The following is a 144,179-nucleotide window of genomic DNA, read 5'->3' on the forward strand; positions in this document are numbered from 1 at the left end:
ATTAAATTTTTTGAATTCTATATATATATATATATATATATATATATATATATATATATATAAACAATCTTAATTAAAGATCACAACTAAAATGCAAACATATAATCATACACTTCTCTCTAAATTGTATAACATTAATATTCTTTTTTTAAGATGTCAACATAGTCTTTACATAATTAGCATTATTTAATAAATTATTTTGTATGTTACTGATTTTTCTTTGAAAACGATTTCATTATTACACACACTAAAAGTATTAATGATTATAGCATTTATTTAATTAAATTAATATTTTTATTCTTGATCATTCGGATGGTTAATTTTTTTATAATTCATAACATCTGGATATATCATAAGAAGAATTTTCTTAATATCAATCTCATGAATATCAATAAAAAGGAAAAGAAAATTTAATTAGTAATCCATTATAAATTTTTCGTATAAAGTTAATTTGTTTAGTTCATATATGATTTTTTTTTTTCAAACTCAAACAGAATCCTTATTTGAAAAAGCCTACCTCTTAAAGATATTTATTGACGGGCATTATATAATATAACTAAAACAATTAAGGTTTCATGCCTCCAAAATTATAAGTAAAGATACCGGTATGATCTAGCATTTAACCCTAAATAATAGAAAGGTTAACTGTACAAAGTTCATTAAAAACAACAAATACAAAATCTAAATGTATTAAATATCTGTATTTCATAAATAATCACTTAACAATATCAAATATGAGATATGATAAAAATTATACTAAAGAATCTTATTACAAGTTCTCAAAATATTAATAATGAATGTATAACAACAAGTCAAAAGATGTTTTTCATTAAACAAAAATTCTTCAGATCAATTAATAACTTAAACTTGCAACGTTTACTCCATGGCTCGAAACTCACTAACACCCCTACTTTAATTCTTAACCTATCTATAGAGAGAAAAAAAAGGGAGAAAGCTAACCATAGTTTAGCAGGTAAAACTCCAAACATACTACCAAAATAAACACAAGTTTATATATATATATATATATATATATATATATATATATATATATATATATATAAAACAACAACTTAAAATAATTTAAAAGATATTAATAATTCAAAGTTCATAAAACATGCCATAAATCAAGTCATCAGTACATGTTTTTACTTGGCATTCAATTCCATAAACACGACCTTACTCTCATATTAAATTGTTACGACCGCATCATACCCATAATCAAGTCATTAGTCAACTATTCCTAACCAACTATTGTAACCATTGGCAATGACCATCACCAATTATTATAACCCATAGACGATGCATTAGAACTCCTGACCAACTATTGTAACATGTTGGCAAGGCCATTGTCAATTATTATAATCCATAGGTGGTCAATTAGAACTAGTTCCAGGGTCAACAACACTACTTAACATAAAACATTACTTCATTCATAGCCATTGGTGAGTCATTATGCAACCATTTACAAATCTATTTTTAAAAATTATATATTGTGCATTCACAAATAACACATATAAGCAAACTAATTTGAACATAGCAAGTGCTTGATTTTTTTTTAAATAATATAATATATATAGTAGAGGAAAAATACACAACTAAAAAAATATTTATTATGTTTTAAAATAATAAAGTGTGTGAAGATTTACTTATCATCTTTTTTTAAACAACCAAAGTCTAAAATCTAAGCTCAAACAATTTATTCATAAGCATGTAACCCATCATGGTTCATCTGACACTTAATTACAATAATATGTCATACTACTTAAAAAACTAACCATAACTCCTATAAAATTTAGAATTCTATTATGTGTTTTGGGTTGTAAACTAGTCTTAATTACCTTTCTATCCATATACAATTCACCTAGTAATTCATTTTATAGAATTTATAACAAGCCCCAAAATCATTCATAAACGCTTCTACAAACAACCTACAAATCCTTTACTAATCTCCATAACTTTCTTTATAAAAATCAGATTAATGTGTTGTTTATGGTATTAGAAACCAGAAAGAATAAGATTTTCCAACATATAAAATTTGGTTCAAAAACTTCATTTATTCAATACAATTTTTTTTTGAGCTGGACAAAAACCCATATCAAATATATAAACTAACAACTTTTCACTTTTATATCTAATTATTAACCTAATACTTTCAAAAATTAAACACTCTTAATTCATCTTAAAATATCATATAATCTACCATATTCATTATAATTAGTCATTCATACCAATATCATTTAAATCTTCTTAATTTTATGAACCTGTTATATAGAGAAAATTTTAATTAATCCGAAATCTTCCTAAATAAAAGGGATTCATATTTTTTACATTGAAATCAAGAAAATACAATGGAGCTTCTATTCTTCAAAGTTAATCCGTTTCATTCTTTTTATCTATACCAATAAAAAAAAAAAAAGTGATTCTTAAGACTTGTTTTCTCTAAATTATCTTGAAGTTTATAAAATTAGGGTAAATAACTCTAGAGTTTCATCTTCTTTTTTTTCCTCTTTTGAACAATATATATTTATAAAATCATGTGAAATTTCCGACTTCCCCCTCAATAGGAAATAATCATAATTATTCATACAAGGATAATCTTATCTTTGCAGCTTAAAATTTTCAGGATATTACATTATCCTTTAACGAGAATCATCAAGCAATACCTTTCCGGCCCTTTTCATTTCCAAATCAGGTTCATTTGTCCTCGTTGAGGCATTGTCTTCTAGATTTCATCGGCAGACTTCACTGTAAATACACCACTAGCTGAGCTTTTCCAAAACATTACATCTTCCTCGGTCTCACTTAACGGGACTGGATAACTTGCTAGCACCATAACTATTTGCATTGAAATCAGATGCGCGAAGCACTCCCATTTCCATTTTGCTTACTAGGCGTAACCATACATGTCGAATAAAAATATATTTGTCAGTATGGTAGTGATTACTTTTCAAATAACTTTTTATGTCGAAATGTATACTAATGATATTTTTTTATTTTTTAAAAATCATTTCTGATATCAACATATCAAAACGATCTAAAACATGCTAACTATATTAAATTTTAATAAAAAAAATTGAATTTTTTAAAAACACGGTTTGCACCGCATTCCTAAACAGTGTCTAAGTGGCTCGTAACCATCTAACCAATCATCCTTCCAAAATCTGATTTTCCTCCCATTCCCTGTGAACCATGCCAGACTTTACAGATATATAGCCTTCCAGAGAGCAGATTCCTTCTTCTTAGCCTGTATCTGCTGATTCCAATCCTGAGTCTTGAGATAGCTAGTTTCTGAAGCAATTTCTAAAGAATTTTCTTGTATGTCCGTTTGGTGACCCTTTAATGTAATACAGGAACTCCCAAATACTTTCCTAGGTCCTTTGTGGTAGTAAAACCACTAATTTGACTGAGTGATCTTGCTAACACCTCGGATGTGTTTTTTGGGAAGTACATCATTGTTTTATTTGCACTAACTTTCTGTCCTGAAGCTGCACAAAACCTATTTAAACATTCTAGTATCCTACTCAGCTGATTCTCATTAGCCTCTGAAAAAAGAAGCTTATCATCTGCAAAAAACAGGGGAGAGATAGATGGTTCCTGCCTGCGCATCCTTAAAGATCCGACCAATTAGATGTTGTGATAATTCATCTTTTAAAAATAGATTTATAGTGAAATACTCATATTGGTTTACATATAATGAACATTATATTTTTTATAAAACCATATTAAAAAAAATTATTGGCTCAATATCTAGTTCTAGCAATATATACATAAAGTTATAGATGATAATAATAATTATTATAAAAATATGATAATGGATACAATAAAAATAAATTATGGTTATTTATATAAAGATTTACGTGTAAATAAATACTCAAATATAAAAACAATTAGATTTTTTAAAAATTTTAATAGATTTTAATAAGATAAGTGTATAAACCATAATTAATTATCGGTCATTTCAAGAGAATTTACCATTATGTTAGATTAAAAGTTGAATAAGATATCACCATCAAAGAAGAGAAAAACAATTAACCTAAAATAATAATAATCTCCGTGTGATGCCTTTTATTGTTAACATGTTTCCAGAGTTATTCTATACTACTACAACTTCCAAGTCAAAAGGCACGAGCTATATTAACGAGGAAAGGACTCTTCTTGATTCTGAAAGATACTACAACGAGGCCTTGACAGTTACCAGTTCAGACCAAATAGTTAAAGAAGTGGACTTGGGCTAGCAAGACTTTGGAATAGACTTATATAGAGGTTCTCAGCATAGTTGCAACAACTCCTCATGTCTGCCTAAGGACATTAACATCTTGGCATGTATAGATTCTCTAATGCAACAAAGTCATGCAACTCATGTAGATCCAAGTCAATTATTGTGACCTGTGACTTGATCTCTTAACCTGATCAATGTTTAACAACTATGTTTTTTCCTTTTTTACATAGTTTATAAAATAAATAAAAATAAAAGAAAAGAAAAAATAACAAACTCAGTTAAAAAAATATATATATTTGTACATATATTAAAATTAAGTTATTATTGCAATATGTTTAGAGTGAAATGAAATCATAGAAAAATATAAATGGCATGCTAAATAATTTTGACATATTTAATTGGGGTGAAATAATTATATTATTGGTTAAAAAATAATGAGATTAAATTAATTAGTTATATCTATTTAGACCATGTGTGGATAACTTAGGTCACGTGATCCAAATATGTGGGCTGTGTGAGCAAATTAGGAGATCTTGGGCACCTGAATTAATTGAAGGTTTAAAAGGATGTTCTAGTTAGTCTTTGATGTGATTAGTTAATCTCCTGTATATTATATGTATGAAATTTTTATACTTGTGATATCACCTCCTATACATAAGTGATTTGTATTGGTTTCTCTTATTAGAATCAACAAAATAAAACTTATTTATAATTTTAAAGTAACATTCATATATTATATTGTCATCGATCATTTATACCTTATTATCTTTTAACCTCTTTTATAATCTTTTTTTTTTTTTTACTTTCTTAATGATATTACATGAAAGCTTTACAATGTTGTTATCATTATGTGTTTACAATCTTAATTAAAGATCACAACTAAAATGCAAACATATAATCATACACTTCTCTCTAAATTGTATAACATTAATATTCTTTTTTTAAGATGTCAACATAGTCTTTACATAATTAGCATTATTTAATAAATTATTTTGTATGTTACTGATTTTTCTTTGAAAACGATTTCATTATTACACACACTAAAAGTATTAATGATTATAGCATTTATTTAATTAAATTAATATTTTTATTCTTGATCATTCGGATGGTTAATTTTTTATAATTCATAACATCTGGATATATCATAAGAAGAATTTTCTTAATATCAATCTCATGAATATCAATAAAAAGGAAAAGAAAATTTAATTAGTAATCCATTATAAATTTTCGTATAAAGTTAATTTGTTTAGTTCATATATGATTTTTTTTTTTCAAACTCAACAGAATCCTTATTTGAAAAAGCCTACCTCTTAAAGATATTTATTGACGGGCATTATATAATATAACTAAAACAATTAAGGTTTCATGCCTCCAAAATTATAAGTAAAGATACCGGTATGATCTAGCATTTAACCCTAAATAATAGAAAGGTTAACTGTACAAAGTTCATTAAAAACAACAAATACAAAATCTAAATGTATTAAATATCTGTAATCACTTAACAATATCAAGTATTAGATATGATAAAAATTATACTAAAAAGTCTTATTACAAGTTCTCAAAATATTAATAATAAATGTATAACAACGAGTCAAAAGATGTTTTTCATTAAACAAAAATCCTTCGGCTCAACTAATAACTTAATCTTGCAACGTTTACGGCCTCGAAACTCACTAACACTAATAACTTAAACTTGCAACATTTAATCCATAGCTTGAAAACTCACTAACACCCTTGTTTTAATTCTTAACCTATCTAGAGAGGGAAAAAAAAAGGAAAAGGAGAAAGCTAACCATAGTTTAGCAGGTGAAACTCCAAACATACTACTAGAACGAACACAAGTTTATATATATATATATATATAAATAAAACAACAACTTAAAATAATTTAAAAGATATTAATAATTCAAAGTTCATAAAACATGTCATAAATCAAGTCATCAGTACATGTTTTTACATGGCATTCAATTCCATAAACATGACCTTACTCTCATATCAAATTGTTATGACCACATTGTACCTATAATCAAGTCCTTAGTCAACTATTCTTGACCAACCATTGGCAAGGGCCATTGTCAATCATTATAACCCATAGACGATTCATTAAAACTCCTGACCAACTAGTGTAACCTCTTGGCAAGGGCCATTGTTAATTATTATAATCCATTGGTAGTCAATTAGAAGTAGTTCCAGGGTCAACAACACCACTTAACATAAAACATTACTTCATTTATAGCCATCAGTGAGTCATTATGCAACCATTTACAAATTTATTTAAAAAAATTATATATTGTGCATTCACAAACATCACATATAAGCAAACTAATTTGAACATAGCAAGTGCTTGAATTTTTTTTTAAATAATGTAATATATATAGTAGAGGGAAAATACACAATTAAAAAAATATTTATTATGTTTTAAAATAATAAAGTGTGTGAAGATTTACTTACCATCCTTTTTTAAACAACCAAAGTCTAAAATCTAAGCTCAAACAATCTATTCATAAGCATATAGCCCGATAAGGTTCCATCTAACACTTAATTATAATAATATGTCCAAGACATGCTACTTTAAAAAACTAACCATAACTCCTATAAAATTCAGAATTCTATTATTTGTTTTAGGTTATAAACTAGTCTTAATTACCTTTCTATCCATATATAATTCACCTAGTAATTTCATTTTATAGAATTTATAACAAGCCCCAAAATCATTCATAAACGCTTCTACAGACAACCTATAAATCCTTTATTAATCTCCATAACTTTCTTATAAAAAATCAAATTAATGTATTGTTTATGGTATTAGAAACTAGAAAGAATAAGATTTTCCAACATATAAAATTTGGTTCAAAAAACTTCATTTATTCAATACAATTTTTGAGCTGAACAAAAACCCATATCAAACATATAAACTAACAACTTTTCACTTTTATATCTAATTATTAACCTAATACTTTCAAAACATTAAACACTCTTTAATTCATCTTAAAAATATCATATAATCAACCATATTCATTATATTTAGTCATTCATACAAATATCATTTAAATCTCCTTAATTTTATTTATTAACCTTTCATATAGAAAAAACTTTAATTAATCCAAAACCTTTCTAAATAAAAAAAATTCATATTTCTTACATTGAAATCAAAAACATATCATGAAACTTCAAGTCTTCAAGATTAATTTGTTTCATTCTTTTTTTCTATACCAATCAAAAAACAAGTGATTCTTAAGACTTGTTTTCTCTAAACTATCTTGAAGTTTAGAACATTAGGGTAAATAACTCTAGAGTTTCATTTTTTTTTTCTTTTTTGAGCTATATATATTTATCAAATATGTGAAATTTCCGACTTCCTCCTCAATAAGAAATAATCGTAATTATTCATATAAGGATAATATTATCTTTGCAACTTAAAATTTTCAGGATCTTACATTCTCCTCTAATGAGAATCATCAAGCAATACCTTTCCATTTCCAAATCAGCCGGCAAATCAGGTCCTTTTGTCCTCGCTGAGGCGTTGTCTTCTAGGTTTCATCGGCAGACTTCACTGTAAATACACCACTAGTTGAGCTTTTCCAAAACATTACATCTTCCTCGGTCTCACTTAACGGGACTGGATAACTTGCTAGCACCATAACTATTTGCATTGAAATCAGATGCGCGAAGCACTCCCATTTCCATTTTGCTTACTAGGCGTAACCATACATGCCATAGTTAATTACTTCACTTTCACTATCCGAAATCTCTTGCGATACAGATAGTTTCTGAAACAATTTCTCAAGAATATTCTTGTATGTCCGTTTGGTGACCCTTTGATGTAATACAGGAACTCCCAAGTACTTTCCTAGGTCCTTTGTAGTAGTAAAACCACTAATTTGACTGAGTGATCTTGCTAACACCTCGGATGTATTTTTTGAGAAGTACATCATTGTTTTATTTGCACTAACTTTCTGTCCTGAAGCTGCACAAAACCTATTTAAACATTCTAGTATCCTGCTCAACTGATTCTCATTAGCCTCTGAAAAAAGAAGCTTATCATCTGCAAAAAACAGGGGAGAGATAGATGGTCCCTGCCTGCGCATCCTTAAAGATCCGACCAATTAGATGATGTGATAATTCATCTTTTAAAAATAGACTTATAGTGAAATACTCATTGGTTTACATATAATGAACATTATATTTTTTATAAAACCATATTAAAAAAAATTATTGGCTCAATATCTAGTTCTAGCAATATACATAAAGTTATAGATGATAATAATAATTATTATAAAAAATTATGATAATGGATACAATAAAAATAAATTATGGTTATTTATATAAAGATTTACGTGTAAATAAATACTCAAATATAAAAACAATTAGATTTTTTAAAATTTTAATAGATTTTAATAAGATAAGTGTATAAAACCATAATTAATTATCGGTCATTTCAAGAGAATTTACCATTATGTTAGATTAAAAGTTGAATAAGATATCACCATCAAAGAAGAGAAAAACAATTAACCTAAAATAATAATAATCTCCGTGTGATGCCTTTTATTGTTAACATGTTTCCAGAGTTATTCTATACTACTACAACTTCCAAGTCAAAAGGCACGAGCTATATTAACGAGGAAAGGACTCTTCTTGATTCTGAAAGATACTACAACGAGGCCTTGACAGTTACCAGTTCAGACCAAATAGTTAAAGAAGTGGACTTGGGCTAGCAAGACTTTGGAATAGACTTATATAGAGGTTCTCAGCATAGTTGCAACAACTCTTCATGTCTGCCTAAGGACATTAACATCTTGGCATGTATAGATTCTCTAATGCAACAAAGTCATGCAACTCATGTAGATCCAAGTCAATTATTGTGACCTGTGACTTGATCTCTTAACCTAATCAATGTTTAACAACTATGCTTTTTCCTTTTTTTACATAGTTTATAAAATAAATAAAAATAAAAGAAAAGAAAAAGTAACAAACTCAGTTAAAAAAAAATATATTTGTACATATATTAAAATTAAGTTATTATTGTAATATGTTTAGAGTGAAATGAAATCATAGAAAAATATAAATGGCATGCTAAATAATTTTGACATATTAATTGGGGTGAAATAATTATATTATTGGTTAAAAAATAATGAGATTAAATTAATTAGTTATATCTATTTAGACCATGTGTGGATAACTTAGGTCACGTGATCCAAATATGTGGTTTGTGCGAGCAAATTAGGAAATCTTGGGCACCTGAATTAATTGAAGGTTTAAGAGGATGTTCTAGTTAGTCTTTGATGTGATTAGTTATCTCCTGTATATTATATGTATGAAATTTTTTATACTTGTGATATCACCTCCTATACATAAGTGATTTGTATTGGTTTCTCTTATTAGAATCAACAAAATAAAACTTATTTATAATTTTAAAAGTAACATTCATATATTGTATTGTCATCGGATCATTTATACCTTATTATCTTTTAATCTCTTTTATAATTATTATTTTTTTTACTTTCTTAATGATATTACATGAAAGCTTTACAATGTTGTTATCATTATGTGTTTTTTTTTTTTTTTTTTTTTTAATGTTTGTAGGTATTGTTTAGGCTCACCCAGCACAAAGAGAAAGAAGAGTAAAAGCCAATCTAGATTCACCCATTTTTTATCTTCACCAGTAACGACATGTGAACCCATGTGCTGTCAATGTTCTTTTACTCTCTAAAATCTTCCAACACTGTTTCCTTAGTAATTGCAACCTCTCTAATTAATTCCTTATCCTTGGAATATTGATTACCTATAACCTTATATTTTTTATAAGACCAAGTAATTGTTGGCTCAACATCTAGTTTTAATAATATACATGAAATTGTAAATGATAATAGTAATTGTTATAAAAGTATTGTTGCATGTCCCAGCGTGACGTCTTTGGCAATTTTCATTTGCTTATTTGATTAATTTGGGAATCGCCACCTAATATTTGATTAAAGGTTACTAAAAAACCCGATTATATTTTTCTTATAGTTAAGCTAAAAAACATATTAATTTGAATTGACTAGTTTTCAATAATAATTAAGCTTGCATATTCTTCAATTTCTTGCACATTCGTTAATTGCTTTTTCTTTTGTTTTTTGTCTCAATATTGAATTATATGTTTTGGATGAGATTAAGATACCAACAAAATTTCTAAGAAGAATATCATGAAAACTTTAATAATATTATCATATCCTATCCTATCATATATACATATCATCAATTTATTTGTGTCATGCTCTCAATCATAAAAAATTAAAAAAAAGCTATTTTATATTACATATCAACAACAAAATTTGTTATATTATTGAAGAACAATACTTATTTTTCATGGATATCTATGAATGTAAATAATGTTAATTATACTATCAACACAGTTGGAAGGGCTAAATTTTTTTAATACCTTCTTATATTTTCACTATAGCAATAATTATTATGGTTACAAGCATGATTTTGAAAGTTAGAAAGCTATGATAAATCGATAATCTCATTAGTTAACATAAAAGAAGTAAAAGAGACTTGCAATAAAGAAATTATTAATTTTCAAGAGTCCCGTTTTTTTTCTGTAATAACAAAATAGAAAAATATAAATTTTGTGAGTTATTTTTAACACAAGGACCAATCAAAACAATTTTAATGATGGATATGCATGTATGATATGATATTGTTCTTAGACGAAAAGTATGATTTGAGGTTAAGAGACTTAAACGTGAAGTAAAATCTCTTGTCTATAGAGTTGAGGGTTAATTTGACTTTACGACTAGCAAAATGCACTGAAAATCTTACAAGTTTTACCAATCTATTAAATATATTCAATTCATTGCATTCCAAGTTTTCATTTGCTTCTTGAATTGTCCGAATTCACTCATCTAAGTTATATATATAGTATATATATATTATGGTACGACTTATTAGAACTCTCACATATGCCAAAGCAGAACTGAATTTACATTTTTATATATTCCTAGCTCTCCTTTTGTTTCTCGAGAGATTATTGTTTGAAGGCAAGACTAGCTAGCGATGGAAGGAGAACAAAAATTCCTCCATGGAACACTAGAAGCTACCATCTTTGATGCAACACCGTATACACCACCATTTCCCTTCAATGTAAGTAGTCCGCCATTCGAGTAGCTACGTACATGTAATATTGTTCTTTTTGGCGAGTAAGATTGACCCAAATATGCTAAGGGATAAACCCTTCTTTAATTCTTTCATGTCTCAAGATTTTTGAACTCATCGAGCCTTGGATATGTGTGTGTGTGTGTGTGTGTGTGTGTGTGTGTGTAGTGCGTGCGTGCGCGTGTGGTCTTAACAGCATGCAGAAGATCTTACATATTGTCCAAAAATTCTGTTCTGTAGTGTGTATTTATGAATGGAAGCCCCACTTACGTGACTATCAAGATAGGCAAACAGAAGGTAGCAAAGACAAGCCATGAATGTGATCGAGTTTGGAATCAAACTTTTCATATTCTCTGTGCTCACCCTCTGGATTCAACCATCACCATCACCATGAAAACAAAGTGCTCCATCTTGGGAAAATTCCATATCCAAGCGCATAAGATTGTCACCGAGGCAAGCCTAATTAATGGCTTCTTTCCACTGGTCATGGAAAACGGAAAGCCGCATCCTCAACTCAAACTCAGGTTCATGTTGTGGTTTAAACCAGCAGAACTTGAGACAACTTGGGCAAAAATACTCAACAATGGTGAATTCCAGGGACTAAGAAACGCTACATTTCCTCAAAGATCCAACTGTCATGTTACACTCTACCAAGATGCTCACCATTGCTCGAGTTTTAAGCCTCCATTTGATCTTTGTGGATCTCCTAGAAAATTATGGGAGGACGTTTACAAAGCCGTTGAAGGAGCAAAGCATTTGATATATATTGCAGGCTGGTCTTTCAATCCTAAGATGGTGTTAGTAAGTGAAGCTCTATCACAATATATACCTTTATTTTTCTTCTTGTCTCTTGAGAAACTAACTGATCAATATACTGCAACTTGGACAGGTTAGGGATCCTGAAACTGACATGCCTCATGCAAGAGGAGTACTGCTTGGTGAGTTGTTGAAGCGAAAAGGAGAGGAAGGTGTGGCAGTGAGAGTTATGCTTTGGGATGATGAAACATCCTTGCCATTCATCAAGAACAGAGGTGTAATGGGAGTTCACGATGAGGACGCCTTTGCTTACTTCAAACATACTAAAGTAATATGCAAATTATGCCCAAGATTGCACCATAAGTTCCCTACTCTCTTTGCTCACCATCAGAAGACTATAACTGTGGATGCCAGAGCACGTGATTCGATAAGTGAGAGAGAAATAATGAGTTTTGTAGGTGGATTAGACCTTTGTGATGGCCGCTATGACACAGAGAGACATTCCTTGTTTCACACGCTCAACAAAGAATCACATTGTTTTGATTTCTACCAGACAAATATTGCCGGTGCTAGTCTTCACAGAGGAGGGCCTAGAGAGCCATGGCATGATGCTCATGCTTGTATTGTAGGTCAGGCTGCTTTGGATGTCCTAACCAACTTTGAGCAAAGGTGGAATAAGCAATGTGACGGTTCTGTATTAGTCCCTATCAGCTCCATACCAAGTCTCATACACCAGCCTTTTCCTTCAAGCGTTTCCAATGACAGAAACTGGAAAGTGCAAGTTTTTCGGTCAATCGACCATGTTTCGGCGATCCATTTGGCTAGAAACTTGAGGGTGGAGAGAAGTATACACGAAGCTTATGTAGAGGCGATCAGGCGTGCAGAGAGGTTTATATACATTGAAAACCAATATTTCATAGGAGGGTGCCAACTGTGGGATGAGGATAGGCACTGTGGATGCACAAATCTAATACCTATTGAGATTGCACTCAAGGTGGTTAACAAGATCAGAGCAAGAGAGAGATTTGCAGTGTATATATTGATACCAATGTGGCCTGAAGGGGTGCCTGAGAGTGAACCAGTTCAGGACATATTGCATTGGACAAGACAAACAATGGCAATGATGTACAAGCTAGTAGGAGAAGCATTACAAGAAAGTGGTGAGCCAGCTGGACACCCAAGAGATTACCTGAACTTCTTTTGCCTTGCAAATAGGGAAGAGGAGAGCAAGGGAGAGCTTCTTCCTCCATATTCACCGCGTCCCTCAACACAATATTGGAACGCACAGAAGCATAGGAGGTTCATGGTATATGTCCATTCCAAGCTCATGATAGGTATGAGTAGAGCTACTGGCAATATATATATTTGTGAATTTAACTACTCAAGGGGGGACAATATATTTGTGATCATGCACTAATCAACTATGTTTCGTTTCTTTGTTGGTGTTTGATTTTTCAGTGGACGACGCCTACTTGCTGATAGGATCTGCAAACGTGAATCAAAGATCAATGGACGGCAGACGTGACACTGAAATTGCAATAGGATGCTTCCAAAGCAAAAACGGTAAAGACACGAGTAATCCCCGTGAAATCCTAGCGTACCGTATGTCGCTGTGGTATGAACACACCGGACTTGAAGAAGAAATTTTCCTAGAGCCTGAAAGCTTGGCATGTGCACAGAGGATGCGTCTGATAGGGGAGCAAATGTGGAAGGTTTACGCCGGTGAAGAGGTTGTGGACATGGAAGGCGTGCACCTGGTGAACTATCCTTTGACAGTAGCTAAGGATGGTGCTGTTGAAGATCTTGTTGATGGAGGTGGTAACTTTCCTGATACTAAGAGTCCTGTCAAGGGGAGAAGATCAAACATGCTACCTCCTGTTTTCACTACTTGACGAGTCCTGAAGAGATAGATCATAGTTTGGAAAACATATATACTATTGTGCAAGAAATATTTGATGTAAATATATGTTGAATAATTCAATAATAAGAAATGAAAAAAAAAAAAAAAAACGGAATTTGAATACAAGTAGCTCATCATCATCTTCATTGGATGAGTGGCTATGAATTGAATTCTTTCAACATTAAAACATTATCTCTAAATTGAATTTTTTTTTCATTAATTATACTTTTTAAATTGTTTTTTATCTGAGAAAAATATTAAATTGATATGCTCTTAAGAGTTTTTAAATAATTTTATTGTCCTGATTTAAAAAATATAAAAAAGTATTTTAATAAATTTTAAATTAAAAAATATCTTACATTCATAATACCAAGTAAATTTGTTCTATAATGTTTTTGTTTTTTATCACTAAAATAACAAACATGAAACTTAATAATGCAAAAGACGTTGGCATCAAATCATAAAACAAATTGATGGATAAAAAATCTATTTGAAAGTGTAGTTATGAGTATTTTTTAAACTATTTTTTACTTAAAAATATTAAAATAATATTTTTTTTATTTTTTTAAATTATTTTTAAAATCAGCACTTCAAAAAAATATAAAAATATTAATTTAAAATAAAAAATATTTAAATTTTTTTAACAATATTTTTTATAACACGAAAACAAACAAAATACAAGTTAAACATTAATAAATTATTGGAGTGGTATGGCCCAGAAAGGCATGCCAGTCGCTATGCGCTGGTGTCAATAATTGAGTTATAGCAATGCCTTGTCATCTTTTCAATAATTCTCTTCGCTGGCATTTGCCCACAGACAGTGACAAGGGATATCCTTTGCCTTGCCCAGGTCATCCTCTTTAATCTTTTCCACACACGTCTCAATCACCAGGTAATAAAAAAAAACTGATATATATATATATATATATATAAACATGTAACATTTTAAGTTATGATATAAACAAACATAATTTAATGATTTTATATTATTTTCTAATATATAATATATTGGAATATGAAATTATCAATAAACCATTAACATTAATTGATGTGTTGTTGATTTGCTCTGATCAAATGTAACAGCAATATTTTTATTTTTATTTTTGTAAGAATTAAAAAAAGAAAAATTACTAAGACAGCGCGTTGATGTCATCGTTCTGACATTGTCACGATACAATTAGCTATTACGCAATCTTAAGTACGTGGTTCATTGATGGAGAACACTGTTGGAGTTTAAGATTGCCAAATATGATTAGCATCTGTGCATTTGTCCCATTATCAATTGCACTGTTTTTTTTCCCAGAAAAAAAAAAAAAAGCCCTTTCACTCTGTTTGGTCACTGAGATACCAAAGGAAGAAAAGAAAAGACAAGAAGCCAGGAGATAAACGTTCATATAACCACATTAATGATACAGACTTGTCCAATTTCTTATCAAGTGGAGTGCTGTTTTTTTTTTTTGTGTGTGTGTGTATATATATCTCTGTGAATGGACAGGAGCTCAAGCTCTTTGAATATAAGAGAAAGAATCTGTGCAGTGTTTATACCTTTAATCGGTATTATACAGGCTGTGGTATTGAGTTTTACTGCTTGCTTTGATCACCACCTTCCTCCCAAGAAGCTCCAATACACCATTGATGACCTCCGTAGGATAGCTAGCAACTCTCTCTGTATGTTTGCTCTTTTCAACTCTGTCATGAACTTATGGTTATGGTTTTTAGTTTTTGACGCTGTGTGTTTGTTGGTACTGGTGATATTGCAGTTACAGTCAATGAAGTTGAGGCATTGCTTGAGTTGTTCAAGAAGTTGAGCAGTTCTATTATAGATGACGGCCTTATACACAAAGTAAATCAAATCTCTTCCTCTTTTCTTTCCTGTATATGCACGCGTTTTTGTTCTGATCTTTCTTAATTCTTATGGGATTTCTTTGTTGAATTTAATGTCCTAGTACTGTACTTAAATGAGATAGATTTGAAGAGCTTTGAGCTAATTTGAAATGCTAGTTTAGAGAAGTACAATTTCCTTCGCAGATAATAATAGAGATAGAAAAAAAATGGAAAAAGAACAGGTGTTTTAGGCAATTATAATCACTGTAGAAGTCAATTAATATACTGAACTTATCCTTGTTTCCTTTGTGATTTGAAGGAAGACCTCAAATTGGCCCTGCTGAAAACTCCAGCTAGTGACAACCTCATCTTGGACAGGGTAGATTCAGTGTGCCAGCCTATAACTCTTTTTTTTTTTTTTTTTTCAAATTTTACGCACTGTTCGTCCATTTCATATGATTGTTGGGAAGTAAGATCACCAATCTAGTCATGTTGCTAGCCACAAGAATGCATTTCGGTTTCTATTCCCATATGATACTGAACATGGTATCAAGCATCGTCAGTTTCTTTCTCTTACAATCCTAAACTAGTTTGCATTAGGAATTAATATCCTAGCTCTTAGGCTGCAGCTGTAGCTTCTTCTTCTTTCTTTCTTTTTTATCCACCCAGCTCATGACTTTCGATCATCTTTCCTTTGGATCTGTAACTCATTAGCTCATACCTCACCGTTTCTTCTAGTTATTTGCTCTTTTCGATGAGAAGAAAAAATGGGGGTAATTGAATTTGAAGAATTTGCCCGTGCACTCAGTGTTTTTCATCCTCGCGCTCCCATGGAGGCTAAAATTGACTGTGAGTGTTTTGCGAATAATGCAGCCTTCTTTAGCTGTTTACTTTATGTGATTAGAGCTTAGATTTTCTTGTTAAAAACCATTGGTTTCTTTCTTCCTCTGGTTTCATGCAGTCGCATTTAGGTTGTATGATTTGAAACAGACTGGATTTATCGAGCGGGAAGAAGTGAGTATCCCTTTGTTTCTATTACAACATCAAAATCACAAACATGTGCATATAATACTGTTCTTTCATGTGTTGATCGGCCACTAACAGGTAGTTTTCAGGTCCGGCAGATGTTAAATGCCATTTTATTGGAGTCTGGGTTGCAGATCTCAGAGGAAAGTCTTGAAGTTATCATTGACAAAGTAAAGAAAGCTGGTTTATAAGCTAAAACTTGTTCCTTCTGTGCTTCTTTCAGTTCCAGTTCTTCCCTCTTTCCTTTCAAAGCTTTTGACATTCACAGTGTTGGCTTCCATATATATTCCAGACATTTGCAGATGCTGATGCTGACAGGGATGGTAAAATTAACAAAGTGGAATGGAAGGCATTTGCTACTCAGCACCCAAACCTCTTGAAAAATATGACACTTCCTTATTTAAGGTAACCTGCCTCCTCGTCCCCTTGTCATTTTTGTTAAGACAGTGATTTCTCTCTGCTACCAAGTTCAGATTTAGCTAGCTAACTATTTTGTTTAGCATCCGTCGGCATTGATTTTCATCTGTTCGGTAATGATTGTTGTTCTTAAACCCAGCATTGATTCTAGTAAGGAAAGAGAACCTGTGGAATGAAGTAAACTTTTCATGTTTGAAAGGATGTTTCTTGATTTGTCTTTTCAAATTTACTTCCTTGATTTTGCAAAGGCATCTCACAGGATTGATTTAATGCTTCTAAAGAAGAGGAAAAGACGTGGATCATATGGTCTTGAAAGAGGTTGATTCGAAGGATGGTATAGTAAAAATATTCATATAAAATCTTAAGCTAACTCAATTGGTTAGACTTTGAGTTTGCTTCCTTAATAGTCACGAGTTTGAGTTTCTCTTAGACCGAGGCTTACATAATTATTAACTTTAAGGCCCGAAGATTAGTCGATATACACGCAAGCTGATTCGAATATTCATGTTAACAATAAAAAAAATATATATTCATATAGCCTTCCGCATAAACTTCCTTTGGAAGTGAAATGAGCTTCTGCAATTCTAAATCTGTATTTTGAAAGGCCATCACTCATACGGTGTTTGTGTGAGCTCATTTTGCAGGGACATCACCACAATGTTTCCCAGTTTTATTTTCAACACAGAAGTTGAGGACTGAGTGTCATTGCTGGCAATTTTTTACGAGATCAGATGCTGAAACACGTCTGGCAAGGCTTTAAATGCATGATGACTGCACTATTCAAAAATGCTTTCAGCTGGCAACAGATTTTGGATTTTGCTTGGAATCTGTTTATGTTAATGTTGCCTTAACAAGAGTGACTTGAGTTTTAATTGGATGGTAATGGCATGACTGGAATCGCAAGAAGGTCAAACCCATGGCATGCCTTTCTGTAACTCAATGTCATCTTGTAAGATGTTCTTGGTGGGTTTATTTTAAAAAGACATACATGGAAAAGTAAATTCAAAATTTTCCAGGACTTTCAAGAAATCCTGTTAAATAAATTTAACTTGTTTAATATTTATGTAAAAGATTATCTAAAAACAAAATCATATTTTTTTTTAACTTTGACCTGATATCTCTTATATCTATTATGAAAGCATCTATTTTTTTTAATAAAAAAAAAAACATAATATACATTAATATTGACAACTTTAATTAACGTGTCAAATCTTAAAAAAATATTAATTAGAAACAATGCTTTAATATATTAGAAATCTCATAATTATAACAATTTCATAATTTTCTACGCAAAACATTATTATTCTACGGACTTTATCTTTACTCTAAATTTATTAATAAAATATAATTTGAATATTAAAGATAAAAAAAAACTTTATTAATAATAAATATATTTTACATGAATAAAATCAATATTATATATAACCAATTGATTGATTACATGATATATTCACTAATAATTCTTGCCTTAATCTTGCCTTAATTGATCTTAAGATATCACTATAACTATATGTAGTTATTTATCCAGATCTTTTGGTAGTGGTGCTCGTATTCCTGAATTTGAGCATAACCATTAACCCAAATGTTGAAGGTGAAAAGGGAAAAGAAAAATTAGCCACACACAGAAGTTGTTAACCAATACAAACCTAATTTGGCACTATTAGTCCCCCAAGCGGTAGCAATGCAAATATTTGGTAGTGTTTGATTAGTAAAAAGACAAAACAATTATAAATATGAGAAAAAAACAAAAGAAGAAACATGAACAAAATTGTTGTTTGACAATAATATATAAAACAAAGTAATTATTTTAATATTCTATTTAGAAAATAATTGATAAGATAAAATAAAATATTAAAAAATTTATCTTACTCTTACTTACCCTTAACATTTTAACATGTAATTATTATTAAATTTATAAACTTGGAAGAATAATTGTACAATTATTAACCCATCATGACTTCGAACTTTACTTTTTTAAAATAGCTTTTCATATGATAATACATTAAAATTACTTTTTTCAGTTTTTTTTTATAAATATTATCACATTAAAATCATTAAAAAAAAACATTAAAAAAATCAATTTAATACTTTTTTAAGTTAAAAACACTTTTGAAAAACACCTAAAAAAAAAACAAAAATTGTATCTAACACCACCGAAACACTAAAATAAACAATGGCATGCCGGTGAATGATGATGAATAGGGGGGTATCCCTATAAAAGAAGGGGGAAATTAACAATGAGAACATAGATGAAGAGATGAACTAGTATGCCATGTCTGTCAAGCCAGCAATTGATACATCATGTTAGTGTTAGGGATGCTAAAAAGTTGGCAGTTGGCCGTTGACATCTGAAATAGAAGAAGCAAGGCAATTTTTGTAACCTACCACACATCCTTCACGTATTGTTCACACTTCTGAGATAGTGGAACATGAGGCCTTGAGCGAACAGATACCAAGTCTTGATTTCGTGGACAATATTAGCATCTAGAATTGTTGCTCAAGAAGGCAGGATTAAGGAATTATTCTCGACCAAATTATGTGCCAGGTTCTGGAGAGGTTGCTTTTGATTCCTGCTGGCTGCCTCTGTTCAACCTGGAGCTGTTAAGAGTTAATTTCTTTCTTTTCCCCAACACTTGAGAAGAAGAACGAAAATGAAGTATTTGACTAGATTCAATGATAGTATAACGTGTTGGAGCAGGACAATCCCCTCGAGGATTCCCTTCTCCCTTGTCCTCTCCTTCACCTGAGAATGGATACTAGGCAACATGAGATTCACTTCATATATTGGATAACAAGATAACATAATGTCGAAAAAGAGGAGAAAGATTATATTTCAAAAAGGGCCTGGTCATGTATTTCCTGTGATGATCACACCATTCCACTAGAGTTACTGCCCACCAGTTCCTCATCGGTTAAAATAAACGAAATTCTCATTGCAATAATACATAAATAAGTTGAACGTTGAAAAAGCTATACTGCCAGAACCTAACTGATCAGAATTAGGTGCAAGATGAAGCACGCGGAAATCCATTTATCCAAAAATATGAGAATGTATCTGCGAAAGCCATAACTTCAAACCAGCCCCATGCTTGTGAGTAGTTACTGCTACGATGTATAAAACAATGGGAAAGCAAAGCTATAACTAAATTGATCAAAAGTTGAGTACAAACTAGAAACTGTAATTTAGATCATTCTAATTTCTAAATGTCAATGAGCAAGTTACATCATTCCAATGCTCAAAAATTGTCTGCACACATCATATTGGGAGGGAAGGGCATCTGTTTTTGAAGTAGCAAGCTAGTTTTGACATTAAAGTTATTTGTTGGTTTCATCGTTACAATATAGGTGACTTTGAAAATATTATTGGAATAAACACATTAAAATACAACATTATTTTGATTTTACCCGTCCGTTTTGTTGCATAAAAAAACAGATGACTGCTCTTTCTATTTTTAAATCATTCTAGAAGCAAGGTATAATTTTATCCCGTTTAAAACTCAAAAGAGAACAACCACAGAAGACATATACCTGACTTCTTCTCCACCATGATGCTTTAGTCTCCATGGTACCATCCCTGATTGTGTTTGCATTTTCAAACTTCCTGATGGGATGGGAGGGAAGTGACTAGTACCAAAGAGATTCAAAAACTTTCTTAACCTTTGTCACACTAAGAATCAGTCTTTCATCTGCAGAACATTAAGATAGTATAAATTAAAAGTTATCCCGAATTTGGTAATGTCAAGTGATACAAGAGCAACATGCAAAAAAAATTGTAAACAAGAAAATTAATCTTAGAAAAGCTTTGATGATAAATTATCAACTAGACAACAGCTGAAAAGATACATTGTGCAGCCTAGGAACTACATTTCACACCCATCTCTGGGTCCACAATCATACTAGCAGCTTTAATTTATGTCAAAGGCTGTTTCACTGAACCTACTCTCATTTAGTTGACTCCTTTGGTGGTTTCACCTGACAAAGAAAAACTTGAGGTATACTTTGAATCAACAACTCTCCGCCTTCGCCCACCGTGCCTCATAATGTTCAATAGTTACATTTACCTAAAATGACCGTAGATACAGGGAAAAAAGAAACTAGCAACTGTCATAGCTATGAATCTGATGTTTCTTTGAATTGTTGACATAATTCTCAACAACTAGGTGCAGAAATGCCTCTCCTGACAATAATGCAATCACCATTTCACAAGACTGATAAATTTCATGTTATGCCAGAACCCTACTTCAGGTAAACTTCTCACAGAACCTATATCACATAAAAAGCTCCAAGATAACAAAAGGCTAATAAACTATAAACTGTAAGCAATAATAGTCCAATTTATACAAGAAGCTGACTACGCTTAGCATCTTCTTTGAACAGAAAAGCTAATTCACTGAACCTACTCTCGTTCAGATGACTCCTTTGGAGCTTACACCTGACAGAAAAACCTGAGATGTCCTTAGAACCAAAGACATCTTTGCCTTAGCTCACCGTTCCAGACATAAAAAGCCGTAAAGTAAGACCACCAAGATAGTTAAGAGGCTAATAAACTAAAATTGCAGGCGCTAATAGTCCAATTTATACAAGAAGCTGAGTATGATTAGCATCTTCTTTGAATCAAAAAGCAAAAACTGTAACCAGGTAATAGGTTATAAGTTCAGAAGATATTCATCTAAGTTGATAGGAGTAGGCATGGGTGATAAAACATGCAGCTTGTTACACTCACATTAAAGTAAGGCCACCAAAATATGCCGTGCCATACCAAAAGAATGGTTGTGATTATTATCTATACAGCCATTTCATCTACACAAACCAACAGAAGCTGGTTCCTATATACTTGTTCAATTGCTAGAATTATCTCCTGGCTCTATAGAAATAGACATGATTTAAAGGACACAACATCAACCCAAGATCTCTTTAGTCCACCTCTACTACTTCAGCATACTATCTAGTATAGCCCAAAAACCTATCCTGATACTACAAACACATATAGTCATACCCAATCCTCATTAATGTCTCAATAAGTAAACATCAAGAGGCAACTATCACAACCTCCAATATATTCAACAATACAATAGTTTAGCCAGCCAAATATCATCTCATGCCATGCTCAAGTAAAATCTTAGAGGCTATCTTGCTCTTCTGCAATTTCTCTGACGTGAGTGGGACAGTCATCCACCTTGTAGCATTTTGAACACCAACTTAACATATCTATACTGGTTCAACTGCAAAATTCATATCTATGCGCCAAAAAATTACTCGGCAAGGATGTAACTGAAGAGAAAAGGGTTCAACTTGTACAGATGAACAGCAACAAGATATGAGAACTTGGACACCTACAGCCCATTTGAACGACATACTCTTACATAGATCTAAACTAATCATTAAGTATCAACAAATAAATAATGACAGCAAGTAGGAAGAATAGAAGTCACCAAAATTAGCTTTAAAGAAAGACTTTAGAATTTAGATCCATGAAACTCATAACAGAAGCAGAATACCTGCCTATGACGCGTATAGTAGCCAGCCTCTTGTAAGTTGTAACACTACATGCCCATTTCCTTCAGGAATTCCATGCTTTATCTTGATGCATGAAGAAGTGACTTGGTATCCATGGAGGCAACCATATTATATTTGACTAAATGGTGTTGCAGAACAAATTAAACGAAGAAATAGAGAGCGTGTGCTGAAATAAGGGTTGTAACAATGTCGCATAGCCACAGATAGGATGAAAGCTAGGAAAATTTTGATCAGGGAGGAAATTCGCAATCACTTCCATCCAAGATTCAAGTCTTGGGATGTCACCATCCAATTTCCACACACATTTTTGAAGTGCTGAAAAATGGGATGCATACATTCCAATAAGTCCATCCAAGAATCCAAAAAATATACTATACCTTTCCACAAGCTGCACCAATTCTATCTCCACACAGCCACCTCCGGTCACTAATCAAATCCAATCAAAATGGGAAGCTTTAGAATGGCTAACCACATCATACCTGTCAAGTGTCAACTTGACAATCTAAACCCTCTAATATGAGATCAGTAGTTTTCGTTTTTCCAAAATAGCTCCAATCAATCCTCTTATTCTCAGAAGTTTCAGATGTAGAAGAAGCCGAAACAGAAGTAGATCTATAAAAAACAGAATCCATAGTTTGAAAAGATAATTTAGAAAACAGGCCGCAAGTTATACGGGTTTACTGCCCTAATCACTCAATAGGATTTACACCATTCAGTAGCATTCACCTATGACCTAAGGTTAACCACCAAAATGAAAACCAAGACCCTATGGTGTATCCTCCACACCAAAAATAAAATAAAATGACACGGCCTAGTAAATAGAGTATAAAAACAGAACGAGAATTTGCACATCAAAGAAAATCCCTACACACATACTCTAAGCTACAACCCTACAACATTAGCAAAAGTCAATCTTCAAAAGCCACTCTATAGCAGTAATCCATATTGCTAAACACTTCATATGGAGTTGTGGGGACCAAACAGTAAGCTTCTATTGTAAACTAAACATGAATAGAAGCATATAAAACCATGTAAGAGATAACTCAAGAAAGATTTCTATCAATCATGAGAACCTGAACAATTCCATCTCAAATTCATGACATCCCAAACTTGTTGCCTGAAGGAATGTCTAGAGCAGAACAACTCAGTTGTAACCATGGTGCTATTAAACAAGCATTCATTCTCAAATAGTATCGTATTCTGCAACTCCTATACTGCATGATTAAGCTCCGTATCTCATAAGAGAAACTATGACAATGGAATGATTGCACTATTGACGCAGATACATTGCAAGAAGGACTTTCTATCTCCTTATGTGCCAGAAAGGAACAGCATGATCTCCAATCATATACCAACAGAAAATTACTTATGTACAGAATATCCTATGATATACAAAATCTCTAGTCCTAATCATACTGCACAGAATGACATGCATTTAGAACATATCCTTCTACAGCAAGCCACACCCTAAATACCTTGAACCTAAGGAATAAATTGTCTTGTCATGTATAATAAACAGCAAACCTGCTAACCTATAGCACCTTGAGCACATTGCAATTGCAAAACTGTAAGCTTCAAAATCTACATTTTGTTCCACCAAAAGAATTGGCTGCACTTATGTAATCCCACTACCTATATGCCTCCAGGCATTACTTCATTGATTCCCTAGCAACTAATATCAAACAAAATTGTTTCTAGCCTTCACCCAGCTCAGTCAGAAGAGATGATTTACATCAAAACTTAAAGCTAGAAAGGGCAGTCACAACATTGAAAATTACCATTATATTATGTAACGGAAAACCAAGGTTTCTACTAATTAAATAAAACAGTAACAAATTCCTATGAAAAAGCATTTTAGAATAGCTAGAAAAGTTGATCAATAAAAGACTACTGGTTCATCATACACATATAGATGAAAGACACTCCTCGACTATTGAGATATTGGCAGGAACAGGCAGCAAAAGTAACAACTTTGCACTTCTTGGATTTCAACGACGAGGCATGCGGGGCTTCTCCCATGAAGCAGGACCAGGGCCATAGAAAGGACCCTTGTCAGCAGCACCCTGAGCAACAAAGGAAGTTTTTTTTTTTTTTTTTTTCAAAAAAATAAAAAGAGCATTCAACTTGGTAATCACTAAAAACACAAACCTAATTCCTAATTATACTAGCGCACCTACCAGATGAACTGCATACCCATCCCCATATGGAGGGGGGAAAGCCCCTTCTGGAATACCGAACTTCATCCCATATGATCCACCTTCCACCAAAACAGATCAAGTTGAGGAGATTAGAAGCAAAGCTATAGTGCTGACACCAACCAAACAAGGAAAATGTACTAAAGATTTCAGCTAAGTTGATGAAGAATGAGCAAAAATCTGTAAGAAAGACAGGATAAGGATGTGTTGAACAACAAGGCTTGATATAGTCAATCTCAACTCCCATGTGGACAGGAAGTCAATTATATGATAGATGCACTGGCAGGAGAGGGTAGATGACTCTCTCCATCACAATCAGAAATAGAAACTAATCTCGACTTTTGTTAAGCTGGCACATTAAGCTCCAATATTGACAAAATGAGGAGAGGAAAGTTGAAAGAAACACAGAACAAGTATAAGAATTCAACACATCAGTTAACAGCTAAACTAAACAATAACAAACATACAAGACAGTTATACCAGCAGCAGCACTCCAGGGTGGTCGACTATCAGAGCTAGAAAGCTCTACACGTAGCTTTTCAACTTCACGTGCCATGGAAACCAAATTCTTCTCCATTGATTGTCTCTGCTCCACCAACTCAATGTTGGCCTTCTTTTCATATTCAATTGCAGCTCTACCAAAAAAAATCACAATTGAAGAAAGAAATAGGCAATCCAACCACAAACAACCAAGGCAATCCAACCAACCTAGTATGCATTAGCTCCTGGTGCAAGCCCTCAATCTCACCCCGTAAAAGAGGAATCTGGTGATTATCAGCTTGCAGTCTCGCAACATCTTGTTTCATGGTTTGGACTTGCCCAACCAGTTCCTGCTTCGAACTACTCAGCTTCTGAATCTCCGCACGGAGTTGTACAGTCTCATTCTTCAAAGGCTCAGTCACACGAAGATCAGCCTCAAGCTTCAATCCCTTCTTGATAAGCACATCTTGTTCTGCACGAATTTCAGCAATCACAATATTCATTCGATGAAGCTCTTCCTTTGCAGCGCCAAGCTCTTGCTGCAGACCCATACGATCTTCGATCAGCCTACGGTTATCACCCAAGAGGCGTCGGATTTCAGCATGTTGCATCTCAAGCTCCTCCTCCAAGAAAGCAGGCTGTGGCATCGGATGGCCACGAATGAATGGTCGTTCAACGATGAATCCCCGCCTGTCGTTATAAAGTTCACGAGGGATGCGATTTCTCCCTGCCATTTTAGGGTTTTCTGGAAAATTCCGGTTTCTTTCTTTTCTTCCCTGCAAGCCGAGAGAGAGAGCGATGATCAATCAACGACTTAATGTGTTCCTTTATTAATTAATTGTTTTTCAATTTGTGATCCTTTATCAATTAACTTAATGCATCCTTTCTGCTTACCTTCATTACTTCCAAATTTGTATACTAAACTAGTTATTTGATCTCGAATAATTTTATTTTTCAATAAAAAAATATAAATATATAAGCTTTTTTAACATGTTTTTATCTATAAAAATTCTCAATTAAAAAATAAAAAGCTTATGTAAGTATCTAATTAAAAAGTTATTTGTGCTAATGAATATATATAAAAAAAACATTAATAATAAAGACTAAACTGAAAAAATTAAAAAATAAATATAGATCAAGATATTTAATCTTTCAACACAGGTCATGTATAAAATTATATTTAATAATTGTTTTTTTCTAGAATAGATTATTTTATCCAATGAAACAATGTAGAAAAAATTGTTAATAATAATTAAAGACTAAATTAAAAAAAAATAGAGAGATAAATATAGAACAAGATATTTAATCTCCAACATAGATCAAGTACACAATTGTTTTTAATAACTTTGTTTCTTGGAATAAAGTTTTTTATTTAATCAAACGATAATAGGAACAAACACATATATAAAAGCGATTGAATAAAATCAAAGAAAAAATATATCATGGAATGCTATACATATTCAAAAAAAAAAATAGTATAATTTTGTATGAAAACCAAGTAAAACTTAAGTGATTTTAATCAAAGATTAAATTAAAATTTTATGAGATAAATTTGAATATAAACATCTAATCTCGAAACATGAGCTATAAACTTCATTGTATTTAATAACATTGTTTCTTGAGAAAGAATGTTTTATTGAATAAAAAAAAAAGCCACGCATAGAAAAAGTGATTGAATAAAAATTAAAATGAAAACAATTTAAGTATTGCTACAAAGAAAGAATGTTTCCTAACATTAAAAAAAATTGTTGAAATCATACTTGTTAACTAAGTAAAATTTAAATAAAATTATATCAAAAAACATCATAAAAATTTGTTAAAGATTGCTTAAAATTGAAAAGAAAAAAAAAGAAAACCACCAATAAAAAGATGAAATTACAAAAAAATATGATAAAAAAGGGGAAAAATTATTTTATAAATATAATTAAATATCACTTAATCTTAGATTATAAGAAAGACACTACCAATTAATCCCTACTTGTCAAACCACATCAGCATTTAGCATTTGAATTTAAATATAAGTAATTCTTTAAAAACAAGGAAATATGACTAAAAAGGTGAGGAAATATGGAAGGTTGTATATGATAAGTTTCTTCTAAATCAAATCGGCTCCTATACAAATCAATGGTGCAATACAAATAGCTAAAGGGAAAGGTAATTCATTCCTAACCACTTCTCAATTTGAAAGTATAATCTTAAGAAAAGAAAAATTACTTGTTATAAAAGAAAATGAAACTATTTTGAATTATTATAATTAGCTTGTTCAACCATTGCTAAAAGAATTTAAAGATGTTATTTATGAAGAGATTCTTTTGAGTTTACCACTCATGAGATGAAGTCAACATCATATAGACCTTGTGCTTGGAACTTCTGGTGCAACCATATTATTCGATAGTTTCACCTACATTTAACTAGTGTTTTGCCTATGTTTTATATATAAAATGCCTTGATATTCTTTATTTTATGTTTTGAAGGCACTTTTGGATGAAAGATGCAAAAATGAGTAAATTGAAGGTAATTGGCAGATTTGACATTCAGTCAATGTTTTGTGCAGAACATGAGCTCTAAAGGTCGAAATGAAGTGATTCCAGTGGCATTAAAAAGCTAACATCCATACCTTTCTGGACATCTAAGGAAAGACAATAAAATAAGGAAGAGCATGGAAATCGCAGCTTTCAAAGTCAAATCTCGCAATCTGCCAGTGTTGACCTTCGGTCATTCCAACTTGAATATCTGGAGCTACAGAAATCCAATTGATTCAAACTCAATTGTTTTGGATTCCTAACTCAAAGGCCTATAAACGCTCCAAATTTCAGGCAAAAAAGATGTCATATAAGGGAGATATGATTTTTCAAAGATGACAACTTAATTCTGCCAACAAACAGGTTTCGTGAAGAAACGAGTCCAGATTACGTTCCGAAGCATCTAAACAGACATCCAAGTTTTTATTTCAGCAATGTAGCTCTTCTAAGTCAAAGCTTGAAGATTTCATGCAAAGCTATCTCTCCTTTTTTAGGAAAATAGTTATTGAACTACTTAAATGTAAATTGTCTACTTAAGGGAGGACTATTTTGTAAAATAGAGATTAGGGTTTCCTAGTATATAAAAAGAATAAGAGAAGAGAAGGGGGGCAACCACCCAAGAGGAGAAAAACGCCCCCCTACTCTAAGAAACCCTAAATCATGCATTCTTCCATCTTTTTGATTAGTTGTTCAACAAACATGCAAGGCTAAACTCATTTTCTTGGTTGCAAGGACACGAAAACCTTCGGATTTCAAGAACCGTGAGATCTATTTTACCTTTTCTTTCCAGTTTATATGATGAATATGTTTGTTCTCCTATTCTTATTTTTCCTATGATTGTTTATTTTAATTGCTAGAGCGGACTCTAAGTTATTATTGTAGATAATTTATTGCTAAGTTTGATATTAAAACCGGAGTTGTGGTATATGAACTTGTGAAGCAACTGAGTTTAATAATTGTAGCGGATCTACGTTATTAATCTTAGGGAGAACATTTGATCAAAGCAACATAAGCAGACAACTTGGTTGTTAAGATTAATGAATTTATCTAGATCTTAAGGCTCCCATTGGATTAAATCATTAGTGCGGACACTGTGATTATTTGTTGGTTAGGGTTAGTTATACGGCGGATCCGTTAATTAACAAATGTTAAGAAAAGATAAAAATTCAAAATATAAACTGGAGTTTCATTTCAAGGATCAGTTCTGATTTCTATAGGTGGATGTGTGCTTGCGACCAAGGTTTGTTCTCTTGATAATTTTTTTATTTTATTAAATTTTGTTTGATAGTTTTCTGTTTTCTTTTGCTTTAGCCTAGATAACATCCAAACCACCCAAACTGCATAACATATAGCATAAAAATATGAACTAAATCTTTCTCGTGGGATCAATCTCTTGCTTGCTCTATACTATCTTGTGTGTTATGTTTGAAGCTAGGGTAATTAATTTGTGCGACCGCGACATCGCAACAACTTCATTACCAAACAAGATTGTCTATAGATTGAATCCAACTCACCATGCTAAATTACAAAAGCAAGTGGAAAAGTTGATGGCTAGGGGACTAGTTATGAGAGCATGAGCTCTTGTGCTATACCAGCCTTATTTGTGCTCAAGAAAGATGGAATATAGTGCATGTGTATGGACAATAAAGCAATCAACAAAATCACAATCAAATATTGATTTTTAATATAAAGACTTGATTATCTATATGATTAGTTGTATAAAGCCAAAGTCTTCTCCAATATGGATCTAAAAAGTGGGTATCCTCATATATGTATATATGAATGAGGGTAGGTGATAAATAAAAGATCGTTTTTAAAACCAACAAGGGTTTATATGAATGACTAGTCATTCCATTTGGTTTATCAAATAATCCAAGTATATTTATAAGACTGATGACACATGTATTTTTTTTAGCCTTTTCAGGGAAATTTGTTGTGGTAAATTTCAATTACATTTTTATGTACAATAGGTTTAATAAAAAGCATAAGGATCATTTGAAATAGGTTTTTTACACTTTAAGGAGCATCACTTCTTTGTCAACCTTAAGAAGTGTCATTTTCTTTTTTGACAACATTGTTTTCCTTGGCTATATTATTTTTAACACATGAATCAAAGTTGACTTATGCAAGGTGGAGGCAATCTTGAGCTAGCCAACTTTAAAAACCATTTTTGATATCTGAAGCTTTCATGGCTTGGTTTCATTCTATAAATAGTTTATCAAAAACTTTAGCACATTAATTGCTCCTATAATCGAGTGTTTAAAAGGACGAGTTTTTAAGTAGAATGATGTTGCTCAAGCTAGTTTTGATCTTATCAAAACTAAAATGATCAAAGCTCTCATCCTAGTTCTTCTAAATTTTAAAACAATCTTTGAAGTTAATTATGATACTTCTAGAGTGGGAATTAGGGATGTTCTAAGTAAAGAAAAGAGGATGATATGTTATTTTAGTAAAAAGCTAAATGCTACAAAGAAGAAATAGTCCACCTATGACACAAAGTTTTATGCCATCATCCGAGCACTTCACCATTGGACTCATTACTTGCTACCTAACAAATTCATGCTTTATTCAGATTACGAAGCACTCAATTATTTAAGTAGCCAATAAAAGCTCAACAAGATGGATAAAGTTTCTTCAACCCTTTCAATTATATTGAAACATAAATTTGAAAAATTAAACCAAGTAATAAATGCTCTAAGTCAAATATATGCTCTTGTAAATGCAATGCAAGCTTTGAAATGATCAAAGAATTTTATGAAGATGATCTAGATTATGGCTTTATTTGGAAAGCTTGTTTAAGTGGGGTAAAGAATCAGCATTTCTTGCAAAATAACTTTCTATAAAAAAGAAAAGCTAAATGTTATGATAATTAGGAAATAGTCCACCTATGACAAAAAGTTTTATGCCATCATCCGAGCACTTTACCATTGGACTCATTACTTGCTTCCTAACAAATTCATGCTTTATTTAGATTATAAAGCACTCAATTATTTAAGTAGCCAATAAAAGCTCAACAAGATGGATAGATTTTCTTCAACCCTTTCAATTATATTGAAACATAAATTTGAAAAATTAAACCAAGTAATAAATGCTCTAAGTCAAATATATGCTCTTGTAAATGCAATGCAAGCTATGAAATGATCAAAGAATTTTATAAAGATTATCTAGATTAAGGCTCTATTTGGAAAGCTTGTTTAAGTGGAGTAAAGAATCAACATTTCTTGCAAAATAACTTTCTATAAAAAAGAAAAACACTTTGTGTACCACAAAGTTCTATATAGGAAGTTATAATTTTTAAGGCACCTAGTGGTGACCTTATTGAACATTTTAGAATGGAGAAAACACAATAACTTATATAAGAACACTTTTATTGGCCTAAAATAATTTGTGATGTTAATCGAATCATGAACATGTGTAGAACTTGCCACAAAACAAAGAAATATGGTGGTAATACTGGATTGTATGCTCTTTTGGTAATTCTAATTGTACTATAGAAAGATGTGAGCATGTATTTTATTCTTGGACTACCTCAAACTTTGAAAATAAGGGATTTTATTTTTGTAATGGTGGATACATTTTTAAAAATTGCACATTTCATCCCTTCCAATAAAACATTCAATGCTACTTATGTTGCTGACTTGTTCTTTTAGGAAATTATTTGACTCCATGAAATTCCAAAACCATTATTTTTTATCATGATATCAAGTTTTTGAGTTATATTTGAAAGAATATTTTGGGAAAGTTAGAAACCAAGCTAAAATTTAGTACTTCCCATCATCCTTAAATAGATGGGCAAACTAAAGTGGTGAACTACACCTTTGGTTTTTTGTTAAGAAAAATACCCAGAAGTGGGATTCATTATTTTCTTATGTTAAGTTTGTATACAATCAGTCTCCTTGTCAAACAATAAGCCAGAATCCATTTGAAGTTGTTTATAGGAATCTAATCAATCCTATAAACCTATCTCTTTATTTAATTAAAAACAATTTGACTATAGATACTTTAAAATATGCCAAACAACTTAAATAACTTCATGACTAAGTCAAGAAATTAGATTAAGATGAAAACTAAAAAAATACAAAAAGCAGGTCGATAAGCACAAAGAGTATGTCATGTTCAAACCATGTTATGAAGTTTAAATCCATTTGAGAAGACAAGGGTTTCTAACTAGAAAGTTTCCTAAACTTCAAACACTTGCTAATGGCCTTTTAAAAGTCTGACAAAAAACAAAATGGTTATAATGCTTACAAGATTGAGTTGTCAAGTGACAATAGAGTTTTAACAAATTTTAATGTGTCTGATTTATCTCTTTATATTGATGATGAGCCACTAGACTTAAGGGTGAGTCTTTTTCAATTAGAAGAGAATGATAATGATGGATCAAGCTTAAATCTAGCCTAAAAAGCTTTGGGTATTCAACTCGCAATGGAAGAGTTTTCAATCCAAGAGGTGGATATAGACCTGATTGCATCTTGTGGTTAAATTGGCTAAATCTGATTAGTTTAAAGTTATATTTAAGTTTACTTGAGTTTTCTAAGTGTCTCTATTCAATTTTTTTTTTTATTCTATTTGGGTTTTCTATGTTTGAAGGTTTCCCAAACATTAAAGTTGGTCAAGATTGAATTAATGTGTTTTTGTTATGGCTTTTCATATTTTTGGAGGGATGTTCCAAGCTTATTTATGTCTATTTTCATATTGTACTCTAAGAAGTTAAGTTCATGAATTATAGTACTTTTTGAAGTTTTTTTTTTTTAAAAAAATGGTTTGTTATCTCTCAGGTGGGTTCCTAGAGTGATGAAGTTAACTTATTATTCTACATCTTAGAGTTGTATGTTTTATCTTTAAGAGTGTTTCAATCCTATTTTAATAAATTGTCTTTATTCTTTTCAACTCAAATTGTATCATGTTTATGACTAGAAAAAATCTGATAATATGAGAATCAATAAAATTCCAAAGCGTCGTAGTTATACCTCTTACACTCTACACATGTTTCTAATTAGTTTTTACTTAGAAATTAACATATGATAAAGTGATAACTATCTTTATCAAATGAGAAATAGAATGATAGACTGTGAACCTTCAAAAAGGGATATTTATTCTAAGAAGCACCACCTTGTAGAAAAGAACATGAGTTTAAGAAGAAATATTGCAAACATCCAAATATGTTTTGAGAATAAAAGAAAAACTATTGATGTGCTTGATTTTATATGATTTTTAAATACTCTTACTTTTAATTTTATGCTAATTTATCTTCAATATTTCTATTTTATATAGTATTTATTTATTTATTTTAATTTATATGCAGGAAGAAATAAACTCACATATTTTAGAGTAAAATTCAGCATTCCATCATTAAATTTAGATCAACATTAGCCTTCAATTGATTGAGCCTTATTGTATTGAGAAAGCTCGTTTTGAAGCTAACTAGTTATCTTTTCACATTGTGTTGTGAGTTAGATGATAGTATTTTAAAGCTTAAACAATTTTCAAGATAAATCATGTATGTTGTAACATCCCTCGTTCTAGGATAAAAATAACAATCTCATGTCAACCAAAAACAGAGTAATTAATACTTTGTTTGTTTATATATATATATATATTATATATATATATATATATATATATATATATATATATATTCATATTAAAATCTACTAAAATTTCGATGGAGTCCCCCCTATATCGGAAGGTTCCCAAATTATTGATGTGCAACCTGTTTACACTTCTAATAACTCGCATCTCCTAACTTAATCCCGACCCAATCATCCTTGGTTTCAATCCCACAAATATTATAATACCTATGAACCACAATATTTATTATATATATTATATAACAAAATATCATTATGGATGGATAAAAATATAAATACACAGACATGAAATATGGTTACATGAACTACAGAGTTAAGTTCTTTTAATCAAGTTTAAACATTAATTATACAAATTATGTTATACAAATATTTTCATGTTTGCAAAATACGTATACTCCCTAGAACCTAGATTACAAGAAGGGAACATATGCTAGGATCTACTCCTATCATGCATGCGATGATCCTAAAATAAAAATACATATTATTGAAATATGAATATCACAATAAATATAATAACTCAAATATCTAACAATTTAAAAAGGGTAATATGCATTCATATTTTGTTCACTTCTCCCTTCTAGTTTTCATTGGAATCTATTCCTTGTTCAACTATCAATAATATTTTCCTCTTCCACTATTAACCTCCATTCCAGACTTTATAAGATCAAACATGATTATTTCTGCTTAACACATTATCGATACCAATTTCACAGGTATCATCACCACCACCACCCCGTAGGAGTCGATGCAAGGTGATCCCTTTACCTGAGATCTTAAAATACACTAAATATATACTAGCTAATACATGGTGATCCCCTTACCTAGGATCCTAGCACACACTAAATATATGTTAGTCAATACATGCTTGATCCCCTTATCCGGGATCCTAACATACACTAAATGTATGTTAGTCCAAACGTGGCGATCCCTTACCCGGGATCCTAACATACACTAAATATATGCTAGTTCATGCCTCAAATCACACTTCTCATATTTCCTTTGTCAGCGATAATTTCATCACTTGGCAATTCACACAACAATCTTTTGCCTTGAATACACATACATTCAGTAATTCACATTTCACATTGGTAATATATTAAATCATGGAATTTAACTAGAAAGTATAGGTGTGATTCACCTACTTGCAATAGAAGCTCTACTCGTGCTCCCCTGATATTGTTGTTGCACCGCGTTTGTGGCCCCTCCTGCAAATCACAGGTTTATTTCATAAATTTTCCTCACTCAAGGATATATTTTATAATAACCATATCAACAATCTATAAGTCTTTATTTCAGTCATTTCTTAATATTTTATGTTTTTCTCATTTCACCCATTAATATTGTCATTCTTTGTCCAACCATAATTATCATTCATTTCTTTATATTTGAACTGTTTCTGTTTAAATCTCAAACTGTCATTATCTAGACATTGAACTATTACTATCCAACTTCTCCTTAGTGTTTAACTATATCTAGAGTCATAGAACTCCGTTTCAAGCAAGATTGGTCTCGTTGGAAAGCTAAGACACAAGGCTAAAAGCTCTCTAAAGGAAAGAGAACCTAGTTCAGCCTCTAAGAGAGTCAAAATTGCTCATCAACAAACATTTGAATTGTTACTGTCTTGTTTTTGAATCATTATTGTCTGACCTCTCCTCAAATTTTTAACTATATCTAGAGTTATAGAACTCCATTTCAAACGAGATTGGTCTTGTTGGAAAGATAAGACATAAGGCTACAAGTTCTCTAAGGAAGAAGAACCCAGTTCTGCCTCCATGACAGTCAAAATTGCTCATCAACAAACATTTGGCGCACATCCACATTTTGGCATGAACACACACCACACATGCTGTAACAACCCCAACATATAAACTTTCACTAAGTTTATGACCCATACCTTTCGAATCTAACCAAGTTTGAGGAAGGGAGTTTCATGACCCATACCTTTCGACTCTAACCAAGTTTGAGGAAGGTTTGACAATATTCTTTTCCTTTCCCTCTAGGCAGCTATGCAATCTTCTCTCAAGGTCTCATCTCTCCCTCACACGTTCATAAAGCACTCTCTACTGGTTTGGTTTAGGTTTCTATTGGGAAAGAGGTAGGGAAGAACAATATGCAGTTGGATGTGTAGCTATAGTAGACAACTTTAGGAAGAGGAAGAGTCACCTTCTCTCTCCTCGTATTTATACTCCCCATTAAATAAGGTGGGGTGTTTAGGGTTGGTTTAGATGTGTTCTTATCCTTGTTTTGGTCTATCCAAAACCGGTTTTACCCTTCCCTCTTGGCTCCTTAAGACAATTCAGAAATTAGCAGCGAAAAATTGCGTCCCTGCAGATTTAGGAAATCGACAACAAAAACTGCGCCGCTATCGATTCAAAAATCAGCAATGATGGTGGAGTCATAAATTCTCTATATATATATTTTGGGTGTTTACATATATAAACTTATGCTCTAACAAAAATAACATATCCCAAAACTCTTTTTTTTTTGGCAAAGAAAAAAGAGAAAAATCCCTCTTTTGATTGTAACTTTTAATCTTTGAATTTGTTCAATTAGATCCTTAATTGAATTCTGATTTCAAGAATTAATTCAATTTTTCCCTTGCAAGATTTTGAAAAGACCCTTCTGATTTTAGCATGTTTTTTGAATTGGTCCTTAGTCTTGAATATTTTCAATTTCATACTCAATTATTCTCTAAACTTCTAATTTCTTTAATTTCACCCTTATTTTGGCTGAATTTGTTCCCCGAACTCACATGCTTTTTGTAAAAAGGTCTTCGGTCTTGAATTTCTTTAATTTAACTTTTAGTTGACCCTCAAACTCTGATTTCTTGTAATTTTAACACTGATTTCATCCATTCGAGTTTGTAAAAATTAAATCTGGTCCTCTAAAATTGTAATCTTCTTAATTAAGTCCAAATTAGGCTTCCAAATTTAATTTCTTTTACCAATTAATTCCTTAATAAAATTAATTTGACCTATTAAAAGTCTAATTAAGTCATTGCATATAATTAATTCTTTTAAATCAGCCTAAATTAATTCTTAAAATTAATTAGATATTTAATTGGGCCTATGATTGAATTAAATTAACCTATTAAAAGTCCAAATAAGTCTTAAGACTTAATTTTTATGCAAATTCAACTTATATTCACTCAAGGTTAACTTTGAATCTGTATTTTTCCTCACATTCATGTCCTTCAAGGGTGTAATTGAGCTTTTAATTTTACACTTAAATTCCTCTTCAGCCTATCTTTTCCAATCAAGTTGTTGCTTTTCTATCTTTTCATTTCTATTTTTTTAAAAGGAAAACAATGATTTTAGAGGAAATGAAAAATTAGGTTATGAAAGTTGCCTCATATTCACAATGCATATGACAAGAAGATTGTAAGAGCTTGAGTTAGTAAGCTTGTAAGGAAAAAAAAAAGACATGGATTTACCAAATCAAGAAGTGGTTAATCCTTTTCAAAATGATGGGCTGTAAGAATGAAAAATCTAATAAAAATATTAGAAACGAGGGGTTAAAAGCCCATTAGAAGAAATATGCTCTATCTAGATGGTGAGGGCTCAATGGCATCTTTAGGAGAAAAGAGATAGGGCTCAAAGGTGTGTTATCTAAAAGGTGATGACTCAAAGGTATACTCATTAAAAAATAGTTCCAAAAACACTATTGAAAAGAGATAGGGCTCAAAGGTGCATTTATAAGAAAACAGTTACAAAAACACTACTTAAAAGAGATAAGGCTTAAATGAGCGCTATCTGGATGGTGAGGGCTCAAAAGCACACCTAGGAGAGAAAAGATAGGGCTTAAAGGCACGCTATCTAAAAGGCGAGGGATTAAAGGTGCATTCAGAAGAAAATAATGCCAAAAGCACTATGTAAAGCATATAGTGCTCAAAGGCACGCTATCAGGATGATGAGAGCTCAAAGGCGTACTAGAGAGAGAAACGATAAGGCTCAAAGGCATGCTATTTAAAAAGTAAGGGATTAAAGGTGCACTCATAAGTAAACAATTCCAAAAGCACTATATAAAAAAGATAGGGATAAAAGGCGTACTATTTGGAACGTGAGGGCTTAAATGCGTATTTAGAAGGAAATAGTGCTAAAGATACCATGTGAAAGAGACATGGCTCAATTACATATTATCTGGAAGGAGAGGGCTCAAAGAAGAAGGCTCTAAGGTACACTTAGAAGGAAATAGTTGCAAAGTGTAACATCTAAGTTAACAAGACAACATAACATACTTAATAATCGACATAAAAAATAGCATGGTATTTTTTTTTTTCTAAATTCATTTTGTGGTTAACGAAATTTCTACCAAAATCTTAATAGAGTTTCCCTTATAGTTAAGCATATCGAGTTATCAACAACTACCTATCTTTCAAGGCTTCTATAACCACATAGGTTATTTATTTCAATTTCTTTACTCAAAAATATTTTCAACATTGCACAGTCCATTCATCTTTCAGTATTTAGGTCACACACATTCTTCGCAGTATAACTTGAAAACATACATTAGATTAAAGGAATAATTATTAAACAATCATATATGATTATCCTAAGGCATACATATATAGGTATATATAATTATAAGTAGAGCAATTTAGTTTTAAAAAGAGAACATGCATAGAAATTGTTTTGAAAGTACTTAGTTATCATCCTATATAAGACATACATCTAAGGACTTCATTACGTGGAGCATTCAAGTGAATAAAATTATTGCAAAAGAGAGTTAATGATTCAAATTACAAGATCTATTACATGCACAACAAAAGATTCTTGAAGTCTTGGAGCCCTTCTGTCTTCTAGTTATTTGGTCTATAGATATGTGAAGGTCATGCAATAAGATTTAATCAAGCAAGATTTTCATATTATAATAATAGTTTTATCTTCTATGGATATCAAAATTAAGAGTACCCATTATCTTATCATATATTATAGAATTTCCTCATGAATAATAGACACATCCTTTTATGACAACTACGTAACATGTCTAAATACACTAAAGCATAATTTTTTAGTCATAAGATACAAATTCATAATTTTAAATCGAAGACAACTCAAAATTCATCATTCTCCAACACTATGAAAACAATACCTACATTCACTTTTACCTATTTTGAAAGCAAATCAAATCCATCATTTTTCCTTGACCTCAGAAACAATTCCAACATTGGCTCTTATCCATAACGAAAGCAATTCAATTTTTAATATTCTCACAATTCTGAAGTTTAATTTTGAAATTGGCTTTCATTTGATGCGAAAGCAAGTTTCAATTCCAATGGTTTTCATATCGTCAGAAACAAATCCAACATTGGCCTTTTCTCATTGCGAAACCAACCCAAATCCAATGGTTTTAGAATTCCTATAACCAAGTCCAACATTAGCTTTCACTCATTGCGAAGTAACCCAAATCTAATGGTTTCCATATTTTTGAAAACAAGTCCAACTTGGCTTTTGCTCATTGTGAAAGTAATCCAAATCAAATGGTTTTCGCATGCCCAGAACTGTTGGTTTTCACTCATTGCGAAAGCAACCCAAATCGAATTCCTCATAAACCCATATTATATTCATATATCATTCATAACCTTTCAAATCTTCAAGAATTCATAGTTTTAAAATTTAATTTAGTTCATTTGAAGCGAGATTTCACTTACTGGCTTCTCCGATCATGTGAGCTCCTCTGATGGAAGACCCTGTGCCCGGCGTTCCTCTTGCACCATATAAATATTTTCCCATTAGCATATGTTTTCACAAGTTTACATACTCATTCTTTATATAAGAATCAACTATATTAATTTCATCTTAAACTCATTATATTCAAACAATACATGGTAAATGCATTAAAATACTACTTAGTGTTTCTCCCCTCATTAGAGTTGTAAAACTCGGTTCTCTTTGGGTTTTTTTTTTTTTTTAGTAAGATAAGACAAGATTACACATTTAGGATGAAGAGGGTTAACCTAGTTCTATAATTTATACACTCAAATTGTCGAAATGCAAATTATATAAGGGTTTGCCCTGTAATGCATAACCTAACATTCGTCTAGAGTTTTATACATATCTAGAGTTCCACAACACCAAATAGTACAAGGCTTATCTCCTATGATAATTAAAAAAATGGTGCACATCATTTATGCAGAAATTTATCTCAATTTCCCCCCAGATATAAGTCCAAAATCTCTATTCAATGTCCAATGTATATGGTGTCCAAAAATTTCTAATTTGACCTATCTTAAGTTTTTTACTAATATCTAGAGTTCTACAACTCCAATTTAAGTGATTCTAGTTCCATTTAAACTTTAACACCTAATTATACAACTTTTATGAAGGATAATATTCCATATTATACCTTTATTAGGTCAGTTTCTAGTCACATACTAGCTAACAACACAACCCAAATTTTTAGTTTGAATGTCCAGCACTTAGACCATCATTTTCATGCATTTCTTTTCTTTCGTTAACCATTAATACCTATAAGATTCATTTCACATCATCAATCACACATGGAAATATAATTTATTCAAAGTTAGGCTTCATGAAAGTATATGTAATAAGGGTTTGTTCATGAGTCTAAATTTTTCAGCACATCATAACTTCTTATAGGATTTTCTAAATTGTTATTTCAATATGCATGCATAACTAGTATTCAAGAATGTATTCCCCTCATCCTATTCATGTTTGTTCGAAGGCTTGTAAGCCTTTTCTTAGTCTCTTATTTCTTTAATTTAGTTAAGGACATCATCAAGCCTTTTTCCATTTCTCTTTCACTTTCCATCCCCACTTTAAACATAGCCAGAAATTCCTCAAGAACTTAATCTAAAGGCTATTATTTTCTACATATAACTTACCCAAAACATTTGAAATTGCTCTAGGAAGGTTGTATATTTGTCCTAGTTATGTCATCTGCTCCTTGAAACCCTTTTCTCCCTTAATGTTTCAACTTCTCTTCCTATTTCCCTCTTATTGTTGCCAGCTCTTCTTTCCCCCGTCCCTCACTTTTTTTAGTCTTTTGGTGTCCAAATCTTCACTCAACCTTATTGTTTTCTCTCATGTGTTTGTTCTTGAGAGAAAGTGTTGAAGAGTGGGGTACTCTTCTTATTCCCCTTTATTTGCCTCCTTCTGTCAGTTCCTTCTCTTCTTTAAAGGCTAACATGTTCTTTCTTCTTCTTCTTCTTCTTCTTCTTCTTCTTCTTCTTCTTCTTCTTCTTCTTCTTTTGTTTTCATCCTTGACTTATTTATGTCTTTTGAATCTAGTCCCCTTCTCTTTGTTTTTTTCATATTAGATCCAAAATATCTCTTTATTCACTTATGTATTTTCACACTTCAAGTTAGTGTTTTCTTCTTCTTCTTCTTTGCAATGATTCTCCTCTAATTACTTAATCTCATGCATTGATGTTTAAAAGGTTTATACAAAGGAACTACATGAAAGAGATAGGGCTAAAAAAACACTTTATATTTGGCAATGTTATTGATGCATTCAAACTACAACTTTACCAAAACATATAATTGCTTCTTTTTTAGGGAAGTCATCACCACTCTAGCCCCATTCCCTAATACATGCACTGCTCCATGAAAATGCATGGTCCATCAGTCATTCAATTCATCGTCATCCTCAATTAATAATACATCCTTATCATGAAGATCAAAATCCAGTAGCACATAATCTTCCACAACATTAAATGCTAAATAGTTAGCAATTGCACTTCTCTTTATGGCCTTTCTTATCACGTAGATGATATAGTATTCCACTAATAACACTTGTCATCTTGCTATCTAGCTTGATAAGTAGGGTTTTTCATATATGTATTTGAGCGAATAAAATTTTGATATCACTAGGTTGTGTAGCACAAAATGTACTACCTAAGCCTTTTTGCACTCCAAACCAAAGCACAACATAGCCTTTTTATGATAGTGTACCAGGATTCACAATCATTAAATTTTTTGCTAAAATAGCTGATGGCTTGTTCTTTCCTTCTCAGTTCATTATACGAGCCTAACACGCATCCCATAAATGTTTCTATCACCATCAAGTATAAAATTAGAAGTCTTCCTAGTATAGAGGGGTTATCAGATGCGGGTTCTGTATATACCTCTTAATTTGGTCAAAAGCTTCTTGGCAATCACTATCCCACACCTCATGATTTTTCTTTCTAAATAATCCAAATATTAGCTCGCAAGTCACTGTAATTCAAACGCCTAAGAAAAATTCTTACTTCTTTCTTTGTTTTAAGCATTGGCATTTCCTAAATTTCTTTTATCTTATCTAGGTCAACTTTTATTCACTGACTACTCACTATGAAGCCCAACAATTTTCTCATTTTTACCCTAAATGAACACTTTGCAGGATTCAACCTTAATTGAAACTTTTGTAACCTCTCAAACAACTTCCTAAATACTTGCACATGATCTTCTTCCTTTTTTAATTTGGCAAGCATGTCATCCACATATATCTCCACTTCTCGATGCATCATATCATGGAACAAAGTGACCATTGCCCTTTGATAAGTGGTCTTAGAATTTTTTTAATCTAAATGGCACTAACTTGTAACAGAAGGTTTGCCAAGGTGTGATAGGTTTTTTTTTCCCTTTTTGTTCAGCCATTCTAATATGATTGTACCTTAAAAACCCATTCATAAATGAGTATGTGTCACTTTTCATAACATTGACAACTAAGGCATTTATATAATCCATACATACCATGGTCTTGCCATATTTCTTGGTAACTATAACTATATTGCCACTTATAAGGATAATTGAGTACGTCTAAGAATCTTGCATCCCACTATTTCTAGATTTTCGTCTTTACTTTGAGTAACATATCCAAGAACATTTATCTTAGCTTTTATTTGTCTGGCTTACTTTCTTCCATTAAGGGTCCAATGCACCACGATGTTAGTATCCAATCCAAACATGTCTACATAATTCCAATCAAAGATGTCCCATATACTCTTGCAATAAGAAGACTAAACCATCCCTTTCCTCAGTCCTAATAAGAGTACCAATCTTTAATTATTTCTTATCTTATCCTATACCTAAATTTATTACTTCTATTTCTTTCTTGGTAGGTTTCCAAGATTTCTTAGATTTTTCAACCAACATGGTAAACTCTTTTAGGTCTTCCTCTTCCTATTTTTCATCACCCATAGTAATTAAGGTTATCAAAGTTTAACAAATTATTTTTAATGTAGTGAGTTTGTAAATTGGTAGAAGATTCACTTTTGAAATTCCTGAAAGTCTAAGGTGCACTTATGTAAGTGTGTATTTGCATGGAAAGATAAAAGAAAACAAGACACATTTTAAACATATGAAATGCATGATTTTATTAAAATAAAAGGCTCATTGACAAAGAGAATCTTATGGCATCATGAGTCAGATTACCAACAAGATTAGAAAAGGTAAAACAAAGTAACAAAGTACATCACAACAAGACAAAACATCTTAGCAAGCATGGTCAAATAAAAACAATTACTTTTTGAACACCACATGAACAAGTTCCATTTTCTAATTTAGGTACACTTCCCTATCAACCAGCTTCTTTATAAAGGCTTTTGAAAGAATTTCATTGATAGTGTGAACATACAAATTAGACAGCATCTCATCCTTTATTTTGACCTTTATCTCTTGAACCTATTCTTTATTCTCGCATTCTAAAGTGTTGATTTAGAGGTCAATTATCTTCAACCCTTTATCATGAGATCTAATCACCTTAGAAGGTCCTGGGAAGGTTGTTCGGAGTGATGGGATTGTTAACTCTTCTTCTTCTAGCTCTCTTCCTTCGATTTTCACCAACATTGCTTCCTTTTTATCTTAGAAATTTGGTTATAGTAATCCTTCTTGGGCTTATATCCAAGCTCAAATCTCTGGTTAGCACAATTTAATTTCATTAAATAAACTCATTTTTTCATTCAAGTGTCAAGATCAAATTGGAAGGGGAATCCCATGTTTTAGAAAGCAATTAATTGTCATTCTTGTTGCTTTTGATTAAGGGTGTTTAAAAAACTGACCAATCGATTAAACCGAAAAAACTGAGCAAAAATTAAACAAAAAAATAAACTGATAGGAAAAACTAAATAAACCGTTTAAAAAATAAAAAAACCACCCGGTTCGGTTCCAGTTTCAAAAAGCTTAAGCTAATTGAACCAGAACAAACCAAACAAATTTAATTGAATCTAAATAACTTTAAAAAAGGTATAAAAAGAAACATCCCTAAAGACCCTAACCCTAAAACATTTTGTCCCTTTTCTCCTTTCCAAGCCCCCCTCCCTTTCCCCTTTTCCATCATCATTGCCAGCGAATAGTTATAAACCAAGAGAATTAACGCATCAATTACAAGAAGCATTTGGTATTTCAGCCATTAGTAGAAATAGTTGATTCAATCACAGAAAATGAGCTATAACTTAGTTCCTCTTTATGGTTAGGCTTGCATACAGTCTTATCATTCTCTCAAGTATTTTTAATGGTGCGTGGAATCTTCCTTGAAGAAGGTTGCACAATAATCACACCGCACCATATTGAATCAATTCTTATTAGAAAGGAACAAAATCCCTAATATGATATTTCAATTGGGGACCTGACCTCCTCACTAAGCTCGAGAGCTCTCTTCTCTTCGGCGTCTTGGGCTTTAAGCTTCTTACATTTCTTAACTTTCTTTTCATGCTTAAGTTTGGCATGTACAATAGATAAGAAGTGCATTTGTAAATCTAAGTATTGCTCTCAATTTTGGTTCATCTCTCAACTTTGGTTCATCCTATCATCTAATGTTAGAGATAATAATCCAAGATCTCAATTTATTTCATTGTCAACTTACAACAACAGTAGCAACAAAAACATGCTTATTTAATTGGTTTACTGTTTTTTTGGTTTTTAATGCTAAAAAAACAACCCGAAACAAACAAAACCAATTTGATTTGAACCAGTTCTCAGTTCGGTCCAGGTTATATTAACAAGGAATATTATTTTCCGGTTAGGTTGAATTTTTGGGTTAAAACTGAACCAAACCAGACCGTGAACAGGGTTACTTATGATATATTTGGCCTTCTCAACACCGTGTTCTCGAGAACCTACTCAACATTCATGATTTCAAAAGCGTGAATATTCCCATCCCTGTAGTCTTCTACCTTGATGAATGGTGTAACCACATTCCTTATCATAGAAACTATTTCTTCAACCTTGACATTTACCGGCATCCCATTCATGATGTATTTCAAGCACTAATATAACAAGGAAGCTACCACTCTAGCCACGTGGATCCAAGGTCTTCACCTAACAATATACTATAGGAATGATGGATGTTCATCACTTGTAGTGTCAATAAGAACACTTATGACTCCATATATAACTTTACTTCTAGGGTCTCAATTATTTTCCTTGGCGAGCTTTCATACGACCTTGCCATCTTGGTACTTGGCTTTATGTGTGATTCATCAATAAACATCTCTCTTACCATGTGTCTTGGTAGCATGTTCAATACCGAACCATTGTTGATCAATACTTTGTCTATCAGGACATCTCTGCATCGTACTATGATGTATAATCGTTTCTTTTACCTAGTACTATCGAGATCCAATTCATCTTTGGTGAAGTACAAATAATTTAAGGCTTAGATTTTGCCTACCAGGTGCTCTATGATTTCTTTGTTAGTATCTTGAGGCATATAAGCTTCATTTAGAACATTTTGTAGAGCTTTCCAATATGGATTAGAGCTCAAAATCAATGATAACAATAATATTATTGCAAAAGCTTTCTTAAACTGCTCAACGACACTAAATTCATTATGTTTCATCAATTCCAGGAACTCGTTGGTCTCTTCCTCAGTGACGGGTTTATTTACTTCTTTTGATGGGTTAACTACCTCTTTCCTCTTATATTTCCTTTGTTTCTTAAGTTCATCTAGGGAAAAGCAACTTTCATTGCATGTCAAGCTTATAGAACTTTTAAAAAGCTGAATTTTCATATGCTTAAACTATATTTGCAAAATCACTATCATTCACGTACTCAAATCCTAATAATTTAACCATGTATGTTTTTTTTTTTCAATGGGTTAAATGCATTATGTTGTTCAATTACTCATTTAAAACCAACTGACTTTTTAACAATCTTAATTAAATGTGTGACTAGAGTATTAAAATCCTTGACAAAATTTCTATAAAAACTAGCCAAACCAAAAAAACTTTTTACCTCGGTGATCCATTTAGGTACAGGCCATTCTTAAATAACATTAACATTTTCCTCATCCATCTTAATTCCTTATGCACTAACAACATAACCAAAAAAACATGATTTTCTCCATGCAAAAAGTACATTTCTTCAAATTAGCATACAATGATTCTTTACGCAACACATCAAGTACGTTATATAAATGTTCAACATGCTTATTTAAACTCTTTTCATATATTAGAATATCATCAAAACACACAACTATTAATTTTCCTATAAATGCATACAATACATAATTCATCAATCTCGTAAAAGTATCAGGTGCATTAGTAAGTCCAAAATATATAACTAACCATTCATATAAACCATACTTAGCTCTATATACAGTTTTCCATTCATCATCTTCTTTCATCCTAATTTCATGATATCCACTTTTCAAATTAATTTTAAAAAATATATAAGATCCAAATAATTAATCTAACATATAATCAAGCTTAGTGATATGATGTCTATTCTTTATTGTCATATTTTGATAGCATGATAATCAACATACATCGTTAAAGTTCCATCATTTTTAGGTACTAGTAATACTGGAATAGAACATTAACTTATGCTCTCTCGTATGTACTCCTTTAACATCAACTCCTCTACATGCCTTTGAAGTTCTTTTGTGTCCTCGGGATTACTTTGATAGGCTAGTCTATTAGGAACTACAACTTCGAGTACAAAATCAACTTGATGTTTGATTTCTCTTATCGATGACAAACCACTAGAAATATCTTCGGAAACACATTATCAAATTCCTACAGTAAAGAAATAGCCACACTAGGAATACAAGGATCAAGTTCATTAGTGTTTAAATAAATGTCTTTATATACAAGTACAATTACTCGTTTGCTAGAATAAAAAATATTTTTAACCTCACCCTCTCTTGCATAAAGATTTGGTTGTTTCTTTAATTTTTCCATACTATCTTCTTTCTCACCCTTACTTTCGTTTCTCCTCTTATTTTACCTTCACTCTCAATCAAATTCATATTTGTTTCATTAATGGCCAAATCTGATTGTCTTCTCTCACCATGTTCTGCACTTGCATTTTTTTCCCCTCGACTTCACTTTCCTTTTTTAATTTCATTTGATATTCATAAACTTGTTTGGATGATAATGGTACAAGTGTGATATTTTTACCATATTTTACAATAGAATACCAATTCCTAAAATCATCATGAATTACTTTCCTATTGAATTGTCATAGACGACCTAATAACAACTTGCATGCATAAGAACCACATCACACAACATTTCAATAGAATACCTTTAAATAAAAAACAATACCAAGACTTGCTTTCTAACCTTAACATCATTATATTCATTCAATCATTATAATCTATAAGGTTTATAATGTTTAACAATGTTTATACTCAATTTTCTAACAAGGGTAGTACCAGAAATTTTATCATAATTGCCATCATCAATGATCATACTACATACCTTGTTATGAATCATATATGGAAGATGTTTGTCATTTGTTGCTTCACATCATCTTTCTTAATCTAAACATTATGTGTATGGGTAATATCCAAATATTCACCCTCAACCGAGTACTCTACATCCCCATCACTATATACGTAAATGGTGGCATCTCATCCTCTTCAAATCTATCACTTTCATATTCAATATCACAATGGTCTTTCAAAATTATAACCTTTTTATTAGGATATTGTGAAACAATGTCTCCGATCTCGAAGCACCTGAAATACTTAATATCATGGTTACAAGGAGGTTGGGTATCAAATTTACCTTAAGATTCTATAGGGACCTCTTTCTTAGCTTTAAATGGTTCATCCGTCGCTCCAATAAAGGTTTGGTTTAAGTAGCCTCCTCTCTCCATAAACTCAACCTTCATAATGATGAAGATATCAAATTAAATACTTATCGTGTACTACCTTTCCTCTTAAGTTGGCTCTCCATCTTCATAGTTATATGTATCATGTCCTCTAACTTCATGTAATGTTGAAACTCTATATCTTGGTTCAGCCAATTAAAAATCCTTGCCATAGTTGCCTCTCTATACTCCACTATATTATACCAAATTTTCCATCTTCTTGTGGTAATCCTCCACACTTTTAGACCCTTGATTCAAGCTCTGTAATTTTTGAAACAACTCCTTATAATAGTGATTAAGAACAAATCTCAATATGATTATGGCCTTCATTTTCTCCTAAATGTAATTAGGTCTTTCTCGATTCCTCCTCTTATTTAAAACAAGTTGATCCCACCATATTATAACATAATATGTAAATTCAAGACAATGAATTTCACTACCAGAAAATTAGCGAAAACCAACGGAATTTTTTCGTTGGCAATTTTTACCAATGAAAATAATTTTGTCGGTATATATCAACAAACCATTTTTGTTGGCAATACAGTCGGTATAAACCGACGAACGTATTATCGACATAATATGTCCGTCGGTTTATACCGACCGTATTGCCGATGAATTATATAGATTTTTTAAAAGTTGCAACGGTGTGATGACGTGGATTTTTTCAAATGATTTTATTGATAAAATGACTGAGGGATTCAAACTGGGATATCCATATAGTGACATGCCATATTTACTGGCAGACTTATTGATAGGTATACCGATGAAACGTTTTCGTCGGTGATTTCATTGGTAAAAGCCAATAAATACCCACTATGCTGACTCTCTCTTCCGCTATTTCTCCTTCTTCTTCCCCATCCTAACTCTCCCCTCCCAAACTACAGCCAACTACCCATCCCAATTGTCCCCCTCTTCTTAACACAAGCACTCAAGTTATACTTTTATACGTGGTCATAACATCCGTTCTCCGAGCAATTTATTGTGGATTTTATCATTTTTTGTAAGTAAATCTATCCTTTTTAGTTTTAACATTTAAATGTCAATTTTGTTATTTTTTATTGCTTTTTTAGTATATGTATTTTGTTAACGTATGTACTTGTTTGATTGTTATTTGTCAAAGAAACTTGTGGTATGAATGTATAATTTTGCAGTTGTTATAGTTTGTTTTAGATTTTATCAAATTGTATTTGTTTTTAAATTGTTGAAACTTTGTTTGAATTACACTGAATTAGATATGTTGTGATGAAATAAATAATAGCTTGTTTAACGGGTCCGTTTTAATTTTTATCAATTCTATTACGAAGTTGTGATTTCTGTTAATTTATATATGTATGAATTTGTATGGACGTTGATAATTGATAATGAATATTTAAAATAAGTGTTTTTTTAGTTTTTTGGATAATGTCGGGGCAAACCAATATTTTTGCAAAGTTATTTACGTAACATAGTTAATTAATACATGTTGTCGTCATAATTTTATAGAGGTTCAATAGAAGTCATTGATGTATCGAGACTCACCCCAAGGATTGTAGAGGATGGATTATTGTAATGGGGTTCAGGGTTTTATTAATTTTGCAACATCTATTTCGGGGAATTTTACTGATGGCGGTATTAGGTGTCCATCCAGGAAGTGTAAAAATAAAAAGTTTATGCTTCAAGATGTTATAACGATGCATCTTTTAACCAAAGGGTTTATGGAGGATTACTTGTGCTGGTATGCACACGGAGAACTATTTGTTCCTAATGAGAGCATGGTAGAAAGGGTGGTTGGGTCAACTTCTAGAGCTAGCAACGTGCATGAAGTTATAAATGACAACAGTAATCCTTACATGAATATGGTTATGGATGCAATGAGAATGAATGAAGGTAATGTCGATGAATGTCCAATCTTAGAAGAAGAACCTAATACAGATGTAACAAGTTTTTTTATATGTTAAAAGATTTTGATGAACCATTATGGGATGGCTGCACAAACCACAGTAAATTATCGGTCGTAGCATAAATGTTCACCATCAAGTCAGATCACAAGTTGAGTGAGGCCAATTATGACAAGATTATCGAATGGGCGAGAAGCATTTTACTTGAAAGGAACAGGCTGAAAGAGAACTTCTATGTTGCAAAGTCCATGATGAAACCCCTTAGTTTAAGATACCAGAAAATTAACATGTGCCTTAAATTCTGCATGTTATACTGCCTTGAAAATGCTAAGCTGACCGAGTGCATGACGTGTGGGCATTCCCATTACAAACCTAGAACTGGCAGGGGAAAGACTTTTGTGGCATATAAAAAACTTAGATACTTCTCAATCACACATAGACTGTAGAGGTTATTCATGCCACCAAGGACTGCTAAGCACATGACATGGCACCAATCACATCATGTGGTTGATGGAGTGATGATGCATCCTTTTGACGAAAAATCATGGAAACACTTTAACAATGTGCATCCTTAGTTTTCAGCTGAATCAAGAAATGTGTGTCTTAGGTTGTGTACAGATGGATTTAACCAATTCAGGTCATTTGCTGCTTTTTATTCTTGTTGGCCGGTCATATTGATGATTTATAACTTGCCACCGGGGATGTGTATGAGGCTGAAGTTCATGTTTTTATCTATGGCCATACCAAGTCCGAGCAGTCTGGGGAAAAATATAGATGTTTTTCTTCAACTATTGATTGATGAGTTGACGCAGTTGTGGTCCTCTGGAGCTTTGACTTATGATATCTTAAGGAAACAAAATTTTATTATAAAAGTGGCTTTGATGTGGACAATCAATGATTTCCCAGTTTATGAAATGGTTTCTGGTTGGAGCACGCATGGAAAACTAGCATGTTCACACTGTATGGAAAACAACAAGGCATTCACGCTAACAAATAGGGGTAAAGCTTCTTATTTTGACTGTTACCATCGTTTCTTGCCACCGAATCACAGGTATAGAAACAATAAAAAGGATTTCTTTGTTGGCAGAGTTGAAAAGGATGTTGCACCCCTGCGTTTTTCTGGTGAGGAATTGCATAATGTTGTATCAGAGTACGTTGACATTGTGTTTGGTCTTCAATCAGGTAAGCAGAAGTTTCCTGATTTTGGTTTGACCTATAATTGGGTAAAATGAAGTATCTTTTGAGAGCTTCTTTATTGGAAGACCAATATTCTCCACTATAACCTTGAAAAAAACATGTTTGAGAACATTTTCAACACCATCATGGATGTGAAGGGAAAGACAAAGGACAACATCAAGGCTAGATTGGATTTAGCGTTATTTTGTAACTGTAAAAATATAGAGTTGGTTTGTGATGGGTCATGGGTCACAAAACCAAGCTTCGTGCTAGAGAAAAAGACATAACTACTAGTCTACAAATGACTTAAGAGTTTGTGTTTTCCTGATGGACATGCCTCGAACATATCAAGGCTCGTTAATAAGGAGGAATGCAAATTTTATGGAATGAATAGTCATGACTACCATGTGTTTATGCAAACACTCATCCCATTAGCTTTTCGTGATTTGTTACCAAAGGGGATATGGGATGCACTCACAAAGACCAGTCATTTCTTCAGAAATATATGCTCTAGCAAATTAAATGTTGATCACATTGAAAGGCTCGAAATGAATATCGTTGAGACAATATGCAAACTTGAGATGATATTCCCTCCATCATTTTTTGACTCAGTGGAGCATCTACACGTACATTTTTTTGAGGTAAAAGTTGGAGGACGGGTCCAATATAGATGGATGTATCCATTTGAGAGGTTAAATATTACAGTTGCAATGTAATTCATAATTAAACATTTTTGATTTTTTGTTTAATTCTATATATACAGGTACTTGTTCAATCATAAAAAAAAAAAAGGGATAAGAACAAGGTGCAAGTTGAGGTGTCAATATGTGAGGCCTATATTGTTAAGAAGATCTCAATATTTATCTCATACTATTTTGAACCTCATTTGAGAACGAGGATCAATCGTGTTCCACGACATGATGATGGTGGTGAAGTGCCTTCAAGTGGGAACTTGTCAATATTCTCTAATCCTGGATGACCCACACCTAAAAATGCCGTAAGGGGAAGATATTTGTTTGAAATAGAGTTTAGACAAGCATACAATTATGTCTTATTTAACTCTGATAAGCTGAGACCTTTTATTAATTAAGTAGATGTTTTACTTAAACTTTGTCAAGAGTGTACTATTTATATATCGTGATATCATAAACTCTTGTAGGCAACATCGATAATATTTACTGTCCAATAACTCACAGCTAACTGAATCCCAAGTCTTTCAATTACAAGATGAACAATTTGTCACATAGTTTAGAACATATGTAAGTCATATCACAAACTCATTATCTCTTGCAAGGTAATTAACTATACGTCAATATCATAAAATATATGTTTATTGATTATTGTTGTATTTGATATATAAGGTTTATCAAATGGGAGGTAGTGTTGTTATTTCATTGTCTTTACTAAGCTTGAGCCTTGAAAGAAAAGTCAAGTGCTATAACGGGTATTTTGTCAATGGATATGTCTTTCATACTGAAAAATACGAGCATGGAAGAAAGACATACAACAATGGTGTTTTTATTAAGGGATTGACTTCTAGTGAGTTTGAAGTTGACTACTATGGTAGATTAGAAGAGGTCATCGAACTGCAAAATCATAGTGAGCAGAATAGAGTGCTTTTATTCAAATGTTATTGGTATGACACAATTGACAAAGGAATTATAGTAAATCGTTACTATGGTCTCGTTGAAATCAACTCAAAAGCTAGACTCCACAATGTAAACGATGTCTTTGTTTTTGCAAAGCAATACCAACAAGTTTATTACATATACACCATTTCCTTTAGAAAGGACCGATCAAGAGTTGATTGGCTATCCATTTTAAAAACCAAACCCAAGGGTCGTGTCGAGGTTGTTCAGGATGAGAATAAAGACACAAGTGTGATGGATGAAGTTTTTAAAGCTAGTGAGTTGGTTGAACCATATCGAGTTGCTCATTCGATTGACTTAGAAGAAAATTCAAATTTTCATGTTTTCGATGATAGTCTTGTTGATGTTAATGTAGACAAAAATTCTGACTAAATATGCTCTAAAGCCTTTTTTATATAATGTAATATTATGGATGATATTTTGGAACCTGAAATATTTATTTTATAATTGTTTGCTCTTGTTATTGTGTTGTGCATGTTGTAAGTTTTCAATTTAAGTGTTTGTGCAGGAGGATACACAAACAATACAAACAAAACATGCAAAATCTTAGCACAAACATCGATGGATTGTCTCCCATCAGTATTTTACCAAGAGTTGCAAAAAAAATTATAGCATTTTGCCACAATCACCGATGGCTATACCAATGGCATGTCCAGTCGGTATTTTACCAAGAGTTGCAAAAGAATTATAGTCCCTGCCATAATCACCAACGTATTTACCAACAAAATCACCATCGGATGGTGCACATTCCAATGCGTGCAACTATCAAACTGCCTGGTCAGTCGGCACAGTTACCGTCGGAATCATTGACGGACACGGCAAATCCAATGCGTTCGTGCTCTGACACCTTTTTATTGACGGATATGTCGACAGACTTTAAAAACTATGGAGGGATTTTCAAAATTTTAGTGCCAAATTTAAAAAAATACTGATGGAATTTAATACCACCGCCCAAAAAAATATTATTATATGTTCCATCGATAAAACTGCACTATAAAACCGATCGCCCCTTCGCGGTTCATTTTTTCTCGGCTCCTCTCATTCATCTTCTCATCTCCTCCTGCAAATCCTTTGCGTTTCTCATTGTATTTTTATTGTTTTGATTGTAGTTTTCAATATATTAAAACGTATGATTCTCCTTTCTTTTATCTTTGTATTTTTTTACTTTTTTATTTTAATTATGATTATTTTTGTGGTGTTCTTTGTTTTGTGCATTGTCTGTAGATAAAATCTTGAAATGAACACAATATTAAGGTAAACATTTTTCATTCCTAAAGTCTTTAGTTTTTTTCTTTTTAGTTGTTCAATTTATTTTATTGTTTGTATTTCCATAATAATTGAAAATTTTGTTAAATTTAATTGTTATTGTCGAATTTATTGTTAATTGAAATATATAATTAAATTGAATTAGTTAATTTATATTAATTTTATTATATTATTGCTTGTTATGTTTTTTATTATTTCAATTAATTTTAATTGTTATTTATGAATTTGTATAGATATTAGTTGAAAATATATAGATGTTGAATTTCTATAGATATTAGGTTGTATAGAGTAGATTTTGCAATATTTGTGTAATTATTCGTATAAATTTATGTAGATATGTAGAATGAAAATTGGCTTGTGGATATTATCAATATTTGTAGGTATGAAATATGTGGGTTGTCCCTAATATAGGGGAGGTACTAGTGAATTGTTTTTAAATAATTGAATTTAATTACTTAATTATTCATATAAATTTGTGAAGATGTGTAGAATGAAAATTTAATTATTTTATTGTTTGTATTGTAATAATTATTTGAGAATTTAGTCTCTTTTAATTTTTATTAATGAATTTTCCATGGAAATGGTAATTGGAAATGAAGAATTAAATTTCATTATTTTATCTCAATTTTATTATATTATTGATTGTTATGTTTCTTTATTATTTCAATTAATTTTAATTGTCATTTATGCATTTCTATAGATGTTAATTGAAAATATATAGATGTAATTTCTATAGATGTTAGGTTGTATATAAGATTTTTCAATGGAGTCAATTTGTTTGTGGTTATTGTAAAGATTTGTAGGTTTGAAAACTGTGGGTAGTCTTCAGTGTTGGGGAGGTGCTACCAAAATTTTTTAAAATAATCGACGTTAATTATATAATTATTCGTATAAATTTGTGTAGATGCATAAAATGAAATCAATAGGACGTCGTTAGCAAACGGTTGCAGCTAGTTATTCTAGCAGCAAGGATGACTTATCCTTATGTGTTGATCACGAAGAGGCACCTACGCCAACTTATTATGCTACCTCTTCTAGTGCGATTTCACAGCACAGGGACAATGTGCCTTTACAGCAGTGTCAATTCACTCGCAAGTACCAGGCACAATGAAAGGATGACCTTTCAATGTCAGTTTGTTTAGGTTTTAGTTTGTTTTTTTTTTTTTTACTTATAACATAATTTATGAACAACTAATGAATATTTTATTAATTTTATTTAATTTCATGTTTACATACATTGAGGCTGCCCAAACAATAACATTGACGTTTAAATCATAGATAGAGATTCCATTATTTCAATAGAGTCAGGTTTTCAGACATCCTAAGTGGAGACCTTAATATCGATGCATGGTTTCGATGATTTTAGGTAGGTGTTAACTTCTAATTTTCAGCTTATTTTTAATAAATTATTTTTATAATTTTATATCTTGTACTATTTTTATTTTAAATGAATTATTTATACACAGCACAAATTTGAGTGGGATAGTGCGAACAACAATGTTGTGAGGAGGGTATGAGAGAATCGCGCTCCAACTAGGTAACAACGAAAATAATATAATTTTTTGTTTTATAATTTTATGTTCTAAATTCTAATTTGTTACTATAGAAGTAGGTTGCGTGATTTTTGGTATGACACAAAAAAAAAAAAGCAAAAAGATATACGAGAGATAACGGTCTAGAAGGCTGGAATGAGATGGTGGTTTGGCGAGATTCAAACCACCATTCATCTCGGGGGATATATGGACTCTCACAGTCTGGTGCCGACAACCAGAACCGGCAAATTCATGGTTTGGTGACCACACACGCTAGCGGCTCTGTCCCGTTCAGTGCACACGCGAAGCGGATGATAAGATTAATTTAAATTAAATATATCGTTAATTAATTTATTGTTACTTAAAAATATATTTAACTTGCAACTTTTTTTCTCCTTACAGGCTACGTCTCTTGGATGTGCGCCGAGCCTAATGCAAGTATTTGTAGAGACACACGTGTGGGGTCAAGACCGTCAAAAGGGAGTGCAACACTTCATGGACAACCGTGCTCAACACTTTGTGGCATGTGCGTTCAATCATTTTATTTCGTAAGTTATTATTTTCTTGAATTGAATATGATGATTTAAAAAAAATAAAATAAAGAGACCTATAATAGCTGGTTTAGGGAGAGATATGGGACGATCCTTCGACCCATCCGGATTTGTGGATGGAGGTAGGATCCTCTAGTGGACCTAATAAAAATCGGGTCTATGGGATCTCCAACACTATGTTTGAAAACTTGTGGGCGGCCGGTAGTGTCTCAACCGTTAGGAGCTCTCCACCAGTATCGAGCACCCAGTCTGAGGAGTTCATAGCCTTGAAACAACAATATGAACGACTCTCGACGGATTATGATCAGCTCTGTCAAATGGTCATGGACATTAGATCAATAATGGGTAATGATATATGTGCAGCCATTTTATGACCGTACAGTCCCAAGAACAACCAACCTCCTCCTTCTCCTCCTCTAGCTCCATCGTTAATCTAGTTTAATTTAATTTTTGAAACACATTAAATTTGTAATGAATATTTGGATGGATATTATTTAATATTATTTTTATATTTTTAATGTTTAATACAATTTTATTTGGTTAATTAGTTTTTTTTACTATTAATAAATAATTAAAATATATATTTTTAAATAAATACCAACGGCCTTTACAAACAAAAACTGAGCCGTCGATATTTTACTGAAAGTTGCAAAACAATTACCACCCATGCCACAATCACCAACGAATATATTATGTCGGTGTTTACCGTTGATATTACCAATGAAATATATCCGTCAATATTGTACAAAGAGTTCTGAAATATTTATCATTCATGCCATAATCACCGATGGCTAGTCCGTTGGTGATTTACCGTTGAAAATACTGACGAATCACGTCCGTTGGTAAAGTTCTGAAATATTTTTTTGGCTCGCTTCCCCTATCTATAAGAGGGTCAGTGTTTGGTTTTTTTATTTCCAACAGAATCAGCGACGGACAGTGGAATTACCGACGATCAATATTTCGACAGAAGTATTTCGTCAATAAAATTTTTACTGACAATTTGTGTGTCTTACATTGACGGAATGAATCCGTCGGTAAAACTGTTTTATGGTGTAGTGTTTTACCTTTTTATCTTTCGAGTAGTTATGGCAATTAAAAATCCATTCAACCTTCTTTTACCACTCTACATATGCTTTGAGGTCGATTTTACCTTGGAATGCTGGAATTTCATCTTGATATTTTCCAAATCCCCATCCAATCCATTATGATACCCAAAGTCTCAAAAACCACCTTTATGGATGAATTGGCCTTCATGTCATAATCCGTCAATCCTTGGTTTCTAGGCTACCAAAACCTATCTCAATAACCCATGGATAAATTATCATAGTCCTCATCTACATCCTCATTAATAATCTCGTAAAAAATGGCATTAACATGCCTTTTGGGCCTTCTATAATTGGAGCTAGACCCATCTTGAAAACTCGCATTCACAATCTCTTTCCTTTCCATTTGGTCTCTCACCTTACCAAATATCAAATTCATCCACTCTAATTATTGTTCTAGTGCTTGAAACCTAAAAGCTTGATTGCCCCTCTTCCTTGGTGATGATGTATCACTTTTGATGAACATTGTTTGAATTTAAAAAATATATTAATAACAAGAAAAATATATCCTCACACCACTCATGTTTAACATAAATATATTTTTTCACTCTAATATGCTCACCTTTGCCTTTTCCATTCATCCTCACTTTTTTGGCTCTTTAAGAAATAAATTAAACAAAATCAAATAGAACAACTTAGTAGCGATATACAAAATTAATATATTGACTTAAGAGTAAAAATATGAAAACAAGCAAATACAAAACCATGATTATAAAATCGCAAGTAGAAAACAATTTCGTGCGAAATATGGACGATATGAATTGAAACATATATGAATTCAAAGAAACAAAGTTATTGGGACCCAATATTCTAATTTTAAGTTTATTATATTGATTGATCCAAAATTAATAGTAGCAAATAAAGAACAAACATGTTGATGCAACTTGACCTGTTATGCAATTTACACAATGATTAGTAGTCAATCATGATGGATAGTGGGACCATCATATGGAAATTTATTATTAAAGTTTTTTTTATTATTAATTTGGGTCTTTAGGCCAGCTTGCGCGTACCTCAACTAATCCCAAGGATCCTGAAGTTAACAACCATATAAGTCTCTAGTAGCCATGAGATTTGTGGGACTTAAACTAGTGACCTCTAGAGAGTAAACGAATGACCTGACTAGTAGAGTTATACCTCTCATAGTTTAAATGTTATTCATCTTATTATAGATTTTCGATTGTGATTTTTGTGTTCGGATTATGATATACAAATTTCATGTGGAGTTTACTACCGGCTTAGAATTATGATTTATATTTGCATTTGGATTAAGGTGTCTTATTAATGAATGTTTATACATATAAAGTATTCCTTTATGAAGTTTTTATTACTTTGGAGGTTTAATGCAGTCGAGGAGGTTTTAATCTCTTGGACCGTACACTGGTCAAGCCCTCCTTTGTTTTGCTGGGTGTGTTTTTCAGGGCCTGATATATGTCTTTGTTAATTATGCAATTATACTTGCTTAATGAAAGGTGATGGACGTAGCCCATTAAAGATTATGCATTTCCAACTATGATTCATATTCAAAATGTATATTGCTGATATTAAAATAGACCTACCCTAAAGTTGTCGCGGAGTTAAATTGACAAGCTATTGTTCTTACAAAGAACCCGTGGACACAATCATTGTCTAGACCCAATAACCTAGAGACCTCTTATTGTACATGATGTTGACTTGAAAAAAAAAAAGAGATAAGGGAGAATAAAATGAAGAACTAATGACCTTAATATAAAAAATATTACATATTTTGGGACCCAACCAGAATTTTTTTAAAAAAAAAGTCATTCTCCAGTTTTCTAAATGTCCATAATTGCAATACCTACAAAAAGAAGGATAAATTAAGTGAGATTGTTGATGTCCCTCACGGCATGAATTCTTTCTTCTTCTTTATCTAGTCTTTTCGAGCTTGGTTTTGTATCTTTGCCAAGTTTCTTTGAAACTTTTTCTTGCCCATGATGTCTGCTTAATTTTCTCCTCTCCTTTTGACCCAAATCGGCATTCTTCTCTTCATTCTCACAGTAGGGAAATTTACAATAGTATCGTCCTCAGCCACCCATCTTCAGGTCAACAAAAGAGAAATTAATTTAACCTATAGTTGTAAACCTTATAAATCTTTCGCATTAATCAAAGCTTATCAGTGCTAAAGGCAGTCAAAGTTAGGGCTAGGTTAGACCGACAACAATTTTGTTTTTTCCAAGGTAGAGAAAATATTACTCTAGGGAATGTCTAGTCTAGCATAAAACCTCTAGAAGACGACAAATTAGCTGCTAGGGTTTTTGGTCTAAATTACATCAATAGAATTAATTGTCGACATAACTAGGCACTGATGTGACCATAGCATATTGGCTTAGGATCATAAATAATGTGATGCCTTTATGTAATAGGCCATGTATTGTATATAATTCCACAAAATCAACATTTGACCAATCACTACCACCACGAGCACATATCTAACAAATCTATCAAAGATTGTGTTTACAATGCATTTAGCGATTTTTTTTTTTTTTTTTTTAAGATCTCTTTTAAAATTTAAATATGAATTAGTATAAAACAAATTATGATAAAGAGAAATTATGTAGTGTTTAATTATTGATATCCTATTAATTACCATTTAAAATTTATTTTGAAAAAAATATATATACATAAAGAATAAATAAATCTTACTTAGAGATATTCTTATCATTTTTTACAGGTCAAGTATTTTATTTTTTTTCACTCTTTTTTGTATCTGCTTTTCTTTAAAATGGATTCTAAAAATAGCTAATAGAATCTTATTAATTACCTGCTAAATACCATAAAAATTTTCATATGAAAAATTATAACTTCCTTTGTGATAAGTTTTCCTTATTTATATGGCTAAAATATAAGGTAATTGAGAGCATCACATGGGAACGAATAAAAAGCCAATTAAAAGTTAGCAGAAAGGTGGGTGTTTCTTGTCATGATTTGTCTTTGTTCATTTTAATAAAAGTAAAAGAAAATATGCAGTGTATGATGAGCAAGGCAACTTTCGAAAAAAATTTATACTCTGTAAAAGATTATAGAAATTCACAGCAGGCGCCTGAATTTTTATTTTTATTTTCTTATCCTTGATTTTTCTTCTCTTAATTTTAGCTTTTTATACACAAATTAATGATCAATTAATTAAAAAAACCAAAGTTTACATTTTCATTGTTGTATTTGTATAAAGTTTTCATAAAAAGAAAATAAAATTATTTTTTTTTATTATCAACCACAATTATCTAATGAATAAAAAGAAATGAAAACATTTAAAAAAAAAGATAGTTAATGTAAGACATTTGCAAATGTAGACTTTTATTTCTATTATGAAGATTAACTTTCCATTATAATATGTAATTAATGTTAACAATTATATTTTATTTACCTATTCATATATTTTTTAATTTATTTAATAAACTATAAATAACATCTTTTCATTTTTCCATTGAAAAAAAATAGTATTTTATGAATTGAGCTTCATAATTTATTTCGGTTTACTTTCTATATGGTTATCATAATCTCAAATAAACATCTTGGCATTGGGTTGGTGCTTGATATTTTGAGATTTTATTTTTTATTTATTATAGAATTAAATAAAAAATAGTTTGGCAAAACAAAACAAAACAGATTAATTTAATCTAATAGAGTCCAAGTCGCATGTTTTATAAATTAACATGGGTTAACCCTGATCGATCTAATAAATTATCATCTCAATTTTTAAAAAAATAATGTCATTTTGAATTTTTTTTCTTAAAATTTAAAATATATTTTTACCAAATATCCAAATTACCTTTAAACTCATCAAATCGACTAGGTCACATTGAGGCAACTCTTAGACTATTTGATTTGAAGCTTGATTAGGTAAAAACTAGGATCGAGAGGTTTCAATTGATCCACTATATTGCACTTAATGACTATAAAATAATTTCTCATAGTCTAGACATTTTTTTTATTATAAAATAATTTTTATTCCGACCTATGTCATAGTGTGAACTAGCTTATCTAGTTTCATCTATAAATCATGTGACGCTTTTGATGTGTCAACTACTAATTCATTGTGGAAAATACTTCTAAAATTTTAAATTAATTATGGAAAGAATTACTTTTTTATTTTTATCTATAAAGAATGTGTCACTCTATATATTGGTCGATGCTAAAATAATTTTATATGATTTTCTTAATTGTGTTAATTTACTTATCTCCCCATTTATCATATTAATTGACATCTAAAAAACAGCAAGAAAATTGGCATGCTTATATAGGGACTTCGTGAGACAATATACATATAAAAGAAAAAGGAAAAAAAAAAAAAAAACAAGCAAGGAACCAATTACCTAAACTGGGTGACAAAGTGGTGCAAGAAGATTGAAGCTTCCAGCCTGGCCAAGTCAAGTCCAGGGCATAATCTTTGTCCTCCTCCAAATGGAGTGAAGCTACTATTGCTCATATCCTTGTCCTGTGATGTGACAGTCTCCCATCCATAAGTTAAATGCTAAGAACCCTAAAAAACAACAAATTAGCTCGAAAACGGTCGACAGAAGCAGTTAATTTCTTACTTGCCACCTCCATGGATTGAATTGGTAAGGCCACTCATAGTTGTTTTCATCAAGATGAACTGATCTGAAGTATGCAAAAGCACACCATCCTTTGGGTATCAAATACCCTTTAATCTCTATGTCCTTCATCGCCTTTCTCATCACCCCAATTATAATGTTCCCCATTCTTAGGGTTTCTGTAATCACCTGTTAAAAAAAAAAAAAAAACTAAGTTGATTTCCTTCTTCAAATTACGATCATGGAATCACATACTTATACGATATATATATATATATATGAATGCATGAAATATATTGAACAGTATAATATGAATATATATATATATAGCTTTTTTATCATTTTCATTTCTTTTTTCCATTAACTAATGAGGATCCAAAATGGTACTCACTGCTTGTGTAAAGGGTAGAGATAAATAATCACTCCAGCACAGTGGCTCCCCATGCTGAGCTTTGAGACCTTTCAATTTCATGTTCTCCTCCTGGGCACCAATTATATATCATCATCATATATATATTCTTGTTATTTGTATGTGTATTAAGCTCTATATATTCTCACATATAAGATGAATAAATAAATAAACTTGCCAGAGATCCATGCAAATCTAATCAAAAGATCTTCAAGAATATTTTTTGTTTTGTCGATTATATACTAGGAACGTGCTGTTGGTTCCAGTTGTTGGTTGGTGCAGTCAGTATGACCTAACCCTAGCTAGTACGCTCTGCTAGTAATAAGCAGAGCCGAGTGAGAAGTTAATAGTAAATGGGAAATTTTACAAAATTAATAGAAATACTTTAACTATGAATTGATCTTGCTTAATTGCTGCTAATTAATCACAAGAAATTAAGTCAGGAATTACACATGGAAGAGAGGTAGGAAATTGAAGATACCGTCAACTGGTGTAGCGCAGGAGGGCAGTCTGAAAGGTATTTAACGGCTAGAGTCATAAGGACTGGGACTGAATCTTCACCAGGTATCATCATGTCGATCATATTATCAGCAATCAAATCATCTGTTAAATGTTCGCTTGCATCGTTAAGCAACACTTGCACTAAATCTTTTGGTACCATTGAAATCATCCCATGATCTCTCTTAGATTGGATAATTTTTTGCACTAACTTCACCATTTTCTTCTTTGCCTGATGAAAACCAAAGTAAATTTCCTTGTTATTCACCACCTGTATGTTTTTTATCTCTATAATTCAAACAAATTAAGAGAAAGGTGAATTATTCAGGAAAGTGTGTGTGATTGATTTACTAACTTGCCTGTAATGATCGATAAAGTTGGCTTCCAGGAATGTTTTTTAAAGGTAAAGACATGAGCCCTGCAATGAATTCTTGGAACTGTTTTTTTAGCAACTCCATTTCTTCACCAGGATCCAAACTAATCAATGCTTTGACCAACACTTGAAAGGCTATCTGGAGACATTTATAAATCCTTGGTAACTTTTAGAGATACTAAATTAATTACTGTGTACATGTCGTAATTATGAGCATGAGTCTCTTCTACTACAGACAATATGATTCATGCAAACCCCATGCTCCACTAAGCTTGGTCTTTACTTTCCAGCAAAATCATTTCAAAACTTAAGTAGAAGCCACGGATAAAATTGGAACATCAATCATTAATATATTTCACTAGAGAGAGAGAGAGTTACTGCATGGAGGTCGTAGTGATGTAATTTGGATCTTTCTCAATTTTCATAAAAGCATGTAAAAAGAAAAAGAAAAAGAAAACTAGGAAGAAGATGAAAGATGCCAGAAATAGGGTTAAGAGACATGACATCTTTTGTTTTATCTTGTGCCTCTCGGAACTCTTCTCTAAAAAGAAAGGGGAAAAAAACATCTTAGCTGGGACTCAGAGAAGAAAACTGGAGATAGATTTCAAACTTCAAGGATACAGAATTCAACTTTCGAAACCGCACCGCACTCTCACACAAAGAGAGACAGAGACAGAAGATTGAGAGAGAGGGGGGTGATGAGGGAGGAGAAGACTAACATTCTTGGTTTCATCTTGTATGAAAATGGGGTGGTCTTCTCTCCATTTCTCCATTGATTCTTGAACATAACTTTGCATGTCTCCAGTGATTTGAGCTTTGAGATGAGGCGACTTCAAGAAGGCACCTATGAGTCCATGAATTCTCCTTTGTAAGCTCCCATTGATGAGCAAAATTGAAGATTTTCCCATCAACTCAGTGAGAGATTTCGGGTAAGAAGGAACGAACAACCTTGCATCACTTTGTAGTATAAATTTGCTCACTTCTGCATCTGTTGATACTATTGTAGGACTTCCAAATATATGTGACTTGAACACCTTCCCATACCTGCAATACATTTACATATACATGTTAATTAATTTTGTAATTATCATAGTAATTATAACCCTCTTCTTAAGCATTAATTCTGATATATGATAAAATTCATTACTCACTAATCACAAATAAAATCATCTGCAAAGATATAGTTACTAAAACTAAGTTCAACATACATGTACCCAAAAAAACTAGGAAGAAAATGAATTTGGGATTACATATATATCTATCCAGTGCTAATTATGCAAGTGTTAGCAAAAGAATAACTCTCTCTCTCTCTCTCTCTCTCTATACATATATATATATACACACACACACATATATATGTATGTATGTATGTACGTATGTATGTATGTATGTATATGTGTGTGTGGTGTGTGTGTTTGTGTATGCATGCATGCAGGGTTAAGAACTATCAGTGTATATATACTTACATGCGACGACGTTTATCCATGAAGCTTTCAGGGCGGTCTGAGTAAGCACAGGAAACGAAGTCGATGGTTTCGCCGATAAAGGGCCATCCAAGAGCGCCTAAAGGAAGTAGGGTTTTTTTGTACATTGATGATGATTTGATCATCATCATCACCATCGTCATCATACTATTACTAAACCAGCTGCTGTTCCTGTACAGAAATATTATGGTACTACTGCAGGACAAGAAGATTGCTAACAAAATCCACAATAAACTGTCCATGTTTAATAATAAGTATCCTATTCCTACAGAGAGAGAGCTCTCTTTTTCTCAGCTTTGCTAAAATACGGCTTCCTAATTATGGTGATGGGTATGATTTATATGAGGGGATGATTGATTACTAAGTACTCATTTGTAAATAAAATATATGATATGAATTTGCACGATGCTGGTGTGTTGGCGGAGATAGAGAAAACGAGGTTGGAAATCAACTCAAAATGCGTGGAAGGTGTTAGACAAACTGTCTGCGGATGATAATAAATAAATAGTTAATTTAGAGGCGTGAAAAGTCTCTAAAAAAATAATATTTAATTAAACTCTTTAAATAATATATATATATATATATATATATCTTGTATATATTTTTCTCTATTTATATAGATTTAAAACATTATAAAGAAATATTTAATTATTAATATTATAACTATGAAAGAAACTATATGACTATTAATGAAACAATTCTATTTTAAATTAAATTAAATAATTTTTATTTAATTTTATTTTAATAATCATAAATATTAAATTTAATTACAAAAATAACATCATCGACATATTAAGTTTCAAATGATCAAGTGTCAAATATAATTTTTTTTTTTATTATAAATATTTATACAATAGCATCAGAAAACTTACTAAAAAACTTATATATTATAGCATTTATTTAATTTATCACACAATAAAACGTCACATTTATAAATATCTCAAAAATATTATTTTAATATAATAAAAAAAAATTCATTTACAAACTACATTAAATAAAAAAAAAAATATTGTTTTTTTTATTTGTATAGGCCTATTGGATAATGCATCATCATGTGATAGATTATTAGCTGCTAGTAGCTGCCTAGTATTATTGGCTTCTTTCGGGAGTGTGGACCTAAAAGATGCTCCATGCACTGTGAAATCGTCAACTTTACAATACCAATGAATGATGACTCATATTTTCAGATTTTATATTAGTAAAACGACTCCTCTTCTATCCTATTAACAACCATATAAATATACACACACACACATGAGTACAATTTAGTGGTATGCTTAATTAATTTTGAAAAAAAAAATCATTAATTTTGAGAAACACTCGAGGAGAATTAATTTTATATTATAATTGCATTTTCTCTCTTGCTTTTAAATTTACATAAGACTTTTTTTTAGTAATATAATATTATTTTATATATATATATAATATATATATATATATATATATATATAAATGCAAGTATGGTTTTTTTTTCCTTTGAAAACCAATCATTTACTATATTCAAAGCATCTATACTTAATCATTTAATAATTAACACATCAGCTTGTATGTTATTTTAGAGTGGGGTGGTAATTATTTTTTCAAAGTGTTTTTTATTCTAAAACACATCAAAATAATATATTTTTTTATTTTTTAAAAATTATTTTTGACATCAACCTATTAAAATAATTTCAAAACATCAAAAAAAAATATTAATTTAAAGTAAAAAAAATAATATTTTTTAAAAACGCTTTTAAAATTCAATACCAAACATATCTTTATAATGGAAGTTTTGCATTAGAGATAAAATAGATTAGAAATGAAGTAAATAATTCAAGATTTCGCATAAAGCTAGCATAAATTGAAGACGAAAATATATAGGGAAACATTTTCTTTATAACTCTTTTCTAATCTTTTACAAGTCTTTTAATTGGTCAAGGATAGCAATTATACGGTTGCATGCATTGATCAAATTATGATCCTTGAGGATTGAATACATAAAATACTAACTACCGTACATATGGAACAGAAAAAAAAATCTTGAAAACTCTAAATATGTATCATGATAAACTTAAACTTGTTAATAAAGAAGAAGATGAATATCATATACATAGCTAAACTACACTTATTATTTTTTGTTTCATATATACATGTAGTATATATCACCTATGATTCGTTGCAAGTTGAATTAAAAAAACAATTCAACACAAAATAAAATTGCAAGCATTGTCACACATTCTCTACCATCATGAAAAATATTATAATTGTGAAATAGAAATTAATTCATAAAATAAATCAAGAATTATTTTTTTTAATAAATATTAAATAAAAGTTATTAATGTTGATCACAGATTTAGTTAGTAAGTTAAGACAAAAATGCATATTAAGATATTTAATTACATTATATAGGGAGCTCTTCAAAAAAATTTCTTTAATTATACAAAAATTAAATTGCTTTTCTAATAATAATAATTATTATTATAATTTTAACTCAATTGACAAACAAAAATAGTTTTCTACTATAATTCCTCATTTTCTTATTAATATAATTTTTTCAACAAAAAACATATAGTTTTTTTCTTGGATTCTTAATATGATAAAAACCAAAAGTAATACAAATATATATATATATATATATAATTAAAACCTCATTAAGTCATTAATCTTGAATTTTTTGGATTTTTTACCAAAATATTTATTTTTTAGACAATAGCTTATATGAATTATAAAATCAAACTTTAATAAATAAATAAATAAAACTATATGTACTGATAATCTTGACTCAAATGTATTAAAAAATATATAAGAATAACATAGTGTGTGTGTGTGTTAGCTAGGGGAATGTTTTGAAATCCATCTTTATTTATCCAGACCGTGATTAAAATAGATATGCACAATAAAGACAGTGAATACAATTCAAGAAAAACATTTTAAAAAATAATGAGGAGCAGTACAAAAAGATTGATTACTGATATTAAAAAAGAATGTTATAATCTTATAAAAAAATAAAAAAAAAATTATATTTAATAAAAAGAAATAAATAAAAGACTTCATAAACAGAGTCTAGGCTCATAGTCCTAGTTAGGCTAGCTGAGTTGACATATATAAAAGAAGGCTAGGAAAGCATGGGCTTGGAAGCCAAGCTCGCACGCATGATCCTTCTTTTCTTTTCTTTTCTTTGTTAAAATAAGCAAATAACACATTGTTCTCCAATTTGAAAAAATAAAGTAGAAAACAAGTCACATGTTTGTCTAGATTTCGATCACCAGAGAGGTGGTTAGAAATTTAGCTAGGGTTTTTTGAACTAAAAAATAATATGAATCAAGTTAGGTTCAAATTTGATCTTAAAATGTATGTTGACTAGTTTTGAAAGATAATATCTCTCAATCTGTACATTAGAACGAGCTAAAATTTTAAAGTGAGATATTAGAGAAATAGAATTATATTTTGGTAAATGTTCAAGTCAAATAGAGTTTTGGAACATATTATTTTATAGGGTCAAAATTAGTAGAAAAGTCTTGTCAAATATGCCAATTAGACCCTTGTGTACTATTTGGAACATATTTAAAGCTACAGGTGGAATGGTTTCTGATATTCATGTTGGTCTAGAAACTAGACGTCTTAATTTTTTCAATCATATATGGTAGGCCCAGTAATTTATTCAGACAAGAGAGAACGTGTTTGAAGTTAAGATTTAAAATATGTCAAGAATGTGAGAAAATTAGAGATTCATGCTATATGGAGGAATTTTGGCTTCAAGAATTTGTATTTATTATCCTATTTTATTTATTTATTTGATGTTAAATAATTAATTTTAATTTAGGTTTGTTCTAGCCTATTAGACATTATTTAGGGGTTTATTTTATTATTAAACTTATGTTAGTTGATTACTAGTTTAAATCCATTAGCTTTTAACCCAAAAATAGTCCTTTAAGGTTAGTTAGAAGAGACTATATTGTGTATTTTTTTAGCTGTAAATTTTAGCAGCAAGTTGGAGAATAAACGTGAGTTTTATTTTTGTTTTTTTTATCGTAAAACATTATTTCTTTACAGGGACAAATATCATATACTAACCTATCAAAGATTAACTGATTTTATGGCGTCATTCACATACTTAGGGTTCTTAGATACAAGGTTATCTATCGATTCAAGTCTTTTTCTAATACCTTTGGCTCTTAAGTACAAGGTTACCTCTACGTCAATATTCTATCAAACCTGATTTTTAGATTTGCGGGTTATTATCGATGTTGATGGGGATTGCTTGACCACATGATCAAGAGGTTTGTATTGGTTGGTCTTAGAGTTAGGCTCCAAAAATTAGGTTATATCCTTTATTTTCTTCTTGTTATTTTGGCTTCCTTAGCTTTAATTGTCTTTAATTCATTTTTATTATTATTTTGTGTTTAGAGCTTTGTAGTTTGCATCTAAGTTTCCTTAAAATATATATATATATATATATATATATATATATATATATATATATATATATATTAGTTTAGTTTTTCATTGTCTCATAATAGATCAATAGTATAAAGAGTTAAAAAAAAAAAAAGATGAAAAAAATATCCAAAAATCACTTTTGTCAAATTTGCCACATTACACAAATAAAACAGAATTTGGACCAAACCAATTGAGAAACCTCTTAATTTTTGTATACTAGTTCTTGGAGTCCTGATTGCACCCCATGTAAAATTTGAGCTCATTTAGAGACTTTTTGCTATGGTAACCAAGGTCATGATTAAAACTTGTTGTAATAGGTCAAATTCATATCAGAAGGGAATTTTGGGAAAAATAAATTCAAAAAATTATAAAATGTATATACTAGATTTTGAGGTTATGATCACACTCCATATAAAATATAAGTTCATCTGAAGTTCTTTTTCTATAGGAACTAAAATTAGGATTGAAACTTGTCGTAACGGGTCTAATTCACATTAGTAATTTAAACTTGTTTTGTTGCTGTTATTTTTCAATTATGACAGTATAATAACATCATAACTGATATATTTAAGTGTCATTTAAATTTTTTATATAACATTTGCATCTTTCTTCTTTCGTGCCTTAAAAAACATCTATTTTTTCATACAAATTCACTTGTTACTCACAAAATTGTAATCATAGTTTTTTCTTTACTTGTTTTCATATTTTTCTTGCTTTATGAGTCATCTATACAAATTTGGATATATTGTTAAAATTGTTATATTTGGTGTTGATTTTGTTTCTGTAAGAGTCAAAGAAAGGTGAAACGGGAGAAAAAAGGTATAACAAGCATATTTAAGTGAAAGACCTATTTTTGAGTGAAACATGAAAGAAGTTTAAAAACATAAGGGAGTGGGTGAGGAATATATATTTATTGTCAACTAACTAATTTTTAAATTCAAAGATGTTAGAGGCAAGTAACAACATGGCACAACAAAGATGAAACAATGAAATTGTAACTCGGTTAATCATTATGAATTAGCGAATGGATTGGATGACCAATGAATTTTGAGATAGGTTAGATAGGTTGGAAAGGCAGCATGTTAATGATCATGGTAGGGTTTAAACTAGGCCTGAGCGAAGAGAATTTAATATTAGGAGGGTTGTTAAAAGAGTTAATACTAATATGAATGAGTTTGTGGCTGATAATACGGACACGAGTGATGTTGATTTTAACTAATAATAAATAAAATTTAGAAATGGCTAGGTGTAAAAATATTCATGTGATAAGATTTTTAACTATAAGTGGACATTAAAATATTTTATATGCAAATCATTTTGTGTTACCAAATTATATTCCATAAAAACTTGATCACATAATGTAAAGCATATGCATCTTCAAGTCCATATAGCATCCAAGGAGTCCAAAGCTTTAATTTCATTTAGAACAATTCCTACAACAATAATACTTTGAAATACTCATTGAATGTGTTTAATATGTTGTTATCAAAAAAAAAATCTTATATACATAATGACCTTCAGGCTACACATTCTAGCTATGAAAAAGAAATCGTTCTTGGTGTCAATAAATTTCATTCAACGACAAGGATTTCATTGAGGTATGTTTAACCCTTTACTTTGTTGGAAAAATTACATTGGGGTTGGGGGAGGATTTTCTTTTTTATTTTGTATTTTTATATAAGTTTAGATGTGTTCTGAGTTGTTTTATTAATGTATTGGCAGCATAAGCATGTTTCTTAAGTGTTATTACATGAAAATAAGTTGAAATTGTATTTTTAGACCAAAAAACCTCGACATGATTTTTTTTTACTTCTTATCTTATGGTCAAAAAGTAGACAAGTAGGCGATGTGTTTTTTATTTTTAATTTTTTTAAAAGAAAAATAAGAATGGATGTAATGTCATTTACCATTTTTACCAAAAAAAAAAACAGAAGAATAAGCAAGCCTCTCTCTCTATATATTAAAAATCATAATAATACAATAAAACACTACTGTAATATTGTTAAATTCTTCTCCCATGTTAAAAGTTAATTTAATGTCTTACTCGTAGGGTAGTGTTAAGAACTTTTTTTTGTATTTATCTTAATTTATTGTATTAAATATATGCATTATTTTATTTTTTTTAATTTTATGTTAAAAAAGCCTAGATATTTTTTTTTTCTGTTTTTAAAAAGAATTGATATGATGCAAAATAAAAGTACATGTCAACTGACTAGTCACGTAACTAATAAGAATAGAATAATGAAGTGTGCTAGTGTGAGTTAGAGAGAGTGGGAGAGAGATTTAAGTCCCCACAAGTCCATAATTGTTTCGTGGCACAGTGGCATGGGGCGTCCCTTCTTTGCAGGCGCAGCTGGTAATCCTCCCTCGTGCATTCATGTGAGGCTCAATAAATCCATCTACTTTCTCCATCGTCAAATATAATCTTAATTTGCCTCAACTTTTCTCCCTCTATCTCTCATGCTTATCACTCAGTCCACAAACATATATATATATATATATATATATATATATATATATATATATATATATATATATGTATATATATATGTTATACACACACACCCCTAGGCCAAACGAGCCCGTCCCCTCATGTGTTACTTTGAATCCCATCCTCCCTCAATGCCATTTTACATGGGAGATAGAGAGTCCACGTTGTGATTACTTTTAGCTAATAACTTAAGATTTTAAATTGAATTGGTTATTTGATATGGTATCGAAATTTTGATGAGAAAACTGTCACGAGTTCGAATCTCACCATCCTCATTTATTTTATAAAAAATAAAAATAAAATAATATGAATTTGATCAGGTTTTAAACTCGAAAGGCTTTCATTTGAGAAAATATATTAGAGGATAATATAAATCATATCTTAAAACTTTATTTAATAGTTAAACTTTTAGATTGAATTGATTTTTTAATATTCTGGAACAAAAATACTCTAGTTCATGCCTTTGAACCGTGCTTAATTAGTGTGATAAACAAAGCAATGGGTGTATCATTATTGCCCACAAATTTATTTGGGACTATATAAATTTATTATGTCTATTTGTATTGCTAAAGCAAGAAAGGCGTGCCTTTTGGGGCAAGGGTGTGCTTATTTATCGATACCTTTTTCACTTTCAACGTATCTCTCTTTGACTGTTGATCAATGAGCATTGATTATGGAATTCCAAGTTGGCCCATTTCTTGATTGCTAATGTAATTTATTGTTAAGCCCCATTCCTTAGCTTTCTCTTTAGCTAGCCACCTCCTCTAAGCTACCTAACTCATGATTAAGTATCCTTTTACATAGCAAGATTAATAATTAAATTGTTGATATAATTGCATTAAATATCTCCCTCTCCCTCTCCCTCTCCCTCTCCCTCTCGTTAATTTGATCTGTTGATTGCTAGTTTGAGTATTCAAAATCAATCTTGAATATTATTAGAGAATATATAGGATTTCTAAACTCTTTTGAAAGACATGGATATTAAGAGTTGTTTTTATTATTATTATTAATGTGGGTATCTGAACTGCATATATTTTCGAATAATTTCATGAGTTTTAAAGTTAATGACCATATAAATCTTTAATGACTTTAAAATTTATATGACTTAAATTGATGACCTCTAAAAAATAAATTTAAAATTCATCTAGTTAAGTTATATTTTGAAGGTTAAGAGATATTTTTTCTTCAGTATTTCATGAGATGGTATGGAGGGGAAAGAAATGAATTAATTTGGTACAGTTGGTTCGATTTTTAGAACTTTGCAAATGCTTGGGGAACTCCGTCTTATTATATAGGATGTGTCAACATCCTCTTTGGAACTTGTGCGTGCTTTCATTTGACTCATGTCACCATGTGAATCTCTGATAAATTGGAGAGCATGCTCCATTTTTTATTTTTTTTCATCATAATGAAATGAAATCCATGGCTACCTTTCACTGAAAATGATATTAGCTTGCAGATACTATTGTGACAGAAGTACCAGCAAGGAGCGAGCTCCCTCGTTCCAGGGTTAGCTTCCACAAACAGAAGGAACGTGAAAGAATTTTAAGACCCAAAGCCCATAACCCACCTACATGTTGATAAAAGAAAAGGGAAAAACAAGGAATTTCTCTCAAATTATGGAGAAGTGGGCTGCCAGAACAGGAGCTAAAGCAGGAATTATTATATTCAAGTGTTCTCCAAAATAATGATTCATCCCTTCGTAAGTAAGTGCATACCTGACCTTATAAAGCTACATGGGGTATATAAATTGAATTGATCATATGATTGCATGCACAGAAAGAAGCAAGCGCAAAAAAGCTAGCTTGCGGTCAATGAGAAGCTTGCATCAGATCAGATGACATGATCCCCGCGAACACCACCATCATGTCGAAACGAAACAACAATTAATAATCACAAAGCACTGCAATATATGATGGTGATAAAATCTGTAGAAAACTCATCTACAAGGTGAAGAATTAGAACTGTTAATGCATATTCAGCATGCTGAAATTTGAAATTCATTACCGATAAAAAGCCCGTCAACCAGTCATGGTCCAACTAAAATGGAGTCAAAGGAGAATGAATTTAAGACAGTCTTGTGCTTCAGCATCTTTACATGAACCACCTGGAACCTGGTGGCTGAGACCGTGATTTCTTCTAGTTTTTTTTTTTAGGCATAGTAACAAAAAAAATTGATAAAATAATACAGTATAAAAAATATTTAGAAAAATAACATAATTTAGAGAGTCCGCAGATGATTTCTGCGATTCGTGAGTCGTGGGAAAAAAGGAAAGAAAGAAAGAAAAAAAAATTCAGAGGCACACTGAAACTCATATGATGACACCATTGGTATTGTTAAAAAGATATCGATGAGAAGAATCCAATGACACTAAAGAAGGTCACCAAGAACGACCGGAGTGAGCCATACAAATGGTATAAAGGAATCTGAGCTCCAACACCATTGAACGGCTCGTATGACCCACTCCATTTATTGTTCATGACTTTATATGGTGTTGCTGGATTTGTCTTGTCGAGATCTTTTATATAATACCGGTGGCATAATCATCAAAACTTCAATGATAACATTGTATCTACAAACCCTAAGTATGTGAATGACGCCACAAAGCTAGTTAGTCTTCGATAAGTCAATGTACAATCTTTGTCCCTGCAGAGAAAGGTTGTTTTGCCACCAAAAAAACAAAAGGAAAACTCTTGTTTATTTTCCAACTTACTGCTGAAATTTTCATCTAAAAAAGTATAATAGTCTCCTCTAACTAACTCTAATAGACCCCTTTTGAGTTGCAAGCTAATGAGTCTAAACTAATAATCAACTAACATAAGTCCAATAATGAAATAGACCCTTAAACAATATCAAATAGGCACATTGTCACTTGGAAGACAATGAGGGTCATTGGCTTGTTTTCTCCTTGATTCAACATCCCGAGAATGCTTTTTAGGTGTCTTACCCTTTGAAACTTGAAGAAATTGACTTGAAAAGGTTAGGTTTTGTTAAAATTTAAGATATTTTTAAATAGGGTTTCAAGTTAAGGTTTTCAAAATTGATTTGGGGATTTTGTGACCTACTTGAAAGGGACAACAATATTTATATTGTCGGGAACCTAATCGATCAGCTATCTTGAGTTAGTTAAGTCAGTCGAACGATTTAACCCCAACCATGAGATTTTCTAATTTTCTCTTTAGATCCTTCTTATGCAATCAAAAAGAGTATTTCCATGAAAACATTATGTCCAAAACCCAAAGAAATTAAGGAGTCAAAATCTAAGATTTTGGGTAATAGTGTCACTATCTATATTGTCTCAACCGGTTGGCCAGTTGATCCAATCATATAAACCAGTCGACTAGTTCATACAGAGTTCTGATTTTTTATTATTTTCTCTTTTAGATATGTTTTGTGAGTCTAAATATACCTTTTTGTCCAACTTATAGGCTCAAAAACTAAACCCCACTCAAAACTCAAGTCTATCATTCCATCCATCGATCTAAAATACCAAGGCAAAAGGATCCTATTTTCAAGTCGATGAAAGAGTATGAACCAACCCTTTCATCACTACGGATTTAAAATGTTGTTGTTAACAAAATAGCTTATGCTTTGTTTCTATACTTCAAACAGTCAGTCGATCGGTTGAATTGGTAAGACAAACAGGTTACTTAGTTTGTCCCGGATCTGCATTATATGAATTTTGTTGTAAAACAGATGTTTCATGCAAAGAAGGTATACATTTTATCACTTAAATATATCCAACTTATTTCTAATAATATATACATACAAAGATAAAACCTCAGGCTTTGTAAAAATATTTATTAATTGATGTTTTGTTCTTTGAAACTCAAGTACAATATCACCCTTCATCAAGTGATCCCTTAGGAAGTGATTTCTCACTTCAATATATTTTATACGCGAGTGTTGTATGGAATTCTTAGATAGATTTATTACACTAGTGTTATCACTTAATAGGTACATGATCAAATGCAAGACCAAAGTCTTATATGGTTTGTTTCATCTATAATATCTTATCACAGGGACTACTAGCTATTATATATTCCACTTTAGTTGTAGATAAGGCATTTGAGTTGTGTTTCTTACTTGCCCAAGATACTAATGACGATCCTAGAAAATAACATATTTCACTAGTACTTTTTTTTATCAACCTTACACCAGGCAAAATCAGCATTTGAATAGTTAATCAAACTCAACTTCGCTTCATTTTAGATACCACAATCCTAAGTCAATTGTACCATGCAAATATCTAAAAATACATTTTATAACACTGCTAATATGAGATTATTTAGGACAAGCTTGAAAATGTGTACATAGACAAACACTAAATATAATAGTAGGTCTACTTGCAATTAAATATAAGAATGAATCAATCATGCCTCGATATTTGGTAATGTATCGAGGTATGATTGGTGTATGGGCTAGTTGTGTAGAGAGTATGGTTGCTAGAGTTACGAGTCTGGTGCCGCTAGTGGTGGCAATTGTTGATAGCGAGAAGAATGGGATAGGTCGTTGTTGAGGAAAACATTAAAAAAAGATGAGGTTCACTTAGAAAAGAAGATAAAATGTCATGATTATTATTTTGTGAGGGGGAAAGATGGAATGGATGGTACCTGTGATGTTTTTACCAAGAGAGGTTCTTGTTTTAGAAATGTTGCTCCCGGTGAAGAAGAAGAAGAAGGGAAATGGCATTGGGCAGTGAGATATTAGGTGTTGACCAAAGGTCTGATATGGGTTTTTTTTGTTCTATGAGGAGTGGTTAAATAGTGAGACGTTGTCATGGGTTTTGGAAGGAGGCTACCAACAATGGTGATAATGGGCAACAAAAAGGTTAGGTTTGGTAATTATTTTTAACCAATGAGATAAAGGTTGTAGGCGTGCTTTTTCTTGTGTGGTGATTGGCAGTTAAGGAGTAACAAAATAGGCTTAGGATTTTTTATGAGTGAGGGAGAGAATCTAGGTTTTTTATTTTCTTTAAGTTTTTTTTTTCTTGGCCTCCCTGTTGCCTGGTTCCAAAAACAATTTGGTATCTTATTTTCTTCCCTTGCATTTTGGTCCCTTTATCCAAATATTTTTTCTTTTTTTCTTTTTTTATGTTTTGATTTTTTAAAAAAAATTGCAACATCAACGTTAACTCGATGAGAAAAAAATCAATGATTTTGAAAATTATACATTAAAAGTTGAACACGTTGAAAAGAAATTTAAAATTTCAATTCTTTTGAGAAGAAACCAAAAATGTTAAAAAGGACATAAATACATCAACATATTTTTTTTTGTATTTTGAAAATATTTAGAAAAAAAAAAGGGGTCAAAATTAGGTTATGATAATTACCCTCTCTTTATAATACTTACGACAGAAAATCTATAAGAGACTTTAGATAATAAGCCTATAATGAACAAAATATAAAAGGTTATGGATTTACCAGATCAAGAAATGGTCAATCCTTCTAAAATTTTGAGATATTCACAAATACCTCAGAGATTGATGAATCTTTAACTAAAGTTTTAGAAGTGGGGGCTCAAAAGCACACTCGAAAGGAAATAGATATGGCATGTTGGCACACTATCTTCTTGTAAGGGCTAGAAAGCGCCCTTAGAAGAAAATGGATAGGGCAAGAAAGCATATTATCTAGTATGTGAGCTAGAAAGTGCATTATCTAGGAGACAACGGCTCAAAGTTTCACTCAAAAGAAAAATGGTATGGCTCAAAGGAGCCACTGTCTAGGAGATAAGGGCTTAAAGGAAAATTATCTAGGAGATGAGAGCTCAAAAGCACACTCAAAAGAAAAGAGATGAGGGCTCAAAGGCATACTTAAAATAAAAAAGATAGGGTTCACAGGCACACTCAAAAGAAAAATAAATAAGACTTAAAGGAGAATTATGTGGAAGATGAGGGCTTAAAACCGTACTAAAAAGGAAAAGAGATAAAGTTCAAAGACGCACTACCTAGGAAATGAGGACTTAAAGGCATACTCAAAATAAAAGAGATATGGCTAGAAAGCGCACTCGGAAGAAAAGCAATAGGGCTCAAAGATGTACTATCTAGGAGATGAGAACTCAAAGGCGCACTCAACAGGAAAAGAGATAAGGCTCAAATACATATTATTTTCGGAGATTAGGGCTCAAAGGTATATTAAAAAGGGAAAGAAAGGGCTCAAAGACGCACTATCTAGGAGATAAAGGCTGGCACACTAAAAAAATAAGACAGGGCTCAAAAGACACATTATCTTATATATGAGGGCTAGAAAGCACACTCAAAAAAAGAAATAGATAGGGCTTATTGGCACACTATCTTGTATATGAGGGTTGGAATGCACATTCAGAAAGAAAATGATAGGGCTAGAAAGCGCACTATTTAAGAAATGAGAGCTCAAAAGTGCACTCAACAAGAAAATAGATATGGCTCAAAGGCACAATATTTAAGAGAAGATGGCTCAAAGACGCACTCAAAAAGAAAAAGATAAGTCTCAAATGCACATTGTTTGAGAGATGAGAGCTCAAAGGTGCGCTAAGAAAAGGAGAGATAAGACTCAAATACACATTATCTAGTAAACGAGAGTTAGAAAGTACACTTGGAGGGAAAAAGATATGGCTAGAAACACTTTATCTTATGGATGAGAGCTAGAAAGTGCACTTAAAAGAAAATAAATAGGGCTAGAAAGTGAATTATCCAATATGTGATGGCTAAAAAAATGCACTTAAGAGAAAATAAATAGGGCCAAAAAGCGCATTATCCGATATATGAGGGCTAAAAAAACACACTCAAAAGAAAATAGATAGAATTTGTAAAGAAAACAATGGTATTTGTTAAAAAGTAAAAGATTTTTTTAAATGGTATGGTTGCACTAGACATCCTGCCTAGTAGTAAAATTCAAAGATTTTTTATATGTTCAAATTATTATGGGCAATCTAACTAGGTGAAGAGTACAAATATTTTTTTTCAAATGGTCTCATTGTAATAGGTGACATTCCTAGGTAAAAAATATAAAGATTGTTCAAAATGGTCACCTGCTCAGGTGAAAAATAGAAAGATCTTTTAAAATAGTCTTATTGTAATAGTTGACTTGCCTGGGTGAAAAATGCTAAGATTTTTTAAAATGGTCCATTATCATGGGCGACTTGCCTAGATAAAAAATGCAAAGATTCTTCAAAATGATCCCATTGTAATAGGTGACCTGTCCAAGTGAAAAATACAAAAAAATTCAAAATAATCACATTGTAATGGGTGACCTGTACAAGTGAAAAATAACTTACCTAGTTAAAGGATTTGGACAGAGATGCCTTAATTACATGGTTGAGTCTAAAACTTCTTGATGGCAAAGTTAGACTTCCTGATTGCAAGGCTGATATCCTGATGGCAAGGTAAAAATTAAAGATTTCTTTTCAAAAATGGATCATGTTTTGATTTTTCCATGCTAGAGTTCTTGTTATTCGTTGCGAGTCTTGTTGGACTTAGAACCTTGCTGGTCTTTTTTGTTATAGTCCTACTAGACTTTTCTCTGTCAAAACCTTGATGGGTTTTAATCAAATATAGCCTTGCTTGACTTAGAAACTTTATAAGCTTCCCTCTTTGTTGAAATCTTGTCAGGCTTTGAAAATTAAATCAAGCCTTCCTTAACTCAAAATTGTGTTGGGTTCTTATTTGCTAAAGTCTTATTGGACTATTTCTTTGTCAAACCTTGCTAGGTTTTTCATTATTGAGAGCCTTATTGGGCTCAGAAATAAGCAAGAAAACAATCAAACATATAAAGCTTAATTCAGCCAAAAAAAACCCTAATGGAATCGTCATCATATTGTGACGTGCACGGTGTTAAATGACAGAGCCGCCTCCTAAAATTGAAGGGGTTTTGAGTTTAATCATTAAGTTATATTTTGAGAGAGTTTCCATTTAGTATTATGGTCACTAGAAAACCAAATGTTGTGAATGTTTAGGTAAAGAGATTAGTTGTGTAAAAAAAAGACGCATCACCCCTAATGCACCTTTCTTATGGTAAGTTACATCGTTGATGGTTGTTAATCTAAGACATGTTTCTATTTATTGGTCTTATCTAATGGTTCAAGGTATATCGCTCTTCATGAAGAAGTTTTTACCTTATTAGATTAAATCTTAACTGTTTAAGGAGCCCACATTCTAGCATTGTATTTTTTTTATTATTTTGTTTCTTTAATACTTGAGGGTATATTTTACAGTCTAATTTTATACCCCCAAATATTAAAGTCTATAACTAAATTCTAACACTCTGAATTTTAATTAAATTAATTAATTGTTGTGAGATTTTTAATATTTTGATCGAAACCCTAATAGATAATCATAAACTAGTTATGATATCCATTTTGTATTTTTAAAATATGATATAAAAAAATATGATTTTTTCTTTTTAGTCGATATGCATGATGTTTTGGTTAATTAAATCCTTTTATCTTTTTCCTTTTTTTACCATATATCTAATGCAAAAAAAAAGGTAATAAAAAGAAAATACAAAACACACACATGCTTTTTTTTTTTTACTATATTGTTTTACTCACACACCGACAATTATATGTTTACAAATAATAAAAATTAAAAATAAATAAAACTAACATCAAACATCTCAAATTTGCAAAAGAAGCCTCTTTGAAATTCACAAAATAATCTGGAGAAGCTGTTGAAAACTCAGGGACAGTGATGAGAAGCTTCTAAAAGCGTTGTTATCACTAGCAAGGTATAAGCCCACTCGTCGTCGTTAGTAAAGTAAAAAAAAATAGGTGGATCCAAATCGTTTTCTTCTTCCTTTTATTCTGACACTGGGGTGAGTGGTCATCACTACCTATAAAGGCACAAAATCATTCAAGACAATTCATTTTATTTTGTTTGTTTTACAAATCTAATTTTTTTTTTTTAGTTTCACTTTTGTTTTTGCTTTTACAAGCAGCTATCATGGAGCAAAAAAAGAGTTGTTGGCTATGTTGGGCTGTCATGGGTGGTGGTCGACGATTTGCTTGGAAATGGTGGGAGGCATACCCGGTGATGGCTGATAATAATATAATGGTAGGTTGACCTTATATGGGTGTCTTGGCTGGTTTGGTGGTGAAGAGGGTTAGCTATTAGGTTATTGTGAGGAGTTGTTGGCTAAAGCTCTATTATTGTTGTCAACATGGATGAATAAGAAGAGGTGAAGTTAGGTTTCAACCGTGTGTAGGCTTGTGGTATGGAGAGGGTGGTCGCTAGCGTTACGAGTTTGTTGTCTTTAATGACAGCGATAGTTAACAGTGAGAAGAATAGGAGAGGTCATTGTTAAGGAAGACAAAATAAAAAAGGTAAGGTTGGCTAATAAAAAAAGATAAAATGTTATGATTGTTTTATGAAGGTGAAAGATGGGATGGCTAGTACCTATGATGTTTTGGCCAATAAAAGGTCCAGTTTTAAGTGAAGGGAAATGGAGTTGGGCAATGAGGTATTAAGTGCTAGCCAAAAGTCTATTGTGGATCCCTTTTTTATTATTATTATATGAGTGCCTGGATAGTGAGATTATGTCGTGGGTTTTGAAGGGATGCTACCAGTGATGATGACAATAGGTATGAAAGAGACTAGGTTTGGCCATTATTTTTAGTCGTGGAGATGGAGGTTGTGGGTATGCTTTTTCTTGTGTGGGTAACTAGTTATCAGGGAGTAACATAATAGGTGTAGGATTTTTTGTATGTAGGGGAGAGAATATGGTTTCTTTTTTTTATTTTCTTTAAGGTTTTTTTTTTGTTTTTGCCTCCTCATTGCTTAGTTTCAAAAGCACTTTAATCCTTCATTTTCTTCCTTCGCATTTTGGACCATTTATCCAACTATTTCTTATTTTTCTTATTTTTCTTAATTTTTTTATATATTTTTGAAAAGGCAACATCAATGTCAACCTAATAGAAAAAATTAATGATTTTAAAAATAGAGCATTAAAAGTTGAACGTGTTGTGAAAAAAATTTAGACTTTTAAAATTTTTTTAGAAGACGCCGAAAATGTTGAAAATAACTCAAATATATCAAGAACATAATTTTTTTTATTTTTTGTATATTGAAAATATTTAGAAAAAATAGAGGGGCAAAATTTTGGCTATGACATTATCCAAGAGAATTGGAGATGCAAAGCGGTTATAACTATGTTGGATAACTTTATTTAACATCTCCTTCACTAAACTTTATATTTCCTCTTTATGAATGAAAGAATTTCATAGGGCTGATGTTTACTAGATTATTTCTCAGCATAAGAGGAATTGTATGACCTAGCTTCCTTATTGATGGTAAAGTCTTTAGTTCAACAAATACATACTGAAATTCCTCCAATAATGCTTTAAATTATGTATTATTTATCTTTTTATTGGTTTCTTCTAAGATTGATAAAGAGAATCATTGACCGGTAAAACTATATATGACTTCCTTCAAAAAAAAAATTTCGATCAAATGTAAGAATATAATATATCAAAATGAAACAAGCTAAGAAGCTGGCAAGTCATATATACACATGTACAAATCAAAAGCAAAAGGAAACATACTCTCATTCATAAAAAAAAAAAAAAAAAAAATACAGGGAAATAGCTACCTAGAGAGAAAAACAAAAGTATCACATCAATTAGCTAAGAAACTCAGGATCTAACAGGTGCCAAAGATAACCAACCAAAAAGAATATCAACCAAAAAAAATCCAACAGCTGACGGAATTTGCAATTAAGAGAACAACTAACGGCTAGTGAAACATACAAGGGTCATTAATAGGAGGCCTGCAACCCCAACAGCAAAAGCAAAATAAACTCAGCCAACATTCAATCGGGAGTGGTCTGCGGCATGGAAGTGGAATATTGTGTAGACTAAGATCTAAAATCTCTTAAAGACTCTATCAACCCCCAAGCACTTTCCTTCAAATATCCGCTTGTTCCTTTCTTCCCATATAAGGTAGACAGTGATGCCCAAGGAAACTCTTCGCATCCGAGCTTCAAGATTGCTTTTTCTAAACCTCAGACCATGCAGAGCATTATACAAAGTCATCATGCTCCTTTCAATCCACAGCCAGGGCTTAATCTTTCCCCATAAGCAGGATGTCCATTCACATGTAAAAAACAAATGGTCATGCGACTCCTCCTCATGCTGGCAGAACACACAAAAGGGATTACTAGGAAGAAAAGGCAATATATCTACTGCCAGCCCAAAATGAAGTAGTGCTTCCTTCAAAATCTTATGGACCTTTGTCGTAGTCATCATCTATAATTTGGCCTTTTCCACCATTTCTTTTAATTCAATTGTCCTTTTTTATTTCTTAAATGAAATCTTCAACTTGAAAAAAATCAAATAGGACATGAGAATATCTTATTAACTAGTCTACTCCCAAGATCATGTCACACCTCCATAATTTCAACAAAAACAAGTGTTGAAGAGAGATTATTTAAAATGGTAAGTAGCTGGATAGGTTTAAAAACAAAACAAAAATTTAAAAATTCTGACAACATAACACTATTAAAATTGACATGTTAAGAGAGATAACAAATAACATGGGATGAGAGAGAGCAAAAGAGTGAAGAAGAAAGAAATTAATTTAGAAAAAAAAAAGGATAACAATAATAAAATATAGAGTACTAAAAAAAATATTACCTATAAAGATGTGTTGTTCTTCAACTCCCATGTTGGGAAAAAAAAAAAGTGTGGCTAGTGTTTCTCAACAAAAAGCGTGGCTAGTATTTCTCTTCTAAATGTCGGTTTGTCTTCCACTTTATTGATTTTTTTTATTTTTTTATCCTAATCATAGATTTTTACAAAAATGCCTTTAAGGTTTTTTTGGGTAAATTAAAAAATAAACAAATAAGTCATAATATAAATCAGTTAAAAAAAATTCCAACATAAAAAGAAAAACTTCAAGTAGGGCTCGCTTAGGCAATGCGTCATCAAAATTCATCATTTGAGGCTAATAAAAGTGTTGAGACCTTGCCTCGACTTGCCTAAGTGCCTTAACAACTCTTGACAACACTGATTGACATACTGATGTTTTAGGACCCACCTAATAAAAGAAACACAACAACTCAAAGTCAAATACTCAAACATCTAAGAAGTTATATTGTTTCATGTCAATTTCGATTATCAACACAAATTATAATAAGGGTATTCCTAGTTCAAAAGCGAGGATACACAAAGCATACAATATTTTGTTTGGAATCAATTCTTTATTGTAATTGAATTTAATTATAATGTTTAATTTGAATTCAATTGCTAAATACAATTCTCCTTAACTAACCCTTGTATTCTAGCATGAGAGACACGCAACTCATGCTCATATAATTGATTAATGGAACGATGCGGATTGAAAGTAAAACGGTGTGCTTTGATAATAGCTATAATTACTTGAAACATGGCCTTCTCATTTAGTTCAATTTGTGCATGTAATAGGTATCCATTTGAACTCAACCTTATCCTTAAAGGAGAAATTTGAAAACCTATAATGAATTTTATTAGTATACTCTTAAGTTGCTTCTGACAAGGAAAGACTTTTCTAGTTGACTAGAATTTGTGTGGTTGTCTGGTTACCCTTCTTCATAATCCTTTTGTCCAAGATTGCCTATGGAACTACCTTGGAAGCTAAAGGAATATTGGGTAATATCGTCTGCACTACCATGTTCCCAATGTGCTTCTTTAACTGAAACACGTGGAAAACTGAGCGGATAGAAGTAGATGTAGGACAGTAGCTTGGAAGCAATAGAGCCAACCTTTTTTAAAATCAAGTTTGGTCCATAGAATTTTGAGGGTAGTTTTTTAAAAGTTCTTTATGCCACTAATTTCTGACGATAAGGTTGTAGTTTAAGATAAACTAAGTCCCCTGGATTGAACTGTCTTTCACTATGTTTTTAATTAGCTAATTCTGCCATTCTTTGTTGAGCTTGTATCAAGTTGTCTCTCATTTTAGCAAGCATTTCTTCCTTCTGTATAAGCAATTGATCTATAGTCTCCACAGTTGAATCCTTCAAAGAGTAAGGAATATGTAAAGGAGGGGGGAAACCATAGAATATCTCATACGGGGTAGACTTTGTAGTTATGTGGTAATTGATCTTGCCCTTAAATTAACCTTTGAAAACACAGTAGCTCCTACTAGTTCTTTCAGTTGCTCTTTTACTATAGGAATAGAGAACTTGTCTTTTACCGTCATCTTATTAAGGACCCTGTAATCCACACATAACCTCTAAATGTCATCTTTCTTTTTTACCAAGACCACTGGTGAGGCAAATTGATTGGTATTGTGTTATACAATGCCAAAATCTAACATCTTTGTCATTATTTTCTCTATATTTTTTTGTAAACTAGAGTTTCTATAAGGCCTCAAGTTGATTGGTTGTGATTCATCTTTAAGGGGAATAACATGGTCATGTGTCTTAAAAGGTGGTAGCCCAATAGGTTTATTGAAAATATCCTGTTAAGAAGTCAACAGATCTTCTATAGCTTAATTGTTCATAGTATAAGGCTACAAATTAGTGGTCATAAAGTTTACGATGTGATCACCCCCTTCCATTAATCTTAGGCTACACAGACTAACCTCCACTAGTTGAGTTGGATTGGCAATCAAACTATTAAATTGCTCGAATCCAATAGTTTATAGCTTAATTGGACTTTCTCTCAGCAGCAATACTTCTTGCTCTTGTCATACAAAAGACATCCATAATTCATTGTAATTGGATAGGTTGTTACCCAATGTATCTAACCACTATACTCCTAACACTATGTCACAATTGTCAAGTTCCACCACAAACACATTGGTTGAGAACTTAACTCCTTGCATTCTCTACATAAATCCTTTGCACACATGGCCTCAAGTCATCTTACCTCCATTTGTTGCTTCTACTGCCAACGATCTAATAAAAATGAGGGTATAATTCAATTTATTAGCCATTTGAGTGTTGATAAAATTATGTACGTTGTCTGAGTCAACCATGATAAAGAGTAGAGACTTGTCAACTTTTCCAGTCACTTTTAGTGTCTGAAAACCTGAAGCACCTTCCAAGGCATTGATGGATATTTGGGGTTGAAAATATCAAAGTTAATCTCACTGGCTTCATAGACTTCCTCTTCTGCATCATCCTCATCTTCTAGAATGTATAATGAATACAATCTCTTGTTTTTACATCGATGTCTTGGTATGAATTTTTCATCACACCAAAAACATTGTTCCTTCACCCTCCTCTCATCCAGTTCCTTGTTTCTAATGGCTTTTATGGGTTTGTAAAGGGTTTTAACAGGGTAGTTATCAGTGGTTGGAATTTTCAGGTAGAAAGAAACTGGTTTTGAAGTGTTTTTATTATGAAAAATGGTGGTTTTAGTGATATTTTAGGAAAGGGAGGGTTTTTGTTGGTTGACAATACTTGTAAACTAGTTGGTGTTCTTTGAGAAGGATTGATGGAGGTGTCTGTGATTAATGGTATTTTCTTATAGTCTAGCTAAGTTGTAAGCTTGGTATAAGGTTTTTTGTTCAAACCTTTTGACCATGTTCTTAATCTCAACTTCCAATCCCCCAATGAAAAACACCAGAGCATGCCTTTCAGTCATCTCTGCCCTATTTCAAAGTATGTTGAGTTATTGTATAAAAGTGTAATTTGCTTAAGATCTTTCCATTCTTTTAGAGGATCCTTTTAGCCCCTAAATCGGCAGAATAGTGCCTTAATATATTCATCCCATAGGACCTAAGGGTGGTTCTTAATAAAATTCTAATGTCAATATAAGGCTCTCCTATCCATGTAATAGGATGTTTGTTTGAGTTTTTCAAAGTCATTCATTTCTACAATTTCAAAATATTGGTTACATCTGAATAACCATTTATGGACATCGTCCCCATTAAAACTAGGAAAGTCATGTTTAGGTTTGTATACCTAATGAAGTTGATGACCTTCTTCCTTTGCCCAACAACCTTTAGTAGCACCATTGGAACACCCTAGCTACTCTCAGCTTCTACATGAAGGTACTTTACTGGAAAGTTAACCCACTTATCAAGTCTTTGATCTCACCAAACTTAGCCTTATGGCTATTTAATTTCTAACCATACCTTTCCAATAACTTTGTTACTTGTTCATACTTCGTTGCTTACTCCTTGTTGGCAGACACAAGGGAGTCTTCTAAGCGCCTCAGACCATGTGCTCTAGTGTTTGGAGCCATGGTATGTGTCCAAGGTTCAAAGGTTCTAATACCAATTGGTACAAGATGTATTTTCAGGGAACCCATCTGGATTGAATCCAATAGTTTGGACAAATGATAATCACAGAGTGAAAGAAGGAAAAGAAACAGTAAGGAGGAGTGGGCAATGAAAATGATCTCTCATCATGCGTTCATCATGTTTTTGTATATCCCTATTATGTTACAATCATGATATATATATATCATTTCTTCCTGACTATTCTCCTTGGCACTATAAATTTTTATTAATAAAAAAAATCATATCCCGAATTAACTTGAAAATAACCTCATTTAAAAACAAAACAAAAAATTGTCAAATTATAGGCTTAAATTGTCAAATTATAGGCTTCCTTGGTTGGGTTCAGTTGTCTTGAATTTGATTCCCTTGTTTACCTTCGAAAGGATAAAACCCAATTTGGGTCTCAGCACCACGTTGTCGAATCATCCAGATGCTGCTGTCACACAGCGAGTTGGAGAAATTGAAGAAACGTTTCAGAAGAACCTTTCAAAAGAGAGCAGCGGTTCAGATGAGGTAGATATCAAGGCCTGCCTGCCTCTGCCATCACCTTCATCGGGGCCTGTCTCTGCAAAAATGCAGACAACTGGTTTGACCGTCCATTTGAAGCTTATTTGCTTTAGCCTTCTTAATTTATTACACATTCGCAACTCTTGGATGTTTGGCAGTTGGATTATACTTACAAATTTATTCCCAAAAAAAAGAGGAAAAAAGAGAATAATATTGATACAGTGGTGCCATAACTTGCAACTCAATTGTTAGTGAGCGAGCTACTGAACTTTCAACACTACAGCACAGATGCAAGATCCTTTGGGCATAATTTAACAGTTATCTTACATAGCTAACTGCCCTCGTATATTTAGGCAGCTAAACCATTCAAATAAAAAGAAGCAATCCAAATCCGAAAAAAGAATCCTTGCCTCTATTTCTCTAGCCATACAAGTCTCCTCTTTTGATAACACTATTGGTCACCGAGCTCAACGCCCACCTTCATTCGTTAGTTCCAAGATCGGCCACCACTATAACCCCTCCCACGATCTCGGAAACCCCCATGGCCTGGTGAGATAGAGAAGCAAAGTAGAGCTTTAGTAAATAAGAATGCGACACACACTAATAGTTGTAACATGCACATGCAGCAAACCACATAATGCGATCAGTATTTTATCAGCTCATCACTCTACAGTAAGTTCATCATAGTGAATGGAGGAGCTCCATCACAAAAATCGACATCTATCATAGGAAATGAAGTAAGAAATCAAATCCTTAAACCAGTGGCAGTTTGGGACACTAAACCTATGCCTCTTACACATTTCAACGACCTCTTGAGACTTTAGCCAGGTATAATGAACGCAAAAACTCCAATGAAGGCCATGACTCATGTTTTCAAGTGGCCACTTTATGATAATGAATCCAGACCTTAAATTTCTATCTAAACAAATCATAGCATTCAATGTCCACAGGATCTGGTTTCCCAAAACAATCCAGATACTCTTGCCACCCGGGCCCCCACCTAAAAAGAAGAGGAAAATATCCCCAAAAGGTATCCCTAGAGTTATTGCGCCATTATTTAAGATTGTAACCCTCCCCCAAAAAATCTCTGTGAAAAGAAAGGGTTCCAGACAACTAACCAGATAGTGGAGGCGGTGCACCACGAGCCATTGCTGTCAATTCTGGACTGACCTTCTGTCCAGCTTCCTCGAGTATGGTGACAAGTTCTTTAGCAAATCTGGCATTCCCAGCTGTGAAGAAAGTGTAAGCTGTTCCTTTTGCTCCTGCCCTTCCTGTCCGGCCAATGCGGTGAACATAATCCTCTAGAGACCCAGGGAAGTCATAATTGATCACATATTTAACATCCTTCACATCTGCCATCAAACAAAAAAAATAAGGAATCCAGAAACTGAGGTGGCTAAGTCAAGAGATGATCCTCCCCTTAAGAGTTTTGCAGAGGTCAAAAACCTAAGAACCCATGCACTCCCTAGCAAACCCAAAGAGAGTTCAGTGCCCCACAGAACTCCGAAAGAGAAGATATAAATTCAATCAAATTATGGGCCCAGATGAACAACACCCTTCCCCACAACCTCCGACAAAAGAAAAGGAAAGATTAAGAGCTGAAAGCTTGTCAGACAAATTACAATAGCCATCACCAAAATGACAAAAAAAACAAAAAAACAAAAACAAAAACAAAACAATTAATGAAGCTAATGAGGAAAGGATATCCTTGAAAAACAGAATGTACAGAGCAGTGATTTAATGTGAAGATCCCCATTACATTGAACCACAACAGACCATACGGAGAGCTGAATTTTAGAGTTCACAAAGAATATATACAAAAAGATGTGCTAGGGAATACTAAAGGTACAAGCTCCATCAGACTGCATGATCCAAAATCTGTAGAGAACATATCCACGAACAAGACTTGAATGCTGTAACTAAATTTCAGGCAAGACAGATAGCAACAAGATCATACATGATGGAAAAGCAATAACAAAGCTACAAAAGGTTTATTCAAAAAGTGTGTCAGAAATTGAAAAGAGTAACTTTGTCTGGATAAGAATATATAAAATTGAGATGGACAGAAAAGGTAAAACAAAAAGGATCAGAAAGTGTGTTGATAGAGGAGAATGATAAAGCTATCAACCATAGATAAAGGCAGGCTTAAATAATGACAGCAACTACAGAAAGATGATTATTCTTTGTACAAAAGAGAAGGAGATGAGTTTATAAATGAGAGAGAATCGGCTACCTTAGTGAGCTGGCCTTATTGAGTTGTGGTTCTTTATAAAGGGGATAAAGTGACATTCAGAAATAAAGGCAAAAAATCACAGACAACCATGTAACAACCAAAATTAGGGGCATAGAGCACAGTCAAAAACCAAAGCTTTGTAGCATCAGCAAGATGTATATACAGTGTACCTAATCCACGAGCAGCTACATCTGTTGCAGTCATTATAGGACTCTTGCCAGCTTTGAACTCAGACAGGACCCAGTCTCTTTCTGCTTGACTTTTATCTCCATGAATTGAGAGAGCAGGCCAACCATCCATGCGAAGTTGTCGAGTGATCTGGTCACAACCTTTCTTGGTATCCATAAAAATCAGAATACGACTACCATCCATGATATCTTCCAGCAACTTCACCAATCTGGAATGTGAAGAAAGATATGTGAAAAATCCCATTTCATGTACAACAGCAGACAGATGCTAACAAAAACAAGAAGCAATAAGACAAACACAGAATACATCATACTTGTTATATTTCTGATTCTCCGAAACAATGTCCACATGTTGACGTATTGCATGATTAGCTTTTAAATCTGGAGATCCTATTATCACCTGCACAATAATATCCAAGTCGAGAACCAACTAAAAAATCATGCAACAACAATAACAAAATGAGAATCCAGATGAGGCAAAGGCCTTAGGCAATACTATTGATTGAATGATCACAATGTTACTGGACAGTTCATAAGACTAGAAACCATTAAAAAAAAATAGAAGTTAGAAACATTGAGCAATGGAATGCTGTTTATTGCAACTTTTTGGTGGCCAGATGAACATTGCTGAGAATCTTAACTTCTCAAGTTGGTTTAAATGACATAAGAACCCATATCAATCCATGAGATGTAACCCAAGTAAGATAATCTAAATATATTGGAAATAACCCAAAATGAGTAAAACTAGTCAAGACTAATTAACTAGGATTTGATTAACGTTGTTATAACATGAGTAGCACTACTTTTTAACCTGAATCAACTTCATGAACTCAAATCATTTTAATCTTTATCAATCCAACTCATTGAAGAAACAAAAAACATCACATAAGCTTCCAAAGTTGCATTTCAATTCAAGCTATACAAGGCAAGTAGGCAAATTAATGATGTTCTTATTTGAGATTACATGTAGAAGATAGTGGCAACCATCCTTACTTGTTGGATGGTCATACAGCAGTACTTATCAAGATCAGCATATGAAATGGGTATGCTGTTCTAGCTCTTGATAAGCACCAGCTCATTTGAATAATTAGTGATCAATATGTCTGGAATTTGTACATGATCCTAGGATAATAAGACATTGGCAGGTTCCTTCACCACAAGGTTGCAAATGTCTGTAGGTTCTGAGGTGGCTCTATTGGGATTGATGACTTGGAACTTATTGGATTGGTGGTAGTGGCAGCTCCTTTGGGCTGGGAATGTGGGGCAACATGGAACAGTTTGGCTATTCCATTCATCCAATCATCCCCAACACAAATACATTCCATCTGGGTGTTCTCATGTAAGGGAGTGAGAGAATTGTAGAAGATTGAATCGTTTGATCGGAGTGCCATGAGGGGGGATTTCAGTACAAGATATTTTATCCTTGAAAAACTTCTGTTCTTAGGATGAATGTTTTTGGTACAAGATATGACTATGCAGCACGACATTATCAATTTCTATTAGTTTTGTGATGGAAGTGGGTCACATTATTCTATCACATTTCATAGAATGTTGATGGAGTTTGTGTCATGTATTTAAACATTTGACTAATCTTCTCAATTTTACAAAGGCACAAGAGGGTCCATTTAATTTCACAAAATCAATTGCGGACAATATTATGCCTGCGTAGAAGAACTATCTTACTTTGTATGGATTGTAAAGAGACTGCCGTGCCAGTTGTTCAACCTCTTTAGGCCAAGTTGCACTCCAGTACAAAGTTTGACGATCTGGTCGAATCTGCATACAGATCAAAAGGGCAATTGTAAAAAAAAATCTCAAGAGTAGAACTAACTAGAAAAGGTGTGCACCTGCAAGCACAAACAAGTGTGCACGTGCATGAAAAGAGAAAGGAGAGACTACAGAGAATTCCAATCAATCTAAGTGCTACACACTTTATTAACTTTTGACTTTTGGTAGGCTGCACTTTATATTAAGCCTGTGCCAGCCAACAACAGCATGTACCAGATGGAGAGTAAAGTCAAACCTGGTTGAATACCAAGCATATTCCCACCTATTCATGTCTTTTTTCACATGATTGGCATAAAAAACGAGAAAAGATAACCTCCAAATTCAACTTCCTATAAAATCAGCATTCTAAATTATATATCTTGCATGTTTTTGAGCTAATCATAGTAGAACCAAGTTTCTCCTTCAGTTGCACATGGTGAACTTACCATATCAAAAAAACAAAACAAAAAACAGTATACCAAGGAATCAAACAACTTCCAGCCATTTGACTAGTTATACAGCTAGGTTGCCATTAAAATTCTAAACCGGTAGGAACCAACAATCAATCCATAGTTCACTTCTTCCATGGAGGCTTTATAAGACATCTGCTAACCATATCCAACTTTGAAAGAGTTCAAACTTAATAGCAACAGCACTACTAAACATACCATGAAAAGAAGAGGCAAAAGGCAATGGGCATAACAAAAATATCCAAGTTAGTTGTGCATAACTTAAATGAAGAGTTATTTATCCTTGCACCACTTTACAAAGATTGTTTATTTTCTAACAAAGAGAAAACGATAAGGTTAAAAACAAGAACCTGAGAAACAATTTTTCGTATCTGAGGCTCAAACCCCATGTCTAACATCCGATCTGCTTCATCCAGAACCAGATAAGTAACCCTTCGCAAATTTGTATGATGTGACTCCATCATATCAATCAACCTTCCCGGTGTAGCAATGACAATTTCAACACCTAAGTCAAAAACAAAGCCATAACTTTAGAAAAACTCAAACAACAACCTGTGTAATCCAGATACACCATTAAATGAAGTTCTAAACTTCTAATAAATAGTAAAGCAGTTTTAGTGCTTATAAGTTCATGTTTCAAAAAATAGTCAGAAGCAATGTCATCCAATGTTAACCACCACATACCTTTCTGGAGGTCACGCACTTGAGGTCCCTTTGGAACCCCACCATATATGCATGTATTTTTAATCCTTGATGATGCACCAAATTTAGCTGCTTCTTGTTGTATCTGAACAGCAAGTTCACGTGTTGGAGCTAAAACTAATACGATAGGTCCATCTCCAGGAGCTGGAAAATAAGGGAGAACAAGCTCAAACTTAAGCCAACAACACAATCAAAAACATATGGAGGCATGTGAAATGATATGAGAAGCTTCAAAAACTAGCAAATTACACGTTTACCTAAAAATGGTTGGGCATTAACATGGATAATTGCAGGCAATAGGTAAGCAAGTGTCTTCCCAGATCCTGTTTCAGCAATACCAATGAGATCACGGCCCTTCAAAGCCATTGGCCATCCTTGAGCTTGAATAGGTGTAGGTTCAGTAAACCCAGCTTTTGAAATTTCTTGCAGAACATAATCTGGAGAAAACTAAATAGATTCTAGTAAGTTTACTACCAAATAAACGTTGTTATCCAATTTAAAGACTCTCCATATAAATGTTATTCATTTCAGTGAACTTAATTGATGTAAAAAAAAAAATTGCCTATCCTAGTTGATTAAGTGCTGTAGGTTGCTTACCCAGTCATGTTCTATTCTGCAATCTCTGATTATTAGTTTTCTCTAATAAATGTTGTTATCCAATTTAAAGACTTATCCATTCTGAAATGTTATCCATTTCAGTGAACTCAATTGACGTAAAAAAATAGCCTATCCTAGTTGATTAAGTGTTGTAGGTTGCTTACCCTACTTCTCTCTTTTTTTATAGGAGAAGGAAGGGGATGTGGGGAGAAAGTAGTTTAATAGTTGGGTTACACTCTAGTGAGTAGCCCTTCCCCTCTCATGTAGTGTGAACAGAATATATTCTCACATATCTTCAACGAGTGATTTTACCAAACTAATGAATAGTTTTCAGCACCAAATTAAGTAGCTAGGAAGTATTATATTAAGTTGCATCTTAGTCCTACTCTAAATAGCCATTGAGGTTGCAAAAAATGCTAGCCCCATCTCTATAAGAGATAGCAGATTAAATCTTGAAGAACATGTCAAAACTTCCACCTCAAGAAATACACCCCTCAGAGCCCATTTGGCATCGTGGTAGTGGTTGCTTTTCAAAATGTTTTTAGTTTGGAAATGCATCAAAATAATGTTTTTTCTATTTTTTAAAATTCATTTTTGACAGCAGCACATTAAAACAATCTAAAAACACCAAAAAAGTAATTTGAAGCAAAAAAATTCATTTTTTTTCAAAGGCGATTTTGCACTGCAAAAACAAACGGTGCCTCAATCCCTAGGGAATCAATTGATCATAGTATCCCCTATTCTATCCCTATGCATGAGAAACAATTGGATTATAAATCCTAACAATGATTTAAAAGGTAAAACTTAAAGTTCATTTCAAATCCAACAGTACCTGTTAAGAGTAACAAATTAAAGTTATGAATCATATACAGAATCCACATTTTCCTATCCTATCCACCAACCAGTTATAAAAATTAGAACAATTGGCCTCTCCACCCACACAAATGATTCAAACTAAGTTAAACAAGATGTAAAAAAAAGTCTTTTATCGCAATGCTCCAGATAGGCTGATTGACAAATTTAAAACTCGTAACCAACCCTCCCAGGAGAATGACTATCCTAGGTTTCAGTTAAATCAAGAGCACCTCCTGCAACACAGCAATTCCAATACCATGTGGTAAGGAGCCTCTCATCAACAATCTATCGACTACCTCGAACCTCTAAAACAATACACATAAACATAGGCAACAAGAAAACTCGAAATCAAAGGGATTTAAAAAAAAAATCAAAAATCGATACACAGTACCTGGAAAGCCGACATCATGAAAACTCTTAACAGGCTTGGGAACATCACGGCCCTCTACAGTAATCTCCCTGCGTTGCCTATACTCCTCCACCTCCCTTTCTGACATTGCTGCCACTGATGGGGATTCCACATGGAAATTCTTCTCAAATGGAGTCAGCCCATCTAAATCCGATTTCGCAGGCGAGTCACCACGACCATGCTCCCTCCTCTCGGATGATGACCGAGTGGAGCCACCACCATAACTGGAAGCGCCGCCGAAACCTGAACCACTAAAGAACCACAAAATTCACAGAAATGAAGTAACAATGAAAGCGCAAAACAAGCTATCCTAATTCAGTTGTTCACTGCTGTATAATTATAAACACATTGAGATGATTACCTTCTCCGGTCACGGTAAGAAGTTGGGTCGCCGGAACGGCTGTCGTATCGGCTCATGGTGCTACTCCCGGTGAGATTATCAGGTATGACTTTTGTTTTTGGTTTTGAATTTTAGGGTTTAAAAAAAATGGAAGCAACTGGGTGAGGGAGGACTTGTATATTTCCTTCACTGCGGTTTTTATAATCTGGCGTGCGTGCGTGCGTTTCCGTTTGTTTGGTTGACGGTGTACTCTAGCTCACCATACGTGTTTTTTACTGTGACAAATTGAGATGACAATTATACCCTGATCCAATGAATATTTATCCATCATGCTGAGTTTTCATGTTCTTTAATTACAAATACAACTATATTACAATTACAAATTATAATTACAAAGAAATCTATAAACAGATGGGAAAACATTGTATCCCCTCACACAAAGTATTGGGCATTGAATAGTATTTCTTTTTCTTTACTTGAAGCATTTTTACTTCATTCCCTGAAATTTTTTAGTTTTCTATATTATTATAATCAAGAATTAAATTTAATAATTTATTTTAATTAGCTTCCTATGAGATTTTCACAATGTCAAAAAAATCATCTAGACATTAAATTAATGCTCTATTTGCCTAAATAGAATTTCAATTTTATTGCTTAGAATGAATTGAAACTGTATAGATCCAATACGATAATGAGATAAAAAAATCTTTTTTTTTATTATTCATAAGGCATAAATTTTAAAATTTTTTGTCCCCTTAATTATTTTATTTTGTATTTTTATCCTTGTTTATTGAAGTTTTAAGTTTTGAGTTTCAATAGTGCACTTCATTTATTTTGCGTATTACTCCTTGTATTTTGCAAGGAAAGAAGGAGTTCACTTCATTTGTTTTGCAGATTACTCCTTGTATTTTGTGAGGATAGAGGGAGTTGCTAGAAAATAGGGAAAGAGAGCTGTCAGTTGTTCATATTCCAACAACTAAAAACAATTATATTAGTGTTAATAAGTTTTATTTAATGAGATAAGTTTTATTTAGATGTTTTTAACCTATTTTCTTGCTAGAAAAAAAATATAGATCAAGACTCTAGAATCTTTTATTTAGGATGGTTTTCATTTTATTTTTTTAATCGTGTTGTTGTATTAAAAGTTGTTTTGTGGTTAGAAATTGGTATATCCTAGGTTTTATGAGAAGCTTCTTCTTTGTTTTCAAGTAAAAATATAATTGAAAACAAGTTTTTTTGTCCAAAAAGTCGAGACCAGACTTCTTCAACCACTTGAAATGTTCAGAATATAACCAGCAAATAATATATTATTTGTTTTTTTAAAAAAATAAGTGTACATAAATGATGTGCTGCCCATTTAAAAGAAAAGAAAAAAAAAAAGATGATCGTAAACAATAGCCCACCTAGGCATAAGCATTGGCCTTTTTTTTGGCCTTTATGGTTTCTTAATATTTTTCCTTTTATTTTATTTAAAATTTATTAAAATTAATTAATTAAAAATATATTTAGAACATTAATTTATTAAATGTCGTTTGTTTTTTATTTTGTTTTTGAATAAAACTATAGCATTCTTTTTAGAATACTAGTAAGCACTCTTTTTTCACTATCCTTCATAATTGTTATTTTTCTTAAATTTTATTTGAATGACTTTCTTGTGAATGTCTATTTTCATTATTGTATAATTAAATAAAAAGATACATTTCAAAAAATAAAGCTCTTAAACCCAATTGAATCCATGACTCGGGTTGCAAGTTTAGCGTATTAAACTGGGTTAACATAAGTCATTTAAAAACTTCATCATCTCAATATTTTTTTTAAAAAAAGTGACAATCTTGAATTTTTTTAAAAAAATCAAACTAGGTTTTAATTGAATCGTGTTTGGTTTTGTTATGCCAGTCAAGTCACATCAAGTCAACTTTCATTTGGTTTAATTTGAAACTTAAGTCAAGTAGAGGGCAAGTTGGGGAGTTTCCGGGTTGATCCATCAGGTATGTCATCACCAAATTTTGAACAAAAATTGTTTTTATAAAAAATGCATATTTTTTTTTTATTTTAAAATCCAAAAATATTTTTGAGAAACGAGGAGATAAATCTTCAAGCTGAAAAGGAACAAAATGCCAGAAGAATAATCATATTGGGGTATATTAACAACATGGGCTGAAGAAAGACTTAATTTGAAACAAAGTTTAAGATTGAAATCTAACTTGACCAAAATTAAAAGAATTAATTAAATTCAAGGACTTAATTAAACTTCTAATGAGTTTTGAGTAGTCAATCAAAGACTCAATTGAAAAAAAAAATCAAGTTAGAGGTCTAATTCAAATCAATTTGCAAAGATTGAAAGATTATGGACACAATTAAAACTTTGAAAGACTAAATTTGTGCAATTAGGGGTTTAATTACAAGAAAATCAAAGTTTAAGGGTCAATTAAAGACCAATTTGAATAAATTCAAGGCTAGTGACCTTTAAGTAAAAGGCACACAACATTGGGAGTCGTATCAAACTTTCCAGAGACTGAATTAAAGAAAATAAAAGTTAAGGCTTAATTGGGGACTAAATTGAACAAATTAGAAATCAAGGGCTACTTTGAAAAAGTCGTCAGACTTGAAGGATCTCATCAATTTTTGGCAAGGCCTAATTATGTAAAATTAATTAGGTTTATCTCGATTAAGGATGTTTAAGCTTAAATCGTCCCTAGTGGAGCCGTCATTCTATCGTGTGCGACGTGACAGGACGTCGGGATCAAAAAGTCATCACCTAGTTGTTTGATTTAATGTCTCTAGGAGACTCGGATGAACTGGTCTTATTTGAAATTTCAGAATAAGGAACTAATTGTGATGAAGAAAAATATTAGCACCTTTAGTATCTGAGGTAAGGTGTATTGTGTGGTTTGGATGTGGTTTAAAGGAGTTGATGGATTCCTAATTGATGGTCCATCTATGACCTATAATAAATATTTACTCTCATGAATAAATTTGGTATTTTGAATTTATTATGGGCTTTTATGCTTAGATAAAAATTATAGGAAGAATCCATATAGGTGTCCTAGCAAGGTTCACCTATCTTAAAAGGCGAAAACGTTTTCCACAACTTGTATATTATGGTGAAAAATATTCTTAATTATAATTGGTGAATATTCAAAAAAAATTCTAAGAACTTTCTCATCAAGTCATGATATTTAAATATCAGTCTTCTTGTAGGTCCAGCATTTATACTAAAATGATAGCCATTAATTTTCAAAGAAAAAGAATTATGGTTATTGAAATATTAGCCAAATTATTAAGGAAGTTTACAAACTTGTTGTAAAATCCCAAAAAAAAATGCAAAAACAAAATTTCTAAAACAATGCTAATTATTTTTTTTAAATAAAATGCAATTTTTTATAAGGATTGGGTTATATATACTAAATAGATTTTTTTTTAGATGCACCTACAACTCAGTCAACTCGACCAATACTCGATTTTAGTTTTTTTTTTTTTAAAAAAAAGAATATAAAAATAAAATTGATTTATATTTTTACAAAAAAAAAATCAAATTTGAACAACATTTTGGATTTACCCGAGTCAAATAGGTTGACCCACGTAATCCATAACCTAAAACATGGCCTTAACTAGATTTAATAATCTTGTTTTCTAAAATTTATTTTTTATTTAATTAAACAATATTAAAATAAACGTTTTGTAAGAAAGACAACAAATATAATTATCACAGAGAAATGTATTTCTTCAATATAAACTTAAGTGGCTAAGAAACTAGTTTAAAGTTTTTGGACACCTAATAAACACTTTAGAAATCTTAATAAATTAGTTTCTTAACTCAAAATATTCCTAAATCTATTTAAAAACATAAAATTAAATATTGATTTTCCCCCAACCCCTATCTACCTTTTTTTTTTTGACAATATGAAAGCTCAAAAAATCTCAATGACACTCCTCTCATTAAAAAAAAATACATTGACTTTAAATTTGATTTTTTTTATCACAGAATCTAGCCAACTGACCATTTTTTTTCTCTTTAACTGTTTTTTAGTGACCCTCTCTTCAAACGAATTTGAAGGTTGAAATGTGAAAGTTTTAGACTAAAACATTAAAGTTTCAAACTAAAAACCAAAAATGAAATTTAAAAGATTTTGGTTGCAATTATTTTTTTTAAAGCACCTAATGAAGAATTTAAAAAAAATCTTGTATTTTGCCTCACTGTTAGTTTTGGTCCCCACATTTTTATTTTTTCACAAAAAAAAAACTGATTTTTGTTTTTTACAAAACCAAGTATCAATCCAATGTCAAATTATCTTTTTTTTTTTTAATCACCATAATCCTAGAGAAAATAAATAAATAAATAATCAAGTTCATTTCATTGTGAATACAACATAAAATTATGAAATTGAAAAAAAAACTTTAATGATTAGAGTAGAAAGAACTTCAACTAGGAAAAAAAACAAAATAAGAGAACGAAAAAAGGCTAGTGATATGTGAGTTTTTTTGGCATTTAATGTAATTGTATTTTGTAGTGTAATATACATGCGGTGTTTGGGTCATGTCTCTGTGATGGGCACACCCCTACGTATACGTGATGTTTGGGTTGTGCTGGGTGGGAACCATGCCCGCTCCCCACTTGGGGACACCTGGCGCTTGGCTCATTGTGCTGGAACCAAGGGAAATGGATCTGTCATCAAGACCCAAGATCAATGGGTTGTGTGTAAGGATCTAATTTTGTTGGGTCCTCCATCAAGACCCAAGGTTCCCGGATCCTAAGATTCTAAATATTATTATTTGTTTTATAAATATTATTATTTTTATTATAATTCATATTGTTAATAAAATAATTAATAAATTTCAAATAAAATATTACTATTAATATTGAAAACATATTATCACTTATATTATAAAATTTTATGGTATTTTTTATAAAAATAAAAAGTTAGCCCGTGTCGTAGTATTATTAAAAATATTCAACAATTCCATGTATTAATATAAAATATATTATAATTTACGTTGTAAATATTATTATTTTTCTTACAATATAAAGTATTCATCTAAAAAATATTATTTTTTATTATTATTCAAAGTATTCATATCAAAATATTATTATTTGGGTTCTAAATATTATTATTTTTCTTATAATTTAACATATTCATATCCAAGATATTATTATTTGTGTTATATTATTATTATTTTTATAAGAATTCAAATTTTTAATATAAAAAAATATTATTATTTATGCTGTAAATATTCTTGGAATTAAAAATAGTATTATTATTTACGTTGTAAATATTCTTGGAATTAAAAAAAGTATTATTTGTGTTATGAATATTATTAATTTTACTATAATCAAAAGTATTAATATTAAAAATATTATCTTTTGTGTTATAAATGTTATTATTTTTATAATAATTAATATTATTAATCAAATAATATCTAAATTAGAAAAACATTATTCTTAATATTTAAAAAACAACAATAGATTTGATTTGAAAGATAAAACTAAAAATTACTATTACTATTACTATTATTATTATTATCATCATCATTAATAAATTTTAAAAATATATTATTACTATCGAAGAGAACTAAGTGGGGAACCGTGGCACGTAGGCTGCTGCCTGGGGGCTGGGCATACCCCCTACACGCATAGCGCTTGGGTCCTGCCTCAGTGTTGGTCACATCCCTATGCACACGTGGCACTTGCCTGCTTGCATGGGGGCTTGGCACACCCCAGCTCACACGTGGCGTTTGAGCTACCAAGATCCAACTATCCTTAGGCCCTGCATGTTGCAGAATCCAAAATAGCCTTAGACTCTACCAGCGTCAGGACCCAACTTTTTTAGAAAATAAAATGTGAGTCCACGGCATAGCGCGAACCATCTAACTAGTATAAATTAAAAGGAGAGAAGATTTTATTGGACCCCTCCTCACATAATAATATTCACTATAATAATGTTTTTCTTTTATCTTTAATTATTTTTTAATCTATAATTTTTTTCAATTTCAATGAAAAACTAAAAGAAGAGGGGATTTTATTGTATCCCTCCTCACATAATACTATTCATTTTAATGGAGTTTTTTGTTTGTTTTTTTAATCTATGTTTTCTTTTTAATTTCAACAAAAAACTAAAAGAGAATGAGATTTTATTATACCCCTCCTCATAAAATACTATTTCCTAGAATAATATTTTTTTTTATTAAATTGTTTTTTTCCAATCTATTTTTTTTTTAATTTTAATTTCATCATTCTATATTAGGTTTATTTGACATTAAGTTTCATATTTTTTTTTAATGTACTTCTTATGATGTTTTTCTAGTATAATAACTCGAATTACGAGTTTGACAGGTTAAGTCGATAGACTCAAGTATTTTTTTCTTTTTTTCTAATTGATTGTTTTTTTTATTATCAAATACATCCTTAATACATTAGATTGATTGAGAATTAGACATTATGCTTTATTTTAGTTTACTTTTTATGAGATTATCTCCGTCTCATGACTTGGATCACAAGTTTAGTTAACCTGGTTGACTCGAGTTTTTTTTTTAATCAATTTTATAATTTTAATTCCATCATTCAAATAAGATTTATTGGGAATTTGACTTCATAATTTTTTTCAATTTAATTTTTATGAGGTTATTCTAGTTTAACAACCTAAACTGCAAGTTTGACGAGTTAATTCAATTGACTCAAGTTTTTTTTTTAATTGATTTTTTTTTAATTTCTTCATTCAATATTAAGTTGATTAAAAATTATACTTCGTTATTTGTTTTGATTTTCTTTCTAACTAGGGTTGCGAGATTGGTGGGTTAACATGAGTTAACTCATGTTATTTTTTATATCCTTTTTAATCTTTTTTTTTTAATTTTATCTTTCAACACTAAATTGATTGAGAACCAATTTTTATAATTTGTTTTTTATTAGGTTATCTCGGTCTCATAACTCAAGTCACTAGTTCGGTAAGTTAACCTGAGTTAACTCAAGTTAATTTTTTTAGTTTTTTTTTTAATTTTATCATTTAACATTAATTTTACTGGAAATTACATTTTATAATTTTTATTTATTTTATTTTTGTGTGGTTATCATGGTCTTATAACCCAATATGTAGATTAGTAAGTTAAGCCGAGTTGATAATAAACGATCCAAGCAGTTTTAATATTTATTAAAAAAAAATTTATTTTAAATATTTATTTTGAATCAAATTATATTTTTATTAGTTATTTAAGTTATTTTTAAACTTGTTAAGTTGACTGAAACATATTAAATTAATCTTCACATGTTTTTTTTTTTTTTCTACTAAAATGTTTTTTTTACGCTAAAAAATTAATTCTGCTCATAATACAGGTGAGATAATAATCTAGTGCATGCGTGCGTGTATATATTGTCTTCAAGGAGATGCTGACACGTAAGGGTCGCATAAGAAATGCACCTACAGTCCCACCATTGAATGTTTGGAAAAAAAGAGAGAAAAAGATAAGGTTAATTATCCCCAACCAAAAGAAAGCCCAAACAAAACCAGCCGAAGCCCAACCCAGCAGCCATAGTATCCTATACCCCTGTCGGAGTCCCACCGGTACCTGTACCTGAACTGATGAAAGAAGAGGGAGCAAGGCAACGGCTGTATCCGTGAATATGGATATGAATATGATTTCCTGAAAAGTAACAAGAGTAAGAGCTGCTTCAGTGGACACCCAACAAAGACCCCCTTACAATCCAAGAATCTCCTTCAAAAAACCTCAATCCTAAACCCAACAATTCTGTCCCTACCCCACCACCGACAGAAACTGCTTCCTCACCGACTTTCACTTTAACTGCTGAAGCAGTTTCTGACGTTTTCAAACGCAAGACTGTTATTGTTCAGGGTAAAGGTACTCCTCACTTTCACACTTGTTTCTCTCTCTTTACTCGTGTTCCTCTAGCCTCTTATCTATCATGAAAGAAATATAGGACTTTTGTTTTCTTATGGTGTTGTGGTTAATGAATAAGGAGAATTCTTTTCTGTTCAGTCAAAGAAAGAAAGAAACTTGTTATTTGTGTTAATGTGTTTTCAGGGATTGCCAAGATTCTGTTATTTTGGTCTTCTTTTTCCTGCTTTGATTAGCTAGTTTCTTAGAGAAATAACCAAAGCAAGGAAATGATAGGTAATAGAATAATTAATGGAAACCTGTACGTAGGACCCTATATAATCTGCTTTCATGAGTATATGCGTTGGAAAATTTACTTTTTAATTGCTTAAATGCAAATTAATGATTTGTCATTCCTAACAAGGGTTGATGATCAAATGAAGGATTCGTTTATTTTTATCATTTTCAATTGGGATTGTTACTATTTTTTTCTTTTTGATTGGAATTTATGTGAAATTGTAGAACAATTGGATGATTCATATTTGGGATGTGAGAGATGGTTGCCAAGTCGGCCAAAAGTAGAGAAGCCTCCATCAGTGTTTAATGCCGCGACTATGGCTTATATTGATGATAGTATTTTTGAGGTGTGTTTTGATTTTGGTTGTCTCATTCAATCACCATTTGGACCCGCCTTCGTATTTCTTACATTTTGTTATTGTGAGAGGATGGTCATAATCTGTGGCTTTATTGGTGATTGAATCAGAAAAAGAAAGGTAGAATATTTGCAGATGCATGGCATTCTGTTTATGGATGCATGGTTGTGTTTTTCGTATTTCCCTTACTTTCTAACCAGATTCATTTTGTATTTGTCACTTTCATTTTATTTTTGAATTTCAGATCCTTTGATTTTTAGGTTATGATTCTACTCTTGGCACACCTTTTGTATACATCAATGTAAATGGGCTGCATTGCACCTTCTTTTTGCATCACAAGAGGTTGGCGTTTATTGTGCTCCGGTTACAAAGCTGAATCACGCATTAATGGCATGATCTATTGATAAAAAAAAAAAAAAAAAAAAAAATAATTATTATGTTGGAAAAAGCATAGGGCATTAAGGAAAGATCAACTCATTAACAAATGGGCAGATATACTGGTTCATGTCTATTTTAGATGATTAGCTGAGAATGCATATTTCTTTGTTGATGCTTACAAGCTGCATGGTATATTCTATGTTTGTAACACAATTGCTGTTTTTCTGAAGCTTATTTAACTTTGCCAGATAATATACACCATTGTTTCTAAAATGATGCATCTATGTGCTCGTAGGCACTTTTTGTTTCCTCCATTGAGTCTTGAGGAACATAATGACTGTGTGATTGCAGTTGTACGCTGTGAAGCACAAGTACAGACTTCCTGATCAATATTATCTTTTCTTTCTATCAATTTTGCATCACATTTGTTATTCTATATTCTTAAATGGAGACTTTTCCGTGGGTGAGATATGCTATTTTTTTTCCAATCAAGTAATAAATCTGTAATCTTGTATTATATACCACTTTTCTATTTTCGGAGTATATGATGTAGATTTTACTTAACTCAACCTTCCCTTCTTCTACCCATTGTTAAGATCCCTTGTTATTCTAACTTCTACGGATATGTTGGTGAGCCTTCACTTTCATCTGTGAACTTTATTTACTATTCATGATGTGATAAGAAGAACAATACAATATGCTAACCAATTGTATATTCAGTTACAGAGCATGCATGTTGTATATAGTGGCAAAAGACTTATAGGTTATGGTCCATATGGAATTGTACTCTTTCTCATACGTTTTTTTTTGCTCTACTTAGTTTTGAAGTTTTTTCTTCCCAACCCCTCATGTAGTTTTAGGAGTCTGGCAGTATTTTTTAGCTGTTTGAAGGGAATTAGGTTGCAATAAAGGATTTAAAATGGTTTGGTGCTTGGTTTACAATTAGTTTGGTTTCTCTTTTTCCTGCTTTGATGTTCGCCCTCTCATCTTTTTAAGTTCATTATATGTGATATCTTTGTTGCTCAAGCTCAAATTCTAATTTATTTGATTGCTGCAATCAGGATGCATTGCTCCAGAAACTTCTCAATGATAATTACCTGTCAGAGGAAGAAAGGTCTGTAGAACATTTTTTGTTCATTTATCCTCTTTTATCTACTGACATAAACTCTTAAATGCTTGTTCCCTTCTTGTCAAAACTAGAAATGAGCAATTAATTTTTTTTTTTTTAAATCATATGTGTGGTCTTCTGAATTTAATTTTGAATTTGTTCTTATCTTTATCCCATGATCTAAAAGCAGCCTTTGAAATCTATTTGGACTTTTGGGAACCCTTCTATTTTAGGAGCCTAGAGCACATCTAAAATTCCATGTGAGGTAGCACCATATGAAGGAAAATTACTGATTCAGGTTGGAGAACGTGTTCTTGGCATTTTGGCAGAGTAACAGAATTTCAAGTTTTCAACTCTTTCAAAAGATGATGATGGGACTTCTAAAATTGAATGGAAGGAAAGGCTCTTGGTTTGAGTTGCTTGAGATATTACTTGGCATACAAGTCAAATGTCATGTGGTGTCATGGCAAGAAATCGTAAGATTTTTCCATGTACTCACGACCCCTAAAAGAGTCGTTCCAATCAACTCCTCTTATTGATGTAAATTCTTTTTGACAATTTATTTATTGAGATTCATAAAAAACAAAATTATTTATTTTATAATAGAAATAGTTGCTTATATAGCAATAGTCAACTAGATTATTTTATTTAAGAGTGAGATGATGAATTTCTTTTTTCTAAAAAAAATTGAAGGGGGGACGTAAGAAAGAAAGATTATCAAATGGTTGTTAGTAGATATATCTGATTGCTAAGGTGATGTTAGTTAACCTAATACATTTCCTTTATTTGTCGGAATTCATTGAAGCTAAATTAGCTATTGAAAACTGTGATGACATGTTCCTTAATCTTCCATGGTAAAAGAATGATTGTTAGAAGATTGGAAGTAATCATCACCTTTCAAAACTTCTTAACGCAGGGGTGTTCTTTGTTGGGGAAAGAATGTTGGTTCAGCTAAAACAGGAACAAAAATACGTGTTGGGGTAGCAGTTTACAACTGAGCATCTTCACTAGAAACATTAGTTAGTGCCCTCTTACCTTCTGGTTTTAACAAGATATAAGCATAATATAAGGTTCTCTTGGAGTACAATTTGATTTAGTTTGGACGCCTGCATAAATGGAAATGCTCAAGGAACATTAACCATCTTTTCAACAATATATAAGTACATAGTATTACAATTACAAAGAAAACTAAAAGAGGCTGGGAAAACACCATACATGTCTGCATTGTGCATGCTCTCACAACTAATTGTGGATTGGAGCAGTGTTTTTATTGTTTTTGGTCTTAAACTTTTTTTTTATTATTATTGCATCCTTTCATGTGTTGTTTTTGGTGTTTTGTGAGTTGAGAGTTTTTTTTCTGTGCATATTCTTGAGATTTAAAAACTTGATTAAAGATCAATTTAATGAGAATTTAATGAGATGTAGTTTGATTTTATAGTATAAAGAAACAATTTAAAAGAAAAAGAAAAAGACCACACTAAAAACCATAAAAAAGGCTTGGTCAGTCTCAACTTGGCGTCAAAAAGTATGTTTTAGTCCCACATATTTCCTTTGATTTCTATTTTGATCCATTTAGTTTTGGTCCAAATCTTTATTTTGTTCCATTTTCAGTCCTTTAGCTTGAGAGTTGAGAAAAAAGTGATCGGATGGCACATTTTGATAACAAAAAAGACTGATTTTGGTGTCATGAATTTCATTTGATGAGTGAGTATCATTAATGCGTTTTTGTTTTTAATGAAAAACATTTGGTGGATAACATGTTAGCTGCTCAATTTAACAAAAAAAAGAAAGAAAAAAGGTCAGGCTCATTTTCTTGACTTCTCTATTTTGGGCCAAGAATGCTCCACCCAGCTCTAGGAGTTGGGTTCTTTATATTTAGCCCCCTTTTTTATTTTTTTTCCTTAAATTTTAATTAAAATAAAATTATTTTTAGGATATTATTCAATTAGATACCATTCAATTTTGAATTTGTTTTCAAACAAGGTTATAAATTTTTTTATGATATAGAAACTCTTTATAAGTTGGTGTGAAGTTGGCTTAGGTTGTATTGGGACATTCATATGTGATTATCTACCTTTTTGATTGATTTCTTATCCAATTTGCTTGGTCATGACCTGAAGTCATTATTCATGATTCAGAAATCTGCTCTTGGCTTGTTTTAATTTATACTTTTGCATATTATAGGTTGGTTATCTCTTCCTGGCAAATGTAAATCGTTTGGAAGAGTAATGCTTACGTTGGGATTCTCAACTGGTTCTTCTACACAAATGATTATGGAGGAAGCAAACAGTAAGTCAACTAAGAGCGCGCCTTTCTTGTTTGTAAAATCAAATTTGTATCGAGCACCTTACCTCTTCGCTTTTGTAATAAAATGCGTGCCACAGTGGCATGATATGGGGCATCATGTGCTCAGGTGCAAACGTCATGCATTTTTTATCATTTCCTTTCAAGCTTGGGATTCTAAGGTTATGATGTTGTGGGGCAAGAAAGCTAGGGGAAAGCTAAGATCACATTATGTGGCAAATGATGGCAGAGTAAAATAGAACTGGCTAATTAGGACTGAGGCCTGTGTAGAGAGATGATGTAAGTTAGTGACAATGGTGTCTCTTTCATGAGGGGAAAAAGAAAAGGACTTGTGCCTTGCATGCTTTTTGCTAACCCTATGAACACGTGCCTTGGCCAAGCATGTAGCCTCGCCTATGGATAGCTTTAATGACATGAATTTGGGATCTTTTGGCTCTTCTTTTCTCACACCTTATCTCTTTACATGCTTGTCCCTCGCACCTTTGTTTCTCTTTTCCTCTCTTCTCTTCCCATTGTGTAGCATCTTCTATTCCTCCTAACATGTAAACATTGCACATTCTATTTGCATGTTCCTTGTTCTAAATGCTTACTGGCAAGTGAGCCTTTTTCTCATGTTTGTGTAGCCGTGATTATCCAGCCACTGTTGGTGTCTCTATCACTGGGGTTTCTATCATTGCATGGCATCCTCCTTTATGGAGTCTAGATACATGCCTGTGCTCTGCTGCGGTATTTTTTTTCTTTCCTGTCATTGTACTGAACGTGGTTCATGTTTGTGCTAAATATGTAAAGATAATATAAACTTTAACAACTAATAATGTAAAAAGAAATTAACACAAATTGTAAGAGTAATATAGATAGAAAGGTTTTAAGATGTAGATGGGTTAATATACAACCAAGACAACAAGAGTAAAATCCAAATAAAAATCAAAGCTTGTCTATTGCAATTTTTGCCAAGTCCACATAACATGGGTGTAACAAGATGCTAGACTCAAGTAGCTTAGATGTGACATGGCTGTCAGACCCATGGCGCTTAGGTTTGACATGGATGCTTTGGCCTAGAATGGTTGTTAGACTCAAGTAGCTTGGGTCTGGCGTGTTTCCCAACCCATGACGCTAGGGTCTAACATGGTTCTTGACCCATGGTGCTTGGGTCTAGCATGGGCGCTTGGGCTTAGCGTGGTTGCTAGACCCAAGAGGCTTGGACCTAATATGATTGTTAGACCCAAATATCTTGGGTCTGGCGCCAAGGATTTGCATAATTTTTGTAAACCAGGCGAAGGTAATGGTTTTGTTGATGACCACAATACTCATGCAAATGTGTTGAATGGGTTTAGAACATCTAATTAATAATTTCTTGTGAACTTTTGATGTATTGTTAAGAAAAAATAAAAAATACTTTTGCCAAACACTACTGAATTTCAATAAATAGATAAAGAATTTCAACTAAATTCTATTATGGTAATACCAATTGTTCTTTGCATATTCAACACTAGACTTGCAAGATATTACAAAAGTAAGGTAATGATTTATCCATAATGAGCTAATGAACGCCAACAAAACGAGTTTCTAGATCATAGTAAAAACAAAGCAGTGTTAAGGCAAATAACAAACTAAAAATTTCTTTTCAAAAGTGAGGGTCAATCCATTTTGAGCCAGTTGCCTGCATGAATTGGGTAAGTCGGGCTAATATAATTATTTTTTTAATCTATTTTTTATTTAACTACATGATAACAAAGGTAGATGATTGCAAAATCAAATACCAATTTAATACTGAGATGTTTTTTTAGATAACGATAACCTCATAAAAGGCGAAACGAATCAATTATGAAATTGAATTCTCAATTAATCTAGTATCTAATGATGAATATAATATTGAATGATGAGTTATCAATAATTATTATTATAACAATTATTATTACTACTACTACTACTACTACTACTACTACTACTACTACTAATATTATTACTATTATTACAGCTATCACCATTACTACTATCATTAATAAGTAATATCATAATTGTTATTAGTATTATTATCATGATCATTATATCATTGTCATTGTCACTATTATTGTTGTTATTATCATTGCTATTATTATTGATGTTTATACTATTGTTATAATTATTATCATCGTCACTATAAATTATTACACACCACCACCATAACAACCATAGGGTAACTGTTACTATATTATTATTAAATTTGAAAAAAAAAATAGTATTACTATTGAAAAAAAAAAATCATAAATTTGATGGGTAACTATTACTATACCACCACCTGATTTTAAGGGTAACTATTACTATATTATTATTAAATTTGAAAAAAATATATTATTTCTATTTAAGAAAATCATAAATTTGATTTGAAAGGTAAAATTAAAACTATAAAAACTTTGAAAAAAAGAGTCAAGGGAAGAAAAATAAGAAATCAAAAGTAGAAGGATTGAATTGAAAAATATAATATACAAAAATTAGAATTGAAGAGCTAAATTGTAAATAAATAAAACACACAAAAGAGAAAAAGACTAAAATAAAAACATTATTTAATTGGGTTTGGCCTAACTAGATTGCACTATGTTGCAAGCATTTGCCAAAAAACATTAATAAAAATTAGTTAACCCACGTTACTTGGATCCGACAAACATGTCAGATCCACGTTTACTTGACTTTGGACTTGGTTAGCGTTAAGTCCAGGCGCCTTAGGTTTGGAAAACATGTCAGACCCACGTTACCTAGACCTGAAAAACATGTCAGACTCATATTTACTTGGGTCTGATAAATATGTCAGGCCCATGTTATGTAAACTTGACTATCGTCAAGTCCAAACATCATGGATCTTGCAAACATGCCTAACCCACGTTATATGGACTTAACCACCACCAAGTCCATGCATTGTGGACTTGGCTGACTACCAAGTCCAGACATCATGGGTTTGACAAATATGTCTAACCTACGTTTACTTGGGTCTGACAAATATATCAAGTCAACTATGTTAACAAACAACATGTTAAATTTCTGAATCACTAACAATAACAATGTTAACAAACAACATGTTAAATTTCTGAATCACTAACAATAACAATGTTAACAAACAAAGCATAAACTCTAAAGCTTAAGAAACTCTTATCAAGAATTAAAAAAAATTACTCTTGCAAGTTTCTCTTGTTAACAACGCAAGGATAACTTGTTGTCCTCCAATAAAATATTAATTCAACATACTCAAAGTTCTCTTACTCTTCCTATTAATTTGTTGTTCAAACTTTTTGTTACCCATCTCTAATCCTCCTAACATTATTAAAAAAAACAAAACAAAAACATGTTAGATCTTTGAAAAATATCTCACTATTGATGTTAGAACCCATAAAATCCACTACTTTTTCTTAAAAAATTATGGGTTTGATGGTGAGATCAAGAATGTTCTCATTAAATACATCCAATTTGTTAATGGAAGAATAATTAATCACATCAAACTCTTAGGAATAGACAAAAGCAAACCACATAATTCTTCTCACCATTAATCATACCATAAAATTTCACGCTCTCTTTGTTATCCACTTCTCTTCGTCGCGACTATATCGGTTTAGTGCCCTCTTCTCTTCCATTGTTTTTGCTGATTTGGTTGAGAAGAAGAAGGACTGAACACAGGAAGCACCATCGTCATCCTCTTTCTGCAGTTTCCTCACGTATAATTCACTTTCATTCTCTTTATGATCTGAGTTGTAAAAAGTTAAAAGAAAAGAAGGGAGAAGAAGCAATGAATGAAAAGAAAAAGAAAACCAAAGAAATGTCTTTCCGCTCATGAAAAGATGAGAAATTGAAAGTGAAATTACTATTACAATTTACAGTAAAAGATCTCTTGATTCATAGTAATTTTCCTACACCATTTAGCTTTTGTTATAATTGTTACTTAGACTTGGTCTAAGTAACAAGACCATGTATAAAAATGAGCCAGCCCTACATTATTTTTGCATGATTCCCCTCCATGTGTTATTTCTCAATTGGCCCAATTTATTGGTGAGTTTTTGTCAACTTTAAACCTGTTTGTGAGTGTGAGTGTGATTGTGGTTGCAGTTGCGGTTGCTTTTCAAAGTGGTTTCCACTTGAAAATGCATCAAAATGATGTTTTTTTTTTTAATTTTTAAAAAATTATTTTTGATATCAGTACATCAAAATGATCTAGAAAAAAAAACATTAAGTTAAAGTAAATAAAAAAAGAAATTTTTTTTTTCAAAAACTCTTTTGAAACACAAAAACAAATAAGATTGATGCCTCATATTTTCTCCCTTTTGTGTTCTCTCATGTGGTCTTTCCCATTTTCCAGAGAATCTAGGTTATTTTGTTTTATGTAATAGGGGAGGTTAGGACTAGGCAAGCTAATGCAAACTGCCATTTCCAAGTATTGCTTAAGGTACTAGGAAAGTATGCATGATCCAGAATAAAGAGTACCGATTTTCCCAAAAAAAAAAAAACATTCTAGCTTCTTAAGATAATATCTAGCTGCTTGACCTCTTTATTTGAAGTTTAATTTCCTCTCCACCTAAGGGAGCTTATAAAGTCATGTCCAGAGAAAGAATTAAGAATTTATCTTTAAGTAATTTTGAGGGGTGTAACTTAACTAGTCATGTTTTAAATTAATTTTCTAGAAGTCACCAGTTTGAGTTCCACAAGTCTTTGGACCACTGAAGGTTTACATGGTCATTAATTTCAAAACCCGTGAGAATAGTCGAAATGCGCGCAAGCTGACCCAAACATCCACGTTAATTAAAAAAAGAAGAAGAAGAATTTACCTTTATGTTTCATTGTCAAACTTACTGGAACTGTATAACTTCTGGAGTATTTCACGTTTCCACTTCGTGTTATATGCTCTAAAGTTGATATTCAATATTAGCAATGCAGTATACGCATCCGAACTCTGAATAGTTTGTTTTCATTTTCTTTCTACTAAACCTCAATGACTACTCTAATCATTCATCAGTCATTTCCTTTCTCTGGGCAGCTACTATTGAAGTTTAACAATGTTTGGGGCTTTTGCTTCATTGGTCTGGTCCAATTATTTCCATACAGCTGTCCTACTCTAATTAGCTTCCCTTCCAAAGCTTATTATCTAAAATTCTTGTTCCCTTACTGCACCATGCATTTTAGATTTGTCTTTAGTCTCTGGGTTAGAACCCTAGACATGAAAAAGAACAAGTGTTTTTGCATAATTAAAATCAACACCCTGTCTGGATCTTTTGGTCCTTTGTCTTATGGTCTTCGAACATTTTTAAGTGCTTTTAGAATCTCCTAAATCTATATTTTCTCTCTATCTTTTGCTCATTGAACCACCTTTTTGTTCAATTTCCTTTTCTGATTATAAACTGATGTTGTCACTCTGTACGTTGTTTGAATGTTTACTCTATATTGGGGATATCGGACCTGAAACACCGTTTACACATGATTGTAGATGATGAGGGATAGTCCAGATCTTAATTTATATTTTTTTATTGAACATTTTATTTAGTGTGCTATAAACGTATAAGCCTATTTGTTGGTTTTGATTAGGTTTTTATGTTTGACTATTTATATATAATTTTCTACGATATGGTCAGATTATATTGATGATGAAATAAGAAAAGTTAGAGACTTCTCCCCTCTCTCTTCTCTACTTATTTTTCTCTCTTTCCCACCTCCTTTTTCTCTTCTTAGACCATGATGCAAAAGTAAGCATTGATCTTTAACACATGACAATTTGCCCGAATTCCATCAAAGGCGGCAAAAGGTGTAAAAAACTAAGTAGACTATTATTCATTACCCATCCATCTATTAGGTTGAGTATAAAATGGCATGTCCATAATGCTATGTATGGTTGAGTATAAAATGGCATAGGCGTCAATTATAGAGGTTTATTTGTCTTCTGAGCAAAGGTATGGTTGTTGTATCTTGCTCAGATTTACGATTCTTAGAAATTGTAGATGTAAGGATTCATCTGACTCGTTCTTTCATTAACTCACCATGATGTATGACTCATCTATTTGTGCAAATTTGATAGAGTTGTCACATAGAAAGCTCTGATTTAGGATGGTCACAGGCTCTATTTGACGCCACATAAAAAAAAAAAAAAAAACATTTGTGATCCCCTCAAAGGTTGTTTGTAGTCATGATCACATAGTTTTTAGACCTGGTCCGGTGACCGACCCTATCCAAGGCTCGGGTTCCGGGTTTTGATAGGGTTACCAGATCAATTCTTTTTTAAAAAATCAAAACGATGTCGTTTTAGTAAAAAAAAAAAAACAAAATTTAACGAGTTCTAACTGGGTTTTTTACCGAGTCTTGCCAGGTCACATCAAGTTTTTTCTTTCTCTATTTTTTCTTCAATCAGGTCTGATTTTAACCCTGGGTTGATCGACAAGGCTAGACTGGGTTTCAAAACTATGCATGATGATATTAGTTTTTGTCAATTCTTCATTTTGGAAATAAATTATACTTGTGGCGTTAGGCTATATTTTGATATCTTTTACTCCAAAATATTCTTGACCTTGTGAATCCTTTTTTTACTGATAAATATGTGTGTGTGAATACATCTTTATTCCCTAAACTTTAATTTGCCTATTTGTGTTTGTTTTACTCCAAAATATTAAAAGGGTGGAAATATATTAAGTTTTAAACTCATAGCACTTTTTTTATCGAGCTATTAGAAGAAATAAATATATGTAAGGTATTTGATATATGGAATGGGGATATTTTTAATAGCTCAAAATGAGGATTCTAAGTTTAGTTTTGTTTTTTGTTTTTTTATAATTATCACATGAGATCAAGGATGTTGTAATCTTTTTATTATACATAAACTAATTCTCCTTAGTATTTTACTATGCATGTGAACAGTATAATCTATAGTACAATAATGGCAAGTTTGCCCTTCAAAAAGCAAAGGATTTAGCATACTTAAAGGTAAACTAGTATTTTCACACTTTATTGCCTAGTGTAATTATGCTCATGCTCTTGGAGGAAAAAAAAAACACAAGATAACTAATGTCTGAGGGGTGTTTTTGAGTTTTCATATTTTATGTAAGGTGTTCTTATTGAATAGCCCTTGGGGTCAATTGTTGTTTTCCTAAGGTTAAGGGTCAACTTTTGTTTGCCTAAGGTCAAAGGGCTTTTTTTGTTTTTGACATTGGTTTTTTTACAACTATCATGTGGGTTCAATGGTGTTTTGTTCTTTTTATAAATAAAAAAAAATAATTGGTGTGTGTGGTGCCTCATAGTGGCCTTTAGTTCCCTTCTAGGGTGATGTCTGAAGCCTTTTGCAACCCTTTACATGGTGAGTCGACATGTATCAGCTGCTAGCACACAACGAAGCTTCAGTGACAATTTTTCTCTTTCCTCTCTTTTCTCTCTTCTTCACCTCGAAAGGTGTGTTAACCTTGTAAAATTGCAAAGTGATTCTCAATCTTTTAATTGTATTGAATTTGATTTTTTTTTTCAATTTCATCCATTGACATTTGATTTTTTTATGTTTTTTTGTCAAATTTGATCCTCATTCTTTTGATTCTAATTTATTTTGCTTTTATTTTTTTTTTCTGATTGGATTTTATTTTTTGATTCCACCCCTAATCATTTGATTTGAATTCATTTTTTTATTGAATTTGATCCTCATTCTTAAGATTGCAATTTCTTTTATTTGGAGTTCTCTTCTTGATTAATTATTTTTTGGCAATTTCGTTCTTCATTGTTTAATTTCATTGAATTTTTGCATCCTAATTTGTGCTTTTTTTTTTTTCATGCTTGTAAAACCCGGAACGGGAGTCGACCACTGTCATATGGCCACCGGTTGGGTTAAATGATCGGGGTTACCAGGGTCAATCAGATTTTTTTATTATATAGGAAGTAAAAATGGCATTATTTTTGATTTTAAAAAATGGTAAAAAAAATCAACGGGTTTTGACATGATTTTTTCCTAGCTAATCATTTGACTTTTTATTTAGCTAAAAATTAATATATATATATATATATATATTATTTTGAAAAGGAAAAAAATAGAGAAAAAAACTAATGGGGCTTTGACTTGATGTTCCTTTAGCTAATCATGACGTTTATCAACCCAAAATCTTGACCTCGTCAACCTAGGTCATTTCTTCTTCTATTTTTTGGGACTCAACTCGGCTTAGGCGTCAAGTTACAAGGTTCATAAGTCAACTCGCTCTGTTAAAATAGGGTTTTGCAATAAACATTTTTTATTTTTATTTTTATTATATGTTTTTTTATATCAATGTTTTTTTCAATTTCATCCCTCAACATTTAGTTTATTGAGATTCTTGCATCGTTATTTTTTTTTTAATTTTCCTTTTATGAGATAATTATATTCTAATGACTCAGGTCACGAGTTTAAAGAATTATTTTGAGTCAGCTTCTTCATTTTATTAAAAAAAAAATTAATTATTTTATTTTAGTTTGATTCTTCAACATTTGATTAATTCTGAATCATCCTTTATTATTTTCTTTCATTTTTTTTCTGTAAGGTTATCTCAATCTCATGCCTCGGGTCACAAATTTGATGAGTTAACCTAGTTTGACATGGATCATTTTTTTTTTCTTTTTTCCTTTTAATATTTTCCTTTAATTTTGGCAACCACCTATTTTTTTTTCAATTTGTTTATGATCGATGCTTTTTTATTTATTTGTTCATCACATGTAGTTGATCCAATGACCCAAATCTTAAAATGAATTTCACTTTTAAAATCAACCAAGTTTTTTTAACCCGGTCAACTCAGTGACCCAAATATCATATTTTTATAACTTTTTAAAAAAATAATTACTTTTCCTGAGATTTCTTTTTTTACTATTGAAGAAATCTTAATAGCATGCATCGTAGTGTAGGCCAAAATATCTAGTAAAAAAACTAAAAGAGAGGATTTTTATTGTTGCTTTTACCTTGGACCGTCACAAAGTAGCTGAATTTGTCCCTTTTTTATCCTATAAAAAGTGTATAGTTACGATCATTGGAATTTTTTTTATTTCAATTACATCCTCTTATATTATGATTGTGTGATTTTAATTTCAAATTTTATAATTTATTTTGACTTGCAAGTTCAAGCGTATACGTGTTGGCATGAAACATCCTGACATAAAATTAAAGGTCAACATTACAAAATGAAATTTTTATTTATAGTTTTATAGAAAATTAAAACAATAAGAATTGAATTCACACTGAGAAAAAACAGCCCCTTTTTCTTTATTATTGTTCATGGGGTGTAGAAAAACTTCAATTTAGTCCTTGAAGTTTTTGTTTTTTATTTGATTCCCATTATTTTAGGATTTTATGTTTTGATCCTCAACTTTATTTTTATAATATTTCAGTTCATAGATATTAAGAGATGAAAGAAAGTCATTTGAAAAAGGAGGGGAGGGAAGAGAGGGGTTAGCTGACCACACTCTAATAAATAAAAAATTCAATCTTTATATAAATGAGTTTTTCTTAGAGGAGAGAGTTAAATGAAAATGAATTTTTTTTATCTGAACATGTTGTAGAAAGTAGATCGAACCAATAAAATTGTTTTTTATTTCAATTAGATTTTGGAATTTTTGAATGGTAGAGGGTTGAAACTTGATTTATTAAGGTAAGTTGAAAATTGAGTTATAGGGTTTAAAAAAACTCATACCTTAATTTTTTAATTATTAGGTGGTCAAAATCCAAACTACTAGACAACTAGTCATATGTCTAAGTAGGTTATATTTTGTAACAAAATAAAAGAGAGAGGGTAAGCCTTATGAAAGGAAAAAAAAAAAAAAAAAAGGAGGGAGGGAGCTAGGCACGTAAGCCATACTTTTTTTTTTGTTGATTTTCTTTAACATTTTTCCTTTTTAATTCAAAAATAATATTATATTTAAATCAATTTATTAAAATAATATTAAAGGGATTGTTCAATTATGCCATTGAATTTTCTAAGATTTCAGCTTTTTATAATGATATTATCAATTGTATATATTATGAATTATTATATATCAGTCTAATATGTAGAATTTTAAAAATAATTTTGAATTTTTTTATTATAATTTTTATATTTTTTTATATAGGTGTTTGCAAATGATTGATACATTATTGTTTTTTCAATTGAAACTTGTTTTCACATTATAATTAGTTTTTTTTATTTAAAAAACAATGCATTTCATAATATATATATATATATGTTTTAGACAAAATAGAAAAGAATTACATAAATAAAAAAATTAAGTTTTTAATTAAAATTATATATCTTATCCTTTTTAATTAGAATTATTAGAATTTTTGCGCAAATTATTTTTTTTATTGCTTTTACTTTTTATTTAATAAGCTATGTTACTAAAAAAATATTTCACTGTAAAAAAGTCATTAATTAGTTGAAAATGAAGTAAAAAATAAACTGTATTATCGTGGTGAAATGAAGTAAAAATTAAATTCGGAAAGGTGGTCCACAGACAATATCATTAATTAGTTGAAAACAAAAATTGTATTAAAAAAATTAAAAACAAAATTAGATCGGTTTAAAAAAAAATTAAAAAAAAGAATTCGGAAAGGTGGTCCACAGACAATATCATTAAAAAAAATTAAAAAGAAAAAAAAGAAAAAAAACAGTTCATATAATATAATACAATATAATAATAATTATAATGAAAAAACGTGGGGAAAGTTAAAGCTAAAGCTAAATTCTCAACCAACTCAATATTAAAAAAATAAATTTAACAAAGATAATTTAAAAAATAAACATGTGGGGGAAACACTGCAGCCAAACAAAAAATCATGTAAAGGAAACACTGTAGTAATCCATAGTGTTTTTTTTTTCTTTTTTAAAAAAGCTACAAAGTTAAGTTCTCAACCAGTTTAATATATAAAAAAAACCGAGATCTGTGTAATGAAAGTATGATAACTAAATTAATTTTTTTTTCATATTAACAAACTAAATTAAACAAAAACAATTCATTAAAAGAAAAAAAAAACACAAAGAAAAAAGCAAAAAAAAAAAACCAATAGGAAAAACGAAAAAAAAAAGTCAAGTGTTTCACTGTGTGCACAATAATACATTATATGTAAAAAATAGAAGAAACAAAAGCGAGGAAAAACAAAAAAAAGTTGCTATAATGAAAACCAACGCGTTAAAAAAAAACGTGTAAAAAAAAACTGCTATAGTGAAAAAACATTTAAAAAAAAAAGCAAAAGCAAAAGCAAATAAAAAAAAAACTGCTAAAAAAAACCAAAAACAAAAAAAAAAGCCACAAAAGAAAAAACTACAAAAAAAAACAGCTTAAATAAGTAAAAGGCGTGGGGAAGCTACAGTAGGTTCCCCACGCCTTTTAGTATATTACTTAATTATATGTAAAAAAATAGAAAAAACAAAAGTGAGGAAAAACAAAAAAAAACAAAGCTGCTATAGTGAAAAACGAACGCGTTAAAAAAAAAACATGTAAAAAAAACTGTTATAATGAAAAAAATATTTAAAAAAAACAAAAGCAAAAGCAAAAGCAAAAAAAAAGCCACAAAAGAAAAAAAAAAGCCACAAAAGAAAAAACTGTTAAAAAAAAAACAGCTTAAATAAGTAAAAGGCGTGGGGAAGCTACAGTAGTTTCCCCACGCCTTTTAGTTAATTAGTTGAAAACAAAAATTGTATTACGTTGCGTTTAAAAGCAAATAGATCGGTTTGTGCAGTGTTAAGATAGCTGATATTGTCGCCCAAATTTGGAGAATGAATGAATTGAGAGTATCCAGCTGTCTTCACAAATTTGTGGTTATTGTTGGGTTTCACACGGCAGCCACAGAGACATCCTTAACAGAACGTGTGATCCATAGATATTAAGTGCAGATAAGCCAAGCCAACAGACACACACAATTTTTGTGCACCAGATTGATTTTTTTTTTTTTTTTAATGTGCAGAAGAATGTTTATGTAATATTGATGAGTATGGGAAAATTCTTAGTAAAACAATATGACTATTTCTCATGAGCCGATAAAACTAAACTCGGAGGACCTGGTAAGCTTGATGACACCTACAAGAAAAATACTATACATATGTTGTTATCAAAGTTTTAAAAGGAGTAAGGGAATTTAAGAATTTAGTACGTAAAAGAGATCACACGTGCTATTAGAGCAATTAATTGAAAAGCAAAAAAAACAAATACAATGAATCGAGCATCTCATGCTTATTCTCATACTATTGATTTAATTTAATTAAAAAAAATAAAATTTTTTTTTAAAAAGCTAAATTCAACAAAGGTTGAAAAAAAATCTGAGTTGACCCTTGTTACTTTCAAAACCACGAAAAAAAAATCTCATAAAAAATGAACAAAAAAATAACAAAATATTGGTGGATAAAGCAGGAAAAAAAAATAAACTTAAAAAAAAAAAAAACCAAGCAAACTTTAGTGAACCTTATAAGTCCAAGTTAATCTATCAAACTTATAACCCATTAAATTATAGACATGGATTAAACTAAGAAGTTCAACCCCCACCAAATTAAATGTCAGATGATGAAATCAATAAATTTAATTTAATTAAAAAATAAAATTTCTTTTTAAAAAGCTAAATTTAATAAAGACCGGAAAAAAATATGAGACAACTCTTGTTATTTTAAAAGGAAAGATAAATCTCATAGAAAGAGAATAAAAGGAATGTTAGAGGAATAAATCGTAAAAAATAAAATAAAAAACAACAACAAAAAGAGCTTAAAAAGGGGGGGTGGATTAAGTAAGCTCGACGCAATCTTGTAAACCTAGGTTAAACTCTCAAATCCACAATCCGTTACATTCTTGACCCGAGCTCAACCCAGAAGCTTAATACCTAAAAAACTAAATGTTAGAGGATGAAATCAATTAATTTAATTTAAAAACAAAATTCTTTTAAAAGAGTAAATTTAACAAATACTAGAAAACACTGAAACAACTCGTGTTAATTTAAAAAAAAATAATAAAATCCCATAGAAAGGGAATAACAAAATAATAAAATGCTGGAATATTAGAAAAAATCTTAAAAAACAAAAAAAAAAACAAGGAAACTCGTGTCAATTTCGTAAACCAGGGTTAATCTTTTAAATCACGTAACTTATTAAATTCTAGATTCGGATTTATTAACTAAGAAGCTAAACACATTGCCAATTAAATGTTTGGTGGATGAAATAAAAAAAAAATCAGTCTAAAAAAATCTTGTAAGGTAAAAAATAGCAATATTGATAATAATAAAAATATTAGATTTGATAGGAAAAAGACTCAAGAAGAATAAAATTGTAAAAATAATAATAATAATTTCAAAAATCGTCTAAAATAAAAACAAATAGCAATAAAAAATGAAAATCAAATTTGATAGATGAAAAAGTTTATTAGGGATAAAACTGGAAAAAAAAACTTAATTTTCTAGATTATTCTAAATAAAAAATTGTGATGAAGAGAATACAGATAAAATCTTTAGGACAAACAAACCTCGGGGGATAATTTGAATTTTTTGAAGGCCATGATGATAATTAAGTAAGAGAGAGGGAAAAAGAAAAAGAAAAGACCACACACGTCAAACCAACAACAATTATGCCACATATGTCGCCCCTATACATGGAGGGGATGCTGAGACTCTTTGATTGCCTCCTAGAAGTAAAGTTTTCACCACCGTATGTTGTTGTATTCTTTGTCTGAACTCAGTGGATACTGTTCATGTACTCCCAACTTTTTTTTTTTTAACTTATTTATAAAATTATCCTGTTGGCCCTAAGGATTCTCATTAACTACCAAATAACTAGATGCAAAAGACAAAAAAAAAACTCCAAAATCAAAAAGCAAAGTTTTTAAAATTCCAAGGGAAATGTTGTAATTTAACTCTTTCAAAATTAAGTCAAAGACTAAAAACCCTCTTGACCAAAGTTTAATGGTTGTAAAGGGCAGTGGCGGAGCCACAATGGGGCAAGAGGGGGCAATTGCCCCCTCCCCCTCCCAATTAACATTCATTGTAACTCACGTTCTCACTTCAAGTATTCCATAATATAAAGTTGTATTATATTTTTAAGTGATTTATATAAATTAATAGTAAATAAATCAATATCTAAATTAAATAAATTATAAATATTTAACAGCTAAATCAAACATAATATAATAAAAAGGAGTTGATCAAAACTAATATAAAGTTGTGTTACTTTTCTATTTGTTTCATTATATAATTTTTAGTTTTATTTCTTTATAATTAGTTATTAAAAATGTTAGGGTTTATAATAATTTATGAGTTTGTTGAATTAATATGTGTAGGTAATATTATATGCTAATAGGTATAAATTAAAATGAGTTTTGATGAATTGATAAGTATTTTGTTATGAATTTTATATGAAAAAATGATGATAATGAATTTACTAATAATTAAAAATAAAGTATAGGACAACTAAAAAATTAAATACATAATAAATAATTAAAAAAACATTTAATATTTATGTTTAATTTTTTTTGTACAAAACAACAAGTCAGAAAAAACAACATCAATTTTAAACAATTCTTTTAAGCTATGATTTTAAATGTTATGTACCATATGTCAGCATAGAATTGTTGTCAAGAACTTTTATTAATCCTTGAAAAATTTTAAAATAGATAAATTAAAAATTTGTTGTATATATTGAGAAAGATATTTTTAATGAGATTAAAAAATAAAATCATTATAAAACAGTTTTAAAATATAAAATCTCGAAAATAATAATTATAATGTAAGTTTTTTCAGTTTAAAAATATTTTTAAATTAATTTCCCTTAACTTTAGCTAATATATATCAAATTAATTTCTATACATAACACATGTATATATAATATATAATATTAAATATTTATTAGTAATTTGCCCCCTCATTTAAAAAATCTTGGTTCTGCCACTGGTAAAGGGTAATAAAATAACTATATTGTGCCCATAATATATATATATATATATATAAACAAAAACTATTTAACCTATTTATTCTTATAATATCCAACGAGCACTATATAAAAAAAACTATCTCCTTGCCCATAAACAAAACCGAGTGATTATTTTGCCCACAAAAAGCTATTTTAGCTTTTGTGATAATATGCAACAAAAGCACACCTAGACATGCATGCATGGCCTCCCTCGAGTCGCCGTCAAGAGGGCTGTTCTAGAGGATCACTCAGGCCATCAAAACCAAGAATCTTGGATGTGGATCTCATCATTCATTAAGGAAGGACTTTGTTAACTTGCCATGGCAAAGACAATCCCATTGTCTGTCGTATCACTCACCTCAAAGGTCATTGCTAGCTTCTGCTCCAATTTTATTATTTAATCGGAAAAGTGGCGAATGGATGGAGATGAATGGATGAGTGGGATGACGACAAGGGCCTATCCTTAATTTTATCCTCTTTGTTATCATTGGGCAATCAAAACAAAACCAGGAAAGAAAAGAAAAGAAAAGCTGTGTGTGGTGTTTAATCGTCTTGTCCTCTCTAGGAATAAATGGTGTGATAAGAGAAAAGGGCCCTTTCATTTTTCCTCGTTGTAGATAAGCTTAAGTTTCCTCCTCATCCTCCAATCACTTCCATGCAATTTATCATCTTTGTTTGTTCAAATATTCGCTTGTTTTGTGTTGCCGTTGGATTGTATTTTTTTTAAAAAAATTAAATTTTTAGCTTATTATTATTATTTTTATTATTTTGTTGTTCTAATATAAAAAATAAATTTTAATACCTAGTTTGTATCAAATATATATATTTACAAGTAAAAAATATTTTGTACAACAACTTCTACCACGCGTAAATAAATAGAATTAAATAATTAGTACATAGTTATGAATATTCTCTCTCATCCATTTTTAGCATTTCAATAAAACAATCTAATTAATCCTGAGAGGTAGTTTAACTGGTCAAATATTGAGTTTGTTTTTTAATGGTCACGAGTTTGAGTTCTCTCATGATCATTAGAGACTTATATGATCATTAACTTAAAAGACTCGTGAGATTAGTCGAGTTAGATATAATTTGATTTAAAAAAAAAAACAATCTATGAGATTGATTACTAGCACAAGTGGGATAACTGATAATTAAGAGAGTGTGTGTGTTCTTAATATAAGTGGGGTTTCAGAAACGTTTGGATCAAGAAAATCACTTAGTTCGACAACGACATGCATGCACTTCTATCAATCAAGGACCCGAAGGCAAAAGACATCCAGCAAACCTCGCACGGGGCCCCATTTTGCTTCAAAATCAAAGCAACACAGAGAATCTTCAGGGCCCTCAGCTCAACTAAATGGTGGCATTTGGTGCCTCTGTACAACCTGGGTTTAACCGTCTAAGCCCAGGCAAGGTGGGTGAATGTAATAACTAACACGAGTAGATGAAATCTCTCTTGGTGGTTGAGCCCAATGGTCCCTAGTGTTTGGAAATAGACCGAACCTAACCATGTTCATAACATGGGTTCGGTCCCATCCCTGTCAAGCGCCACCGTAACAGATAGGGTTCGGCAGGTTGCGGGAGGTAGTGGCAGTTTACTTAATTTACCTGTTACCTGCCGTGACCTGAAAAGTAAAAAATATGACGGAGGCGAAGCGCACCTTTTTACCTGCCAACATCACATTTCAATGCAGCCGTAGTCAAATTAAACGGTAAGCGACTTTTGCTTCATTAGGGGGAAAGCGAAATATCAATGACTTCCCTGATTGGTATGGCTATATATTATTAGATGCTGAGAGATAAGGACATGGATTTCTCGAGCGTTTTTATACTTTAAAAAAAAATTAAAAAAATAATTTTTTTATTATTTTAAGTTATGTTTTAGTATTTTTAAATTATTTTAATGTACTGATATAAAAAATTATTTTAATATTTTTCTGAATAAAAAATATTTTTAAAAAACAACCGATACGATATATAATCATCCTTTGAATTTAGAGGCCGTTTGGCACTGCAGTCCAACCGGTTTTTTGCAAAATTTCAATTTTTTTTTTTTGCTAAAATTGAGTGCGGTTTGTATTTTCTGGATCATTTTGATGTGCTGATATCAAAAATGATTTTTAAAAAAATGAAAAAAATATTATTAGCATGCTTTTCGACACGAAAAACTATTTGAAAAGCAATCGTTATCACACTCTCAAATACCCTTTTAGTGCATTTAGTGCATGAAAAGGGCTATGAAGAAAATCCACGAGGATAGAAAAATAGTGATCTCCACATTATCTCAAGCAAGTTCCATGATGTGAAAATGGGAGCTTTATTTAGAGTAAAGAGAAAGACAAGAAGGGAACAAACCCCAATCTCTAATGAAATCCTTCGATCAATCATTTTCCTTTTAATTAATATGGCTGAGAATCAATTACAAAATAAGGTGGGAAACATCATCATGTTCACTAAGCTGTGACCTTCCATTTGCCGTGTAGAAGTTAACTTGATCATAGAACAACAAATGAATTAATAATAATAATAAGAAGAAGAACAAGAATCAGGTGCATGATTTAGGTAGTCCTCAACCAGATCAATAATCAACATTAATTTTTTTGAAATTATTGAGATAATGACCTCATGGGTCTTAGATGGAATAAGACACTTGAACTATCCAATAAAATTGCCTAGTGCTATATCTAATCTATCTATAAAACTAATAAAACAAAATTAATATAGTTCTACTACTCGAGAAAGAAATGTTTTGCATCTAACGACCTTGTGCTTTCATCAAAAATAATAATAATAAATAAAGAATCATGTAATTCTATCTTCACCTACAGTTTACACCTCTACCTAATAAAAATAAGCAAGGATTAAGTCAAGTAACTTCTTTATAAGTTTCATCTTTACATTATTTAACACAAGCTAACTCATAATTCGATCGATAAACCCGTCAAATCTGAATTCTAAAGTAATTATTTTGGGATTTAATTCTGAGTTGGGTTTCATTTACAGTTACTTCTGACTTAAGGTACTTACTAACCCCTAAAATCAACCAGATGGGCCTACTGCTGCTAGGAATGTCTTATCACTGCTAAGATCACAAATCAACTTACTGTTGTAGCGGATTTAGAAGGATGAAGGCCCACTGAATCCATGCACAAGAAAGAGCAGAGATGTTGACGTCCATGGCTAGCCACTTCGTGTATGTGGCAAGCTCATCAACAAGCAGGATAGGCAGATTGCTGTGTGTGTGTGTGTGTGGTGTGCTCTTGGGTTGTGCAAAACTCCATTTTTTGTTCTTGTAACATCAAACTGTTCCAATGGATAGGATATATACGATGCCTGTGGACATATGTTTTGCATGGTCTGCAATGCCTCCTTCTTTTCTCCTTTTTCTTGCGCTTACGTGCCACCCTCATCCTGTTGCCGGAGGCCACGGTGGCCTCACTTTTCTTGCTGATGTGTAATCGTCATCTTGCTCAAAACGGGTGGCCAAGATGTCCATGTAGTTGAGAAAATTGATGGTTATTTATTATATGAAATTAGGTTAAAAGTTGAGGACGCGACCCTAACTTCGCGAGGATAGATAAGAAGGGAAACTGCGGCTTTCACTGCAGTTTCGTCCCTTTCAGATTCTCCCTTCACTTAGAAACGAGATATATATTCGTAGGGCAATATCCCAGGGAAGAAAGCAAGAAAGTCGATGCTGGTGACATAATCAGCCATGTTTTTTCTCTAAAAGAATATTAAGAGAGAATCCATGGCCACATAATAAATACATATACGAGATGGCTCTGATCACTGAGCCATGGGGTCTCAAGAATTTGACCTCAACTCTTCACCAGTCAATGAACATTTTGGTCAGAAAAGGAGGCCAGGGCCTCCGGGAGAGAACAAGACTGTGGTCTAACCAGCCAGCTGGAATGGAGAAGATCCCAGTAAAGTAGAAATCTTTTTACCATTTTTTAAATGAAAATTAAAGTATGGATAATATAATTTTGTTCTTTTATGCCCAACAAAGTAGAAATCTTAAGTTATTGGTTTTTATAGTTAATTAGATGTGACTATGGGTTAAAATAGATTTTAAGTTAACGGGAGCATATAAATTCCATATATGCATACAGATTACAAACAAGATTAATTTTGTAATATTTATGCAGGTTTAGAATTATGATTTTTTTCAAAGTAATTTTTATGCTAAAATATATTAAAATTATTTTTTTATTTTTAAAAAATTATTTTTAAGATCAGTAATCTAAATTATATAAAAAAATTAATTTTTTAACTAAAATAAATAAAAATTTTATGAAACTTGATTTGCATTGTGTTTCCAAATAATACTGTTTATGCATTTCCCATCGATCCATGAGACCCAAAATCAAAAATATATAATTTGGTTTGAAAGGGCATATTTTCCTTTTTGTTTTTCCCTACTTCTTTACCAGGAGAGGGCATATATTTTCAGTGTGAAAATCAGCTGTTTTCCACGGTATCCTTAATTAAGAAATAAAAAGATTGATACATACTAAGAGTAGAATATATAATATAGTTTTTTTTTTTTTGGTAATTCGGGATATCCAGGCCAGCTTGCGTGCACCACAACTAATCATCGGGCTCACTGAACATCATGCAAGCCCAGCGAACATGTAAGGCACCGCGGGAGTGACAGGCATACACAAATAAGACTTGAACCCTGATATAGAAGAAAAGAATAAATCCTTTCAACTACTAGTTCACAACCCATCCCATGTGTAGAATATATAATATAGTTGAAAATTGACGTGTGTGCTCAAATGTTTAATTGACATGGTGACGGCATTTTTCAACGACAGCTCAGAAAAATAGTGAATTGATTGGAAATTAATGAGACTGGTCCCTTCTTCTTCTTGATTTTTGTTATAAAAATAAAATAAAATAAAGAAAGATAGAAAAGAAACTAAAACTTTATTTTATTCAAGACACGCTGCCGGCCTCCTGCATACATTAGTATAAACTATAAAAAAACAAAGATGGGAAAATTGTAAATAGATGGATTAAATTAAAAATAAATAATTTTTAAAAAAACTGATAAAATAAAAAATAAAATATATAAAAATATGGATTAAAATTATTGGCAACAAACAACTCTTCACCTACTATCATACATGAGAAAAAAAAAATACAAGATGTTTTTAATAACACAATAAAAATGCACTAACACATGTAAAAATAAATTAAAATGCCTCTCATCACCCTAGAAATCACAAATAAACATGTGTAAAGGGAAAAAAATACCTCTAAACAAAAAGCTTGTTTTTTTTTTTATTTTTCCAATGACAGAAAATATATTTTCTATGTATTCTAATAAGGGAAAAAAAAGAAAAACCCTTGGCAATAGCTCAATATTTTCTAACTTTTAAGGTAAAGAAATATTTTTATTATTTTTATTTAAAAAAAAAAAAAAACCATTGTTAATGTTCTAAATTTTGTTAACTAGGAAGATAGAAACATAATTTTATATAAAAAATAAAAAATAATAATAATAATGTATCCCGAACAATTTCTTAATAACAAATGAGCATATAAAAAAACCCAAGTAGCTTCGTCACTTTTTATTTTTTCTATCCAAAAATAAAATAGTAATTTTACATAATAAACTATATCTACTGTTACAAAAAAAAAAAAAAACCATCTGGCTTCGTCAAGGTGTTCAAAAAAATTGAGGGTCGAAAGGGCCACCAATGAAAATAAATCTTTTTCGATTTTGAACCCTTTCAATCAAAGTCACCGCTATAATTGTTAATTAGGGGGAACCACTTGATTGTGCTTTGGACAACATAACACGTTGTCTTTACCATCCCTCCCCCCTTTCCCTCGTATCATTGCTCAACACAATGAAGTCCTCAAGTAAACATGCGCGCATTTCTTATAATTGCTTTATTATTGTAATTGTTGTTCTTGTTATTATATTAACAAAAACACTAATAGGTGTGTTTAAATTATTATAGTTATACTTACCAGGTATAATGTTTTGTTTTTTTTGATTTTTTAATTTTATTTTTTAAAATTAGATTGTTTTGGGAATTGTGCTTCAATATTTGTTTTTTGTTAGGTTATATATTAGTCTCGTGAATTTATGTTTTTTTTCTTCTTGATTTTAATTTTTAATATTAAATATATTGAAAATGAAGCTTTATATTTTTTTTATTTTTTTATGAATTTATTTCAATATCATAACCTAAGTTGTATATTTAACATGTTAACCATGCTTGACTCAAGTTATTTTTTTTTTTATTTTTTTTTATTTCAACTTTTAACATTGGATCTCTTGAAAATAAAACTACGTGATTTTTTTTTTTATAAAGTTATTTTGGTTTCATGATTTAAGTGTTAGACTGGCAGGTTTAAGAGATTAGCCTAAATTGACTTGGCTTGTTTTGTTTTTTTTTTTTTAATTGATTTTTTTTTATCTTTTAACATTAGGTTAATTGAAAATTAAATTTTATAATTTTTTTTTCAATTTATTTTATATGGAATTAACCCAATCTTATGACTCAAGTTATAAGTCTAGTATGCTAGCCTAGATTGATTCAAATATATATTTTTTAATTTAAATGTTTTCAATTTTGTTATGTCATTGTATCAATATATTTTTAAAAAATCATCCAACATGCATCATGCTTTGGGTTTATAATTACTTTTTTAAAAAAATACATTAACAATATTTAAATTCTTTTTTTATATATAAAAAATTGATGTTCAAGAATCTAGTTATTTCTATTTCAAATGGAGTACATTTTGAGCCTTATCCGATCACCTTTTTTTTAAAAAATGAAAAATCTCAAATATTCTGATGTGTTTTTATTTTTCCTTGTAGTCACGCTCTACACGGACGCGTAGAGGTGAAGAACAAGTGATTCCAAATCTCAAAAAAGAAAAAAGAAAAAAAGAAAGAAAAGGAGGGTGTAGTGCTTTACCGTGTATTTGTGCTGTTTTATGTTGTTTTAAATATATCTAAATTAATGCTTCACGCAACCCCAAGCGGAGGCGGGAAGCTAACCTAAAAGAGATCCAAAATCTCATTTACTGGTCAAATGCTTGGACTCAATTTGTTTTTTTTCAATGCAACCACAGAAAAATGTAGATATTAGTAACACGCTTCACACCATCAATAAAAACTTTAATTGTAAATAAAAAATATAATATGCTGGTTTAATAAAATTATATAAATAAATCAATAAATGTAAAAAAAAATAGACCTCATTCAAAAATTATATATATAAATAATATTTTTTTGATCTCAATAAAAAATTATATATATAATGTAAGTAAAAAAATCAATAGCTTTATAATTTTCATAGCATATCCATGACCACAAACATAAAAAAAATCTACATAGCATGTATTCAATTAACAAAATGATTGTCAACATCATAAAAAAAGGCAAGAATCTAATTTGAAAAATATATTAAATTAATTGATATTTAATGAAATAACATCTCAAATATAATAATATTTATCCAATTATAATTAATTTTGATTCAAATTTAATAAACAAATCATGAAAAGAATAAAAAAAAAAAACTCCTACTAATATCATATCATGAAAAAATATCATAATTCCACTCAAAAACAATTTTTTTAATAGTTAAAAAAACTGCATTCTTTCCTATAGTTAAATTAATTTATCATTAAAAAAAATATTTTTAAAAATACTTTCAAATAAACCCTTAATACGGATATATTTTTTTTTTTCAATTCTCTCTTCGCACGTAAGACGCAACGTCTCCGAGTAATATAGTATAATGTTTTTAAAGGATAACGCTTGTTGTGTTAGGCAACACTTGGACTTTACAAACGCAAAGAGTGCTTGGCTGGGATCATGCAAGGCAGACAATGACGAGTTCATCATTGAGCCTCTTCCTTGCAAGATTTGTATTCACTTATTGCATTTTATATCCTTTAATCACTAACAATCACTTGTGCTTTGACGAGGGAAAAAAGAAAAGAGAAGGGAGTCATTGTTTTTTTTTTTCTTTGGATAATCATCAAAAATATATATATTAAAAAAATCGTAAAACCAATAATAAAAACAAAATACAGGGACAAGATAAAAAAAAAAAAAAACTAATCTTTTTTAACAAAAACAAAAGGACCAGATAAGAAAAAGTAAAATCGAGAGTGACTGACTAAGATATTTTATTATGCTATAATTTGATGTCATCAAAAAAAATTTATCATTTTCTGTATAAGTAAAGTTTAAAACTAGTAAAAAAAAAAAGAGAACGGAGTCATTGTTTTTTGATTATAATGCTTCTAATTTCAAACAACCAAACTTTCCTTTTAAGATGGAGATCTATGCCAAGATCATAATGCATGCAACAAGTTCAATTCTAGTTGAGATAATTATATATGATTTAGAGGAGGCTGGTGTGTGTAATGATGCTAGTTGAAGTGGGGGGAGGAGCAAGTGTGTGCTTGCTTATCTTGCTTGCTTTGTTTAGAATTTAGACACCTAGTGCTGCAAATTTCTAACCACTTGTTCTTTTTTTTCTTTCTCTTTCTCTCCCCGGCAAGCAAACCATCGAACCCCCTTTTGATTTCTGAATGTGAAAGCTTCTTCGTTTCTCTTTTTGCCCACTTGAAGGCGACGACGTGCATGCTTTTGGTTTGCAGAGACATATATTGGGATTTCTTTTCTCTTTTCTTTTTATATAAATAAAAGTAGTGAAGTGATTACTACACATGTTTTCAAAACAATTTATTAGTGCTTGTTTTGATGTTCTACTTGAAAGTGTTGTAACCACTTTTTATACTTGAAAAGGCATCTCAAGGAATTGATTTTTTTTTTTTAAAGTAAATCAACTTCTAGAGTACTTGAAAACGTGGTTTTATCCGTGTTTTTAAAAAAATTAATTAATTTTTGTATGTTTTAAATTGTTTCTTATAAAAAAAATACTTTGAGAGCTCCGACCACTATATATTATCTACGATTAGTGAGTTGTCAACTGCCACAAGGAATCAAATGAAAGGTTCCATAAAAGTGAAAGCAACAAGAACCTTTTTAATGTGATTACGATTATTTGCTTTAACAAAATTGATGTTTTGATGTTGGTGGAAGGAACATGCAAGGAAGATATATATGGTTTGGAGTTACAGCACTATAAGTTTTTTTTTTTTTTTTTTCCTGTCTTTAAGAGAGGAGGGAAATTTTTCAGCATCTCAAATTAATTGAAAATATATTACCATTTTAAAATAAAATAAAATCTAAATATTATTAGATATTCATCCAAAAATATATAATGGAGACTTCTGATCTTAAATAGAAAGAAAAAATAAAAGCAGAATTAAATTCTATAATATTGAGAAACATATAATTTCTCAATTTTGAAATAAGTTAAAATTAAGAAAAAATTAAGAAGAGTTTTTGTGAAAATCTCCCCACGCTTTACTGATGTACTGCATAATTACATGTATACATGTTCACATGATTTTGTTTAGGAAATGCATATTATTGGGCTATAATCTTGCATCAGTTACAAAATTACAAGGAATGGCATGATTGCAAGCTAGAATTAACAAAATAATTGTATGATAATTGGTTTGGCCTTGATTCTTGCTCTTGTACACCTTCACAAGAAGACCAATCTTGCTACATAGAAAATCCATGTTTTGCTTGGATAAGAGTTTGGTTATTAAATTTGCAATTTGATCTTGATCGGTGCGAATACAACAAACATTAAACTAAATCACATAAACTACATAATAAGCACCTCTAATAGGAGAAGTAAATGAGCCTCCATAAGAATCTTTTCTTTTCTCCACAAGAAAACAACACCGGTATGACATCCCTCCGAATACCGAGGCCTAATATAAGGCACCCATGTTCCGTGTTGCCCTTTTCATGTTCAGGTTGAGACCTGAACTCCTTGTCAAAAGTTGGAGCACTTCTCTTTTTTGAACTAGGCTTGGTGTTTTTAGGCTCCATTAATTCTAGTTGATAAAAAAGATTATTTAAAAAGTTTTTAACGATGATTTGTACATGTTTTTTCTATGGTTAAGAAAGATATGACTTAAGGTCTTGTTAACGAGAGTAATTTTCTCTTTTTTTTTTTTTTATAGATCAAATGGAGTAAACGTAAATGAAAGACAAAAATAAGAATGATTAGGGTTATAAAGAAAAGAAAAAAAAACTATATCTCTATTATCAAATGAAAGCTTTTTGTGTCATCACATATCTCGAAAAGACTACTCAAGCGCCACATTGAGTGCTAGTCGTTGCTTCGTTCCCTATGATGGACTTTCTACTAATGGAAAGAAGCCAACTAGACTTAAGGATCATAATAATGCTATGAGAGACATATAAAAACTTTATGGGAAAGATAAAAAGGGTCTCACCTACTATAAACAAATGTTTTTTTTTTAAATCTTCACATATAATATCCAAAGACTTAGGTTGCCACTAATGGATCAACATTTATTGCTTTTTGTTTGCTTGAAACTTCTCTCCAAAAGGCTGACCATGAGAAGGTTAAGAGTCTTGAGACCCTTCATCCATGAGCTCAACCAAGCACTAAGTCTAAATGCTTGTACGATCTGGTGAATTGCCAGACCCATCGTTCTTGGGCTTAGCCAAGCGTTGAGCCCCAATAATTATGAGTTTTGCGAGTTACTAGACCTATCATTCCTGAGCTCAGCCAAGCACTAAGCCTAAATGCCTGTAGGTGTTGTGAGTTGCCATAACCATCATTCCCAGGCTCAACCAAGCGTTGAGTTTAAACATTTATGGGTCTAACGAGTCATTAAACCTATCGTTTAGGCGCAACCAAGCGCTGAACCCAGACATGCCTTGATGGATCAAAGATATTTTTATCCTGATAGGATTGTAAATCAAAGATATTTTATTCTGATAGGATATGTAAACATTTTCCTTACAAGAAAGAGAAATACCTAAAGGACTATAAAAGGAGGAAACATAGATGATTGTACCAACTTCAGTTTTTCTCTCTGGTTACAAGGATTGATTAATCTTAAATGTTTTTTTTCTACAAAGTATAATCAATCTTTCTCTAAACCAACATTAATTTAATTATTAGAGAGTCCTTAAATAGATAAAAGAGGACCTTTTACAAGTAACGACGATGATCTACCTGCATTTTCACCATGAAATTAAGGGCGAGTCAAGTTGTTATAACTAGTAGATTAATGACTTTATTTTATGCTTAGGCTTGACCTTCAAGCCTATGAAATAAAATCAGACTTCATCAATATCATTACATATTCATCAAAAAATAAATAATAAAAATTGATTTTATATAAAAAGATTAAGAAAAACAGATTTAGAATATATAACCTAGAGAAATATATAATTTCTCAATTTTGAAATAAACTAAAATACGAGTCTAATTCATCCTACATGATTGGCTCATTATAACTATACAGTCAGGAAATGAAGGTGACATAAGAGCTTGTAAGATTAAAATTCAAAGTTTTTTTTTATTTTTTTTTCAATAAATAAGATCCTATAACAATGAGTGGTTAGACATTTAGAAAATTAGCATAAGCCGCCTCTCACAATCTTAAAAAATCCCCCTCCCTCCCTCCCTCCCTCCCTCTCGACACACGATTCCCATACGTGGTGGTTGTCATGGAATCTGTTCTTCTACAAGATATATTTATTTTTAGGAGTTAAATCTTGACTGTAGCGCAACAAATGCCCCCAAGAGGTTTTTTTTATTATTATTTTTTAATTTTTATTGTAGCACGACGAACCTGCAAAGAAATGGCATAAAAAAAAAGGTAGAGAGAAAACACATCAAATAGAGTCAAAAAGACAGATAAAATATATTTGGATTTGGACATAATTTGAGGATTAATTTATTATATTTCTAGGATTCGAGAACCTCGTTTGTGAACAATGAAGCATGTAATGGTTTCCGAACTTCCAAGCCGCGTAATTAGAAAACCGACCCTCCCGTCCAGTTCCAATCATTTAGTTTACCTTCGACATTAAACTTGCCACCTCACCCGCATTAACCGGAAGTGTAAGATACTTCTTGCATCCATTTGTATCTTATTCTAATTTCTATTTGTTTTTTACTTTAAAAATATTTTTTAAAAAATTTATTTTTTTTTATTTTAAATTAATATTTTTAAATATTTTTAGATTATTTTGATACGTTGATATCAAAAATAATTTTTAAAAAATAAAAATATATTATTTTTGATGCATTTCCAAGTAAAAAACATTTTGAAAAGCAACCGTAATTATATTTATAAATAGACAATAAATCTAACAGGATAATCATTTTGTTTTTCTTTTTTTTTTTCTCTCCCACAAACCACAAAACTACAAATTAAAAATTAAAAATTCTATATTTTTAATTTTTTGATTGACTCTTGTACTCATGACTCAAATTTTATCCAAATCAAGTTCTTAAACTAAAATTTGAAGGTTAACTTTGAAAATTTTAAATTCAAACACCATGACAAGTGAAGCTTGGAGGGTGTTTGTAAACATGGTTGTAGTTGTTTTTTAAAGTATTTTTCACTTGAAAATATATTAAATAATTTTTTTTATTTTTTAATTTATTTTTAACATCAGCATATCAAAATAATCTGAAAATATAAAAAAATAAATTTAAATTAAAAAATAAAAAAATTAATTTTTTTAAAAATATTTTTAAAACAAAAAATAAATAGAAAATTAGAGGATGAGAAAAGATTGCTCTCCATAATATGAATCCTGCTTAATGCTATTTGGGATGGTTATTCACTAAAAAAAGAATTGTTGGTTAAGATATGGAATAAGAAAAAGATAATCAATGAAATTCCGTACAAGTTTCATAGCACGAGGTATTTTTTTTCCTTTTCATGGTTTCACATTGCTATAACACGCATACTCACACGCGCGCTGCGATGACGCGTGAGTTTGATACACAAGAAAACAAAACATTAAAAATTAAAATATATATACATATAAATAGACAATAAAGTAGGAGCCGACCGTGAAGGGATCATGCTAAGAATCTTTGTGTTCTCCAAGGCCCAAGAAAAAACCAAAGAAGAACAAAAAACAGGAACATTTTTAGAGAACCAGCCAAACAGGGCTTTATTATTCATCTCCTATTTATTAATAGTTGATAATGATAAATTGCAATATTTTTTTATTTTATTTTGCATTCATGGCATCCAACATCTGATTTTTGTTACATTAAGATAATTTCATTTTATTTATTCAGTTGAAGATAAATTATTTAAAATAAAAATAAATAATTAAAAAAAAACTTAGAGAGCGTTTGGAAACGCGGTTATATTCGTATTTTTTAAAAAATTAATTGTTTTTTGCTAAAAATTACTTTTTATATATATATTGAATCGTTTTGATGCACTTATCTTAAAAATAATTTTTAAAAAATAAAAAAAAAATATTATTTTTATGTATTTTAGCATAAAAAATATTTTGAAAAACAACCGTAACCACACTCCCAAAATTACCTTAACAATATTTACCTTTTATCTAAGAAAAAAAAAATTCTAATATGAAATTTTTTAAGAAAAAAATCACACTCTTTAGAATCATAATTAAAAGATTCACAAGAATACTTAAAATCTAAACCCTAATAGTGTGTGTATATATATGTATGTATTTATCTAATAATCATTAATTTTACCTTTTATTTTTTAGATTAATTTATGCATCAATTGATATTATTATATCACATCATTTTAAAGTCATATCTCTTCACATCAATCTAAATCATTAAAAACTATTCATTAAATGCTAATCTCAAAATTTACATGTAAGAAATTAAAGAGGTAACCTATTTTTTAATCACTTGATTAGGAGGTCCAACTGCATTTTTTATAAATTTTATTTTAAATTAATTTTATTTAATATTTTTAGATTATTTTGATGTTAAAATAATTTTTAAAAAATAAAAAATTCTTCCAATTTAATTTTAAATAAAGATTAATTTTAAAAATAAGTGTAATAACAAATGACGTATAACTCGTTAAGACTAAAGTGAGGAAGGAGATGCATGTACTAATAATACAAATTAAAAAGTCTAAGGTTGGAAAATAAAGAGAGAAAATGGAGTGCCGAAAAGGTGGGTCCCAAAGTCCTGGAAAAAGGGGCCCACCATCCCGTGAAAGTTGAAACCCAACCCCCCTCCTCGGTGTTTAAAAGCAGCTGCAAAGCACCTCCATTTTTATGCCGCAGACCCACTACTATTCTTCTACTCATTAACTAAAAAGCTAAACAACAGCTGCTGCTAATCTACATTTGTTGTCCCTAAGCCAAAGCAACTACACCCAATAAACCAATCCAGCTGTTTTCTTATTTCTCTCTCTGTGAAGAAAGAATAAAGTGTGCTCAGAGAGAAAGCAAAAATAAAGAGAGAGAAAGCCGAAGCAAAGAAAGGCCATTGTTTTGGAAGTTGTCATCTCTTCTTCTTCTTCTCATGCTCATTGCTCAATGGCTTTGAAGAAGACATCAATGTGCAATAGCAGTAATGCGCTGCTGGTTTTATTGTTTTTGGTGAGCTCTTTGGCCTGTTCTGTCACTGCCTCTGTGTCTTATGACTCTAAGGCCATCACCATTAATGGCCAAAGAAGGATTCTTATTTCTGGATCCATTCACTACCCAAGAAGTTCCCCTGAGGTATTTTCCCAAATGCACTTCATGCTCTTCGTTTTACTGCTCCTTTTGAAGCTCTTTCTTCAAATGAGCACCCCTAAATGCTCTCCAGGTTTGTGTCCTTTAGTTCTTATTTGACTGGGATTTTTTTTTGGGGATATGGCAGATGTGGCCAGATCTTATTCAGAAGGCAAAAGAAGGAGGACTGGATGTTATTCAGACATATGTTTTTTGGAATGGACATGAACCTTCACCAGGAAAGGTAATTGCAAAAAAAAGGGACAACCATTTTTTTTTTTTTGGTTATATTTAAGTTAATGGAGCAAGGCGAGTAATATCCTATCTACTTTTTGGCTCTTTGCAGTATTATTTTGAGGGGAACTATGATCTGGTCAAGTTTGTTAAGCTGGCGAAGGAAGCAGGCCTTTATGTTCATCTCAGGATTGGACCTTATGTCTGTGCTGAGTGGAACTTTGGGTAATAAATCTATATCTAAATTTGAACAGGTTGCACTTTCCATTAACAGAAGTAAAAAACTGAGATAGTTTTGAAGTTTTGCAAATTTGAGCAAAATGTTCTGTTTTGATTTTCAGGGGTTTCCCAGTTTGGCTCAAGTACATTCCAGGCATCAATTTCAGAACAGACAATGGCCCTTTCAAGGTAAGGCTGTTCTTAATGTTACCTTTGCTTTGTTCTTGTTGTACTGATTTGCCTTTTTTTCTTTTCTTTTCTCTTTATATAATTAATCTTGGATTTTAAATTTGCAACAATGAAGGCTCAAATGCAAAAGTTCACAACAAAGATTGTTAATATGATGAAAGCAGAAAGGTTATTTGAGACTCAAGGTGGTCCAATAATTCTCTCCCAGGTAGCCATATTCCTCCAATCTTATTGGTTTTTTCTCTTCATCCAGTACGGTGTTTTATATTTTTCAATTCATTATAAACTCCATATAAATTCTTTATTTCGTCGTTCATTTGATAGAATAAGGTACTTAACTAAGACAAACATCTTCCATTCCCTATCAATATCTGTGACAGATTGAGAATGAATATGGACCCATGGAATATGAAATTGGTGCACCTGGTAAAGCTTACACCAAATGGGCTGCAGAAATGGCTGTAGGTCTCCGTACTGGTGTCCCATGGGTCATGTGCAAGCAAGATGATGCCCCAGATCCTATTGTAAGCTCTCTGCTTATCTTTTTTCTTTTACCTTTAGCAGCATCTTTTTGCCTTTCGCTTGTCAAGTTCCTCGTGTTTCCTACTCACTTAGCGGGGTTACCTTTTAATTGTGTTTCCCCCATTTTGTTTTTTAAATATCGTTGGTCTTTGATTTGAGATGATTTATCGATAACCATTTTTCCTTTTCAATTATACTCAACCACCCATATCAAAATCCGTACTTAGTGGCCGTTGATGAAAGATGTATTCTTAGTCCAGTTATTTAGAATAAAATATGTCCAATCGAACCTTTCATCTGTCAGAATCGAATGGTCTTAACATTGAATTATCCTGGGAGGCAATTTATTTTTTGACATGTGTGTTCGAATGCCTCTAAAGCATTTTATTTGTCTGTTGTCTTGAAAAGATCAACACCTGCAATGGTTTCTACTGTGATTACTTCTCTCCAAACAAAGCTTACAAACCAAAGATGTGGACTGAAGCTTGGACTGGCTGGTAAATTGCTTGCTTCTTGCCTCAACCATCATTTTTTATCACCCCCGAATTCTACAGGTTTATAAGAATACACCAGCATTTGCCTGCTGATCTTCCATTGTCTCTTATTTTGCATACAGGTTTACCCAATTTGGTGGCCCAGTTCCTCACCGACCGGCTGAAGACATGGCATTTTCGGTTGCAAGGTTCATACAGAAGGGGGGGTCCTTCATAAACTATTATATGGTAAGTTGTTTTAGAAACTTGAGTGAGTTGCTCCCAAGTTGAATACAACCAAGTTTTATATGCTTTTTACGTGATTTCAGTATCATGGAGGGACAAATTTTGGCCGAACTGCTGGTGGTCCTTTCATTGCAACAAGTTATGATTACGATGCTCCTCTTGATGAATATGGTATGCACATAGGACTCTTTTGTTGAAAAGTGGTGTTTCCTTATCCTTGACATTCTTTACCTATCAGTTGATATAAGTTTGCATAAACTTGTTCATGCGTTCTACGCTTTATGGAAAAACTAAGAGAAGGTAGTTGTAGTAGCAGATGGTATCCTAGAAAGTAAAAACCATATTTGACAACTGTGAAATACATGTTTCTCTGACACCATAAAGTGCAGCTAGCTCAAAATTTTTCTTTCTGGTCAAGTGGTTATCTCTGGCTGCTGATTTTGTCATTTTGACATGTGGTGTGATGATGATTGACATACTGTAATTAAAACGCTACCCAGACAATGATGTTCTATCAGTCTTTTTAGCTATTCTCTAAGAATATTGGTCCTAGATGTCATTTTCCTTGATGTCTCGAAACAGTTCTAACGTCGCACCTGACAAAAGTTTTGGTTTTGAACATATCCCATGCTATAGTGGGTCATTCCTGAAGTCAAACCATATTTATTGTCTTTTAGTATTATGGAAGCATGTTTTATTATTGTTTTTATCGTTTCAAAATGTTGTTAACAAACCTTGAAACAATATTACCTTTTTCAGCAATATCTTGTCATTAAAAGTTTCTCCAACCTGTTTTGTTGGTCAAGATCTGATATGCATTATTAATATGGTTTCCATAAATCTGAAGTGCTGCCACTCCTTTGCTTTCGCAGGACTGTTAAGGCAGCCTAAATGGGGCCATTTGAAAGATTTGCACCGGGCAATTAAGCTGTGTGAACCCGCTTTAGTATCTGGAGATGCAACTGTGATACCACTTGGAAATTACCAAGAGGTCAAACTTACCTTCTGTTTTGTATGAAATATTGCTTGTTCCGTAGTATTATTGGATTATCCTTAATTTTGTTATTAATATACAGGCTCATGTATTCAATTATAAGGCCGGAGGTTGTGCAGCATTCCTTGCAAATTACCATCAGAGATCATTTGCAAAGGTGTCATTTAGGAATATGCATTATAACCTGCCTCCATGGTCCATCAGCATTCTTCCAGATTGCAAGAACACTGTTTACAACACTGCAAGGGTTAGAATTTCTATAAAAAAAATTTGAGAAATTTCTAGTTCCAGTCTTTTACATTATTCTGATTGCAACATTTGTACCAAAATTCACTTACAGGTTGGAGCTCAAAGTGCAAGGATGAAGATGACCCCTGTTCCTATGCATGGAGGGTTCTCTTGGCAAGCATATAATGAAGAGCCGTCTGCAAGTGGTGATAACACATTCACTATGGTTGGGTTGCTGGAGCAGATAAATACAACTAGAGATGTTTCAGACTATTTGTGGTACATGACAGAGTGAGTGTTTTATAACTTGGCAAGATCTTTTGCCTTGTCTCTTTCCTTCTCAATTCACCTTTTCTTTTCCTTTTTCTTCCTTTCTTTTTTTTTGTATTTTACTCACAGGATGATTTTGTGGTAGTCTTTATTCTAGTACTTGTATTCTTACTCTTCTTTCCATGTTCTCTTGATATTTCCAGCGTTCATATCGACCCCAGCGAAGGCTTTCTGAGGAGTGGAAAATATCCTGTTCTTAGTGTTCTATCAGCTGGGCACGCTTTACATGTTTTCATCAATGGTCAACTATCAGGTAGGTTTTCTGTTCTGTTAATTTTAGGGTGTTCCTTGACCATATATATATATATAAAACCCAAAAGGCTCCTAATGGCCAGTGAACTGATTTTCATACTGTTGGGTGGAGGATATTACAGAGACGTGAAAAGCTGATAAATTTATTTATAATGTTTGGTCAAGCTACTTCAACTGAATGGGTCAATGAATTGATTTATAATGCCTGTCCATGCCACTTTGACTGAATGGGTCTTCTCCTCCCTACAAGCCAAGTGATATTTGCTTGTGCTAGAGAGAAGTGCCACATTGCATTCAACCATTTGGTGGAACGTCGATTAAGTTTTTTTTTTTTTAGTGATCAATATGATAGTGATCATAAACCGTGATAAGTTGATATGTCAATCTTGGTCTTGTTTCAAGCACAACCTAAAATAACCACTTGAGTTCATGGTGAATATTCACGGCATATTGCTCCATGCTTCCTGTCTCTTAGCATGCATTTTCTTTATCTTGAGCAGGGACCGCCTATGGAAGTTTAGACTTCCCAAAGTTGACATTTACTCAAGGTGTAAAGTTGAGAGCTGGAGTCAACAAAATTTCTCTTCTCAGCATTGCTGTTGGTCTCCCGGTTTGTTCTTACTTTCCCACTCTCAGCACATGGAATTTTGGTGCTCAAAAGTGTCCATAGTAATTTGCATTTAACATTGCTTTTCATCATGTTACTTTTGAGGACAGAATGTTGGCCCACACTTTGAGACATGGAATGCTGGTATTCTTGGACCTGTGACGTTGAATGGTCTCAATGAGGGACGAAGGGACTTGTCCTGGCAGAAGTGGTCTTACAAGGTTTGTCTTCGAACATTTTCCCTGTTGTCGCTTGTCTTCCCTGCATGCAAAAGATTCATTTGTTTGCATTTTTCAATCAGATTGGTCTTCATGGGGAAGCATTGGGTCTCCATTCAATCAGTGGGAGTTCCTCAGTTGAGTGGGCAGAGGGGTCTTTGGTGGCCCAAAGACAGCCACTGTCATGGTATAAAGTGAGTATCTTAAACTTCAATCAAAAGAACATTGATAATAAATTGATGTCTCGAAAGAATGTGTTACTTGGTGTTGCATTAAACTATCAACAACGTTTCCTTGTCCTTGAAAAGAAAGTATTTTTTACTGGAAAAAAAGAAGGCAAAACTTGTGTTTAGATGATAACAAATACATGCTGTCCCTCTTTAAAAAAAATACTCTGTTTTTTTGTTGGAAGTTGTGACCCAAAAACATGCGTCTTCTTCTACCATTGTGGGGCTGAGTTGCAACTCGCAGAACATGCTTTGTCCATTTTCAACCAAAAAAATTCAATGATGGAGCACATGTTTAATTAGCAACGTACAGTATAACATGTTTCTATGGGTTACATATGCTTGGTAGATTGTGGTTCCAAGGACTGCTCAAAGCAGACCTCATCTAGGTCTGACAGCTCTAGAATTGACATCTTTCTGTCATGTTTGTTTCCAGACTACTTTCAACGCTCCTGCTGGGAATTCCCCTTTGGCACTGGATATGGGCAGCATGGGAAAAGGCCAAATATGGATCAATGGACAACATGTTGGACGTCACTGGCCTGCTTATAAAGCATCTGGAACATGTGGGGACTGTAGCTATATTGGAACTTATAATGAAAAGAAATGCTCAACTAATTGTGGCGAGGCTTCCCAGAGATGGTAAATAGAAAAAAACTTGACTTTTCTTTTTGGACTCTTGGAGTCATTCATGTAACGAACAAATGATTTGTAATTTTTCAGGTATCATGTCCCTCAGTCATGGCTAAAGCCAACAGGGAACTTGCTGGTTGTGTTTGAAGAATGGGGTGGAGATCCAAATGGGATTTCTTTGGTTAGAAGAGATGTAGACAGTGTGTGTGCTGATATTTACGAGTGGCAGCCAACTTTGATGAATTATCAGATGCAAGCATCTGGTAAAGTCAATAAGCCACTGAGGCCTAAAGCTCATCTGTCCTGTGGCCCTGGACAGAAAATCAGATCAATCAAGTTTGCCAGCTTTGGGACACCAGAAGGGGTTTGTGGAAGCTATCGCCAGGGAAGCTGTCATGCCTTCCACTCTTATGATGCTTTTAACAATGTATGTAGTCTTGCATTTGGCTTGCCATCCTTTTTCTCCTCTAGGAAAACTAATCATTTAACCAGTGACAGCTACGAAAATGCTGTTTTACAAGTCGTCGGTAATTTGAATTCAAGAGACCTATTTCTTAGCACTGTCCAATTTTTTTAATTTTTTTCCCTTTCTAGAAAAGCAGTCCAGACCATATAGCTTCTTATTTAGATTTACTGATAATCTATCATACAGAGTAAATCCAGAACTTTCAGTTTATCCATTTTTTCCAAATCGCAAACACTGACGCGGACTTTGTTGTTGCAGCTTTGTGTTGGGCAGAATTCGTGCTCGGTGACTGTAGCACCTGAAATGTTTGGGGGAGATCCTTGCCTGAATGTCATGAAGAAACTAGCAGTAGAGGCCATTTGCAGCTGATGAGCTACAACGGCTGAAGTAAATGAAATAAAGAAGATTCTGGATTTGATTTTCTCACCCTCCAATACAGCATCTTCGGTATACTATTTTATGGTTAAATTAAAAGCTTCACAACCAAGAGCACTAAAAACATTTGTTCTGGCTTTTCCAGGGTGAAGTTGTACAAATATACAGCACACCATCTGGTCGATAGCCATATAGATTGTGCAAGTGATTGCAGATAAGCTTTTTTATGTAGGCGGAGCCAGTGTTTATTGTTGGTGTCCTGTATGTATATGCAGCAAACAAGTGAAGGAGTGGGTTCGGTAGAAGCACATTGAGATGAAAAACTAAACGAGTCCATGTGCAAATTTGGTAGTTTTTAGAGTATGGAAAGCCTCTGGTTTCCTGTGATCTTATATTTTTTATTCAATGTAAACTTCCTGGGAACCGCACTTCCTTTGTTGCTTTGTTCTTGTAAGAAAGTTTCCAAGTTAAAGAAATGATACCAAACTTCTCAAATTACTCCTATGCCATTCAATAAGTTGTAGCCCTTTAGTCCATTTGATGTCATTTGTATTTTACTTGCACCAATTGCTTGTGTTAAGAAAGAAAATCATTTTCCATGATTAAGAAATCCTAGGCTGCCCCTTTTTGCTTGCCGGGATGCCTTTCACTATCTTGCTAGGAGCCCTATGATAATTTCGTTAATACTAGTTTATTGGCTTGCGTTTTGTCATGGTTATATATATATATATATATATATAAGATAAAAAAGAATGTTAAGATCATGAAATAATTTGTTTTTAACAATGTCATTAAATCTGGTCAATTCTAAAAACCTTTATTTTTAATATTTTTTCCTAATTCAAGTTTTGTAATTAAATTTTATAGGAACTGTATTAATTTAAATTGGTTTGATTTTATAGATTCAAAGGTAAATTAGATAACTGAAAAAGAAAAAGAAAATGTCATAACTTTTAAAAAGATTTTAAAATGATAATTTTTTTTAAAAAAATATCGAGACAATAATATATCAGATCAACCTCGATTCTTTTACAACCTGGGTTATGAAATCTATAGAGTTTTAAAACTTTTTCATATATTTTTTTTATTTAATTATATAATAAAAAATATATGCTTCTAAAATTAAAACACTAATTCTAAAATAAATATTTATTTAAGACTATGATAACTTTATAGAAATCAAACAAAAATAAACCATTCGATCTATTTACTAATCAATCCATATTGAAGTATGAAATCAAAAGGATAATAATTAAAAAAAAAAAAACATATATCCGAATGATTGACAAACTCATCAAACCTGTGAATCAGGTAATCTTGGCTAGCATGTTAAACCTGTAAACCATTTTATGGATTCTATTAAGATTATAATTTATTTTTTAAAAATATTTTTTATTTAATTATATGATAATAAAAATAGATGATTGTAAAATCAAACATTAATTTAATATCAAAATATTTTTTTAAATGATAATAATCATATAAAAAATAAAATGAAAAGAATTATAAAACTAATTTTTTTGAAATGTGTGCTTACATTTAGAGGGAGCCTAGGATAAAGTTTTGTTGCACGGTTAAGAACTATAAAAGGCAACTGTTGCTGGCCACAAACTGTGGCTTGAATTCACGGCACGATAGATGTCAGCCACATCACCATATTCTAAAACAGCTGTGGGAATACATGAATGACAGTAGCAAGTGCAAATTATGTGAAACCTAACGTATTTGTGATTTACAGCAAGCACGCAGCACGTATCAATGGGAGAGAGGGCGCAAAAACTATGAACAATAAAAGGGAAATTAATTATAGCGAACTAAATGGCAACATTTTCTGACGACTGAGATGGCAAGTTGACATTCTAGGGTTAGTTGAATAAAAATTTGTTGGTGAAAAACAATCAACAATTATAGGGGAAATTAAGAAACACAAATAACTGGCAATTTGTGTGCATATA

The 144,179-nt window shown here is 31.5% G+C and overlaps 5 protein-coding genes, 1 long non-coding RNA gene and 3 pseudogenes across 13 annotated transcripts; 6 read left to right on the forward strand and 3 right to left on the reverse strand.

The window, feature by feature from the left end:
* The first annotated feature begins 11,172 nt into the window (after nucleotides 1–11,172).
* LOC118030992 (phospholipase D alpha 4) lies at nucleotides 11,173–14,122 on the forward strand. The gene is made up of 4 exons (XM_035035270.2): nucleotides 11,173–11,347; nucleotides 11,600–12,160; nucleotides 12,249–13,449; nucleotides 13,574–14,122. Exons 1-4 carry the CDS (start codon nucleotides 11,261–11,263, stop codon nucleotides 14,005–14,007), a joined length of 2,283 nt encoding a protein of 760 aa, XP_034891161.1. The 5' UTR covers nucleotides 11,173–11,260; the 3' UTR covers nucleotides 14,008–14,122.
* A 1,179-nt stretch (nucleotides 14,123–15,301) lies between these two features.
* LOC118030993 (calcineurin B-like protein 10) lies at nucleotides 15,302–18,339 on the forward strand (annotated as a pseudogene).
* Nucleotides 18,340–19,528: 1,189 nt separating this feature from the next.
* LOC118030994 (protein FLX-like 3) lies at nucleotides 19,529–26,358 on the reverse strand. 7 transcript variants are annotated; one of them, XR_004684427.2, is made up of 5 exons: nucleotides 25,703–26,351; nucleotides 25,475–25,629; nucleotides 24,977–25,056; nucleotides 24,704–24,862; nucleotides 20,815–20,968 (listed from the first exon to the last, which is right to left on the reverse strand). XR_004684427.2 is itself a non-coding variant. In XM_073408194.1 (5 exons), exons 1-4 carry the CDS (start codon nucleotides 26,206–26,208, stop codon nucleotides 24,730–24,732), a joined length of 891 nt encoding a protein of 296 aa, XP_073264295.1. In that variant the 5' UTR covers nucleotides 26,209–26,358; the 3' UTR covers nucleotides 20,815–20,968; nucleotides 24,704–24,729. The 7 variants fall into 7 exon arrangements, 5 of the variants coding, with proteins under 5 accessions (XP_073264295.1, XP_073264294.1, XP_034891164.1 ...); XM_073408194.1 differs by having other exon boundaries at nucleotides 24,973–25,056; nucleotides 25,462–25,629; nucleotides 25,703–26,358; XR_004684428.2 differs by lacking the exons at nucleotides 24,704–24,862; nucleotides 24,977–25,056 and adding an exon at nucleotides 19,529–20,025 and having other exon boundaries at nucleotides 20,811–20,968; nucleotides 25,703–26,353.
* A 22,935-nt stretch (nucleotides 26,359–49,293) lies between these two features.
* On the forward strand, nucleotides 49,294–56,048 carry LOC140955418 (uncharacterized; annotated as a pseudogene).
* Nucleotides 56,049–58,479: 2,431 nt separating this feature from the next.
* Nucleotides 58,480–64,336, reverse strand: LOC118030995 (3-epi-6-deoxocathasterone 23-monooxygenase CYP90D1). The gene is made up of 8 exons (XM_035035274.2): nucleotides 64,077–64,336; nucleotides 63,330–63,654; nucleotides 62,597–62,749; nucleotides 62,221–62,469; nucleotides 61,722–61,811; nucleotides 61,334–61,519; nucleotides 61,112–61,233; nucleotides 58,480–58,834 (listed from the first exon to the last, which is right to left on the reverse strand). Exons 1-8 carry the CDS (start codon nucleotides 64,334–64,336, stop codon nucleotides 58,741–58,743), a joined length of 1,479 nt encoding a protein of 492 aa, XP_034891165.1. The 3' UTR covers nucleotides 58,480–58,740.
* Nucleotides 63,402–64,500, forward strand: LOC140955419 (uncharacterized). Its single transcript, XR_012169425.1, has 2 exons — nucleotides 63,402–63,539; nucleotides 64,101–64,500. It is a non-coding gene; the product is annotated as an uncharacterized lncRNA (long non-coding RNA).
* Nucleotides 64,501–86,880: 22,380 nt separating this feature from the next.
* LOC118030996 (DEAD-box ATP-dependent RNA helicase 20) lies at nucleotides 86,881–94,462 on the reverse strand. Of its 2 annotated transcripts, none has more exons than XM_035035275.2 (10): nucleotides 94,273–94,462; nucleotides 93,894–94,162; nucleotides 92,308–92,487; nucleotides 92,033–92,194; nucleotides 91,699–91,853; nucleotides 90,795–90,887; nucleotides 89,426–89,511; nucleotides 89,094–89,320; nucleotides 87,809–88,042; nucleotides 86,881–87,236 (listed from the first exon to the last, which is right to left on the reverse strand). In XM_035035275.2, the coding sequence occupies exons 1-10, from the start codon at nucleotides 94,326–94,328 to the stop codon at nucleotides 87,178–87,180; spliced, it is 1,521 nt and encodes a 506-aa protein (XP_034891166.1). In that variant the 5' UTR covers nucleotides 94,329–94,462; the 3' UTR covers nucleotides 86,881–87,177. The 2 variants fall into 2 exon arrangements, with proteins under 2 accessions (XP_034891166.1, XP_034891167.1); XM_035035276.2 differs by having other exon boundaries at nucleotides 93,894–94,154; nucleotides 94,273–94,415.
* Nucleotides 94,463–101,906: 7,444 nt separating this feature from the next.
* LOC118031059 (uncharacterized) lies at nucleotides 101,907–106,968 on the forward strand (annotated as a pseudogene).
* Nucleotides 106,969–135,555: 28,587 nt separating this feature from the next.
* On the forward strand, nucleotides 135,556–142,719 carry LOC118030997 (beta-galactosidase 1). Its single transcript, XM_035035278.2, has 19 exons — nucleotides 135,556–136,017; nucleotides 136,160–136,255; nucleotides 136,358–136,470; nucleotides 136,587–136,653; nucleotides 136,769–136,861; nucleotides 137,034–137,177; nucleotides 137,584–137,672; nucleotides 137,792–137,897; nucleotides 137,978–138,065; nucleotides 138,767–138,885; nucleotides 138,971–139,135; nucleotides 139,229–139,407; nucleotides 139,590–139,699; nucleotides 140,199–140,308; nucleotides 140,416–140,526; nucleotides 140,607–140,717; nucleotides 141,187–141,392; nucleotides 141,474–141,810; nucleotides 142,108–142,719. The coding sequence occupies exons 1-19, from the start codon at nucleotides 135,832–135,834 to the stop codon at nucleotides 142,216–142,218; spliced, it is 2,541 nt and encodes an 846-aa protein (XP_034891169.1). The 5' UTR covers nucleotides 135,556–135,831; the 3' UTR covers nucleotides 142,219–142,719.
* The last annotated feature ends 1,460 nt before the right edge of the window (nucleotides 142,720–144,179 follow it).

The sequence above is a fragment of the Populus alba genome, chromosome 3 (assembly GCF_005239225.2).
Source record: "Populus alba chromosome 3, ASM523922v2, whole genome shotgun sequence".
NCBI lineage: Eukaryota > Viridiplantae > Streptophyta > Magnoliopsida > Malpighiales > Salicaceae > Populus > Populus alba.

Excerpts from the sequence above, each read along its gene's own strand:
- LOC118030996 (XM_035035275.2), bottom strand. The coding sequence starts at position 94,328 with ATGAGCCGATACGACAGCCGTTCCGGCGACCCAACTTCTTACCGTGAC. Across the intron at positions 92,488-93,893 it reads TCATGATGTCGGCTTTCCAG|ATTATGTTCTGCAAGAAATT; the intron begins GTACTGTGTATC and ends AGTTTTCTCCAG. Across the intron at positions 91,854-92,032 it reads AGTGCGTGACCTCCAGAAAG|GTGTTGAAATTGTCATTGCT; the intron begins GTATGTGGTGGT and ends TTTTTGACTTAG.
- LOC118030997 (XM_035035278.2), top strand. The coding sequence starts at position 135,832 with ATGGCTTTGAAGAAGACATCAATGTGCAATAGCAGTAATGCGCTGCTG. Across the intron at positions 136,471-136,586 it reads TGTGCTGAGTGGAACTTTGG|GGGTTTCCCAGTTTGGCTCA; the intron begins GTAATAAATCTA and ends TTTGATTTTCAG. Across the intron at positions 139,700-140,198 it reads CATCAATGGTCAACTATCAG|GGACCGCCTATGGAAGTTTA; the intron begins GTAGGTTTTCTG and ends TATCTTGAGCAG.
- LOC118030994 (XM_073408194.1), bottom strand. The coding sequence starts at position 26,208 with ATGGCAGGGAGAAATCGCATCCCTCGTGAACTTTATAACGACAGGCGG. Across the intron at positions 25,630-25,702 it reads CAGGAGCTAATGCATACTAG|AGCTGCAATTGAATATGAAA; the intron begins GTTGGTTGGATT and ends TTTTTTTGGTAG. Across the intron at positions 24,863-24,972 it reads GTATGCAGTTCATCTGGTAG|GGTGCTGCTGACAAGGGTCC; the intron begins GTGCGCTAGTAT and ends TTTGTTGCTCAG.
- LOC118030995 (XM_035035274.2), bottom strand. The coding sequence starts at position 64,336 with ATGGACAGTTTATTGTGGATTTTGTTAGCAATCTTCTTGTCCTGCAGT. Across the intron at positions 62,750-63,329 it reads TACAAGATGAAACCAAGAAT|ATAGCCTTTCAAGTGTTGGT; the intron begins GTTAGTCTTCTC and ends AAATGTCTCCAG. Across the intron at positions 61,234-61,333 it reads TCAATCCATGGAGGTGGCAA|GACAAGGATATGAGCAATAG; the intron begins GTAAGAAATTAA and ends GTCACATCACAG.
- LOC118030992 (XM_035035270.2), top strand. The coding sequence starts at position 11,261 with ATGGAAGGAGAACAAAAATTCCTCCATGGAACACTAGAAGCTACCATC. Across the intron at positions 12,161-12,248 it reads TCAATCCTAAGATGGTGTTA|GTTAGGGATCCTGAAACTGA; the intron begins GTAAGTGAAGCT and ends CAACTTGGACAG. Across the intron at positions 13,450-13,573 it reads CCATTCCAAGCTCATGATAG|TGGACGACGCCTACTTGCTG; the intron begins GTATGAGTAGAG and ends TTGATTTTTCAG.